This window comes from Hordeum vulgare, chromosome 5H, assembly GCF_904849725.1.
Source record: "Hordeum vulgare subsp. vulgare chromosome 5H, MorexV3_pseudomolecules_assembly, whole genome shotgun sequence".
Lineage (NCBI taxonomy): Eukaryota > Viridiplantae > Streptophyta > Magnoliopsida > Poales > Poaceae > Hordeum > Hordeum vulgare.
In genome coordinates, this window is record NC_058522.1 from 432,191,455 (window position 1) to 432,335,633 (window position 144,179).

Genomic DNA, 144,179 nt, shown 5'->3' on the forward strand with positions numbered 1-144,179 from the left:
TATATTTTCTTGCAAAGTACTTCTAGTTTTATTCTTGTTTTAGGTAAAGCAAATGTTAAGTGTGCCTAGAGTTGTATTGATGGTCGGTAGAATTTGAAGGAATATTTGTTCTACCTTTAGCTCCTCGTTGGGTTCGACACTCTTACTTATCAAAAAAGGCTACAAACGATCACGTACTCTTGTCGGTTATCACGTGGCCCTGATGGCTTGTGGGACCCACATACCCGCCATGCCTTATCCCTTTAGTTCACTTTATCCTCTACCTCAAGAAAAAAAATTCTAGCCCTCTCTCTCTCCCATGTTCTTCCTCTAGAAGCAGAAATTTTTGATCTCTTTGCTCGGAACCCCGTTTTCGAATATGTTTTGAGGAAACTGTTCCTTGGTATGTGACTCCTCCATCTCTCCAATTAGTTTTTGCCTTAGTGTGTTATATTTTGCATAAATTGCTTCTCTTGGTGCTACAGAAAATGAGCTTGCATGTTAAATTCTTTAAGTTCCAAATAGCATGAACTCTTGATATAGCCTCTAAGTATCCATATGAGTAGTGTTATCATTCTCATAAAGTTTTATTGACATAAATTTGGGGCTCAAAAATTTCAGAAATTTGTGCTTAGGGAGATGAGTTTATTCAGGAGGATTTCCTCAAGAAATCGTACTTCGGGTGAATCATTGAGTGAGGGTTCGATACGACAAGCTTACATTGAGCCTCGCGGCAATCAGATAGTCATGGGTGATGCCAAATCCTTTCGGTGGCCAAGAGAAGAGTTCATGAGGAATGCAGGTATCAAGGAGGAATTTGATCATATCATTCACAAAACCGGCCTCATCGACTTCCTTGCAGATAAGTGTGTTCAACATTATAACCTTACCCATACATTCACACATGGATTTCGTGAGTTTTATTTAATCTCTATGACAAAGCCTTTAGCATGAGCCTAGAAGAATTTTCTTACGCGTGCAAGCTCCCGCTTTGGGGTTCACTTGAGAAACCATCAAAAACTGATTATAATTTGTTCCTCGAGAGCCTCTTTGTTGAAGAAAATAGAGGAGTGATGGAGGCTAGAATTAAAAACATTCATTTTCCCTCTATTCATTACTTTGCACTATTTAGTGGGAAATGCGTAGTAGGGAAACAAGATTGCAGTGTGTTGTATGCCCCTGATTAGAGCCTTATTCACAGTGTTGTGACTGGTGAACAATGCTATAACCTTGGTGCGATTGTTGCCCGAAGGTTGCATTCCAAATCTAGCAACAGAGAATTGTATGGAGGAATTTATGCCTCCCACATAGCTGCGCAATTGGGAGTGTCACCTCAACATAATGATCCTATTTTGCTCGATAGATATTTAAGTTATGAAGCTATGCATTCCCATGAGTTCATTGTAAATCATGCTAGAGGATATGAGTATAACTTAATATTTAAGAAATATACGCCTATGCCAGTTACTTTGCATGCACCTGCCCACTTGAATTTTTCGGCTCGCCGGAGATACTACCTTATTGAGAATGAAGTGCGGGAGTACAATGCTGCAGTAGAGGTTGCTCACTTGGCAGAAGAGGCACCTAGGAACGCCCCAACAATCTACCATCTCAACCACTTCCCAGACTACTAGTGGTGATTACCAAGCTAGGCAAAAGCCTAAGCTCGGGGGAGTACATATTTCTCACCGACATTACATTCATGTTCACACACTTCATATAAATTGTCGATGTTCATCCTCTTTCATTGTATATCCATGTTAGCTTTATTTTTCCGCTTTCTTCTTGTGTGTTTGAAAAACTTTCGAAAATCCAAAAATATTTTTAGCTTATTTTTGGGTTTTTCTTTCCCGTTTAATTAGCTCTAGTATTAATAGAAAACCCAAAAAGATTTCCTCTTGCTTGGAGGGAGCTTTCCTGTGTAAATAGTTTCTCTCGTTCTTGTTTCCACTTAGTTTATTTTGTTTGCTTAAGAAAAACAAAAACAAAATATTTCAGTGTGCTTCTCTGAATTTCTTTTCCTTTTTGTTGAGTCATGAAAGGGGAAGACCACGATGAAAATGATGGGTGGCTCTCATATGCTTTGTAGTTGATCTAACAAAGAGCCAATATCACCATGCCTTCTCCTTTGTTTAAAACTGTCGTGCAGATTCCAGCTTAGTCCACGACACCCTTGCACTTTTATTATCACATCATTCGGTCGTGCGAATGAAAGGCAATAATAACGATATTTGATGAAGTGATCGTGGCAAAGGAAACGGGTATGAACTCTTCTTGTTTTTCATCTTTGTAAATATGTTGTCTCGTTCGATCTGGATTCAATATATCATGAGTGAACATGTTTGTGATGACAATTAGAAATCATAACTTTTCATGCCATGCTTAAATAGCTAGGAGTTGATAATGATTTACCTTGTGTGTCAACATGCATTAAAATGGTTATGATGTGATATGGTAGTATGGTATTTTTCTCTGAGTAATTCGAGTGGTTTGACTTGGCCCATGTGCAAACATGTAGTTGATTCAAAAAAAATGCAGCCTTCACGATATTTAAATTCAGAGTGTTTATATCCTACTCATGCTTTGTCCAAAGTTCATTATTCTCAATGCATGTCCATGACCGTTGTTGCTATCTAGCTAGTCGCTTGCCAGTCTTTTGCTAGCCTCCACATGTACTAAGCGGGAATGTTGCTTGTGCATCCAATATCCTTTAAACCAATTTATTCCACACGAGTCCATCATACCTACCTATATGCAGTATTGCCCTGCCGTTCCAAGTAAATTTGCATGTGACACCTCTAAATATTCAAACAAACATCTGTTTTGTGCACTTGTACCGCTCATGGAACGACTGGGCAATGAGTATTTTCCATGCTAAGTAAGTTACTCTCACGACGGGTGTTTATTCGTCGTCATTGCACGAGAGAGGTTGATAACAAGGATGCCTAGTCCTGCTTAATCAAAATTAAAATACGACAAAACTCCTTGGGAAAGTTGATATGTTGGAGGGCATCCCCGAATTCGTAGCCATGATTGTGTATGGATGGTGGATAGGAGTAAAACTTTACAATTCTGTTTGGGAACCACCGATAATGCGTTTAGCATGAAAGATGCTAAAAATCTTTGACGTAACGTAACGTTGAGAGTAAAGAACACCACCCAAAACTAGCTAGTTCATGAGCTACCTGATTACTCTCTCTATTACAATGTTTGAAGATAACATGATTAAAATCAAGAGACATAAAATAACAGTCGTCGAAGACGGCAGTGGCCACTAAAGAAGAATAACCATTTTGTAATGTTGCGACCACCTCCACACCATGTGAGTTGATCTCAAATTTACTGCAACCAACAGTTCAAGCTAGATTCATCTCAAATCTGACGGCAATAGCTTCCGCAGTAAACGAGTCAAAGCATATATCATTTTTTTCATTTGGGGCTGCAATGAATTTTCCTTCATGGTCGCGTAATACAGCCCCAACCGTTCCAACAAGTGAATCATTATCGTAACCAGCATCGATATTCAATTTAGTATAACCATACCTTGGTTTCAACCATGCAGCCGATTTCACCTTTGCCTTTGAACTCCAAAAAATAATGAAATTAATCGCTAACCCTCTCACCGCCAAATTAATTTGGGCAGCATTTTGAGTCTCTTCCCAGCGGGTCAACTTATGATGTTCAAACCATAAGTATGATGCAGCAGTGGTTATTGTCTCATTTAACTTAGGAAGACCGACAACTTGGATATCCTGCTCAGGAAGGCATAACAAGTGTTTCAAGATTGCTTCTTCGACTGTATACAGATGCTTAGAGAAGGTCTTTAGAAAAATAAACCAGTTTTTTTCTTAACATTGATGCTTATTTGTGAAACATATATGCTCAATTAGACACCTCTCATGTAAAGATAAACACTCATACTTAAAAAAACTCATTTTCTTTATTAGACATCTTTCTAAACACCTTGCATTGTATAAGGCCCGACGGTCTCAGTTGCCGCGGTTGACTCGCCCTGCTGCAGCATCGCAGGGTTTGATCCAGTTCCAGTTCCACCCAAGAAAAAAAAAAGGTTCCCCCCTCGTGCAGGACGACGAGGAGGACATGGTCACGATTCAAACGACGACGACAGGATCACGATTCTCGGTGCTGAGAGAGAGAGAGAGAGAGAGAGAGAGGGGCTCGTCTCGTGCTCGTGCAGAGACGGCAGATGCCATGGTCGCGCTCGGACGAGATACCATTAACTCGCCAGATCTGGGTCACGTGCTGGCTGGTTTGATTATGCGTTCCTCATGGCCCCGTCCCGTGGCCGTCTGTGCTCTGTTGGCCTTCCCTTTGGCAGGGGCGTTGGTGACCGGTGTTGGGCCGGCGTGCGCGGTGGGATCGCTCGGGTGGGTGCTCCATGTGTCGTGTCCCCCTTCGCTTGCCCTTGGTGTTCCCCGGTGAAGTTGTCGATGATACAGTGCGACGGCCGACGAGCCGATCTCTCCCATCATCCCATGGAAAGCCCTCTGTACTGCGTCCGATGGAATGACACAAGGGGGGGGGGGGGGGGGGGGTGGGGGCAGTGTCAGAACACTCTGAATCTAACCATGTTTCGTCTTCGGTGGCAACCATGAACCATCACTCGTCTGCTCGGTAAATCCGAGTTTAACGACAGAACACTGTTTAGGAGCAGCTGTTGCTTGCATTGGAATCGGATCCACGATTACGCCCTTGGGACACAGAGCGTGGCATCTCCATAGAGTTGACCTAGGTCTCCGAATTCCGAGCCAGGCCACACACTGCATGATGCGATTCCACCGCGAGTCCCTCTCTCTCTCTTCTCTACAGCACCGGTGTCCTCTTACCAAAAGATCCTGTCAACCGTTGCTAATCCCATCGGAACTCTAGTACCATGGGTCTGGGAAAAAGAGTGTAGGCTCAACCAGCATTTCCATTTTTGAGGCGTGGAAACACTTCAGAACATTTGGCCCATCAAACGCGTCCGGACGCGCTCCCTGACTGTGCCGGAGCATGTCTTAAATTTTACCATTTACAATCACATACCTTATTTACAAAACATCACGTACATGTAAACACATGCACGTTCATTTTTAAGCCGACCGGACATCGAAATGCTTAAATGTTTTCATATCCGTATTGACCTGGCAGTTTTGGATGATTTTAGTCCCACCTCATGCCTTAGGAGCCAGCTAATCCAACGGCTTAAATAACCGGGTCAACAAATTGCGATAGGTTTCAGTTATCATTGTATCATTTTTGAAACATTGATATTTGCATGGCTCTTTTTCATTCACAACATATATTTTCACTGTTATTTGCAAATCATAAAATAAAAATCTCTTTCATTGAGTGCGACATCAATGTACATGAATAAAATGAACTTGATACAATGAGATTTGATCCACCTATGCAATTAACAGAGAAGTTCGTCCCTATCCAATGGTGTGGGAAGAACACCTCCTCTTTGGGTGGTTGTAGGTGGGACCGTTATGATATGGAGTGCAGTGCCCGATCGCATCTTGACACTCTCATATAGTCCCTACATTTGGTCCTAATTTTTGGGATGTCAGTCAGTCCAAGCGTATATGAATCAAACGAGGGGTTCGGTTAGGTCACATTTTTTTGACCCGACACTGATCGTACAGGCGTTTTGGACCTTTATAGTCAGAACTTGGGAATTCCCTCGAAATCACTAGTTAAGGATTATTCCTCGGTTTTGCTATTTATCACGTAATTGAAAACTTATCTCGCAGCAGCCACCTGACTCCTCCCTTTCTTCCATCCTTCTCATCGGACCTCGCTGGAGAACTCGCGGGAGAAGATAACCTCACTATCTATTTTAGGGGGAAGTCATGGCCCCACTATCTTACTGAGAGGCCATGGCTCTACTACCTATCTTAGGGGTGGGGTTATAACGCCCAAGATGCGGACCTATTTTTATTTTTGGCGCGAGGGCCTCGACAGGCATAGAAACACATCTCATCGTTTCGTCAGAACGGATATCGTCACAAGTACATGTACTGAAAAGATGAGTATAACGAGTTGGCTTACATTCACCACAAGCTACATGAGAGCATCAATACAACAATATACAGTCATCATGAAGAAGAGCAGGGTCCAACTACGGATGAAAACAAACGATAAAAGAACAACGTCCATCCTTGCTATCCCAGGCTGCCGGCCTGTAACCCATCCTAGATCGATGAAGACGAAGAAGAAGAAACTCCAAATAGCACAATTAGCGCGCTCACGTCAAAGTAACTCTTACCTGTACATGCACCTTGTGTTGTAGTAATCTGTGAGCCACATGAGACTCAGCAATCTCATTTCCAAAGGTATCAAGACTAGCGAAGCTTAATGGGTGAGGTAATGTTAAGTGGTGAGGCTGCAGCAAGCGGCTAAGCATTTATTTGAGGTGACTAACTTACGAGTACCAGAATAAAAGGGGGATGATCTACGCATAGCGGACGTGTCTAATGATGATCAAATTAATGATCCTGAACATCTACTTACATCAAACATAACCCCACCGTGTCCTCGATCGGAGAAGGAGCTCACGAAAGAGACAGTCACGGTTTTCGCACTCAGTTGGCAAGTTTTATTTAAGTTTACTTCAACTTATCTAGAATCGGATGTTAAACAAAGTTTCCAAGTTTGCCACATAACCGCGGGCACGGCTTTCCGAAAGATTTAACCCTGCAGGGGTGCTCCAACTCGTCCATCACAAATTACCACAAGCCGCATAGAAAGCCTCGATCACGGAACTCGTAATCTCCTCGAATTCCTTAATGGAAAACCTCAACTCTGAGATAACCCAAAGCATCACCGGAATCCCGATGCACAAGATGTTTCGTAAAAGATAAAACTAATCCAGCAAGGCCGCTCGACGTGTCGACGATCCCGATAGGAGCCGCGTATCTCGTTCTCACGACACGACGGATAAGCTATGCGTACGGTGGCCTGATAGAAATAACCCAAGTTGCCCTGGGTTGGCCCGCACAGTGCTCTGGGTTGGACCAACACTCATGAGGAGCACTGGCCTGGGGGTTGATTAATTACTCCGTGGGTGCCGGTGGGTCCCTATGCATTTTTGTTAGATTTTAGGCAAATGTAGTACCAAATTTAGGCCTTGCCAGACAAGCTTTAACTAAGACGAATTATCAATGGGTCCCCATAACAACCTCGATCGTATTAGGAGCGCTCTTTTATGGAATATAACACCGGTAGCCGAAACTAAGGTGGCAAAGGTGGAACAAAATACCAGGCTAGAAAGGTCGAGCCTTCCACCTTTTACCAAGTATATAGGTGCATTAAATTAGATAGCGTTTAATAAGGTGATATAACAAGGAATCCATGTTAACACATGGAAGCAACTGCACCTGCAACTAGCAACGATAGCACATGGTTAATGTAACATCTCAAATTTCCGATTTGGAATGTTTTACAATTCTAGCTAAGCATCTATGCATTTTTGTTTGAATGAATGTGGCATTTGAATTTTTCTTTGGTTTTAGTTTGAATAATTATTTTGGCACAAGATTTCAACCACAAAGTTTTCCTGACAATATGCTTGCCAAGCAAGAAAGAGATGGAGGTAACATGATACCCCCAAAATAAATAAAAGTCACAGGAAAATAGTGCCAAAAAATTTAAAGACAAATTTTGGATTTTTATTGGATTTTTAAAAAAATATTTTTTATGAAGTGTTTATTTTGTGAAAAATAAAATCCCCACGTGGTGGGACACTTTTTTCTGAGCATTTTGGTATATAATACCTATTTTTTGAAAAAGGATTTAATTCCTTTTCAGGGTTTTCTTTCCTATTTTTAATAAATAGGAAACTGATCTTTTATTTTAGGAAAGTATCTGCGCCCGAATAGGAATCCGATCCGGCCGAGCATCCCGTCATCCCTAACCTCTCGCTCCTTCCTTCCCTAGACATGGTCGACGCCCCACAGGAAGGTTCCTTTCCCGGATTCGTGGGATTCTTTCCCTCCTAGCGCCTCCCACCACCCCTATAAGAACCCCCACGCTCTCCTCGTTCTGTTCCCCTAGAGAGCACTCCGTTTCCTCACCTGACGCCACCACAACCCACCTCGCTGGTTCCATGCGTGACGTCCGAAACAGGAGCTCGCCAGGAGCCACCCCGACGCCCCTGGAAACCCCCGCCGAGATCTCCCTCCACCGGCCGCACCTTCCCCACCGTCGTTTCCTCGCCGGAGCACCCCCACCCCGCCACCTTCACGTCGGTCTGTAGGAGCTCGTCGTTCTTCTTCCTCTGTCACGGTAAGGCTCCTCCCCTCATCTCTTATTCACCCCACCCTTAGATCTCATATAGATGGTTCACATTAGACATAACTTACCTCTTCGGTTAATTACAATAAACCACTGGTTTTCCGTTAGTCAGATTATAAAACTGAAAGGTTTTTCTTATATTGTGGCCGACCTCTAGATAGCCTAAAATGTGCACATCCCACAAGCAATCAGGATCTGCCACGTCACTCTTTAATTTTATTCTTTTCTGTTTTTTATTTCTGAAACTGATTTGAACCTCTTTTAGATTGCTTATAACTTTTAATCTATAACTCCAATTGAGGTGATTCTTTTTGCATTGGATCACATATTTTATGTAGTTTTTGTAGATATATAATTTGTCCATGTTTGAAAATGTAAAACTTGAATTTAAACAGATTTGGTTTAAATCTTGTTTTGCTTATATCTGGAGTTTAAAAATAGATTTTTAATTGATTCTTTTTTCTACTGATCACTAGTGATCTTATTTAGCAGTAGGTTAAATTTCAGAATTTTGGAATATTTTAAATCATTATTTTATGCAAAAAAGATTTTGTTTTGGTTCTTGTAAGACAATTTTACTTTTTTATGATATAGCTACTTTTGTTTATTGATTTAGCTTGATCACTTGCTATTGTGATGCTTATTGGGTGAAATTTTTGCTTCGTTAGATTATCCAGAGTGCGAAGCTTGTTATCTAGACGCGCTCGAGTTCGATAATCGTCAACAAGGCAAGTCACATTGATCATGTTTTTACCTATGTTTTATATGCATTGTAGTTCTACCTTCTTCACCCAATTGCATGCAAAGTAGGTACTTGGAAATTTGGATCTTGATGTAGTATCATGTGGTAGGCACCCAACCCCCTTGTTACTTGGCCCGGGACGATAAATTTTATTTTTTCTATGCTTTTAGAAGACGGGTTATGGTTGAGTGTTTATCACGAGTGTTGTGAGAATTTAATAATCAAGATCGGATATTCCCAGACTTTTTGAGACCTCGTGATGCAATATACCTCTGGGTGAAGGATGATTCAGATGGGCTCCCTGGGATAAACCAGCGGAGGACCCGGGATGCATGGAGAAGCGCCAAGACATCTTGCGGAAAGCTTCACCCAGGCACGAAGAGATGGATGGATGCTTCAAGGCCCAAGGCTTACCTGCACAGCCACAAGTCATTATGGGCTCTGGCTTGGTTGGACAACGTGGTGACTCTGGACAGGCGGTGCTACGAGATGTAGAAGAACGGTAGGATTGGATGGGCACCGACAAAGGCTCAAAGGAACCCGTTGAAGGACCATGTTTTGATCATCTGATTCTCAAACACCCTGAAGTGCGATGACTTCAACGGAGGCGATCAAATCTTGTGGGGAACGTGTGCAAAACTATGCAGAGTACCCTAACCTAATCGATTAGCCGTGCCCACGGTCATCGATGACTTGAGCCGAAGGAACTGAAACTATCTGGAATTCTCAACACAAATAATATTAATGATGTGGGTATTATTGACAACTTGGGTATGAGAATTGGTTGGTGGAACCATCTCATTAACAACCAACCATGTAGTAATATTTTTGCTTTTAGCCCTCTCTTGTTGTAGGAGAAAACTTTGCTTTCCGCTAAAAACTTACAGCCCCACCTGTGATATATGCATATAGTATAGATGATACTTTTTCACCTCTCTCTTTTGTGACTTGCGGGCATATTCAATATGATGACCTACACGGCTGCAACGTGTCATGTTGTAGAGTACTTTTCTGACTAGGAGTGAGGTCACGGTCTACGCTCGGTGATACGCCCTGGAGTCAGATGGACTCAACTACTTTTGAAGTTTCCTCTAGTCTTTGCTTAGTTATCTCATGAGTTGGCCTTCAGCCACTTTATTGTATTCATTATTGTAATAAAGTAATCGATATGAGATCCGATTAATAAAGTTGTGTGATTGAACTCTCGATATATACATTGATGTAATGTGTGTGTACCAGCATGATCTGGGGATGGTACGGAAACACCAGAGACTTGGTCGTTTCAGGTCGGATCGCTACAGATATGGTATCAGAGCACACGCTGACTGTAGGACGTAACCTCTAGGATTGGAAAAGCCTTAGGAAGAAAACTATTTTATTATATCTATAAATCTTCTATATTTCACTTCTGCTCATTTCTGACTTCTCTCCGATCTTCCAATATTTTCTAGATGGCCACCTTCATGCCAGTTAAGGTCATGGAGTTTTGTTAGCCCGATGCCACAATGCCCTTCGGAAAGGAGCTGATGAAGATCACCAAGGACTTAAGGATTGCTCTGCCAACCATCACCGGAAAGCCTACCTCATCTTACCCGGCAGATGCACGCTACAGGATTGAGGTGCACATCCCCAGAAGAACTTTCGAGCCACGCACTGAACCTATGGACTTCAAGTTCATCGCACCCAGCTGGATTCTCGGAAGGGACATGGCAGTTCACTGTGCACTTGGACGTATCAAGGAGGTGTACAGAGGCTGTCCCATTTCACCAGACCTATTCATGGTCTCCTGGAGAGGAGAAGATGGAGACATCATCACGAAAAAGACTAAAGACGCTCTCATGTCCTATGCCCAGACCTTGGAGACACACATCGGGACCTGGAGCTTCGTGTAATCTAGGACACATGGAAGATCAAGCAACTGTCGCTCCGCGAACTCGACCTCGAAGACAAAGCCCGAGAAGCCCACTACGAGCACGAATTGGAGGTGAAGGACTTCCTGGAGAGGATCAAGAAGCTGAAGGCTCATGTCGCATATATGGAAGAAGCATTGGACATGGGCAAAAACCTTCACCCTGAAGGAGACGTAGCCCCCTTGATCAGCAATGAGGAGGACTACGAAGCAAGCTCTACCGACGGACCCACCACCATGATTTTCTGAGGAGGACACCTAGACAAGTCCACCAATTTATCTTATCGTTAAACGTTTAGGCCGATGTTTAGGTTATCGCAAACTTGTATCCCCGTGTTTGAACCTTTTGAGGTGATTAATGAATAAATGTGTGGTGTGAAAAATTGTTTGTTGTATGTCATATGGGTAGTGTATTTTCTCTTTAGACTCTTGTTCTATGCTAATCCCATCCCTCTACAAACATCAGATGCCTCCGAGACGTGACCCTGCTTCCAACTTCCCGCCAGAACTCACTCAGTTGATCCAACAATAGGATGCCCTGATACAGTTGATCATTCAGAACCAGAACAATAACAACAACCATCATCCACCCCAGGCCGACAATCTCACCCGCTTTTTGAGGTTGAACCCTCCGACTTCCCCAGCAGCGTTGAGCCCATTGTGGCAGATGATTGGCTCCGCAAGATGGAGAGGGAACTAATCATTGCTAGATGTACTGAAGCTGAGAAGGTGTGTTTTGCCGCGCAGCAACTTGAAGGCCCCGCAGTTCATGGTGGGAGAACTACACCACAACCTACCCAATTGTTGGTGTGACTTGGGAGCAGTTCAAGAAAGCCTTCTGCACCGCTCATGTCTCAGCTGGAGCCATGAGTCTGAAGAAGCGTGAGTTTCACAACTTACGCCAGGGAAATTGCTTTGTGGCTCAGTATGTTGATGAATTCAGCATGCTCGTCCGATATGCACCTGGAGATGTGGCCGATGATGCGGCCAACCGGGAGAAGTTCATGGAAGGACTCAATGATGAGTTGACCATTCAGTTGACTGTTGCCAACTTCAACAACTACCAGGAGCTGGTAGATAAGGCCCTCATCTTGGAGGGGAAACAGCAGCAGATGGAGAACCACAAACGGAAGTATGGACATGGGAAGTTCAATTCTGGAGTTCAGCAAAAGCCTCGTTACACCCCTTATCCAGGGAATACCGGAGCAGGATCCGGTAAGTTTGGAGGACACATCCAGCATAACCATCCAGTGCACAACCATCGAGGCCACAACCATGGAGGAAATGGGAACAACCGCAGTGGTGGCAATTTTAAGAATGGTAATGGAGGTAATGGCACTCAGCACCATCCCGCTCCAGCTCAGAAGTATCTGAACCATATCACCTGCTTCAAGTGCCAGAAGATAGGGCACTATGCCACTGACTGTCCCCAGAACAAGCAGGGAAATGGAAACGACAATGGCAACTCAGCAGCAAGGAAGCCCAATCCTTTTCCCCGAGCTCAGGTAAACCACATTGATGTTGAAGAGGTCTATGATCACCCCGATACAGTGGTTGGTAAGTTTTTGCTAAATTCATGTCAAGTACTGGTACTTTTTTATTCTAGTGTAACACATTCATTCATATCAAGGGTAGTTGTGGAAAAGTATAGTTTACCAACTAGAACCCTCAGTCAGCCCATTAAAGTTAGCTCCTCACGGGGCATGATGACAGCCGGGATAGGATGCCATGCTTTGAGCCTCAACATCAGAAACCATAAATTTCCCACCGACCTCATCGTATTAGAGTCACAGGGATTGGATGTAATCCTAGGCATGGATTGGTTGACCAAGTATGAAGGAAACATTGATTGTGCCCTTAAGTCTATTTTTCTCACCACCCTAGAGCGAAAACAAATTAAGTACGTTTCCCAACACCCATCACAGAATAAACGGGTGAACTCTCTCACGGGAGTTGTCTGGGAGGAAGTGCCAGTCGTACCAGACTTTTCAGATGTATTCCCGGAGGAATTGCCAGGCATGCCACCGGATAGGGATATTGAGTTTCTGATTGAGTTATTACCAGGGACAGCCCCAATATCCAAGAGACCCTATCGGATGCCCGCAAATGATTTAGAAGAAATCAAGAAATAGATCAAAGAGTTACTTGACAAGGGGTATATTCGCCCAAGTTCGTCACCTTGGGGAGCCCCAGTTCGCTTGGTTGAGAAAGACAAATCCTTGAGAATGGTAGTCGATTATCGTGCATTGAACGAGGCGACCATCAAGAACAAGTATCTGTTGCCGATGATCAACGATTTGTTTGACCTGTTAGTTGGAGCCCGAGTGTTCTCCAAGATCGATCTTCGATCAGGGTATCATCAGTTGAAAATCCATGAACAGGATATACCCAAGACAGCCTTCACCACGAGGCATGGTCTATATGAGTACACAGTCATGTCATTTGGATTGACTAATGCTCGTGCATATTTTATGAGTATGATGAACAAGGTATTTATGGAATATCTGGACAAGTTTGTCGTGGTGTTCATCGATGACATACTGATATTCTCCAAGAACAAGGAACAACACAAGGAACACTTGCAGTTAGTTTTGGAGAAGTTGCGAGAGGATCAGTTGTATGCGAAGTTCAGTAAATGTGAATTTTGGATCAAGGAAGTCGGATTCCTCGGACATATTATTTCCGGAGACGGAATAGCAGTGGATCCAGCCAAGGTTGCAGCAGTCACCGAATGGTTAGCACCCACCTCAGTTAAGGAGATCCGCAGTTTTCTCGGACTTGCCGGATATTACCGGAGGTTTATTGAGAACTTCTCGAAGATTGCCAAGCTCATGACAGAGTTGTTGAAGAAGGAGTCCAAGTATAATTGGACCGAGGAATGTGAAGCCAGTTTCCAAGGGTTGAAGAAACGTTTGGTTACAGCCCCAGTGCTGATATTGCCGAATATTCAGAAGGATTTCCAGGTGTATTGTGACGCATCACGTCAAGGACTTGGAGGAGTACTCATGCAAGAAGGAAAAGTTGTAGCCTATGCATCCAGACAGCTCAGAATTCATGAGTTGAACTATGACACACATGATTTGGAGTTAGCATCCGTAGTGCACACTCTCAAGACCTGGAGACATTTCCTTATTGGAAATAGTTGTGATATTTACACTGATCACAAGAGCCTGAAATATATTTTCACGCAGAAAGAGTTGAACCTTAGACGGAGGAGATGGCTAGAGTTGATCAAGGACTATGACATGAGATTGCATTATCACCCAGGGAAAGCAAATGTTGTAGCAGATGCCTTGAGCCGCAAGAGTTATGTGAACACACTCATAGCGGGAGGATTACCCCAGGAGTTAGCCGATGATCTCAGAGAGCTCAAGTTGGAGATAGTTCCAAGAGGATTTGTAGCCACGCTGGAGATTCAGTCCACCTTGACCGAAAAAATTCGTGAAGCACACAAGGCACACAAGGAGATAGCTGAGATAAAGCAAAGAATGAATGAAGGGAAGGCTAAAGGTTTTCGTGAGGATGAACACGGAACCATATGGTTTGAGGACCGTATCTATGTGCCCAATGATCCTGAACCCAGGGAGTTGATACTTCAGGAAGCTCACGACTCGGTACATCCAGGCAACACCAAGATGTATCTGACTTAAAGGAAAGTTTCTGGTGCATAGGAATGAAGAAGGATATTGCTAATTTTGTAGCAATATGCGATGTTTGTGAGCGAGTAAAGGCCGAGCATCAGAAGCCAGCAGGATTACTTCAACCTTTGCCGATACCCGAGTGGAAATGGGAGAAGCTTGGTATGGACTTCATCTCAGGATTACCCAGGACCCGTTCAGGTTATGATTCTATCTGGGTAGTGGTCGATCGTTTGACCAAGGTAGCTCACTTCATTCCCGTGAAGACTACCTACACGAGTGCTATGTTGGCCAAGATATATATGACCAGGATCGTATGTCTACACGGAGTTCCGAGGAGTATCGTGTCAGATAGAGGAACACAATTCACGTCAAAGTTTTGGCACCAACTACACGAAACCTTGGGAACGAGATTGGAATTCAGTACAACTTTTCACCCTCAGACCGATGGATAGACCGAGAGAGTCAATCAGATTCTGGAGGACATGTTGAGAGCTTGCGCACTAGACTATGGGTCTAGCTGGTACGACAATTTGCCTTACATCGAGTTCTCATACAACAACAGCTATCAGACAGTCTAAAGATGGCCCCTTTCGAAGCTTTATATGGAAGGAGTTGCAGAATGCCATTGATGTGGGATGGTGTTGGATATCAAAAACTTTTTGGTCCCGACCTTATCCGAGATTCTGAAGAGTCATGCAGATAGCAAGCGCAAGGAAGTAACATACAAACTGGGAGACCGAGCATACCTTCGTGTGTCCCCACTTCGAGGAATCAAGAGATTTGGTGTAAAAGGAAAGTTAGCACCCAGATTCATTGGCCCCACAAAATTCTTGAACGTAGAGGGGAAGTTGCATACAAGCTGGAATTGCCGGAAGGATTGTCCCGAGTTCATGATGTTTTCCATGTTTCCCAGTTGAAGAAATGCCATGCTGAGATGGCTGATATTCCGTTGAAAGACACAGTGCCCCTAGAGGCCATAAAGCTTGACAGTGATCTGACTTATGAGGAGAAGCCCGTCAAGATTCTCGAGACTGCCAACAGAGTTACCCGCAGCAAGATCATCAAGTTTTGCAAGGTCTTGTGGAGCCATCACACCGAGGAAGAAGCCACCTGGGAACGGGAAGAAGATCTTCGTCGAGACCACCCACACATATTTTCTAGCCAACTCGAATCTCGAGGGAGAGATTCATCTTAAGGTGGGTAGGTTTGTAACATCCCAAATTTCCTATTTGGAATGTTTTACAATTGTAGCTAAGCATCTATGCATTTTTCTTTGAATGAATGTGGCATTTGAATTTTTCTTTGGTATTAGTTTGAATAATTATTTTGGCACAAGATTTCAACCACAAAGTTTTCCTGACAATATGCTTGCCAAGCATGAAAGAGATGGAGGTAACATGACACCCCCAAAATAAATAAAAGTCACAGGAAAATAGTGCCAAAATTTTTAAGGACAAAATTTGGATTTTTATTGGATTTTTTAAAAAAATAATTTTTTTATTTTGTGAAAAATAAAATGCCCACGTGGTGGGAATTTTTTCTGAGCATTTTGGTATATAATACCTATTTTTTAAAGGATTTAATTCCTTTTCGGGGTTTCTTTCGTGTTTTTAATAAATAGGAAACTGATCTTTTATTTCAGGAAAGTATCTGGGCCCGAATAGGAATTCGATCCGGCCTAGCATCCCGTCATCCCTAACCTCTCGCTCCTTCCCTCCGTGGACATGGTCGGCGCCCCACACGAAGGTTCCTCTCCGGATTCGAGGGATTCTTTCCCTCCTAGCGCCTCCCACCACCCCTATAAGAACCCCCTCGCTCTCCTCATTCCGTTCCCCTAGAGAGCACTCCGTTTCCTCACCTGACGCCACCACAACCCACCTCACTGGTTCCCTACATGACGTCCGAACCAGGAGCTCGCCAGGAGCGCCCCCGTCGCCCAGGAGCCACCCCGACGCCCCTGGAAACCCCCGCCGGGATCTCCCTCCACCGGCCGCACCTTCCCCGCCGCCGTTTCCTCGCTTGAGCACCCCCACCCCGCCACCTTCACGTCAGCCTACAGGAGCTCGCCGTTCTTCTTCCTCTGTCACGGTAAGGCTCCTCTCCTCATCTCCTATCCCCCCCCCCACCACCCTTAGATATCATATAGATGGTTCAGATTAGACATAACTTACCTCTTCGGTTAATTACAATAAACCACCGGTTTTCCGTTAGTCAGATTATAAAACCGATAGGTTTTTCTTATATTGTGACCGACCTCTAGATAGCCTAAAACGCGCACACCCCACAACCAATCAGGATATGCCACGTCACTCTTTAATTTTATTCTTTCCTGTTTTTTATTTCTGAAACAGATTTGAACATGTTTTTAGATTGCTTATAACTGTTAATCTATAACTCCAATTGAGGTGATTCTTTTTGCATTAGATCACAAATTTTATGTAGTTTCTGTAGATATAGAATTTTTTTCATGTTTGAAAAATGTAAAATTTGAATTTAAACAGATTTGGTTTAAATCTTGTTTTTGTTTATATCTGGAGTTTAAAAATAGATTTTTAATTGATTCCTTTTGCTACTGATCACTAGTGATCTTATTTATCAGTAGGTAAAATTTCAGAATTTTTGGAATATTTTAACTCATTATTTTATGCAAAACAGATTCTGTTTTGGTTCTTGTAAGACAATTTTACTCTTTTATGATATAGCTACTTTTGTTTATTGCTTTATTTTGATCACTCGCTATTGTGATGCTTATTGGGTAAAATTGTTTGCCTTGTTAGATTATCCGGAGTGTGAATCTTGTTATCTAAACGCGCTCGAGTTCGACAACCGTCAATAAGGCAAGTCACGTTGATCATGTTTTTACATATGTTTTATATGCATTGTAGTTCTACCTTCTTCTCCCAATTGCATGCAAAGTAGGTACTTGGAAATTTGGATCTTGATGTAGTATCATGTGGTAGGCACTGATCTGCAATCTCTGGCGTTAGCTAGACAAATGCTTATGACAACAAACCTTCTCCTGCAACGGCACCAGAAGAATGCTGAGAGCACTCCCCAGTAATGAAACTAGAAGAATGTTGTTGACGGCCCACCAGCGCGTGGGTTCGCAGCAGTTTTTGAGGGTAGAGTATTTGACCCAAATTTGTTGATTCGCACGACGGGAGGTGAGAGAATACTCTCAAGTATTAGAAGTTGAATTGTCAGATTCAACCACACCTGAAAGATTAGTATCTGCAAGCACAGTAGTAACAACAAAGTAGCGAGTAACGGAAGTGTAGCGAGCAATAGCAGCGGCAAGGAACAGCAGTAGTGACATCAGTAGCAAGTAGCAACAGTAGCAAGCGACAATAGTAGCAAAGTAGCAGCAGAGCAAGACAAGTAACAGCAGTAGCAGCAGCAGTAGGACAAGTAACAGCAGTAGTAGCAACAGTAGTAGCAGCAGCAACAGTAGGACAAACTCGTAGGCAATGGGTCGGTGATTTGTTTGGATGATATTCATCATGCAACAGCTATAACACGGAGAGATATGTGGCTAGCTCCGTTCGTAAATGTGATGTAGGCATGCATTCCGTGTGTCGTCATACGTGCTTAGGGAAAAGAACTTGCATGACATCTATTGTCCATCCCTCCCGTGGCAGCGGGGTCCAAAAGGAAACTACGGGATATTAAGGTTCTCCTTTTAATAAAGAACCGGACCAACGCATTATCACTTGGTGAACACATGAACTCCTCAAACTATGGTCATCACCGGGAGTGGTTCCGGTTATTGTCACTCCGGGGTTGCCGGATCATAACACATAGTAGGTAACTACAAGTTGCAAGATCGGATCTAAAACACACATATATTGGTGACAACATAATAATTTCAGATCTGAAATCATGGCACTCGGGCCCTAGTGACAAGCATTAAGCATGGCAAAGTAGTAGCAACATCAATCTCAGAACATAGTGGATACTAGGGATCAATCCCCATCAAAACTAACTCGATTACATGATAGATCTCATCCTACTCATCACCGCCCAGCGAGCCTACGAATAGATTACTCACGAACGGCGAAGAGCTTCATGGAATTGGAGAGGGAAGAAGGTTGATGATGACGATGGCGACGATTTCCCCTCTCCGGAGCCCAAGACGGACTCCAGATCTGCCCTCCAGATGAAGTACAGGGGTGGCGGCATCTCCGTATCGAAAACGCAACGAAAATTTCTCTTTTTATTTTTTATGGGACGAAAGGGATCTTATAGACCTGAGATTGGGGGCGGCAGAGCCGTGTGGGCCCCACAAGCCTGCACCACGCCACCAGGGGGTGGTGGTGGAGCAAGGGCTTGTGGCCCACTGCCCCACCCCCTGAGGTGGAACTTGGCGCGGATATTTTTCTTATTTTCCAAAACTGCTCCCCGTAAATTTTCAGGACGTTTTGGAGAACTTTGATTTCTGCACAAAAATAACACCAAGGCAATTCTGCTGAAAACAGCGTCAGTCCAGGTTAGTTCCATTCAAATCATGCAAATTAGAGTTCAAAACAAGGGTAAAAGAGTTTGAAAAAGTAGATACGATGGAGACGTATCAACTCCCCCAAGCTTAAAACCTTGCTTGTCCTCAAGCAACTCAGTTGACAAACTGAGAGAGAAAGAAAAACTTTGACAAACTCTGTTTGATCTTGTTGTTGCAACTATGTCTAACTCATAACAAGAATTTCAGCAAGATCACAAGTTAACCACATAAGCAAATGACACAAAGGTCTCACGGTAAACTAATATCAATGGCATAATCAGCTAACGAGCAAATAATAATGAGTTTCAAATACCAACACTTCAATCAAAACAAGCATGAAGCAATATGAATAGGTGGTATCTTGCTAGCTCTTTCTGATACCGCAAAACATAAATGCAGAGCACTTACAAAGATCAAGGGCTGACTAAACATTGTAATTCATAGCAACGAAGATCCAGTCATAGTCATACTCAATATCAATCAAAAGCAAAGCATAAAAATGATAGAGGTGCTCTCTAGTTGGTGCTTATATAAGAGGAGGATGACTCGACACGAAAAAAATAGATAGGCCCTTCGCAGAGGGAAGCATTGATTTGCAGAGGTGCTAGAGCTCAATCTTTGAAAACAGAGATGATAATTTTGTGTGGCATGCTTTCATTGTCAAGGAAATGACCAAGAGTTCTCAATATCTTCCATGCTACTCATGCTATAGGGGTTCCCAAACAGAAAAGTAAAGTTTTAACTCCCCCACCACCAATCAATCACACTCCACGGCTAGCCGAATCCTCGGGTACCGTCCATACTAACATCAATTTGGGGGGAGTCTTGTTTTACAGTTATGTTTTTGATTTAAGCATGGAACTGGGCATCCCAAATACCGGCCCCTTTCTCGTGAATGATTGTGAATAAACACATGTCGAGGATAACACTCCTAGCATGGAAGATACCAATAGCCCTCTGTCACCACATGAGCGGTTCGGGCATGCAAAACAAATTTATTTCTTGAAGGTTTAGAGAATGGCACATGCAAATTTACTTGGAACGGCAGGTAGATACCGCAAATAGGTAGGTATGGTGGACTCTCATGGAAAAACTTTTGGGTTTATGGAAGTGGATGCACAAGTAGTATTCCCGCTTAGTACGAGTGAAGGCTAGCAAAAGACTGGGAAGCGATCAACTAGAGAGCAACAACAGTCATCAAGATGCAATGAGTTTGACTAACATTGAATGCAAGCATGAACAGGATATAAATCACCATGAACACGAACATCGTAGAGGCTATGTTGATTTTGTTTCAACTACATGCATGAACATGCGCCAAGTCAAACCACTTGAAACATTCAAAGGAGAATACCATCCTATCATACTACATCATAGTCATCTCAAAATCTATGTTGGCATTCAAGACAAACCATTATAAGCTCTCAGCTAAATAAGCATGGCATCAGAAACTATGATCTCTAAGTCGTCATTGCAAACATGGTTCTCTCACAACAAAGCTAAATCTGGGTCGACAAGCTAGTCATATTTACAAAAACAAAATAGATAGAGTTCATACCAACTTTTCAGTCTCAGTCACTTCATCATATATCATCATTGTTGCCTTTCATTTGCACGATCGCACGATGTGAACAATAATAAGCGCATTGGACTAAGCTGAATCTGCAGGCAAACACAAAGGAGAAGACAAAATAATATGGTCCTTTGAAAGCTAAACAGGTAAGCATGCAAGAACAATAAACATTGTAACCAATATCTTCTACCTTGACCCAAAGAAAAAGAAAACTATTTACACGGGAAAGCTCCCAACAAGCAAAAGAAGAAAGAAAAATCTTTTTGGGTTTTCTCAAAAGGACACAAAACAAGAAAACAAGAAAACGATAGCATGGATAATACAGTGGCAAAGTGTAAACACCGGCTAACGAAGTGAAAGCATAAGCATGAATGTAAAGTCGGTGAGAACACGTACTCCCCCAAGCTTAGGCTTTTGGCCTAGCTTGGTCTACTCCCAAGGTGTGAAATAACCAGCTCCAGGATACTCCGGAGCAGACTGTGGATGCCACTGCTGTGTGAGCTCCTCTGGCTCCCACTGATAAACTGGTGTCTGGTACTCGACTGGCGGCTCGGGCACGGGCGCCTGTGGTTGGGCCAAGCCCCAATATGTGTAGATGTCCACGGGCATAATAGTGTACCTGCGCGCATGAAGATCAAACAAAGAAGGAGCAGGCAAAGTAATAGTTTCCCGAGTACCCTGACTAAACACCAGGTTATAAATCATCCGTCTACTAGCATCTCTATCCAGAAAATCATGGCGAACCATGCTGTCATAATCCAGATATCTCTCAGGGAGAAGCATCTCTCCTTCCTCTCTCAGTCTAATCAGTATCTCAAAGTGTCTGGCAAGACGGGTAGCATAGATACCTCCATAGACAACACCTTTAGAACGGTTCAGGTTCAACCGTTGAGCTACTATAGCGCCCAAGCTATAAGTCTTATCGTTATAAAGGCCTTCGCGCAAAACCTCAAGGTCTGGAGAACTAAGTGATCCAGCCTCCCCACGGCCAATCAAACATTTTCCCACAAATAGTGAGAAGTACCGAAGCACAGGAAAATGTATGCTAGCAATTCTAGCGCGAGACACTCCTCTCTCCTCTCCAACAGCAATAGAACCAATGAAATCCTCCAAGTCCCATGGACGAGGGTCACGGATATCCCCAACATAAGGTAAATTGCAAAAGTCCTGCAGCGTCATGCACTGGGGGACATCGTAAATCATGAACTCAAGCATGGGAGGATTCTTCCTCGGATAAAAGTTGAAGCTTTGGACGAAAATATTAGTGAGGAGGAGATATTGTGGGCACTTATCTTCAACGAACGCAGTAAGACATGCATTATCCACCAAGTAATAAGAGTCTTCATAAAGTCCGGCGACGCGCAAAAATTCATCACTTGGCCACTCGCACGCTCGAACTTCTGTGACTCGAGGGACTACATACTTGGGGTGATTCTTCTCATCCTCCTTGGTGTTACGGCTTGAAGAGCCTCTCAAGAACCTCCTCATCTTTTCCTTTTTCTAGCTCTGAAAAATTCTCAAATTTTTAGAGACTTCGAAAGAAAAGTGAATAAGGATTAACCCAACTTGTAGCAACTACTCCTACTAGTGCCTAGAGACCGTATGACGCGCTAAAACTACTTGGGACCAACTAAAATCAACATTTCTAGCTCAAGAACAGGGTCACCAAGGTAGCAAGAATTCGCGAAAGATAAAGCACTAGAGCAAAAACTAATTGGACCAATGGAGGAGTCACTTACCAAGGAGTAATTTCCCCAAAACGGTTCGGAGAATGGTGCTTTGAGCAAGGAGATCGAAAATCACAGCCAAATGAGCAAGAACACGGGTTTGAGCTGCGAAACAATTTTTTCTGGAGGTGGAAGAAGAGGGTGGGAGCTGGAATGAGTGGAGGGGGTGCCTGTGGGCCCCACAAGCTTGCACCACGCCACCAGGAGGTGGTGGCGGAGCAAGGGCTTGTGGCCCACTGGTCAGGCCCCCAGGCCATCTCTCAGGCCCAGAAATTTTCAAAAATTCTATAAAAAATCATACTAAATTTTTAGGACCATCGGAGAACTTTTATTTTCGAGGTATTTTTCTCCGAGACGCTAAAACAGAAAACAGGAAAAACTAAACTAATTCTATCATTTTTCTTCTAAGCAAAAGAAAAGGAAAACTTAAAACAGAGGTATGTGACTCCTTGATTCATCCGTTTCATGGTCATCGAAAGAAATCCGTCAATGGGATTGATCAAGTCCTTATGACAAAACCTTCTCGAATTGCAAGAGAGAACGGAGAATTTTAGAATAGCCACTAAGTCACCTCAATGGGGATACGTATCTCCCCAACAAGCAAATCATACTTCATCTTGACACGAGGGATAGGGCATTGAAAGCTCCCAATGAGAATCGATGAAGTCTTTTCGATAGCATTGATGCAATGTACTGGATATCGTTTCTTCGGAAAGTGCACTGTGTGCTCATTACCCTTGACATGGAAAGTGATATTGCCTTTGTTGCAATCTATAACAGCCCCTGTAGTGTTTAAAAAGGGTCTTCCGAGGATGATAGCCATGGCATCGTCCTTGGGAATATCCAAGATAACAAAGTCTGTTGAGATAGTGGTGTTAGCAATCATAACAGGCACATCCTCGCAAATGTCGATAGGGAAAGCAGTTGATTTGTAGGCCATTTGCAGAGAAATTTCAGTGGGTGTCAACTTATCCAATTCAATTCTACGATAAAGAGAGAGTGGCATAACACTAACACCGGCTCCAAGGTCACATAAGGCAGTTCTTACGTAATTTCCTTTAATGGAGCAAGGTATAGTGGGCACTCCGGGATCACCAAGTTTCTTAGGAGTTCCACCTTTGAAAGTGTAATTGGCAAGCATGGTGGAGATCTCAAGATGTGGTATCTTCCGTTTATTAGTCCCGATATCTTTAATGTACTTGGCATACGGAGACATCTTGAGCATATCAGTTAACCGCATCTGCAGAAAGACGGGTCTTATCATCTCAACGAAGCGCTCAAAATCCTCATCATCCTTTTCTTGGATGGCTTAGGAGGGAAGGCCATAGGTCTCTGAACCCATGGCTCCCTTTCTTTACCATGGTTCCTAGCAGTGAAGTCATTCTTGTCGTATCTCTTAGGTTGTGGATTATCAGGATTAACCGTAGGTTCAATCTCCACATCCTCGTCATTTCTAGGTTGAGCATTATTTTGAACATCACTGTCCATATTGTCACCAGGTTCATGTTCATCACCAGATTGTATTTCCGCATCAGACGCAGAAATATCATTAGGTTCTTCAGGTGTGACCGTTTTGGTGAACTGGCATGTAGGTTTCTATCATCCTTCTTCTTCTCCTTAGGATGACTGGGCGTATCAGCATTGATTCCTTGAGAATCTTGATCAATTCTCTTAGGATGACCTTCAGGATACAAAGGTTCCTGAGTCATTTTGCCTCCTCTAGTAATGACTCTGACAGAGTTGTCATTTGATTCATTGAGCAAGTCATTCTGAGCTTTAAGTACTTGTTCTACCTGAGTAGTAATCATAGAGGCATGTTTACTCAGAAGCTTCAGAGCATTGACATTTCTGTCTACACAAGCACTTAGATGGCTAAGCATACGAGCACTTCGTTCCAAATGTCTGCTAACATAATCATTGAAACTCTGTTGTTTGGCAACAAAGTTGTCAAATTCATCAAAGCATAGGCTAGCAGGTTTATCAAAAGGAATATCACTCTCATCAAACCTACGCAGAGAATTCACTTCTACTACCTGTATCGGGTTATCGAGACCATGGATCTCTTCGATAGGTGGTAGATTTTTGACATCTTCAGATCTAATGCCTTTCTCTTGCATAGATTTCTTGGCTTCTTGCATATCTTCGGGACTGAGGAATAGAATGCCTCTTTTCTTAGGAGTTGTCTTAGGAGGTGGTTCGAGAATAGTCCAAGCATTATCGTTTATCAAGAGGTTATTCAGTAGAGTCTCAGCTTGTTCTACAGTTCGTTCCCTAAAAACACAACCGGCACAACTATCTAGGTGCTCTCTAGAGGCATCGGAAGTCCGTTATAGAGGATATCAAGTATCTGTTCTTCTTAAGAGGGTGATCAGGCAAAGCATTATGTAGCTGGACGAGCCTCCCCCAAGCTTGTGGAAGACTCTCTTCTTGGAGTTGAGTAAAGTTGTATATTTCCTGCAAGGCAGCTTGCTTCTTATGGGCAGGGAAATATTTTTCACAGAAGTAATAGACCATCTCCTGGGGACTACGCACACATCCAGGAGCAAGAGAGGTGAACCAGGCTTTAGCGTCATCCTTTAGAGAGAAAGGAAACAGCTTAAGGATATAGTAGTGGCGGATCTTCTCCTCATTAGTGAAAAGGTTGGCTATTTCGGATAGTTTGGAAAGATGGGCTATGACCGTCTCAGACTCACAACCGTGAAAAGGATCAGATTCGACTAGAGAGATTATCTCAGGGTCGACAGAGAATTCATAATCCTTATCGCTGGCAAAGATAGGCGAAGTGGCAAACTTCGGGTCACTTTTCATCCTAGGTTCCCGAGATTTTTCCTTCCACTTTAGAAGTAATTTCTCAGCGTCATAGGCATCCTTACACACAAGAAAATCCTTAGCTATCTCTCCCTCCATAACGTAACCCTCGGGTATATCAGGCAATTCATATCTAGGAGAGCTAGATCTAGCAGGAGCAAAAGCAGGTTCTATCTCAATAGTATCGGTAGTTTCAGAAGCATCACGAGCATTGGCAGTAACTCTAGCAATATGAGCATCAAGGAACACTCCCAGTGGAACATCAGGCAAAGGAGATCTCTAACACTATCAAGCATAGCATCATCAGGCAAAATAGCATCTCTAGCATCATCAGGCAAAGCAGTATCAAGCATAGCATCTCTAGCAGTATCAGGCATAGTATCATCAGGCATAGCATCTCTAGCAGTATCAGGCATAGTATCATCAGGCATAGCATCTCTAGCAGTATCAGGCATAGTATCATCAAGCATAGTATCAAGCATAGCATCTCTTGCAGTAGTATCACAAGCATCATCAAGCACAGGAGACAAATCAAGATTTCTAACAGGAGGTGAAGTCGCAAACTTACTCATAACTGAAGGTGAATCAAGTGCAGAGCTAGATGGCAATTCCTTACCTCCCCTCGTAGTTGAGGGAAAGACTTTGGTCTTCAGATCCTTCAGATTCTTCATAGTGATCAGCAGATATAAATCCCAAGTAACTCAGAGAATATAGCAATACCTCCCCAGCAACGGCGCCAGAAAAATGTTGATCTGCAATCTCTGGCGTTAGCTAGACGAATACTTATGACAACAAACCTTCTCCTGCAAGGGCACCAGAAGAATGCTGATAGCACTCCCTAGTAATGAAACTAAAAGAATGTTGTTGATGACTCGCCAGCACGTGGGTTCGCAGCAGTTTTCGAGGGTAGAGTATTCGACCCAAATTTGTTGATTCGCACGACGGGAGGTGAGAGAATACTCTCAAGTATTAGAAGTTGAATTGTTAGATTCAACCACACCTTAAAGATTAGTATTTGCAAGCACGGTAGTAACAGCAAAGTAGCGAGTAACGACAGTGTAGCGAGCAATAGCAGCGGCAAGGAACAGCAGTAGTGACAGCAGTAGCAAGTAGCAACAGTAGCAAGCGACAGTAGTAGCAACAGTAGCAGCAGAGCAAGACAAGTAACAGCAGTAGCAACAGTAGTAGCAGCAGCAGTAGCACAAGTAACAGCAGTAGTAGCAGCAGCAGCAGTAGGACAAACTCGTAGGCAATGGGTCGGTGATTTGTTTGGGTGATATTCATCATGCAACAGCTATAACACGGAGAGATATGTGGCTAGCTCCCGTTCGTCAATGTGATGTAGGCATGCATTCCGTGTGTCGTCATTCGTGCTTAGGGAAAAGAACGTGCATGACATATATTGTCCATCCCTCCCGTGGCAACGGGGTCCAAAAGGAAACTACGGGATATTAAGGTTCTCATTTTAATAAAGAACCGGACCAACGCATTAGCACTTGGTGAACACATGAACTCCTCAAACTATGGTCATCACCGGGAGTGGTTCCGGTTATTGTCACTCCGGGGTTGCCGGATCATAACACATAGTAGGTAACTACAAGTTGCAAGATCGGATCTAAAACGCACATATATTGGTGACAACATAATAATTTCAGATCTGAAATCATGGCACTCGGGCCCTAGTGACAAGCATTAAGCATGGCAAAGTAGTAGCAACATCAATCTCAGAACATAGTGGATACTAGGGATCAATCCCCATCAAAACTAACTCGATTACATGATAGATCTCATCCTACTCATCACCGCCCAGCGAGCCTACGAATAGATTACTCACGAACGGCGAAGAGCTTCATGGAATTGGAGAGGGAAGAAGGTTGATGATGACGATGGCGACGATTTCCCCTCTCCGGAGCCCAAGACGGACTCCAGATCTGCCCTCCAGATGAAGAACAGGTGGTGGCAGCGCCTCCGTATCGAAAACGCGACGAAAACTTCTCTTTTTATTTTTTCTGGGACGAAAGGGATCTTATAGACCTGAGATTGGGGGCGTTAGAGCCGTGTGGGCCCCACAAGCCTACACCACGCCACCAGGGGGTTGTGGCAGAGCAAGGGCTTGTGGCCCACTGGCCCACCCCCTGAGGTGGAACATGGCGCAGATATTTTTCTTATTTTCCAAAACTGCTCCCCGTAAATTTTCAGGACGTTTGGAGAACTTTGATTTCTGCACAAAAATAACACCAAGGCAATTCTGTTGAAAACAGCGTCAGTCCAGGTTAGTACCATTCAATCATGCAAATTAGAGTCCAAAACAAGGGCAAAAGAGTTTGGAAAAGTAGATACGATGGAGACGTATCAGGCACCAAACCCCCTTGTTACTTGGCCCGGGACGATAAATTTTATTTTTGCTATGCTTTTAGTAGACGGGGTTATGGTTGAGTGTTTATCACGAGTGTTGTGAGAATTTAATAATCAAGACCGGATATTCCAAGACTTTTCGAGACCTCGTGATGCAATATACATGTGGGTGAAGGATGGTTCAGATGGGCTCTCTGGGATAAACCAGCGGAGGCCCCGGGATGCATGGAGAAGCGTGATGACATCTTACGGAAAGATTCACCGAGGCACGAAGAGATTGGTGGATGCTTCAAGACCCAAGGCTTACCTGCACAGCCATAAGTCATTATGGGCTCTGGCTTGGTTGGACAACGTGGTGACTCTGGACAGGCGGTGCTACGAGATGTAGAAGAACGGTAGGATTGGATGGGCACCGACAGAGGCTCAGAGGAACCCGTTGAAAGGCCATGTTTGGATCATCCGGTTCTCAAACACCCTGAAGTGCGAGGACTTCAACGGAGGCGATCAAATCTTGTGGGGAACGTGTGCAAAATTCTGCAGAGTACCCTAACCTAATCGATTAGCCATGTCCACGGTCATGGACGACTTGAGCCGAAGGAACTGAAACTATCTGGAATTCTCAACACAAATAATATTAATGATGTGGGTATTATTGACAACTTGGGTATGAGAATTGGTTGGTGGAACCATCTTATTAACAACCAACCATGTAGTAATATTTTTGCTTTTAGCCCTCTCTTATTGTAGGAGAAAACTTTGCTTTCCGCTAAAAACTTAGAGCCCCACCTGCGATATATGCATATAGTATAGATGATACTTTTTCACCTCTCTCTTTTGTGACTTGTCGACATATTCAATATGCTGACCTACACGGCTGCAACGTGTCATGTTGCAGAGTACTTTTCCGACCAGGAGTGAGGTCACGGTCTACGCTCGGTGATATGCCCTGGAGTCAGATGGTCTCAACTACTTTTGAAGTTTCCGCTAGTCTTCATTTAGCTATCTCATGAGTTGGCCTTCAGCCACTTTATTGTAATCATTATTGTAATAAAGTACTCGATATGAGATCCGATTAATAAAGTTGTGTGATTGAACTCTCGATATATACATTGATGTACTGTGTGTACCATCATGATCTTGGGATGGTACGGAAACACCAGAGACTTGGCCGTTTCAGGTCGGGTCGCTACAGTTAAGCAAGTGGTAATATAGCCAATTAGTGGTTTGCTAGATTGTAGAAGGTTTAAAGGTTTAATTGCAATGTTGAGAGGTTGACATTTAATAGGTGGTAGGCAACGAGACATAACAAAAGAAATGAGAAAACTAGCATGGCATTGATAGTAATGGTATCTAGCAAACTGATCATCTTGCCTGAGATCCCGCTTGGAAGAAGAACGACTCCGTGAAGCACACGAACCGACGTAGTCGAACGGATCCTCACATTCCGACATGCTTGCGGAACTCTATCGAGACGAAGCAAATCGGAAACAAGAATAAACAAACGGTATTCACCACGGCACATGCACGATATAATGCAATTCACATATGATGCATGATCAGATTAAAATATGCAAGGCAGGGCATGGCAATTCACACAGTCAAACGCTACACATTAAGTGAAGCTCAATATGCAACGAGTTGCATATTGACGAAACTCCACATTTAATTATTTAGTTCACTATTGTTTATTAACACAGTAATATTAAAATGTTGTTAACATGGCAAAGGGTGAAGCACAAATTAAACTACCTATCTAGGCATTTTAAATTAGGCCGAAAACGACATATAGCATCTCCGAACTGACCCCATGTGTTAAATTCTAAATCTGTCCAAATTTGTCCTAATCACATTTTATGTTTATTAAACAGCAAAACAAAGTGGTCCACATGATTCTACTCGTCTTTCTAGTCCATTTACATATATGGCTCATCTCCAACAGAGCTACGATTCATTAACTACGAGCTACATGGTTTCTATCATGTCGACACGCAAACCGAAGCAAACAGCACACTAAACAGTTTTAAATATGCATGAGAGCTCGAAAATATCAATCTACGTGAAATTTTACACGTTCTACATATATACTTTGTCGCGATCCGACGCACGGTTTAGAAACTACGGGCGTTTGAAAATCATGCATTTTTCAGAAAATAATAAATTCGCAGACCCTAGAAATAACTATTCGGGCCGAATCTTTGCATTGGGCCTAAACAGAACAAGGGCGCAATATTACTAAACGACGCCCAGGGCGTTGGATAAGGCAGTGGGGTCAGACCGGCCGACGAGGAGAGGCGCTGGTTGGGCCTGTTGAGGAGGTCGACCGGGGCGAATGGGCCTCGTGGAGGGATGCAGCCCACCTGAGCCGGAACTTGGGCCGCTGCTAGCGTGGCGCTGGCCCGCACGGGGTGAGGCGAGCGGGGCTCGTCCCTACCTCCCAAGCGATGCCATGGCGGTGCTCTGGCGGCGGGACATGGCGAGGTCGGCGGCTCCGAGGCCAGGGGGCAGATCCCGGCAGGCACGGGCGGATCCGGGGCTGCGGCACCCATTTCCGGCGACGGCAGCTCGAGGCGGCACCGCTACGTGCAAATCGGTCGGCGGCTCGTGCAGGAGAGAGAGGACGAAGGGGAGTTAGGTAGAGGGAGAGAGGAAGAAGAAGGAGAGGGAGAGAGAGGTGTGCAGGGCACCGGCCTGCTGCAGCTCCGACGGGGAGGGCGTGCTCCGGCGACCCTAGGTGGCCAGACGGCGAACTGCATGTTGTGGGGCAAGCGCTTGAGGCGAGCTTCTCGGGCAGAGAGGTGCAAGGCTAGAATGAGGAGCAGCTCGGGAAGGATCCTCGCGGCGGCGGCGGATCCGGGCCCGGGGCGGGCCAGATCTGGGCCTCACGAGCCATGCGGCTGGAATGGGAGGAGAAGCTGCGCGGGGGCTGGATTGGTGGCGGCTAGGGTTTGGGGTCACACGGGAACCGAGGCAGGGGCTGGTTGTCTATATATAGAAAATGGTTAGGGTAGTGGTTTTAGCTCCGGTTTTGACCACTCGATCGCGATCGGACGTCACCGGTCGCGAGCGGGGCTAGATGGGCTTAGTGGCTGTGTAGAGGGGGTGTTGGGCTGAGATGAAAGGGAAGTTGCGGCCCGGCAACGAGAATTTTAAACACCGAAAAACGTCCGACGATAAACCGAAGACGGTGCCGCTACGGTCTACCGTTCGGCTATCAAACGAACTCCGATTGCGATGAAATTTGGCAGGAGGCCTACCTACATAAAAATAAGAGCACACACCAAGTTTCAACCCAATCCAAGAATATTTTATACACACCTTTAAAAACAAAAAAAATACGATGTCGCGGGCGCGTGCGTGTGTGGTTGGGCTCAAAACGGTCAACGGCGAAAACGGAGAGAACCGGCAACTAATAACGGATGCAGCTTTGAGAACTGGTGGCGACGGAGTGCCGATGCAATGCGAATGATGCGCTGATGAATGCAACAAACAATCTAATCACTCGACGAGAACGGAATAAAAGGGGAATCTTCTGGGGCGTCGGTCTCGGGCTGCCACAACTCTCCTACACTAACAAGAGATCTCACCCCGAGATCTAAGAATGAAAGGGGGAGAGGAAGAGAAAGAGAAAGATCAATAGGTAAAACTAAGTCGCTTCTTTGACAAATGAGTGAAACCAACGATCCTGGAAGGTTGGAAGAGATGAAGAGTGATATGAGAAATAAGCAAGAATTCACACAAAGTTTCTGCAGCACTTCGGTAGGAAATTGAGGCAAAATTTGATAAGATGGAAAGATCTTGACAAGATTCACAACAAACCAACTAAATTTAAAAGCAAGGAAAGAACATGATCTTGACAACCCGAGATGATTGAATAAAAGAGCAACATCACAACATCTCCGGAACAAGAGAATAGGAACTAGATCATTGAGAAGAATAGAATGAAGAAGAAAATGACAACAACTACAACAATTGAATTTGAGAAGCAGCCTTGCAAGAAGAATTGAACGGAGTTGTTGGAAAACCAATAACGAAAAGAACAAGCTTGTAGTGGCTTATGAAAACCATATGAAAGTAATGAGGTGACAACCAGCCACTAACAGAAACAAGGATTGATTGGATGCAACAAGAAAGGCAAAACTTCTTACACCAAGAGGATACATTGAGAACTTGGACCAATGATAATCACCACAATAGCAACAACGCTTAGGAATAGCTTTACGTCAAATCTAAACCAATATACTCGATGAAGAAATCATGGATTGAAAATATCTCATGATCAAAGAATTGATGGGTTTAGTTATTTCATTCTTGAAACAACTTCTCTTCGAGACTCCTCCACTAACAAGAATGCTATAATACCACCTCATGGATAAAGGAGGAAGAATTGCACTTTGAAATGCAAGAGAAAGAATACTTGAGGTACACCAACAAGAATCTTGAAGAACACTTGAGAAAAAGAATTGATATCATGCGCCACTCGAGAAGAAGAATTGAAATCTCTTGATGGTACAAGAATAAGAATTATGTTATGCTTACCCTTCATCAAGTTAAATTGATGACAAGCAACGGATTTAGCATACCACTTATTCTTCTTGAAAAGAAACTTGAAGAGAGAGAGAGAGAGAGAGAGAGAGAGAGATGCACCACTTTGACGAATAATTGCAAGAAGCACAGCTAAGAACTCATAATTGAATGGGAATACCAAGAATGAATGAAGATAGATGGGAACAAAGAGATCATGATGAACATGAAGATTTAGAACAAACGAGATATAAGAAACGTATGGAGAACATGAGAATGAAGAGATCTTGAGCCGCCTAACATAAAACTTCAACAAGGCACCGGAATAATTAAGAGATGAACGAAGAGACAACAATTGAGAAGAATTTGGGAATGAAAGCTGAAAGCTGAGAACGAAGAAATCTTCTGAAATGTTGGCCTTCGGAGGATCAAGAATGAAAACAACTGTGAAATGCACTGGTTAGATATAGAAGGAATTGCTCACGATCGAAAACAAATGAGAGGATAACACGAAGTTGAGATGACAATCTTCAAAAGATTGGACAAGATTTGAGAGAAACACTCCTTCGGTCTTCCAAGCTGAGAATGATGAGAAGGAACACCACAGAATAACTAAGACACTCCGGAATAAGAACAAGGAAAAGTTGAGCCAATGATGAGCAATAAATTTAAAGCGATCTTGGAGAAGGAATATGACTCATGGGATTGATACTTACGTCATAGTTCAAAAAGAACTAGAGATCTCCGGGAAAAGATTAGAAGAGTCAGATAAGATCCTTGGAAAAACCTGTGGGTTATGGGCCCACTCAAAAGAAACACCGTTGAAATAATTGATTAGAAAATATAGATTGCACCGGTACAAATGAAAACTTGATGAGGTCGAGCACCTAGAAATAATTGAAAGAATTGAAAACAACAAACTTCTGAGAATCTTCAACAAACCGGATAGAATAGAGAGAGATGAAAAACAAGAAAGACTTGATATGAATTACAAACATGGGAAAGAATTTAAAGCATGAAAAGAATATGATGAACACGGATAGCTTGAATTGAATCCGCCGGGAAAGAGAGCAAGAATGAAGAAATGATGAACTCAAAACTCCTGAGAATCTTCACCAAGAATCACCGGAAATAACACAGAAGATAAGATAGCGGAAGCAACACTGAAAAGGAAGGCACTTGGATGATAATTAAATCATTCCAGAAAAGGGCGGGCGGGAAAAAACAAAGACAACTTGGCACAGATGAGATGAACTCCGAAAAAGAAATGTAAGAGATCTTGCAAAATTGGAGAGGATAGAATTCACTTGAAGAGAAGCACACCGGATGAAAAGAATTGACATGACGACTCCGGTTGAGAAGAATTGAAAAGACAACTTGATTGAGCAAAAAAAAATACATTCTCGTAAAAATATGAGAACATCTCTTGGAAAGATATGAAATCACCACTTGACATCCAAGCAACTCGAATTACCATATTCTCACACAACAAAGGATGAGGCTTACAACACAAGTCGGAACAAATTCATGATAGAGATTTCGTCCGATATTTTCATGGATAGATTCGCAAAGGCTCTATCCTACAGTAGTCATCATGTGCAAGGCAGTGCACACGACATACCAAGCGTCCCCGAGTCGTAGAAAGCTAAAAGGACTCTTTAAGACACAACGAGAACTGTTGTAAGACGACCGTGAACAAGTGAATCCACTAGATGTCGAACCCCAACCTCAAATCATGCATTTGTTGGAAGATTGTCCTATAAGTAACTACTTGAATTCCCACCTAAGAATTCCCGAAATCTTCTCGTCATGCAATCGGGTCCACAGATAAAAGAAATAAAATCCATCACTCAACTCCTAGCAATAACACGGACACAATCTTTCAGAGGTTTCAGTTGGTTTTTTAGTTTTGGAAAACTTCTAGAAGGTTCCTTGAACAGGGTTTTTTCACTTACTTTTTTCTTTACTTTTTCTGGTTCTTTTTCCTTTTTGTTTGTATTTTTAAAAATGTCGAGGATTTTCCCAATTTTATTGAATCTTCCAAAATTTTCTTCAAATTCGAATTATGATTTTTTTTTCTTAAAAACAATATGAATTTTCAAACATTTCCAACAATTCAAAAAATATTCTAGTTTTAAAAAATTGTTCTGGATTTTAGAATAATGTACAGGATTTTCAGATTCAAAAAATGTTATAGTTTTTTCAAAAATATTCTGAAAATCGTTCTTAAAATTCGAAAAATGTTCTCAATTTTCAAAAAATAATCTGGATTTTCAGAAACTGTTTTTTCAAATTCAAAAAATGTTTGAAAATTGTTTACAACATAAAAATATTTAAAAAATTGTTCACGCTTCCAAACTTGTTCGCGATTTTTCAAAATTATTCTCAGTTTAAAATTTGTTCTCAAGATTCAAAAAATTGATCGTGCTTTTAAATTTGTTCTCCGTTTTAAAAGATGTCCAAAATTATTCGCGCTTCCAAATTTGTTCGGGGATTTTCAAAATTGTTCTCTGTTTAAAAATTTTGTTCTTAACACAAAAAAATGTTCGTGCTTCCAAATTTGTTCAGGATTTTTTAAAATTGTTCTCATTTCGAAATTTGTCCACAAGATACAAAAAAGACGTGTTTAAAAAAATTGTTCGCACTTTCAAATTTGTTCGGGTTTTTCCAAAATTAGTCTACATTTCCAAATTTTGTTCTCAATATTCAAAAAAATTCTGCGCTTCGAAATTTGTTCAGGATTTTTCAAAGTTATTCTTGGTTTCAAAATTTGTTCTCAAGATTCAAAAAATGTTCACGCTATCAAAAAAATTCTGGTTTTTCCAAAATTGTTCTCAGTTTTAAAATTCTGTTCTCAAGATTTAAGAAATGTTCATGCTTTAAAAAATTGTTTGCGCTTCCAAATTTCTTCACGATTTTTCAAAATTCTTCTTGGTTTCAAAATTTGTTAGCGAGATTCAAACAATGTTCGTGCTTTAATTTTTTTTCACGCTTTCAAATTTGTTCTCCATTTAAAAAATTCTCATGCTTTAAAGAACTGATTGGGAAATTCAATATTTGTTTGTTTTCATAAAAAAATACGAAAAATGTTCGCAGTTTTAAAATTTGCTCCCAGATTCGAAAACTCTTCACAATTTTAATACTTTTTTTACGGATTTGAAATTTATTCGTATTTTCAAAATTACTTCACAATTCCAAAAATGTTTATGGTTTTATATTTTCTGTTTTCTTTATTCTTTTCTGTTTTTTTATTTTCTGTTTCTGTTTGAAACAATGTTCTAGATTTTTTTTAAATGATCTGGATATTAAAAATGTTATCTTCAAATACAGTTTTTTTTCTTAAACCTTGTTCTAAATTTTAAATAGTTGCCGTTTTTCAATATCACTGAAAACTTCAAAAAATGATCGTTTCTTTAAATTTTGTTCTGTACATTTTTCGTTGAAATGTTCACAAATTTTCAAAAAATGTTTGAAATTGTAAAAAGTGCTCATGCTTTCCAAAATAGTTCACAATGTATAAAACAAAGTCCCAGTTTCCATTTTGCAGGAGTTTCAAATACTGTTCAAAAATTAAAAAAATGTTTGTGTTTTCAATTTATTTTTTTATTTTTCAATATATTTTTTAAGGTTATTTACAAATTATTCGGAACTTCGAAAATGTTCTTGTCCTCAAATTGTTTACAATATTTCAAAAATGTGCATGTTTCGATTTTTTGGGAGATAGAAAAATGTTCGCGCGTCAAATTTGTTCACAAATTTAGAAGAATGTTTGTGTTTTAATTTTTCTCCAGATTTTATTTATTTATTGCTTTTCCAAAAAAAATTGGAACTACACAATATGTTCACGACTTTCAGAAAATATTTGGAGTATTTAATGATTTGTGCTTCCCTAGAAGAAATGATTTTTTAATTTCTGAATTTTTTCGAATCTGCATTGGGTTTCGGTTCTTCAGAGTTTGTGTTGTCTTATAATCAATAAAGCTTGTTAGGTTAGCTGGTTGAATCCCCTTCGAGGGCACCTTTTTTGCAACCAGTACTTGATCCATCTTGTTGCTAGAGACGAAACGGAAATGGCCCAGGAAAGGCCGATAATTGGGCGCTCTTTGCTTAGCCACAATAACCTGACGCAAAGTGTGTCATATAGGACCTCCCCAGCATTTTTGCGGCTCCAGTATTGTAGCGGAGGGGAATCCTATACTACGCGTAGGGTGCTCGAGGGACATCGTTCGTGATCCCTGATTGAATGACGACGATCGCGCTAAGATTACTACCATTATGTGGTCTATTTAGCATTCGAGGAATCACATCCAGCATGGCAATGAAGGTAGAGATCCCACAACGATGATTAGAGCTACTAAGGAGGCTATTGCGCTCCTTCATCTACCACGCAAGGACGGACTTGTATTGTCGGGCTTCGGGTGGCGATAGCCTGACGATGGTTTTATAAAGATCACCACGGACGGAGCCCTCAATTTGACATATGGAAGGGGGGTCGGAGGGTAGCCCGCTCCTCCTCGGCCCTCCTAGGTGCATGGTGCAAACCATACACCGGGATCTCAGACCCCTTAATCATGGAGGGTCTTTCTTTGCGAGATGGCATTCGGTTTGCTTCTCTGTGAGGGTTCTCACATGTGATTATGGAAGTTGATTGCACGGAGTTGGTGACACTCTCGAACACTCGTCACAATTCTCGCTCAATTGTGGCTCCTTTACTAGTAGAGATATGAGAGCTTAGTAACCTTTTTTACCTCTTTTGTTATTCAGCATGTAAGCAGGTCACCAAAAGTTCGAGCGCATTTGTGTGCGAAGTGTGCTTGTACAATCATTGTGACTCACAACTCGCTTGATGAAACTCCTAACTTCTTGGTGTCCAACCCCTTGGCTGATTGTTTAAAGAATGCTTTTATATGAAAAGAGCTCTCTGATTTCTCCGCAAAAAAAAGAGTACCCCCTCGCAGCGTGGGTGTTATATGGGTCACACCATTTCGCTGTTTTTTCTTTCATTTTTTCCTTCCTTTTCTTTTCTTTTTTCATTCTCTTTTTTCTTCTTTACCTTTTCACCTTCTTTTGTGATTTTAATTTTCAAATCCACCAACATTTTTTCATCGAATTCAATTCATTGAATTTAAATTTTGTTCATAAATTTCAAAATTTGGTCATTTACTTTTTTCACTAAAATTTATGGAATACAATTTTTTATCAAGTTCATAAAAAAATCATAGTATTCAAAATTTTCTTCATCCAGTACCAAATAATGTTCATCATTAATGAAAAACGCTTATAAAAGAGGTATTCATTGAATTTATTTTTTATTCATCGTTATCTAAGAAATGTTCAGCAAAATAAAAAAAATCATAATTCCAAATTTGTTCATCATTTTCAAAAAAATGTTCATCAATTTTGAAATTTCTTCATAGTTTTCGAAAAATGTTAATCAAATTCAAATTTTATTCTTCCATATCTTTCAAAAATTGTTGGTCCAACTAAAAAACTGTTCATCATATGCAAAATTTATTCATCATAATGTTTAAAATCGTCCATCATATTCAAAAAATATTCATCAGTATCCAAATTCACTAGCATTTTCTAAATAAAGAACAGTTTTATGAAATCACAAACATTATTCAAATTCATGAACTTTATTTGAATTTAGCAGCATTTTTTGGCTCTACGGACTTTTTTTTTTTGAATTTTTGGAAATATTTCAAAATCCAAAAAAAATTAAATAAGAATAAAAAATAAATAAATGTCAAAAGGAAAATTGGGGGCGCCCCGTCGCCGCTGATGGACCGACCCAAATGGGTGCGCGAGGGGGAGCGAGAGGGATGCATGTCGGGGGAGCTCCTATGTGGCGCCTTCACCGCCACTTGTAAAACCGGCGCGTGTAGCGGCCCTCCTCGTTGGCCGACCCATGTAGAGTATGGCTGACCATTAAAAAATCGAAATAAGGTCACAAAATTTCAAACAGTTCAGATTTGCGAAATACATTCAATGATTATAAAAGAAAAGTTTACTGATTTTTAAAATAAGTTCGTGGATGTTCAAAAGGTTCACAGTATTCGAAAAAACATCAGTTTTGAAAAAAAAATCATCATTTTTGAAAAACATTTCATTGATTTTGAAAAAAAAATCACGAGTTTTCAAATATGTGCAGCGCTTTACAAAAAAGTTCACCTATTTCAAAAAAATTATCGATTTCCAGAATATGTTACCAATTTTTAAAAAAATCATCGATTTAGAAAAAACTCACGTACTAATACACATACATAATCTCTAGATGGGCCGACCCATCGCGGAAACGCTGGTGGCGCCGGATAGCAAAATATCCCTATAACCGAAGTGTGTGGTGTTAAATAGGATATTCCCATGTTGGGACTCTCCCACCGCACCGCGCGCTGAATAGGAGGCCTTGTAGCGGAGGAGTCACTAAGGGTTCGAGCCACAATCTCTCCCTAATAATAAAGCAAATACGGTTTTTGTCGTCCGTCATGGCCGTTTTTCAAAAAAGCCCCTCCGTTTTCAAGGATTCAACCCACAGTCCTTCTGTAAGTCAAGTCGAACCGTTATTTTACGTTTTGCACAAAACACCCTATATTTTATCCAAACTAACTCGTCCCTCCTTCCCCCTCCCCTCTCTCCCCACAACCCCCACCCCGCAAATGGCGACGCCGGCGGCTCCGACGGGCGCACAGGGACCTCCGCCCTCCCGTGCTCCCAGCGGCTGTTGGCCACAGCCCCCGCGGGCCGCCGCGCCCACCACACGCGGCTCCCGGGCCACCAAACCACCCCCGCCGGCAATGGTGACGCGCGCCGCCCTCGACCTGGATCTGAAGACCCCAGCCATCATCGCCTCCCGGATCCGCCGCCTCCTCCCCAACAACCGTCGCCTCCCGCCGCCGCCTCCTCCCCAACCACCTTCGCCTCCCGGGTCCTCCGCCTCCTCCCCAACGACCTTCGACTCCCAGATCCGCCGCCACTACCTTGTGTTCCTCGTGGTGGCGCGAATGACCATCCAACACAATCTGAAGCATGGATAAGGTACGCAAGATGACTCCTTTGCCCCCTCCCCTCCAGTACAGTAGATGGATCCCTATATGTTTGGGAGGTGACGCAACTGTTTTTTTATGCAACCGATGGCAACGACATCGAAGAAGCCGGCTCCGGATGATAAGATCCGTCAAGAATTTTCTTCGGCCTCAACCCTATTTAAATTTTCCTTCAGATCAGCGATTCATCCAAATTGTTTTCTTCCCTTTTGGCCAACCGATGTTTCCTGGAACTGGGTGAAGTACTCATCGAAGACTAGGATTTTGGCCTCAATTGGTAAGTCGCGACCAACTCTCCAGATTTTTGGCCAACTCAAAAACTAGCTAAATCATATACTAGATCAAACTGCTTGTTGTATCTTGTATGTGAATGTGTGTGGAAAGATCACTTATGGGCCAGGTTATTCTGCATGCAGGCAAGAGAGAATGAAGAGAAAAATCTTAAGGCAAAGCAAAAGGAAGCGGCTAGGATCCAGGTTGGAACATTTGTTACTGAATTTGTTACTTAGTAGTGAAGGTTTGTGCTAATTTGATTTTCTGTAGGCTCTTTGCCGTTGCAGGTCGCCCCACCGGTGCTTCAGAGTGGTGTTACTGCGATTCTGAAACTAAGCCAAGTCTGTGCTCCATGATAGCCTATGTACTATCTGGACTAAGTATCCATATTTACTATCTTTGTGTTTCTGGTTGCCTCGGGCAAAACTACCAGATGAGCTTATATGGCATGAGAAGTTCTTATAAATGATACTGATCCACCCTACTAGAGAATCTTATATCTGAGTTGTTATAAATGATGCTGGTCCATTTGTATGGGCAAACACAAGACAAGGTAAATCAGTTACAACCAAACAATCATGATGTACTTCTTCTGTTGAAAGTGTGTTGCTAAATAGGTTATATTTGCTTTGTGGAGCCAGCATATGAAAGAATGTACTAAAGAACTCAATCATGGTGATACCCATATATTTGGGGCACTCGATCCCAAAAGCGGAACAATAACTATGCTCTTGAGGTAATCAATCTTACCGACTACTGAGATGTTTTGAATGCTAAGCATATTTGATAAATTGAGGATAATGCCAATACCCTACTTTTGTTTATAGATTGCAGTGAGGTTGTCCAAGCTGGAAAAGAAAGGATGGAGGCCAAGGAGAACAATCATCGTCTACAGTTGGGATGCAGAAGAGTTTGTGCTGGTATGCTATTGATGGCATGCTCTCAAATGTTTTCTTATCTGCCAATGTAAGCTCTAAAGCATAGAAAAATCCAATGTCTCGGCCTCTCATATAGGGTCTACGAAATGGGACGAGTAGAACGTGGATATGTTACTTCAAGAGATATTGCTTATATGAACGTAGACATATCAGCGTTTGGGTCTATTGGTCTTATGACCCGTGTAACCCCATAACTCGATGGATTGATCAAGGAAGAAAGCAGAATGGTATTTTAGCTCTGCACCTAAACCTTTAAGCATAGAATTTAACTTCACGAGCAGCACTCAGTACAAATTAGAGATTTTTTTACATATATTCCATTTTTTAATTATTTGATCCTTTCCTTTTTATTCTTGATTGAAGGTACCGATCCTGATGATCGGTCTCATACCTTTTATGACTACATGATTCGCCAGAATCCTCCGGTGGGTACAGTGATGGAATTGTCATATAATTCCGTTGTGGGAATGAGTGATCATGAAAGCTTCATATGATTGAAATTAAACATACTTAAGTATTAAGCTCCTATTCTCACATTGCAAGAGTGGCCGGTGGGGGAACAGACTTTGCAGCTTTTGTCCAGTACATTGGAGTCCCTTCACTTGACATCTCTTATGGACTATGTAAGTGAAAATGTTTTTGATGGCGCATAAGCCTGAAAATATGTGCTCCCTTTCTTTAGCATTGTTCGAATTCATTTTTAAAGAAACAGAACAGTAGACTAGCAAACCATATATTTACAACTCGTCTTACTATTATTCCTCTAGCATCCGTCGTAAATATGGTTGCTCATGCATTTTCAGAATACCTTGTCAACCACTCGTTGTACCATGATTTTGTTTGGATGGAGCTGTCCGGAGACCCTTTGTTCCACAAACATGTAGCATGTACTGAGCGAGCTATCTTTTAAAATACAAAAAGTTCACTATAGCGTTGACTAACCCATTTTATCGGGTAATCATGCAGTGGCGAGCATCTGGTTTATCGGGTAATCATGCAGTGGCGAGCATCTGGTTTATCGGGTAATCATGCAGTGGCGAGCATCTCGTGTCTGACTCCCTTGAGACTTGCAGATGATGAGATCAGATCATTCCCTTTAATTATGTCTCCTACGCGTCCAAACGGGAGGTATCTTTTCTTCTGGCAATTGAGATATGCAACTTTTAGACACACATGGTAGTTCCCTCATTTAGTTTCATCAAGGAAACTAAAACAGAATCATGATATAGACTCGCTTCTTATTGATTGGTACACAGGTTTTCATGAAATTATCATTAAATGTGGTGTGTAGAAGTAGCTCCAACAATTACTTGACACGTGGACTATGTGTTGTCCTCATGACAACATATGATGCAAGCACAAAAAGTGGGGGCATAACATGAGGGAACGCACACCGAAAGTCAGAGAGATCAATGACCAATAGATGATGGTGGAGCGAGACTTACCAACCGAGAAAGGCTCATGGGGAGACCATGGTACAAACATATGGTGAGCATCAAAGTTGCAGGCTTGTTCATAGTACTGTACTTGTATGAACTCTGAAATTAGTCTAAAACTGACTACAATGATGGTTTTTCGCCTTCGGTGGATTTATGCGTCGTCGGACCAGGACGATTGGGGCATCAAAGCCTTCCCCGACATCATCTCGTCTATGCTAACGAGAGAAGCTCAATACAGTCGTAATCTTGAAGAACGCTAAGTTGGCTTCTTCACGTCCAAACTTGATTCTACAAAAAGCAATAATCAGTTTTATCTTATTATCGATGTCTATTAAAACTGGATATATAAAATGGTGCATAATGAAATATAAAGCTGGTTGTGCCTCTTTCTTCGTCCGGTGTAACGCACGGGCATTTGTACTAGTAGCCGCTAAAGGAAGAAAGTCCATTGTGAGAAGTCTGAATAAAACCCAAAGAAAACTGCCCCCCAAAACGCGGAACCTTCTCCAAAACCAATGTGGGGAAACACTGCTATATGGTCAATCCGTAATGAAATGATCGGGAAGCTGATGTGGGCGTCGCTTACAAATATTACTATATTCGGCTCTTTAAATATTAAATAGGAAGTGGAGTTAAAATGTCATACACTTGAACATAAAATAAGAAACCGGAAAATGACCATTGTTTTCATAAAATGTTTGCGTTTTCAAATTTTGTTTCGATTACCAATAAATATTCTTTAATATATTTTATTTAGAATGCCTTAAAATTGTTATCATTTTCAATAATTATTTTTTTCAGGACCAAAACTTGTATTACTCAAATATCAAACCTTTACGATCGTGCCACTATCTCCAGGACCTGGGGGTGAGGGAGTTTTGGATTAAGGGGTCCTTAGGCGGTCAAGTTGTCCCTTATGGGACGATCATATGGGATGCATCATTGAAGACCGGACTACCTGACGACTACATAATCAAGATGGAGAGCTTCGAAGACTAGGCGTGCACTCCAAGGCAGGAATACCAGTTTGGCCCATCTACCCACGATCTATGTCGGTAACATGTAACCCTAGGGGCCCTGGTGTCTATATAAACAAGGGGCCCTTATACTTAGAGGCAGGTTATCTCATCTAGGGGTTTAGCTCGTATGATCTCGAGGTAGATAAAGTCTGTAACCATCGTTCCCCATCAGTATAATCAAGCAGGACGGGGGGTTTTACCTCCTCAAGAGGGCCCGAACCTGGCTAAAAATCGTCTCCCCCTCTCTCGTGCAACCCATCGATCTAAGCTCCATAGTTCGGGACCCCCTACCAGAGATGTGCCGATTTTGACGCCGACGGGGGGTGGGGGGGCTAGCCAAGTCAAGTGGCTAGACTATCACTCGCTTTATTTTGCAATCTAGAAACAAGAGTAATACAAGTATGTCAAAGGTTTAAGAGATATCTAATCTCATGAACTAAACAAGGTATGCCGAATGATTAGTGACACCACATGTGATCATAGAAATTGCAATAGATGAATCCATCTCAACATCAATTAGAAGATCCGAACACTAAAGTGAAAACGACAGTCCCTCCGTGCATGCACATAACTCCGCCTCGAGAGCGTCTCTCCACGAGAATAGGGCTCTACATGCCGCATGAACAGTCTCCCCGGATGAATTCCTCATGACCATCCTTGCACCAACATCTTCACTTGTCACAAAGGACCCATCAGTATTTAGTTTCACCCATCCATCCCTAGGCAAATTCCACCTAGGCCCCGTGACCATAGGTTCCGGCCCCTGGATGTAGTCCATGGATACGTATGATTTCCTCTTAGCTGGGTCCACATGAGTGTTCTACTTAACGATCATCAGCATTCCCAAGTAACTCGGATATACCAACTCCTCCAGAAGATCATTAGCAATATGCTCCTCTCAGTTTTGCTTCTTGGCGCAAGAACCTGTAGGATCCATTCCTTCCCGCAGTTTTTAAACTAGCGAATTCCTCGCAATCTCCATAGCTTGGCCATTGCTAACTACAGATCACGCCCATATTTGCATCGTATAAATGGATGGAAATTATCCTCCTCCTCCATTCCACAGATAGGAGATGTGATCGATGTCTCCTGGCGAATTCTAGTTTTATCTTTCCAAGTTGGTAATCCATCTGTTGCGAGTCTCCAAGCAAAATTTGTTACCGTAGGTGGTGCACCACAACTCCAGATGAACTCCCAGCATCCTCGTCAACCAGACGGAGACGACCTAGATGAGGTCACACTCCCCCGGTGCATCTCATCAAATGCCAAATGTATGCACTTTTAACAGTAAAGTTTCCAAATTTCTCTTGTCCACATTTGATGACATCATCGCCTGTCTCGGCGAAGCTCTGATTTTCAGAATCTATTCAACGTCTGCATCAACAAAATATCGTGTGACTAGTTCAATATTCCATGGGCCATTTTCATTTAGCAACTCCGAGGCGAAACATACGACATGTACCTTGCCTTGAGATGGGCTTGTAAGAGAAGGGTCGAGGGATCCAGCTGTCTCGCCACACTCTTACTCTTCGATCATTTCCGACATGCCAGATGAGACCTTTTTTGTAGCAAATCCAAGCCATAACTAATGGCATGCCATGATGATGATGCATTACCCGTAAACACCGTGTCCTCAAGTTTGCCCTTAGGATAGTATCACGCTATAAGAACTTGTGCACACAAACTTTCAGGTCTAATGATGAACCTCCAAGCTTCGCCAGCTAGGGGAGCTTGATTGAACAAACGGAAATCCCGAAAACCAACACCTCCCCTATCCTTTGGATGCAAGAGATGATTCCATATTTTCGAGTGTACTTTCCTTCTACCTTTCGCCAAACCCCAATAATAATTTCTCACCATTCTAGTAAGGCTATCACAAACTGGGAAGGGAAGTTTAAACACCCTCATTATGTGGGTCAGCAAAGCTTGCGCCACTCATTTGATTAGGGTCTCTCCCTTGCTGCGCTAACTGTCCGTCACCCCAATGAACGAGTCTTTTGGTAAGGCTTGTTTGTAGATTTTGGAACTTTCCTTTGGACATTCGCCCCTCCAAAGTGGGGAGACCCAAATATTTTGCTTCAAAAACTAGGCTGGTAACATCGAGAGCATCTCGGACCTGCTCTTGAGCTTGGACAGGGCAAGCATCTCCAAAAAGCATGGAACATTTATTATAGTTGAGACTTTGACCCGTGGATGCACCATAAGGGTCTAGTGCTTCTTTCATACATAAAGCTTGTTCTCTAGAAGCCTTAAAGAAAAGCATTGTGTCATCAGCAAAAAGCAGGTGAGAGATACCTCGTGTTCGTTTGTAAACTATAACTGGATAAATTACTCCACTCCGGACTTTACTTTTTAGGATGGAAGAGAGACCATCCGCAAAAAAACAAAAATAAGAAAGGTGAAAGTGGATCTCCTTGCAGTAGCCCACACAACGGTGCAAATGAATCCAAGAGAGTCCCATTTAAATTAACACAATATCTCACCGTCCTGACACATGTCATAATCTAGTCGATTCATCGCTGAGAGAACCCTAAGTTTTGCATCACTTGTCTCAAGAATTTCCAGTCCACCCTATCATAAGCTTTAGAGAGGTCTAGCTTATAAGCACAAGAACTCTTTGTAGGCTCTTTTTCTTGTTTAATGTAATGGATACATTCAAAAGCAACAATAGAATTATCGGTGATCATCCTACCCGGAATAAAAGCACTTTGCTCCACTCAGATCAGATCATCCAAGAGTGGTCTCAACCGATTCACCACGCACTTGGATATAACCTTGTAGATTACATTACAGAGACTGATGGGCCTGTAATCACAAATTATAGTAGGGTTATTAATTTTTGGTATAAGAACAATGGAGGTAGAATTAATTCCTTCACGCATAACTCTAGAGCAAAAGAAATCCTTGACACCTGATATAACTCCCTCCCTTGGCATACTCCAATTCTGCTGAAAGAACCTAACTGGAAAACCATCCGACCGAGGCGCTTTTAGGGGTCATATCTGAAACATGGCATCTCATATCTCCCAGTCTGTAAACGGCTCACATAACTTGATGTTGTCACCTGGAGTGACCACATACTAAAGAAGCTCGATCATAGGGGACGCATCTAGAGAGGGACCTGCAGAGAAAATATCATGAAAATATTCATTTGCAAGCTTCCCCATGGTGGCAAAACCTGAGTGCACAACTCCAATGATATCTGTCAATTCCCGTATTTTATTCTTCCTTGCCCTCCATAATGCCTTGCTGTGAAAGAACCTTGTGTTACAGTTACCTTATTTGAGCCAAGAAATTCTCGACCATTGCATCCACATCATCTCCTCTTGGTATAGGAGCTCATTCATTTTATATGTCACCCTACGTATCTCCCCTCTATCCGCATTCATATGCATTAGCTCCTCCAACTCAGATCGTGGCTTTGCCAACTCCCTCGTCACATTGCCAAACCTTGTACTCCATGTACCAAGAGTTTTCATAGTTTTTGTAAGAGCATCCCTCAGCCGAGCCATATTCTGGATTACACCAACAGCCGCCCAAGAATCATCAACAACTTTGGGCAAAGTCGAATCTCTTTCCCAGTAAACTCCATATCTCCTCCTTCTAACACCCACCACACCCGGATCACGTTCACCTTTCAAGAATACCATCACATGGTCGGATGGTCCGAACACGGGCTTGGCATATGCTCCACTGATGAAAAAGCAAACATGTTCGTCGAGACGTTTATAGCAACCGCCCGTCTAGTCTCACCTTTACATTAGCCATGCTAGTGCGTTTGTTATCATATGTAAACGACAATCCTGAAAAACCCAGATCCACTAATTGTTCTCAGGTTAAAAAAATGTTTGAGATTTACAAAATGAGTTTTAAAATTTGCCACCCACGGAGTTGAAATATGTGTGCAGTTAAAATATATTCCCTTATTTAAAACTGGTTCTTAAATTTAAAAAATGTTTCATATTTGGCATCATTGTTTACTTCTTAATGTTTTCGTGCTGCCTATATTAGATTCAAGTGCTAATTAGTTGCTTAGCTAGCAATCCTCATTCACTAGTGGGAGGGCTGGTGTTGAGACTTCCTCTTCGGTACCTTAGGTGCCGTTTCGGTTGGCTCGCACCAGGGATGTAGAGCGGCACCCGATCCGCCCCATTTCCAAGTCAAAATATCCTAGCTTGGTTATAATTTTTCATCAAATTTATCTTAGTTTGAACTAATATTGTGTTATGAAGGTTTATACGGGATGCCCGCCTACATCCCTAGTTGGCGCTCACAGCTGCCTCGCGTGGGCTGGCGAGGTGCCTCGCGTGGGCTGGCCCATCTAGCGTGCTCGCTCTTCCCTTCCGTTCGACTCTGATGCATTCGTTCATTCATCCCTTTGATTTTTTCTTTATGTTCATCCCTTCTGTCACAAATCTGAAAAAACATTGATTATAAAATTAAGAATTTTAAAACAATTCATGAATTTGAAAAAGGCCATGAATTCTGGAAAACATTCAATGTTGAACAAATTTCACAAAATTGAAATAAAAAAATCAAGTTTGAATAAAATTTCATGGAGTTTGAAAAAAAAGTTCATTAAAACGAAGAAAAATCATGGGATTTGGAAAAAAATCAACAAATTTGAGAAGGAGTTCATCGAAATTAAAAAAAAGATCATGAAAAATTGAAAAAAGTTCATCAATCCTGTAGAAAAAAACCATGAAGAAAGAAAGTTTCCTGAATTAGAAAAAGGACAGAAAAATGAAAAAAGAAAGGAGAAATATGAAAAGATAACAAAACATGTAAGTTATCACAAAAAGTGAAGTGATTGGGTGGTTGTCGCGTCTTTACACTAGATGCATGATCGAATCTCAACTCTCACGTAGTTTTTGCAGTTTAGAAATAGAAAAAATTGGTCCGGCACAAACGTGACGAGGGGTGTGCGCATGTTAGTAGAATGAACAGCTGGTGTTAGAGACTCGACCAACACAATCCGATTTTGGTGGGTATTTTTCATCATCTGAAGCAATTGCTATAACATCCGCCAATTGGCCGGCCGAGTGCATGTCGGTGCATTTAAACTGCCGAGCATCTATCGCAAAACGCAACATATAGGAGGCTCCCCCCCCCCTCCTTGCCCCCCTTCCCTCCTTCCTCCCGCTGCGCAGGTGTGCCACGCCAGCCCTTGGTCGGGAGGCCCCGGTGGCGGCGGGCCTCCGACCCTTCCCCTATTGGCTCGGGTGGCGCGGGACAGCCCAGGGCCTGGTGGTGCTCCTCGGCGGCAGTGGCCTGGCGCGGCGGCGGGGCTTCCGCCTGGTCCGACGTGGGTGGTCTTACTGGCAGTGGTGTTGTCGTTAGTGGCTGGGCGGCAGTGGTGGCGCTTTAGCCCTGCAGGCCTACATCTAGGCCCATAGGGCCCGATCTGGGTCAAGTCGGGCCTGCCTCGTTGCCTCCGGTTGGCCTGCAGTGCGGCTTGCGGTGGGGATGACGACGTTCACGCCGCACCGCTGCAGCGTGGCGATGGGAGCTTCACGGGCTTGTCCATGCCCGACCGGGTTGTTGGGCTGCATGAGGGTAGCGACGACGGCGGCCTACATGCATGAGCACGACGAAGGGAACTTTACGAGCCCCGGGGCTAGGCTAGGGCCTGGTCGGGCCTATCTAGCCTGGTGTGTCCGGTCGGCACCCGCCGATGGCGGTGGAGGACGTCCTCCGGGTGGCTGCGTTGCTGCTGCCCTCCGATTCCAATGGTTCGGTGTGCTCTCGTCGTCGTGTCCGGACGGCGACCGTCTTGGACGGTGGAGGTAGTCCCCTCCTGCGTGGTTGTCCTCCTGTCAGACCTTGTCTTCGGGTGGTTCGCCTCAGACTGACCGCCCTTGCTACGTTGGCCATGGTGAGACGACGATGGTGACTGCAAGACCGTGGTGGTGTATGTTGGTGGATGTCATGCTAGGTGAAGCGACTTTGATTGTCCGGGAGGTGGTGGTTTGGGGGTCGGGAGAAATCCTTGTCATTTGACACCGACACGGTGATGCTTGAGAGTGTCACCATTCCTTTCTGAAGGGTGTCCGGTGTACCTCTTCCCCACTCCACAGAGCGTATCGGGGGAAACCCTAGGACCTGTCCAGGCAACAGTGTCGTCGTCGTTGTTATCCTTTTTGGAGGTGTTGCTTGGTACACGATGGATCAGAATGCTTGGATCGTGGTGGGAATATTTCGAAGGTGATGCATCGGTTGTGGATCATTGTTATTTTCGTTAATCCGCCGGTGGTGGCATCATTTTGTCTTTCTTTTCTTTTGAGCGTGGATGTGTTGTTTGTCCGAAGAGTGATTCCATGTTGCATCATGTGGTTGGTATATATATATATATATATATATATATATATATATATATATATATATATATATATATATATATATATATATATATATATATAGGGTCGCGCTATTCGTCACCCTGGGTGAGGAATAGTTATTCTTTACCCCATCTATTTTAACATCAATGTATCGTAATTTTACGTTATATAGTTTTTTTATTATTTCATGCGTAAAAAGAGACTGTAATAAAATATATAATCAACGTAAAAAAATATTTTTGTTATGTAAAATTAAAAATGTAAAAACATAGTGTAAAATATACACAAAATTAGGGATGAAAATGGAGTGGAAACTTTCCCCTTTTCCGGAGGAAAAATGAAAACGAAGAGGAAATATGAAAGTGGAAATGGAAATTTGCAAAACGGAAATGGAAATGGAATTTTTAATACAAAAACAGAAACAAAAACGGAAGAGTGTTTTCCGGTGAAACATATGTGGAAATGGAACTTTCTGTTTCCGTCAGTATGGAATTTCTCATTTTTACTATAGGCCCACGGCTACTTTGTAGCCTAACCACCAAATAACATAAAATGACACAGTGGGCATAATGGATCATTTGAGGCCCAATTTATACTATCATATATGTACTCAACTATACCATGTACACAATTATCATGTACTAATACAATACTAGGATATGTTGCTAACATAATCAAATTATTTTGTAGACATGTTAGCAATTCATTAATTTTTGTTGTTGTCTATATTACTCTGTGACTCAAGGGGTTTTAAAGTTTCGGTCAACGCCCACTTCTATTTCTGTATCCGTTTTGTATTCGCTCTGTGTCTGTTTCCGATAGTATTTGTTTCCGTATTCATTTTCGGGGTTTCTGTATTTGTTTCCATTTCTGCAAAACAATATGAAAACAAATGTGATAGCACTCAGTTCCGTCCGTTTCCGCTCCGTTTGCATCCTTACACAAAATCCATATTTTCTTGTCTTACGGCCTATATTTTTAATTTTTGATGTCAATTTTTACATAGTGGGTCAATATGAATGTAACTATTTGTATTTTAAATGTAATTTTTTTTATGAAAAGCTCGTAAGCATATGGTCCGACCCACATTTCGGATTTCTACTACCTTTGTATCATCGGTTCTAGGAAGGCTCTAACAACCTCCCCGGAACCGGGTATTATCTTTTCTTGTACATTGTGCTTTATTTGTTATTTTTTCATGTTTCATTTTTCCATTTGTAATTTTGTGACATATTTTAGATTTGTGAATATGTTTTAAAATTAATGAACATTTTCACACTCGTCAAGAAATTTTTAATTCATAAACCATTTTTGCAATTGGTGAACAATTTTTGAATACAAGAAGTCATAACATTTTATGAAATTATTTAATATTTATTAATTTTAAAACTATTTTAAATAGGTTGGACTTTTAAAAAATTACAAACCTTTTTTGAAATTCATCATCAGTTTTCAAATTCACTAACCTTTTATGAAACAATGGACACGTTTTCAATTAAAAAATATAGATTGAATATTGTGAACATTTGTTTTGATTTGCAAACATTTTTTGAAATATACAAAAAAAATTGAATTCGTTGACATTTTTTGTGCTTGAGAACATTTTCCAATTCTTAATTTTTTTTTGAATTTCAGAACATATTTTGAACTTGAGGTTCGAATTCATAAACAATTTTCAAACTTGAGATCTTTTTAAATTTTGAACTTTTTTAATTAGTTTTTTGTATGAAATCCTGAACATTTTAAAATGAAGCCAAAAAACAAGAAAAGAAATAGGGCGCTCACCCTGTACATGAGATGGCCCAAAGTGCTCGAAGAAGGCACTAGAGCATCTACAACCAAACATTGCAAATATGACTCCCAAAACGCGTCGTGTCACTACGTGTCCCCTATTTATCTGTTCGCGCAGCCACACTTCTTTTTTTATTTCTTATATATTCAGTCACTTGCACGTAATTGATGGAGAGGAAGAGTGAAAAAAAAATGACCCGAGGTGGGGTCGCGTCCTATGTGATAGACTAACCGGACGTACCCGGACACTTCCGTAAGCCCTCATATTCTTCTCATATTTGAGATGAATATGAATGTTCGCGGACAACTCGAACGTATATGGATGATATTAGGGGTTCGATTGGATCACTTTTTCTCTCTCTATTATCGAGGTGGCACGTTGGAGTGGAAGAGCAACGTGCGGACAGAGTCATTGAGAGTGCGAATGACGTGCTGAAAGTGCATGCTATGCCCCTAATCGACTTTTGGTATTAATGACAACACATATATAGGAAACTAATCCTATTTGTTGAGTGTATCTCAGGATGGCAAGTACTTTAGTAGGTTGAGAATTATGTGCCAAAGGTGGTCTGAGAAGATCGGGATTTATATTTCAAGAAGGCTCGAGATTGAGAAAAGATGATGTAGACTATCCTTTTGAGTCTACTATTATTGAGTATAGGGATCCCGCACTATTAAGAGGGGATCACAGGTTTTGCGATGAACTTGCTCATACCACATCTTCACTATCCTACCCAATACCACATATTCTCTTATCTGCTCCTATCTCAAAACAGGTCTATTGCCTCGGACTTCCGGCTCCCTCCGGACGTTCGAGGGCCGGACGACCGGCAGGCTTCGGAAATCCGGAGCCACCCACCAGTAATATTTGAGTCATATAACTCGGATTTCCGGCTCCCTCCGGACGTCCGACCAGCTTCGGAAATCCGGAGCCCTGCACCAGAAGAACATGAGCTCTATAACTCGGATTTCCGGCTCCCTCCGGACGTCCGAGGGCCGGACATCCGTCCCCTTTCGAAAATCTGGAACCTCCCACCAGAAGAAGTTGAGTCGAATAACTCGGATTTCCGGTCTTCTCCGGACGTCCAGTCGCTGTTCAATTCACAGGGTTTCCAGTCATATCTACAGCCCTCGGACGATCGGCCCCTGTCGGACGTCCGACCCCTTGCGGACGCGCGGACTTCCGGAAACTGCCGGACGTCCGGACCCTGTGTGACTTAAAGTGTCCCCAACGGCTGTTTTACACTCCCCACTATATATACCCCTCTCCCACTTCGTGAGAGGGTGTTCAACACAGCTACAATACATCCAAGAACATCTTTCTTCTCACTCACTCTTGTCTACACCAAATCTTAGATCCCAAGAGCATTTGTGAGTCCCTTTGAGTGTTCTTCCAATCAAAAGATAGATCGTCTCCCTCTCCTCCTTCCCACCAAAGTGATTTGTGATTTGAGCAAGTTTTGAGCAATCCCTGTGATCTTGTTACTCTTGGAGGTTGAAGACTCCTAGGCGGTAGGAGTCTTCGGAGAGGAATCAAACCATTGTGATTTCCCCCGGAAAGTTTGTGAAGGTTTGGAAGCCACCTCAAGGCTTACCACTAGTGGTTGAGAAACGCCTTCGTGGAGTTATCTCAAAGGGAGAATAGGGTGAGCCTTCGTGGCGTTGGTGTGCCTTCGTGGTAACATCCGCCCCTCTAACGGTGACGTAGCTTCCCTCCAAGGAAGTGAACATCGGGATACATCCTTGTCTCTCTTGGAGTTTCGGTTATTCCTAACCCTAACTCTCTACTTGTGTTAATACTTATTACGTACTTGTATTTGATTATTGTTTACCGCTTGTCTTACTTCACTCTAAATAGCTTACTCCTTGTCGTAGCAATTATTAGGCCTACACTCATATTCCGCACTTTTGCCTAAAATTGCTAAGTAATTATTAAAATTCGGAACTGTACCTATTCACCCCCCTCTAGGTCCATCTCGATCCTTTTCAATTGGTATCAGAGCCTCGTGCTCTATTCTTGTGGCTTAACCGCCCTAGAGCGAGATGGACGGGGTTCCAGCTATGGTAGCTCCAGTGCAGAGGGACGGGACTTCCACAGAAGTCAAGTCTTTCACCTCTGAGGACCTGGAATGGGCCCTTGCCAAGCAAAAAGAGGAGCATGATGCTTCTCTTGAGGCCATGGTCCAAATGAGACTGGCATCACTAACCACGGGGACAACCACGTCCCCGAGGGCCTCAGGGCCACATGTGCACGGTTCTTCATTTGGCCAACAACCTCCGGAAAGGAACCAAACCAGTGTTCCATGGCTTTATGCTAGATCTCAAATTGAGAAACCTAAGTACAATCCTGGAGGAAAAGCTCCCTTGCTTGATGACAATTCCGATTTTGCTTTGTGGAGAGTTGGTATGCAGGATCATCTTAGGTACGCCAATGATGAGATGTTGGACATCCTCGAGCATGGGTACAATCCTGTAGATCCAAGGTGCCTCACTCCCAGAGAAAGTTATGACAAGCATCTCAATGACACTGCGATCATGTGCATAAGAAAAGGAATGAATGACAAGAAACGGAGACCTTACATTCACATCACAAGTGCCAAGGAACTGTGGGATAGCATTATAAGGACCAAGACCGGTACCTCCACTCTTCGGCTTGCTCAATATGAAATTGCCAAGGGGCAATTACAGAATTTATGTATGTAAAAGGGTGAATCTCCCAAGCAACTACTAGAACGGCTCATGACTCTCGCCGCAGACATTGAGTCATGTGACTGTGACAAGATGCAAGATGGTTTCAATCTGACCAAGAGATTTCTCGTGGACAAGTTACTTCATGCTCTTGCTCCATATCACCATCAAATGGTATGGGACATGAGGCAACACCATGGGTTCAAAGAGATGACTCCAGATGACATCATATCCACTTTCCAATTATTTGAAGAGTCAAAGGCAAATGCAACAAAGCACCTTGCCATGCATGGCACTTCAACATCAAAGATCAATCTTGCTTTGAAAGCCAAGCATGAATGTGACGAAGAAGAAAGTGAAGAAGAAGAGGGTGATGATGACTGCGAAGATGGTGATGATGTTGACTCTCACGAAAGCCCATCTTATGAGGACATTGCTCTCTTTGTAAAGAAGTTCAGTGCAAGAAAATTCAAGGGAAGATTCCCAAAGAAGAAGGTAAGGAAATGCTACAACTGTGAGGAAACAAACCACTTCTCCAATGACTGCCCTTATGAGAAGAGAGAAGACAAACCAAGGTTTCCAAAGACCTTTGTAAAGAAGAAGTTGCCAAACCCTATGAACTCCAAGCTCAAGAGGACAGATGGAAGAGCAATGGTTGCACAAGAAGAATCAGATCCAGAAGATGTTGGTGGGGTTGCCGGAGTAGCTCAGGATACACAAAACACCTTGAGGCTAGTCAACAAAAGTGGTGATGTTGTTCACTACAACTATATGAAGGACTACAAGGGCAACGCTCACAAGTGTTTGATGGCAAAGACTGCCATGGGAGATGAGGAAGACCAAAGCTCCCATGATAAGGTTAAGGTAACTCCACGGTTAAACTCCTTCAGTCTAGCTTCTACCCCATCTGATGAGTATCTTGATGCGGAAGATCACTATGAGGATAATGACTTAGATCATCCCATGTTTGCTAAAATAAACAAATTTATGTGCTCTCTTAAAGGAAAGAAGCTCACTATGTTTCGCATACTTATGGAAATGGTGAGTAAGCACACCAATACCATCAAGGAACTCGAAACCCTCGTCACTAAGGAGAAGGAAAGAAATGAAATCCTTGAGCAGAAAGTCTTGTATGAGGAAGCACAAAATGATGCATTATGCTCAAAAGTAGGTGAAAACCTTGATAAACATGCTAATGATCTTGCCTCCTTGAAAAAGGCTGAATCTGTGAGCAAAGAGTTACTAAATGATAAAAACCGACTAGTGAACTCTCATGCTTCCCTTTCTAAGGACTGTGAGCGTCTATCATTGTCTCTCAAAGACAAGGAAGAGAAACTCACTGTTCTTACAAAGAGCTTTGAGGCACTCAAGGTTACTTATCTTGACACTTTAGCTAAGGCCTACGCCTCACCTATTATTAATGCTGATACCTGCACTACTAACTCTAGTAGTGAACTGACATCTATCCTTGAGGAAAACTGTTCGCTAAAGGCACAGCTAGACAGAGGTCTCATGACATGTGCACAAGGACAAAAGACTCTCAATGAGATCTTAAGTCGACACAATGGAGGCCTTGCCAAGGAAGGGCTTGGGTTCAACCCAAGCACCGCCAAGAAAAGTGCATCTCCTCTCAAGTGTACCACTCCGCTTAAAGAAATATTTGTACGAGAGGGACACAAGGAGAAAGGTAAGGTTGTGAGTGGGTCGGCCACTAGGGGTTCGCCTACTCACAACAAGACAACCGAATTCATGCCTCCATCCTATGTACTACGCAAATCAAAGGAAGGAGAGGTTTATGCTAAATTCATTGGTCCCCGTAATGCATTCCGATTCTATGCTATTTGGGTCCCTAAGACTCTTGTAACTAATGTGAAAGGCCCCATGACGAAATGGGTACCTCAAACCAAGTCTTAATTCCTTACAGGTTGTTTTCTCCGGAGGAGCCAAATGGGTGATTGACAGTGGATGCACCAATCATATGACCGGAGAGAGTAACTTGCTCTATGACTTCATGCAAGCCATTCGACCATACATGACCATTGTATTTGGTGGAGGGTCGAAAGGGCAGGTAATTGGGTTGGGCAAGGTGGCAATCACTAATGACATGTCTATTGCAAATGTCATGCTTGTCCAATCTCTTCAATATCATTTACTTTCAGTTCGCCAATTGGCTTCCGTCGGTTATAACACATTATTTGGACTAACGGATGTGAAAGTCTTTAAGAGAGACACTCTCGAAGTGGCCTTTGTTGGAGAGTTGGATGGCAACCTTTACACGGTTGATTTCTCGAAAGAGAACACCTTCCATACAACTTGTCTAATGGCCAAGGCCGACATGGGATGGCTGTGGCATCGCCGGCTCGCCCATGTTGGCATGAAAAATCTTCAAAATCTCTTAAACGGCAATCACATCCTTGGACTAACAAATGTATCTTTTAAGAAAGATCTGTGTGAAGTGCATGCATAGCTAGGAAACAACATCAATCAAAACATCCACCCAAGAACGTTGTATCCACTTCGAGGCCGTTAGAGCTCCTTCATGTGGATCTGTTTGGGCCTCCTTCATGGGCAAGTCTTGGAGGGGAAAAGTATGGCCTAGTCATTGTTGATGATTACTCAAGATATACATGGGTGTTCTTTCTCAAGTCCAAGGATGAGACGAAGATCACCTTCATTGATTTTACCAAACAAGCCCAGCGGAAGTTTGACAAGGACATCAAGGCAGTAAGAAGTGATAATGGCTCTGAGTTCAAGAACTACACCCTAGAAGAATTTCTTAGTGATGAGGGAATTGAACATCAGTACTCCGCACCTTACACCCCTCAGCAAAATGGTGTGGCGGAGAGGAAGAACCGGACACTTGTGGAAATGGCAAGGTCCATGTTAGACGAATACAAGTCACCACATAGTTTTTGGGTTGATGCCGTCAACACAGCATGTCATGCATCAAACCGGCTCTTCCTTCGATCAATATTGGAGAAGACTCCATATGAGCTCCTAACTGGGAACAAGCCCAATGTTAAGTACTTTCGTGTGTTTGGATGCAAGTGTTTCATCCTCAACAAACGGGAACGGTTAGGAAAATTTCAATCCAAAACAACTGAAGGGATTTTTGTTGGCTATGGGTCAAACTCTCACGCCTACAGAGTCTACAACAAATCCACTGGATGTGTTATAGAAACCTGTGATGTGACGTTTGATGAATTTAACCGCTCCCATGGGGAGCAAGTTGATCTAAATGATGTAGGTGAAGAAGACTCCCCACAAGATATCTTAAACATGGGTGTAGGTGCACTTCTTCCCATGGAACAAAGACCCCATGATGATGATGAAGATGATGAGAGTATTTCTCATCCTCAAGACAGTTCACTGCCCGTACCTCCACAAGATACTAGCACACACATCATGCCAGTTGTTGAGGATCAAGTGGGAGAACATGTCTCTCACTCTGATCACACTCAAGAACAAGTTGATCTTCAAGAGCTAGACCAAAGTGTGGGTATGTTTGATGATGAACCTCAACAGGTGCAACGCGAAGAGGAATATCTTCCTCCGCACATAAATGATCCATATGTTGAGGACGTTGATGATGGAAACAAAGTTGAACCTCGTGAAACCCTGACCTCCATCATGCCACGTGTGGCCGGTCGTGTTGATATTGATCAAATCCTCACCGGCGTGTCAGAAGGTAGAGTGACTCGTAAACAATAAACAAGCTTTTGTGCTCACTTTTTGTTTGTCTCTAGTACCATGCCACACAGGGTTCAGGATGCATTGTGTGACAATGACTGGCTCCTTGCTATGCAAGAGGAGTTAAACAGTTTTACATGCAACGAAGTATGGTCATTGGTAGAACGACCAACTGAGGAACATAATGTCATTGGAACTAAATGGATTTTCAAGAACAAGGAAGATGAGAATGGGACTGTCCTACGCAACAAGGCAAGGTTAGTAGCACAGGGGTACTCCCAAGTTGAAGGTTTGGACTTTGGTGAAACTTTCGCCCCTGTTGCTCGTCTTGAGTCCATTCGCATTTTATTGGCCTATGCTGCTTTCAATGGTTTTACTTTGCATCAAATGGATGTGAAAAGTGCTTTTCTTAATGGTCTTCTACAAGAAGAGGTATATGTATCACAACCACCTGGGTTTGTTGACCCTCACTACAAATACCATGTATACAAACTTCACAAGGCTCTGTATGGCCTCAAACAAGCACCTCGTGCTTGGTACGATCATCTTAAGAAGTTCCTACTCGATGATGGTTTTGTGGTGGGGGTGATCGATCCCACTCTTTTTACTAAGAGGGAAAATGGTGATTTGATCTTATGCCAAATCTATGTAGATGACATCATTTTTGGTTCTCCTAACATCCATTTATGCAAGAAGTTTGCGGCTTCCATGACCAAGACCTTTGAGATGTCACTCAACACGGACTTGAAGTTCTTTCTTGGTTTTTAAATACAACAATTTCAAGAAGGGATTTTCTTGTCCCAAACTAAGTACCTCAAGGACATTCTTGAAAAATTTGATATGACAAATGCTAAACCAATGAAGACACCCATGGCCAGAGATGTAGTTCTAAATGAAGACACAAACGGTATTCCTTTTGACCCATCTACTTACCGCTCCATGATTGGTTCGCTACTTTATCTTTCCGCATCTAGACCGGACATCATGTTAAGTGTAGGCATATGTGCTAGATTTCAAGCTTCCCCTAGGGAAAGCCATCATACGGCGGTTAAGCATATTCTTAGATACCTTGTTCACACCCCAAAGTTAGGCTTATGGTACCCTAAGGATGCAAAGTTCGATCTTATTGGGTACTCCGATGCGGATTGGGCCGGTGACAAAGTGGGACGGAAATCCACTTCCGGTGCATGTCAGTTTCTTGGACGCTCCTTGGTAAGTTGGTCCTCGAAAAAGAAGAACTGCGTTTCTCTCTCCACGGTCGAGGCCGAATATATTGCAGCCGCAAGCTGTGCAACCCAACTGCTATGGATGAGGCAAACACTAAAGGATTATGGTATCACGTATCGACACGTTCCTCTTCTCTGTGATAATGAAAGTGCCATAAAGATCTCGAGAACCCCATTGATCACCCTTGCACAAAACATATTGATATTAGGTATCATTTCTTGAGAGACCATGTGCAAAAGGGTGGCATTGATATTACCCATGTGGGTACCGACATGCAGCTAGCCGACATTTTCTCCAAGCCACTTAGCGTAGCTAGGTTCTGTCAACTTAGGCGTGAACTTGGTATGTTGGAGCTTGACAACATAACTTGAAACCTTGCACACATACACACACTCACATTATGTTTGTGTCTTGATGTGGGCATGCATTTAGGGGGAGTGAGTCTTAATTTTCTGTTTTTGAGCTTACAAAGTACGCATAAATCAATTTCTGTCCACAAGTGGTATATGTAATGCTCGTAGGCAACTATGTTCGTACTTTTTGTGAGAAACCATGAAAAATCATCATCTCATCATCAAAAATTTCAGAACCAGCCTCTGCCTCCTCCTCTCTCTCGGTCGTCCGACGTGTCTCGGACGTTCGACGGCAAATCTCATTCCGGTCGTCCGACCGGTGTCGGTCGTCCGATGGCACAATCCTCTCCGGACGTCCGACGCCTGTCGGACGTCCGACGCTTCGGGGCCTATAAATAGCTGGGCGCGGGGCTGGGCTTTTCCCTAGCCCTCACGCGCCCCCTTTTTCCCCTACCGCCGCCGCCGCCAGCTCCAGGAGCACTCGCTAGCGCCGCCCCTTCCGAGATCTGCCCGATCTCCTCCGCGGATCCTTCTCTCCTTCCTCTTCTTTCTCCGCGGGATCCGTCTACAGGTATCTCCTCTGTTTCCCCTCGCGTTTGGTTCCCTCTCTCCCAAGTCTCCATGTTCGTTCCTATGGTTTGACCATGTTCGTTCCTCATTTGGGGTTTCCATCCGTATAGGTTGTTGTGCACCATGCCCAAGACCAAGCACGCCGCACGGAAGAACGTTGCTGGGTCATCCTCTCGCACCCCTACTAGCACGGGGTCGGACTCCGACGGGCCACATCGTCCCTTCAAACGGACTGCCCGGCATTCTCGGCCTCCACAGCTCCCCACGTCGTCTGATGGTGATGACTCCGACTTCGAGGATGAGCTTGCCGCCGAGGACCTTGCTGACCAGCCCGCCGATCGGAGGTCCAAGCCAAAGCCCGGGACTCGCAGGGCGTCCTACATGCCACCCCCTCCTCCTGCTCAGCCCGCAGGTGAAGCTCGTTGCATCTCACTAGAACCCCCTGCTACCTTAGGTCGTGCAATCACGAACTTCACCACCCTTGCCAAGTTGTCATACCTCACTTTCCGCCGCGACATTGATCAATACGCTGTCGTACGTGACTCTACGGACTCACGTTTCCGCACACACGTCCAGGCGGACATTTTTACTACAGTCATAGTTCCTAAGGGTTTATCTGTTCATCTCTATATAGATCTTGAGCATATTCGCATGCAGCCGGCGAAATACCTGGGTGCCATTGAGCTTATTGAGGCGTCGGGGCTTGCCGCCCCGTTTGCCTTTCATCGCGACTTTAATGCTGCTGCCATTCACCAGTTCTATGCCACATGCTTCTTTGCTCCAAACCACACTGTTAGCTGGATCACCTCTGACGTTTGCTTCACAGCTTCTTATGATACATTTGTTGCCGCACTTGGTTTCCCCAACTCCAGCTTCAAAATACATAGGGATGATCCTAACCATGCGCCTAAGTCCATTGAGGCGTGTGGGTATCTTCTCAAACCACTCAGTTAGCTTGATGCGGATGAACGCATGAAGGATCTTAACCAGGTATCCATCTGGCGCTCACCTTACTTCATCATCTTTCAGTGTCTCATCCGCACCATCTATCCCAAGATGGGTGATAAGGGGTCTTTTAGTGGCTACTGTATTGACATCATGTCTCACTTGTACGAGCACCCCAAGAGCAAAATTAATGTGCCTCACTTTCTATGGCATGAGATTCGGCTTGCTAGCTTTCAATACAAGCGAGCCTTTCCTCATGCCCCCTTCATCCAGGCTCTTATTAATCATGTTGCTGATTTCTCTGTTGCTGTCACTCACACACATCGCAAGTGGGTCATTCCCGCTCACATGGCGGATAACTATGCTCCCAAGAAAGCCCCATCCTCCACATCCACTCGCCGCACTGCTGCCCGGTCAGCCACCCCCTCATCTAGCTCCGCTCCTCTCGGTCGCATTGCCAAATTCCTTGGCAAGGCACATTCTGCTATGGTGAAGGCCGTCTCTTTCCAGTGTGGTCAAACCCATGATGTGGTTTCTCGCTTAGTCTCCTCCAAGAATGCCCTCAAGGCTCGTCTGAGAGCCTCGGGCACTCTTGATGTGAGTGATGATGAGGCCCCTCCTGCTGCTCCTCCTTCTGACTTTGGCTTCCCATCTGGTCCTGAGTGGGCTGATTTCCTTGACGAGGCTGGTGGCAGTGGCTTGCCTGACGATGAGGATGATGCTGATGAGCTCTGAGCATGGTTGGTGCTGTTGGTGCCTCCCTTTTTGGTACTTGGTGCCAAAGGGGGAGTAATGTATCATAGTTTTTAGTCTTTGGAGATTTAATGTAATGGATAAACTCATGTATGGCTACTTATGAATGATTGTGATTGCTATGGATTGCTATGATATCATCATAGACTATTATGTTTTCCTCCACTACTTCTATGATAATCTATTGTCTTTCTGTGATGATCTATTATCTTTACATGTTGATCCATTATATGTTCGATAAACACATTAAAAGGGAGCTCCGATATTTTATCATGCACATACTAAGGGGGAGCTCCGTACTAAATATCTCCTAGGCTATAATGTATGTTAAATCTTTTTGAGACCGATGTATATGTTGTCATCAACTACCAAAAAGGGGGAGATTGAAAGTGCATGCTATGCCCCTAATCGACTTTTGGTGTTAATGACAACACATACATAGGAAACTAATCCTATTTGTTGAGTGTATCTCAGGATGGCAAGTACTTTAGTAGGTTGAGAATTATGTGCCAAAGGTGGTCTGAGAAGATCGGGATTTATATTTCAAGAAGGCTCGGGATTGAGAAAAGATGATGTAGACTATCCTTTTGAGTTTACTATTATTGAGTATAGGGATCCCGCACTATTAAGAGGGGATCACAGGTTTTGCGATGAACTTGCTCATACCACATCTTCACTATCCTACCCAATACCACATATTCTCTTATCTGCTCCTATCTCAAAACAGGTCTATTGCCTCGGACTTCCGGCTCCCTCCGGACGTCCGAGGGCCGGACGACCGACAGGCTTCGGAAATCCGGAGCCACCCACCAGTAGTATTTGAGTCATATAACTCGGATTTCCGGCTCCCTCCGGACATCCGAGGGCCGGACGTCCGACCAGCTTCGGAAATCCGGAGCCCTGCACCAGAAGAACATGAGCTCTATAACTCGGATTTCCGGCTCCCTCCGGACGTCCGAGGGCCGGACGTCCGTCCAGTTTCAGAAATCCGGAACCTCCCACCAGAAGAAGTTGAGTCGAATAACTCGGATTTCCGGTCTTCTCCGGACGTCCGGTCGCTGTTCAATTCACAGGGTTTCCAGTCATATCTACAGCCCTCGGATGATCGGCCAGTGTCGGACGTCCGACCCCTTGCGGACGCTCGGACTTCCGGAAACTGCCGGACGTCCGGACCCTGTGTGACTTAAAGTGTCCCAACGGCTGTTTTACACTCCCCACTATATATACCCCTCTCAGGGTGTTCAACACAGCTAGAATACATCCAAGAACACCTTTCTTCTCACTCCCTCTTGTCTACACCAAATCTTAGATCCCAAGAGCATTTGTGAGTCCCTTTGAGTGTTGTTCCAATCAAAAGATAGATCGTCTCCCTCTCCTCCTTCCCACCAAAGTGATTTGTGATTTGAGCAAGTTTTGAGCAATCCCCGTGATCTTGTTACTCTTGGAGGTTGAAGACTCCTAGGCGGTAGGAGTCTTCGGAGAGGAATCAAACCATTGTGATTTCCCCCGGAAAGTTTGTGAAGGTTTGGAAGCCACCTCAAGGCTTACCACTAGTGGTTGAGAAACACCTTCGTGGAGTTATCTCAAAGGGAGAATAGGGTGAGCCTTCGTGGCGTTGGTGTGCCTTCGTGGTAACATCCGCCCCTCTAACGGTGACGTAGCTTCCCTCCAAGGAAGTGAACATCGGGATACATCCTTGTCTCTCTTGGAGTTTCGGTTATTCCTAACCCTAACTCTCTACTTGTGTTAATACTTATTACGTACTTGTATTTGATTATTGTTTACCGCTTGTCTTACTTCACTCTAAATAGCTTACTCCTTGTCGTAGCAATTATTGGGCTACACTCATATTCCGCACTTTTGCCTAAAATTGCTAAGTAATTATTAAAATTTGGAACTATACCTATTCACCCCCCTCTAGGTCCATCTCGATCATTTTCACGTGCTCAGCGCGAACATTTTGCTGGGAGGTGTAGGGACACGTGAGATGGAAGACAGTGCCGTGAGACGCAAGGAGGTGGCAAACATCGGTGTTGTCAAACTGTTTTCCGTTATCAGTTTGCAAAGTGAGAATAGGACGACCAAATTGTGTAGTGACATAGGAATAAAAGGCGGTAAGTGTGGCGAGTGCGTCGGATTTACGACGGAGGGGAAATGTCCACACGTAATGAGAGAAATCATCCAATATCACTAAATAATATAGATAACCAGTGTAGCTAGCAACAGGGGATGTCCAAACACAACTATGCAATAACTAAAACGAAAAGGTGGAAATAGTTGTTGACTCGCTAAAGGGCTGACGAACATGCTTGCCGAGACGACATGCCTCACAAGAATGATTGTCAACCTTATTATAGGAGAAAACAAAACTCTGAAGAATTTGACGTAAAACTGTGGAGTTGGGATGACCAAGGCGAGCGTGCCAGAGGTCAACGTTCGCGGCGAGGATGGCTGGACGGGTGGCAGTGGTGGAAGTGGAGTGATGCACCGGGTAAAGATCATCGGGGCTATCACATCGGTGTAGAACCATCCGGGTACGGGCGTCCTTCACAGAAAAACCAACAGAGTCAAATTCGACAGTAAGTGGATTCTCGCAAGCAAGACAACGAATATAACAAAGGTTTGAGACTAAGTCACGAGAAACCAGGACGTTAGACATGCTAATGGGAGTGTAAGTAGAAGGGAAAGACGTATGACCGACATGTGTAATGGGTAAAGAAGCACCGTTGCCGACGGTGATGCGGGTGGGGGTGGAGACAGAAGTAGCAGATCTGAGGTTACCGAGATGAGTGGTCATATGAGTAGTGGCCCCCGAGTCCATGTACCAGTCGCCGCCACCGCCATAGGTACCAGGCATCGGTGACGAGTGTAGAGCGGCGAGGAGGGAGGGATCCCATGGGGGCGGCACCTGGGGTGGGTAGAACCCGCCGTATGGTGCCGCGGGGGCACCGTAGGCCCCCGGAGCCGGCGATGCAGGGAGGGCTGGGTATGGCGCGGCAGCAGGGGCGACGCCTGGTCCGACGAGGTAGGCCTGATGGCTCGGCGGAGGTGGCCCGAGGAGGATCGGAGTAGGGACCCGCGGCATCAGCATGGAGTATGCGTGTACAACGCCCGTCCATGGGTTGGTACTGTAGGTCCAGGGCGGAGAAGGGTGATGCTGACGAGGCGCCCCCCCGGACGCGGAACCAACGCCAGGTTGCTGCTGCTGCTGCTTGCGGCCGCCACCGCGGCGGTTGCCGCGCCGCCCACCACCCTGCTGCTGTTTGGGAGCAGCGGGGGGAGCAAGGACCGCAGGGTAGAACCCCGGCGGTGGGTGAGTCGGCTGTTGGCGCGGCGCGGGAGGGGCGGGATGCAGCAGTGTGCCGCGAGTGGTGACAGCGGCGAGCGCCTGGTGTTGTACCCTCTTCTTCACGCCTTTCATTCGGCGTTCCTCCAACTTCAGGTAAGCGACGAACTTGGGGAAGGAGGGATCCGGCATCAAGGTTAGGTTACCGGCGGCATTGTCGAAGTCCTCGTTGAGTCCGGCGGTGAGCGTGCTGAGAAGGAGATCGTCGACCTTGGCACCAATGTCGCGGAGCTCATCGGAAAGTTGTTTGAGATTGCGACAGTAATCTTTGATGGACTAGTCATCCTGATGATAGGAAAAGAATTCCTGCTGCAGGAAAACACGACGTTGAAGCTTGTTGTCGGTGAAGAGTCCGTTGAGCTTTCCCCACATGGTGCGAGCGTCATCACCATCACTCACGACCGTGTAGAACAGGTCCTTGGAGATGGTGGTGAAGAACCACCAGATGAGCGTGGCTTCGATCGCGGTCCACTCGGGATCGTCTCCGATGGCGCGCGAGTCGAGGGTGTCGTCGATGTGATCCACAAGGTTCTCCTTGCGAAAGAGAAATGAGAAGTAGGTCTGGAATTGGTGGCGTCGAGGACGACGGGGACGCGGTCCTTGATGTTGATGTCGCGGATGGCGGCGGGATCAGGGCCGGCGAAGGGGTTGGTGCGGGACGAGGCGATGGACATGATGGTGTCGCTGGAGGGAGTGAGGAGCGGCGACGCGTAGGGAGGAGCGCAACAACTAGGGGAGATGGCGGCGGCGGCAGCAGATGGCGGCGGCGTGGGGCGGCGGCGGCGGCAGCGACCCGAGGCGGCGCCTAGGGTAGATGGCGGCGGCGTGGGGCGGCGGCTAGGGTAGGGTTGCGGAAGCTAGGGTAGGATCGAGACGGTGAATGATACCATGTTAGTTTTGGAGAGAAGGAATTGTGCATCGATAATTTTCATTGATCGTGCAAGAGGCACATATATAGCTACAAGGGGTGCGACCGGTGTCTTGTCTCCCAAGAATGAGATAAACACAGAGGGGAGATAGACACTATAAGTACGACGTACAAACCCGGACCTACATACATACAAACATGTTTAACAGTTACATAATAATTTACCAAATATTTGCTAAAATAGCAAGACCAAAAAAAACAAGAATCACAATTAGACATTTTAGAAGATATCCAACTTTCATAACTCATCCCACTAGTTGGACCAACATCTTCTCCATGCATTCATTGTTTATCTTCGGATTCTTCATCTTACATTCTTAATTCTTCGGCTTTGATTCTAAATAATTATACGTTGCTTCCCCTCTAATTGTTTTTCTAATTACACATGCATCCGCAACATTAGCCTCAATTATACTAAGAAGTGCACGAACATCTATTAAGTTTCTTTCTATCAATAAATTGATGTATTCTTCTTCCCAGTACCAAAATGAGCATCCACCTTCCTACACACATGAACACCTCAATAAGCTACCGAAATTTAACCAAATAAGTTGAAAAGGTTGAACAGAAAGAAGAACATACCCCGTCGTTATTGCATTTGAAGAATACCCATCGAGGTGTTGACGCGTGCTAGATGTGAGCTGCAACACTGCCTCTGTGCAGCCGTTGCACCGCACGAGCGGCATCGGCAAGCCGGCAAGCCGCTGCGCGAGCACCGAGCCCGGGCGACGGGCGACCGAGTCCTTGCCGGCAAACCGACGACGAAGACTAGAGGACAAACCAGTACCTCCATGCGGCGTTGGTGTTTTGCCGGGGTTGTGCGGGGTGCTCCCCAACCAATCCATGGCTTGGCGCAACCGTCGGTGGCCGGAAATGCCAAATCCGGTGGTCGCGACAAACAACCACCAACCTACAGCCTTCCGGCCAACCCAGGCACGAGGGAGTGGTGGAGGTCAATCTCGGGCGTGTGGCGGCCCGCCGGCATGATCCCGACGGCTGGTATGGCTGAAACCGTAGGCGGCAGCCCAGCGACGATGGGTGGGGGGAAAGTGTGGGTTGAAATGTCCAACCGACCAATCGCTCCCGTTATATATAAGGCACCGACACGGCGAGAGGGGGAACTAGCGTTTTCACGGATTGGGGTGATCATTTTGCCGCACCCCGTAAAAACTTTTACACACCGGAAGCGTTTGCGGAGTATGGTCGGACAACATTTTCCGCACCGATCCGTATTTTGACGGTTATTATGTGGGATGGGGCATTATACGGGATCTACTAGAGATACTCTAAGATCAGTAGACACGTTGTGACAGAGGCACACACTTTAAGATAACGAAGACTCTCCATTTTGTTTGTTCTATTGTTGAAATACGTTGGGCTTATTTTTTTTCTAATTGTTTGACCTTTGGATGAACATGTCCAGTGCATGCAATCTAGTTATAAGCTCACAGCCATGAGGTCTCTTGCTCAAAACACGAATAATGCATTCTCAATCAAAAGAAGTTGCGACTTACATCGATATCATGTTTAAGGCCGAGTGAAGCAAAATCGTGTTGAATAATGTGTGAGTCCTCTTTGCTACCGTAAAGATTTGTGTTGGTAATCATCCAATATCTATTCTTCCTCTTAAGAGCATCTCTAATACATCCCGTATATTGCGGACCTACAAAAGTCGATTATACTTTGTGAAAAAACGTTTTCCGGACTGGCATTGCCGGCAAATATTCTTTCTTACGGGTCCGCTTTGCACGGTATGCTCGGCCGTCATCCGTCGCCGATCCGTAAATCAGTTATTTACATTTCAATTTCGAGCATGAAAACACATTTATTTGCATTTTTTATTTTTTTTAGAGGTATTGGATACATAATAATTCATCAATTTTTTGCTAAAATAGAAAGATCAAAGAAAATAAGAATCACAATTAGGTATTTTAGAAGATATCTAACTTCCATAATTGCTACTATTAGTTGGACCAACATCATCCTATGCATTCAGTATTTATTTACGGATTCTTGATCTTACATTCTTCGTTCTTCGGTTTTGATTCTAAAGAATTAGACGTTGATTCCCCTCTAATTTATTTTCTAATTGCACATGCAACCGCATCATTAGCATCAATTATATTAAAGAGTGCACGAACATTTATTAAGTTTTTTCTATCAATAAATGAATATATTCTTCTTCCCAATACAAAAATGAGCATCCACCTTTCTACACACATGAACATCTCAATAAGCTATCGAAATTTAATCAAATAAGTTGATAAAGCAGAATGGAAACAAGAACATATTCGTCGTTGTTGCATTTGAAGAACACCATCCGAGGTGTTGTCGCGTGCTAGATGTGAGCCGCAACACTGTCTATGTGCAGTCGTCGCACTGTATGAGCGACATCGACAAGCCGAGGAGCCAATGCGCGAGCACCGAGCCCGCGCGACGGCCGGCCGAGTCCTTGCGGGCAAACCGACGACGACGATTAGAGGACGAACCAGTACCTCCATGCGGCGCTGGCGTTTTGCCAGGGCTGTGCGGGGTGCTCCCCGACCAGTCCATGGCTTGGGCAGCCGTCGGTGCCCGGAAATGTCAAATCCGATGGCCGCGATAAACAACCGCCAATCTGCAGCTTTCCGGCCAGCCGAGGCACGAGGGACTGGTGAAGGTCAATCTCTGGTGTGTGGCGGCCCGCCGGCTGGTATGGCCGGAATCGTAGGAGGCAGCCCGTCGGCGGTGGGTGGGGGAAAAGCGCGTGCTGAAATGTCCCACCCACAAACGGCTCCCGATATATACATGACATCGACGGGGCGAGGGGGGGACCTGCGTTTTCACCAATTCAGATGGGAATTTTGTCGTGCCCCGCAAAAAACTTTTACAGGTCGAACGCGTTTGCGGGGTCTGGTCGGACAACATTTTTTACACCGACCTGTATTTTGTCGTTTATTTTGCGGGTCGGGACATTAGAGCAACTCTAGCAGACCCCGCAAAATCTTGACCCACAAAACGCGTTTGCAGTTTCACGAAGATCTCGTTTACGGGTCGAAAATTAGCGCGGCCGAACAGAAACCATAGATGAAATTGCATAATTTGAAAATATAGTTTCACGGGAAGTTCATACTACATACTACATATATTACATACTACATACTACATCAGTACGAGCTCAGTCCTCCTCGTCGGAGCTGTAGAGATCGATGTACATCGCCCTCTACTCCTCGCGGATGTGCTGCCACTCGTCGTCCTTCGCCTTGGCGGCGAGGTTGGCCTCGACCGCCTGCCGCCACTGGAGGTCTTCGATCTCCTCGTCGTGGTGCCGATGCTCCGCCTCCTAGTGCAAGCTACGCTCGGCAATGGCGGCCGCAACCGCGCCCACGTTGGTGACGAAGTCCTCCTGCCCGACGACTCCGCGGCGGCCGAGCTCCTTGGGCTCCTCCTTAACGGCGACGACGTCCTCCGGCTCCTCCGACCACTGCCTCTTCACGAGGAGAAGGCCGTAAGAGAAGGAGCTACCGGCGTAGGACGAGCCCGGAGCCGAGGACGGCGTACGACCATGCCGACGGTCGTACTCCTCCGTCTCCCGGACGAGGAAGCTCAGAGGTGACGAGAGGCCGCGGTTGGTCCACCTCTTTGCCCCGCGCTTCCTCGCGGCGTCGGAGCGGACGCGCCGCTCGCGCTCTGGGTCGTTGCCGCCGCCGGATCTGCTGCCGGAGCCGCGTTCGGAGCTCCACATGGCGGCTGGAGGCGGAATGTGGTCGCCGGCGGCGAGAAATGTGGAGAAGGAGGGTGGGGAATTGCGTGGCTCGGCGGCGGCGGGGATAGGGTTTCGACCCGCAAACACGTTGCGGAACCGTAGATATAGTGGTCGAGGCGTGCGTTTTGCGGTCCGTGGTAAAAAAATTTACTGGCCGGGCGAGTATGCGGGCTCTGTTCTGACCGAAGAAATAGGCCTAACCCGCATACTCGCCGGAACTTTACTGGTTTGTCTCTTTTGCGGGGTCTGCTAGAGTTGCTCAGATATGCTCTAACAACGTGCTTGAAGTTGAATCCAGTTGCTTCTAACCACCTCGCACCACCCAATCCACATTTAGGATCTGGAAAAATTGTTTCAGTTGCAAAATGGCTGCACGAAATCTGCCTCAAGTAACAAGATATAAAAGGACGTGATGTCTCTTTCTTTATCTTTGCTTCTGTTGACATCCACTATGAATCTAGGTTGGCACGCCTCGTGGAACATGTGGCTACAGTTCCGTTGCATCGGCGCCGAGCGGCTGATTTCACGGGCATGGCAACGTGTTAGCCCATTTGTGGTACATCACTTTCTTGGGAGCATGCATCTCTATCTTGATTGAGCACGACGACTGTGCTGCTGGGCTCATGTTCGGGCTCGTGAACCATGCATCTCTATATCTTGATTGAGTACCCCGCTGGAACGAATGATGTGATGCTAACGGGACTGTCGAGCCAGTAAGCTCCACCCGAAAAGTGCATGGATCACAGCAGACGTTACGTCTAACCGTTTGACAACGACGCGACTAACGCTAAATAAATAAGAAACACATGCTTAAGGGATGGAAAAAGATCCACGGCAAATTGGAAAACTGGCACGATCCAACTCCGGACTAGGCGCAAACCATCACGTAACGCAACCGTGCTAGCCACCCTTCCCATGGCCGCCGCGCACCACCGCATGGAAGGAAGAGATCATTCCGCGCATTTGCTCGGCTGGAAAGGCGCACGGACCGGCCTACTGGCATAGACACTCACGGATCGCGCGTGGTATCCGTGCGGCCGGCGAGGCGTGTCCATCGGTCGACAGGAGACCGGTCGGGAGGGGTGCGATGAGGTGATATGCATGCGTGTGCACCGTCAGGCTCCGTTTGAATTGGGTGTAAATTTATACTGTACATTCAGATTAAATCTACAAGCATATATTATCGGGCTAGTGTTATTTTCGTTTGAATTGAAAACGACTACGGAAGGTCGGTATTGATTACAGGGGTATTTACGAGCAAACCGACAATTCAAACGGGCCTCAGTGTTATTACCGTGACCAATAGTTGCACGTCCTTCCTGCAAAAAAACAAAAAAAAAACTGTTGCACATCGGTAAGTTCAAAAAGGAAAAAAAGAAAGCATGGCACATCCGTGTGGTGATGTGGTCACTGAGAGCATGGCTAATAGAAACGCTGGCTACCGGCTCTATATCGATGCCATGTAAGTAATATCCATCATTAAAGAAGTTTGGTGTAATAAGAGCATCTTCAGCCATGACTTCTAAGTTCGGACCCTCAAAACCACGGACGCGTCCGGTCAGTGACCGAACGTGTCCCTTATTTTGTCCTTCGTGAAGTTATATTTTTTATTTTTATTTTTTATATGGCAAACGGTCTGGTCACTTGCACGTGATTGGTGAAGAGGAAGAAAGAGAAAGAAAAAATGGTTTGGGGTGGGGTCGCGTCTTATGTGACGGACTGACCAGGCGTGTGTGGGCGCGTACGTGAACCCTCATACCCTCCCTCATATTTGAGATGGATATGAAGGTCCGCGGACAGCCCAGGCATATAGGGACGATACATGGGTCCGCTTGGGTCATTTTTTTTCCTTCTCTCTCCTGTCTGGTCAGTGATAGAACGCGTCCACCGACGTATGAGGGGTCATTTGGGACGTCCGGCTATAGATGTTCTAAGGCTGATTGTAATGGGAGTATCATATACTAGTATCATGCATATGATACTAGTGTATGATACTACATCCGTAATGCATAGTTCATTTATTGTGATGCATAAGATAGTTCATTTATTATCATAGCATGGTTCATTTATTGTCATGCACGGCACATAAGGCTGGCCATAGTGGGAGTAACTAAGGCTGCCCGTAATGGGAGTATCATAGGTAGTATCATGCATGCCAAGTAGGCAATTTCGATGAGGTGGCATAGAATTAAATGAAGAAAGAGAAGGTTGAGTATCATATCATGATACCGTATCATATTAAATGTTGTGCTACTTTGTGTTTCTTGCATGGCAATAAATGAACCAACGTATGATACTAACATATGATATTATGCATTACGGTTGTGGTATCATACAGTAGTATCATATGCATGATACTATCCTTTACAACCAGGCTAAGGTAGTATCATGTACTTGGGACTAGCAAACATGCTGATGTGGCAGATAATTAAAGAAGAAAGAGAGGGTTAGAGTAACATAGGTAGATACCATAATATGTTAAATGATATGCTACTATGTGTCATGCATGTCAATAAATAAGGTCATCTATGATACTACTTTATGATACTATGCACTATGAAGGTAGTATCATACAATAGTATCATATGCATGATACTACTATATGTTACTCCCCACTATGGCCAGCCTAATAGGACACCATTAAATATGATACGGTATCATAATATGATATTCAACCCTCTTTTTCTTCATTTAATTGTATGTTACCTTATCAAAATTGACTAGTTAGCATGCACGATACTAGTATATATGATAACACTATGATACTTTTATTATGGCCCGCCTAAGGTTGGCTCTATACGAACTGTTGGGTGGCCAGGGTAATCAATGTTTGCATCCATGGTAAGAAAAAAAACAGATGATTGAATGGTGAGACGCAAGGGATTGGGAGCAACGGAGCTGTTGTTGGCTTCTCGCTTCAAGCGGGCGAAACTTTCTCGCGTCTTGTGCTGCAACCGGTCGACTAGTGAAGAGCTCCTTTCCTTCTCTCTCCTGCCTTTACTCTCCTCCAGTTTAGAATTTTGCTGAAGTGGAATCCCTTATAACTTGTTGAATAGGACTATTATACTTTCTTTGAGCCTAATCTTGTGCACCGTATGGAGCTTCTTTCGGTAGCGGGATTTGACATTTTCACAACACATCTATTGTGAGAACTAAGCGAGATGTGACATTTTCACAACACATCTATTGTGAGAACTAAGCATAGCCCCCGTTTCGTTGCATTCAGTATCAACAGTGGATGTGTGAAAGTATGTCTTCGATGAATCTGCCTTTGGTGTATCTGCTTGGATATGGTTGTTGTTCGTCTATGTTTGTGTGTTTCTATGATACTCTTCTTCGACGATGGTTGCTATTCTGATGCGTTGGTCCTATGGGGCCTTAGCATGACGAATTTCCAGTTATCTACTACAACAAAGTTTTGCCTAACTTCGGTGATGACGGTGGCGCACCTTTGGGTCGCTTCAGTGTTTGTAATCGTTGATAGATGGTCTACATAAATGGATGTAATTTTTATTATTTCTGGTATTCGTTGTACTGACATGATTGAAGATAAATAGATTGAAATTTTTCTCACAAAAACATAAAATATCTATGAAATCACAAGGTCCGGGTTGAAAATATATTTTCTCTAGTCCATATTAAATGATGCTAGTTTAGAACATCTACAATCGGACGCCTCAAACGACCTCATACGCACAACGGATGGCCCGACCAAAAAAAGGCGACTTAGACGGGCACCTCAAAACGACCTGAAAATGCGTGGGCTGACCGACACCTCTTATATCCAGGCCAAAATGTGGGGTGGATATGGGGTGGCCTGGGTGTAGCCGGACGCGTCCATCACGCCAGACCCAATCCACGTTGGCCCGTCGAATCCCACATATATTCGTCCCCGTCCGCTCCCCGGACCAAACACTAATCATTCCACTCCACTCCGCCCCCAAGATTTCGCCCGACGATCTCCAACCTTCCTTGACATGGCGGACAACGGATCTGACTCCGACCAGTCCGGATCTATCAACTGGGTTGTTATCCCATGTGGGTTGTGGGATGTAATGGTCATCTGTATTGCACTCCGTCGCTCCTAGGAGGACTGCGCTCGACCAACAACTGGATCTCTCGGCACAAGTCCATTGTGTCGGCACATCGGGTGCTCGGATACAACAGGGCTGGATCATCATGGTCCTCCCAGGAGCCTTCTGATCTCCCTTTTCCCATCACCGGTCCGCCGAAGTATGAGTGCTACCGGGACCGGTGTGCCCGTTGTGAGAAGAAGTGCATGCGGATGTCCAAGTCCTGCCTCGTTGCCGACATGACGGCAACGGAGACAACACGTGTGATGTCGCAGAGAAGGAAGCCATCCGTGTCCGCATCTTAAAGAAGCGACAACAGACGAACATGCACACCCTCGCCCGAGAAGAGAATCTGGATTTTTGTGCCATGTTCGGCCTGTTTAAAAGGATCGAGATGGACCTATGGGGGTGAATAGGTATAATTACAAATTTTAATTGTTACTTCACAATTTTAGGCAATAATGCAGAATATGAGAGTGAGTCTAACAATTGCAAAGGTGATAAGGGGACAAGTAAGGTGAGCAAGTTAAGCAACTAAATAGATAAACAACACAATAAAAAGTATGTGAGCACGAGGAGACAAGTAACCACAAGTAGGGAGCTAGGGCTAGGGATAACTGCAACTCCGAGAGACGAGGATGTATGCCGATGTTCACTTCCTTGGAGGGAAGCTACGTCAACGTTTAGAGAGGTGGATATCACCACGAAGGCACACCAATGCCACAAAGGCTCACCCTATTATCTACTTGAGACAACACCATGGAAGCGTTTCTCGACCAGTGGTAGACCTTGGGGTGGTCTCCAAACCCCCAAAACTTTCCTGGGGTGATCACAATGGTTTGATTCCTCTCTCGAGAACTCCTACCGCCTAGGAGTCTCCAACCTCCAAGAGTAACAAGATCAATGTAAATGCTCAAAACTTGCTCAAATCACGAATTCCTTTATTGAGAGGAGGGTAGAGATGATCTATCTTTTGATTGGAGAAACACTCAAGAATCCTCACAAATGCACTCGAGATCTAGGATTTGGTGTAAGAACAACAGAGTGAGAGAAATAGTGTTGTTGGAATCTTTTCAATATGCTCGACAACCCACTCCCGGTGTGGGAGAAGGGTATATGTAGTAGTAGTGTAGAAATGGTTGTTGGAGTAAGTTCAGTTGCGCAGTTATTGGACGCCCGAAGGACGCTAGATGCCCAAACCAAAAACATGGACCGTACGTTCGGCCAGATCGTCATCCAGACAATAGAATGTGGGGTTGGCAAGCGCAGGAGAAAAGGAAACAGGGGAACATGGATCGAATGCCCAGAGAACATTGGTCGTCCAGTGCCACGGTCATCTGAAGAGGACCGCACATCCGTTTGTTCAGTGTTGGTGTGGTGGCACCGGAATTTCGGTCACGTACGGACGTCCAGTGACCGGTCGTCCGGACAGACCAGAAATCCGTTGATTTGTTGTTGGTGTGGGGGCACCGGATTTCTGGAGAATAGTGAATGTCCGGTCATCTATGAGGTGTCGGACGTCCGGCGGCCACCGGCCGTCCGGATAAAGGAGAAGCAGAATATCCTAGCAAAAGAGGGTAAACTAAACCATGAAGTGTTCGTGGGTTTTGAGCAAGTCTTTTGCGAGAGCTAGTGATCCCCTCTTAATAGTGCGGGATCCCTATACTTAAGAGTAAACTGAAAAGATCTCAAACTATTTGTCTTATTCCTCCGTATTTGAGCATTTTGAATACATTACTCATGATCCGCATAACTCTATTTGGAACTAAACCTGAGATGCACTTGATAGAAATGGTTAGTTCCCTCTATGCATGTTGCGAGCAACATCTAAATATGATTAAGGGCGTGATTGCACTTTCAATCTCCCCCTTTTTGTAGTTCATGACAACATACATATAACACTCAAAATGAAATAAACTTATGAAGCTTAGGAGAGATTCGTTTTGGGGCTCCCCCTTATTACGTGCAAAATGAAACTAAGCATGGGTGGGAGCCCCCCTCAATTATTACTGAAATAATCATATATATCAATATGACAACATAAAGAGTGCAATAGATAATACATGATAGTTCAACACTTAAAGATATAATGGTTCACCATACGTTCAACGTACATATATAGCATAAAGGTTTCAACACATTGCATATGGTTCATCATACATAAATAGCATAGTACCACCTAACAAATTGAGAATTGAGATAATTAAGATAATATCCTCCCCTTGGCATCAAGTACCAAAAAGGGGAGGGCATGAGAGAGCATCCATGCAGTTAGAGAGCATCATCATCATCACCATGGGTGCCACTGCCTCATGCCTCGTCAAAGAAATCAGCCCATTCAGGGCCAAATGGGAATCCAAAGTCAAAAGGAGGGGCCTCAGGTAGGCCCTCATCCTCACTCACAACGATTGCTCCGGAGTCTCTCGGACGAGACTTAAGAGCATTCTTGGAGGAGATCATGCGACTGACCACATTGTGATTCTCGATGCAGTGAAAGGAGAAATCCTTCATCATGTCAGAATGAGCCTTCTCGACAAAGCGGGCAATGCACCCGAAAGGTGCCAAGCCAGAGGTAGCAGGATGGGACTGAGCAGGAGCAAACAAGGAGGAGGGATTGGGAGCCTAGTCATCCACCATGTGAGCTGGAATGATCGACTTCTCATGCACATGAGATCGAACAATATGAAAAGTGGCCATATGCTTAATAAGAGCCTGAATAAATGGAGCATGAGGAAAAGCTAGCTTGTACTGGAGGCTAGCTAGATGGATCTCATGCCACATAAAGTGAGGGACATTAATCTTCCCTTTGGGAGACTCATAGAGGCGAGACATGAGAACAATACAGTAACTATTGCAGGACCCCTTGCCACGCATCTTGGGATAGATAGTGTGAATGGCACATTGGAAAATGATGTAGTAGGGTGACCTCCAAATAGATACTTGGTTCAGATCCTTAGTGTTATCCTCCTCGGCAATGTCATCCATTTCTTTAATAAGACAGCCACATGCCTCCATGGATTTGGGCTTATGGTTGGAATCATCCTTATGGATCTTGAACTCGGCGTCACGAAAACTAAGAGCGGCAACAAACTAAGAATGAGTAGTAATGAGCTCGGTGTCAGATGTCATCTAGGTGACGATCATGTTGGACCAAAGAAGCAGGTGGCATAAAACTGACAGATGGCAACATGGTTGAAATCATGCTCGAATGCAAATGGAGCAGCAAGGACAGATTACTCAATGTGTTCAATAGCACCAGAATGTTTCACGGGGTGAGCACGAATATGCTCCAAATCAATGTAGTGATGAATATACACACCCTTGGAATGATGAAGGTGGTGAAAATGTTTGCCTGAACATTTGTGCAAAAATGAGAATCCTTGGAGTCATGCTCCACAGAGAATTGGCCTATGTCGCGACAAAACTTGAGACATGCTAGTTCACACACTTGAGTGAAGTTTTTGACCTAGCGACCAAGAGATGGACGAGGCTCAAGAGAGATGCGACGAGCATCATCTTGAGGCTGATCCGGAAGAAGAGGCCTATGCGAGGGCCTCCGAGTACTAGGCTTGGGAACATTGGTGCAAATAGCGGCATATTCAACACTTTCTTCATATTCCAATTCCTCCTCATAGTCGGAGCCCTCCGAAGATGAAGTAGCTTCACGCAAGAGACACTTGGGAAGATGCTTCCGAGGATGAAATCGTTCTTGGATGTCATCGACACCACCATGATGAGACGCTGAAAAAGGATAGGACGACACTCATATGAAATGGGACAGAGAATGAACGAGTTGAGGTGTTGCCTACCACAGAGAGATGACACCCCCACATGAGACAATTAGTCAATCCACCCTACTCAAGAACTAGGATGAACAAATTAACTTGGCACGAGGATAACACAACAAGTAGACGATCCCACGGGGTCCTTGTGACTGATGTGCTTGATCTTTGGCGTGCTGAGACGCTCACCACCCCGTCAAAATAGACTAGGAGAGAAGAGGATCTCAAGTCATTCATCCACCAAAATTCGAAGAATGAATCGGCACAGGAGGAGAAGGAAGAGAGGATCTACGTCTAGAGGGAGAGACAAAAGGGGCGACCGTGGAGACGGTCAGAGGATGAACAAAGAAGTCCCTAGCAGTGCCGTGGCGGAAAGGGGATTGGGGCATGGGGCGGCGAGTGATTAGGGAAAACTATCGAGATGCCCGTGCTTGTATTATATGCAGCCGAAAATGACCAATTGACTAGAGGGTTACGGGCGTCCTGTAGATGGGGGAATCGCCAGAAAGGCCACACAACGGAAGATTGGGAGGAACCGGGCGACCAGACAGAGTTCAACGGATGGATTTCAGGTATTTAGCGGATGATCGGAAAGTGTCGTGCGTCACATAAAAGGGGAATTTCCGAACTATATATGAGATAGACAGGAAATTTGAATTTCATATAAGAACAGTTGGGGCGATACTCATGGCAATGATATGATGACTGCATCCATATAGTACGCAACAACCAATGTCATACCAATAAATGATGACCGTGAGTAAGATAAATAAAAACGCTCCAACATCGTCCATAAAAGAGGAGGTGGTCTAGGGCATCATGTTTGAGTACACGTGATGTGGCACTTCAGAGATTTTAACCTTGAGCCCATCACAACAACTCTATCATGTAAAGTACTATGTCACCAAGGCAACCAAAGTAACTTTGAGAGTGTTTGGTTTGTTTGTGCATCATATAGGGTGAGATTACTCACGAGTTGAATGTCTCCCCCTAAATGCATGCCTACACCTAGACAAGACATGAAGTAATTATATGCATGTGTACAATATTTCACATAATGTTATCAAGCTCTAAGATACCAAGTTCACACCTAAGTTGATAGGCCCTTGCTTCATCCAATGGTTTGGTGAAGATGTCGACAAGTTGCATGTAATACCAACATGATCAATATTGATGTCACCCTTTTGCACATGGTCTCTTAAGAAGTGATACCAAATATCAATGTGCTTGGTGTGAAGGTGATCAATAGGGTTTACAACAATCTTGATGGCACTTTCATTGTCACATAGGAGAGACACATGTCTATAAGTGATACCATTGTCCTTCAAGTTTGCCTCATCCATAGCAATTGAGTTGCACAACTTGTGGTTGCAATATATTCGACTTCAGCGGTGGAGTGTTGTGCAGAGAGCGAAAGCGAGATTGACTCCGCTCGTCTGGCAGGAGTGACAGCGATGGAAGACCTCGGAGCATCAAGAGTGAAGATTAGAACCTCGATTAGGCGTCGCTGGTGGCTGCGAGGGAACCCCGGTGGATGGGAATCCTTTCGTATCACTTTTTTTCTACGCAAGTGACATAGCCCTGTGGGGCATCAAAGGAAAACATTTTGTATGGTACCATGATGTTCATGGATGCTCGTTTCTTTCGTGCACCCCGCTTTATCCCTTGAGGATTTACTTCCCCCTTTGAGTCCCCCATGTGCCCTGCGATGGCACAGTCTGACCCCCGAGGCAAGCCATGGCTACCGCTGGCATGCCCGGGGAATACACCCGCGAGGGCCAAGGGGCATAGGGCCCTCAAGGCTGATAGGAGCCCCCGAGGCAGAGAGAGAGAAACGAATGGGGCATCACAAAACTCGAGAGGGTGCTCTATACTAAGTTGCCTCGAGGTGCGTAACTTGGAGTTGGCCCTCCTCGAGGGGTGGTTCATGGGACGCGGGCCCTCATGACGCCCTTCGTCCGTGAGATGCCACTCGCCAGGCCTTCTGTGCACGGTTCTCAAAGCCTTCGCTACCCTGCACCAGGGAAAACTATCGATTTTTGCAGGGAGCTCAGTAGGCTACGCTCACGAGCCGCCGGCGGGTGTCATGCGAGGAGACAAGAGCACCAATGACCTAGTGAGGTGACGTGCATGGGTGCAGGACCAAGAGCCAGAGCTTAGTTGCTTGGGTTTTGCAGTGCTGCAGGGAGTGACCCGAGCGCACACACTGTGCCTAGCCCCCGCTCGTGTGACAACACAGGGAAGCTCGTGAGTGCGTGCAAGTGCACTGAAATGCTTAGGAGAAATGAGGTGAAATGAGGTTTACTGATTCATGAAGTAGGTTCATTACATAATAGAAAAATACATGTTGTCATGCTCGACATGAGTCACCTTGAGGCCATAGCCAAGAGGCACTCCTCAAAGTTTGACACATACACTTTTGTGCTCGACCCGGGTGAGCCTGAGGTTGATGCAGCTGAAAAGTTCCATCATTATCAAAAGGTCTACCATGTCCGAGCTTGGGGTTTCTGCTGGCGCCGAGCACGGGGCTTCCATGAAAGTGGGTAGAAGATTTCCACCAGCACGGACCATGGGGCTTTCGCCAGCACAGATCATGGGGCTTCCCCGAAAGTGGGTAGGAGATTTCCACCAGCGCGGAACATGGGGCTTCAACGAAAGTGGGTAGGAGATTTCCACCAAGGCGAAGCATGGGGCTTCCAGAGAGTGGGAAGGACCCTCACATGCTGAGGGTAGTGTGAGTAGAGAGAGTCCCAGATCATGTACAGCTCCATCTGGCTCGTATCCGTGGAGTCATGGATAGAACATCCGTAGATGTTGGATGTTCCCTACGTTTTGCGCTGGAACATCCTCCACCGTTTTGAGACATGTCGTGTTAGGCTTGGAGATGTGCGTGACCCTGAAGGGCCCCTCCCACATGGGTGAGAGCTTGCGGAGTCCCTTCCTGGAGAGGATTCAATGAAGCACCAGGTCACCTACCTCTAGGGTGCGGGGTGTGTATGTTGTGGCTATGGTCGAGAGACGCAACACGTGCTGGTACCTTGCCGCACACATAATAGCCTCGCTGTGGGCCACCTCGAGGAAGAGCAAATCACCATCCCCCAGGCTGTCTTGGTGAGATTCATCGAAGGCCAAGACTCGTGGGGACCGATGCTTGATCTCGGCCAAGAGGACTACTTCCGCCCCATAGACCATGAAGAAGAGTGTGTTGCTAGTAGGCTTGGTTGTCGTGGTGAAAATGGGCTACACTACCGACGACAGCTCGTCCAACCAGCCCTTGCCATAGGCCGTGAGATGTTTCTTGAAGCTCCTAGTCTTGAGACCTTTGGTGGCCTTAGCATTGGCCCGTTCTACCTAGCCGTTGCTTTGAGGGTGTGCCATGAAGGAGAAGCAGATCTGCGTGCCGAAGGAAGCGCATTAGGTCTTGAAGAGAGCACTCGTGAACTGCGAGCCATTGTCCGTGATGATGCAGTTGGGGACGCCGAAACAACACACCAAGCTCTTAATGAACTGACCGCTGAGCCTACCAGAATGGTACGGACAGGTTGGATCTCCACCAACTTGCTAAACTTGTCGATGGACATGTAGAGGAAACAATATCCACCAGCCGCGCGAGGGAAGGGCCCGAGGATATCCAGCCCCCATACCGCAAAGGGCCACAAGAGGGGAATGATATGAAGCCCTTGCGCCAGCTAATTGATTTGCTTGGCGTGCAAATAGCAAGCCTCGCACGCGTGTAGGAGCTTCTTAGCATCCTCGAGCATTGTGGGCCAGTAGAAACCTTTGTGGAATGCTTTACCTGCGAGGGTGCCCAAGGATGAGTGGTGGTTACAGTCGCCTCTTTGGATGTTGGCGAGCATCTCATGCCCTTGCTCCATGAAGATCCACCGCAGCGTGATCCCGTTCGAGAAGTGGCGGTATAGGTCGCCCTCCTTAAACTGATAGAGGGCGGCCTAATAGACCACATGCTCTGCTTTCGCGTCAACCTTCGGGAGGGCCCCGCCTTCCAGGTAGGCCTTGATCTTTGCAATCCAGCTCTCCGGCTGCATCACGAGGGCGAGTAGTAGGCGGGCGCCTGAGGGTGGAACGCGAGATCGTGTTGTTTGTCTGCTAAAGCTTTTCTAATGTCAAGTATCATTTCCTTAGACCATGAGATTGTGAAACTCCCGGATGTCGTAGGAGTTGTTTGGGTGTATCAAACGTCACAACGTAATTGGGTGATTATAAAGGTGCACTACAGGTATCTCCGAAAGTGTCTGTTGGGTTGTACGAATCGAGACTCGGATTTGTCACTCCGTGTGACGGAGAGGTATCTCTGGGCCCACTCGATAATACACCATCATACTGGGCTCAATGTGACTAAGGAGTTAGCCACAAGATGATGTGTTACGGAACGAGTAAAGAGACTTGTCGGTAACGAGATTGAATAAGGTATAGTGATACCGACGATCGAATCTCGGGCAAGTATCATACCGGTAGACAAAGAGAATTGCATACGGGATTGATTGAATCCCCGACATTGTGGTTCATCCGATGAGATCATCGTGGAACATGTGGGAACCAACATGGATATCCAGATGCCGCTATTGATTATTGACCGGAGAGATGTCTCGGTCGTGTTTGCATGTCTCCCGAACCCGTAGGGTCTACACACTTAAGGTTCGATGATGCTAGGGTTATAGGGGAATAGTGTACGTGGTTACTTAAGGTTGTTCGGAGTCCCGGATGAGATCCCGGACGTCACGAGGAGTTCCGTAATGGTCCGGAGGTAAAGATTCATGTATAGGAAGTGAGGATTTGGTCACCGGAAGTGTTTCGGGCGACACCGGTAATGTACCAGGACCACCGGAAGGGTTCCGGGGGTCCACCGGGAAGGGCCACCCGCCCCAAATTGCTACATGGGGCAATAGGTGTGTGGGAACCAGCCCTTGAGTGGGCTGGTGCACCACCAGGCCCAAGGCGCAACAAAGGGGTAAGGGGCCAAACCCTTGAAGTGGAGGGGCTGCCTTGTGCCCAAAGCCCACCTTGGTGCGCCACCTCTCCACCATCTAGGGCTTCCACACCCTTTGGGGTGGAAACCCTAAAGGGTGGGCACCCTCCTACCTCTCCTCCTATATATATGTGGGTTTTAGGGCTATTTGAGACACAAGTTTGATCTCTCCTCGGTGCAGCCCTATCTCTCTTTCTCCTCGTCCTCCGTAGTGCTTGGCGAAGCCCTGTCGGAATACCACGCAGCTCCACCGTCACCATGTCATTGTGATGCTGGAGCTCTCCCTCAACCTATCCTCCCTCCTTTGCTGGATCAAAGCGTTGGAGACGTCACCGGGCTGCACGTGTGTTGAACACGGAGGCACCGACGTTCGGTGCATAGATCGGAATCCACCGCGATCTGAATCGCTGCGAGTATGACTCCATCAACCGCGTTCTAGCAACACTTGCGCTTAGCGATCTTCAAACGTATGAATATGCTCTACAACCTCTCTCGTTGCTGGTTTCTCCATAGATAGATCCTTGTATGGCGTAGGAATGTTTTTGAAATTACTACGTTCCCCAACAATTCTTCTCCACTTTCACTCCTTTAAAACCTACCACCATATTCTATTCCACCCTTATGCCATATACAGGTTCACGCTCATATATTGAGTGAGTAATAAAAAGTTAAAGTGCATTAAAAAGTACGATCCAATTGCATGACTTGACAACGTGGTGCTTAAAATTTGTATTTATGTGGTGAGGATGAAGCCATGCTATACTTATATGATAAAATGAATAGATGGTGAACATTCTTAAGGATCGTATATTTTAGAACTTGATGATTATGTTGCTTATGTTTATGAATATCACTATGTCAATGTTTATTGATTCATCGTTTCTCAATGATCAAAGTTGCAATAGATTACATGTTGGGTAGAATGTCACATCAAAAATTCGGTTTTTATCATTTACCTACTCGAGGACGAGCAAGAATTAAGCTTGGGGATGCTGATACGTCTCCAACGTATCTAGAATTTTTTATTGTTCCATGTTATAATATTATCATTCTAGGATGCTTTTTGGGAGTTTATATACCAATTAATACTATTTTTGAGGACTAACCTGTTCACCAAGTGCCTAGTGCCATTTGTTGTTTTTTGCATGTTTTTGGATTTTCAGGTTTACAACACCAAACGAAGTAGAATTGCCCTGAAACTTTTTTATCTTTTTTTATGGACCAAAAGAAGACCTCGAAGCATCAGGAGGAGACCAGACGCTTCGGGAGAGAGGAAACACACATCAGGGCGCGCCTAGGGTTTGGTTGTGCCCTGTTCTATGTTGGCCCCCCTAGTTGGTCCCTAATGCACCTCTTAATCCTATAAATTCTCAAATACCCACAAAACACTAGGGAGCCACCTGAAACACTTTTTCTACCGCAAAATATCTCTTTTTTGTTGTGAGGCCATCTAGAGCCCTTTTTCGGTGCGCTGTTGATACGTCCATTTTGCATCATGCTTTCATGTTGATATTTATCGCTTTATGGGCTGTTATTACACTTCACGGTACAATACTTATGCCTTTTCTCTCTTATTTCGCAAGGTTTACATGAAGAGGGAGAATGCTGACAGCTGGAATTCTGGCCTGAAAAAGAAGCAAGTTTGAGATACCTATTCTGCACAACTCCAAAAGCCGTGAAAATCAATGAGGATTTATTTTGGAATTTATAAGAAATACTGGGCCGAAGAAGTACCAAAGGGGCGCCAGCAGGAAGCCACAAGCCTGCTAGGCGCGGCCTCCCCCTGGCCGCGCGTGTAGATGTTAATCATGTTGCTCATGTAGGATTAGGAAAGAAAGCCAAACCGAGTCCTAGTAGTATTAGGATTCCTAGTCCTAGTCTATTTCCATAGTCCCTTGTGGACGTGTATAAAAGACACCCTAGGGGTGTTGATTGTAACACCAGAAAAACAAAAAGCAATACAAAGCAAAGGCTCGACACGGGCCTTTAGCCATCAAATCCATCGATCAGTTTTATTCGTGTCGCTAATTACGCAAGTTCCGTCAAGTAGCCGGCCGTAGCAAGAATCGCGTAGGCACGCCTGTATAGCTGCATACGCATGTTCAAAAGCCAACAATTGGTATCAGAGCCTCGACGATCTACGATCTACGATGACGAACAGCGATGCTGAGTCGGTCAACTCCGGCAGCGGCGGTGCCAAGGCGAACAAGAACGGCGACAAGGTGAAGAAGGGCGTCAAGTCAGCAACGAGTGGTGGAGGAACGAGCGGCGGCAACGTCCACGCGCATCGCAACATCCCCATCCAGTACCCGATGCTCACCGACGCCAACTACGACGTGTGGGCGGTGAAGATGAAGATTATTCTCCGAACCCTTCGAGTGTGGCAGGCAATCACGGACGACGACGTTGATGACGAGTCCGACGAAGGTGCCATGGCCGCCATAGCCTAGTCCGTGCCGGATTCCGTGCTAATGACATTGGCGGAGTTCGAGACGGCAAGAGAGGCATGGAACGCACTCAAGGAGATGAGGATCGGAGAAGATCGTGCCACCAAGGCTCGGGCACAAGTGCTGAAGCGCCAATTTCACAAGTTGCAGATGGAGGAAACTGAATCGGTGAACGACTACGCCATGCGTCTTACTACTCTGGTGGGAGAGATCCGCGCGCTTGGTTCAAAGCTCGAGGAGACCGAGATTGTGGAGAAATTTTTCAGTTCAGTGACTGACAAATTCACGTACATCATCGGCACGCTCGAGCAGCTTTACGACATCGACGACATGACCATAACGGAGGCGATCGGACGCCTGCGGACGTGGGAAGAGAATGCTCGTGGCTGTCGAAAAGGCAACGGAGGAGGTAGTGACCAACTCATGTACTCGCGCGCAGATTGGGAGGCCCAAGTAGCAAAGGGAGGTGTGACGGTGGCGAAGGCTCAAGCAACACAAAGGCCGATGGACAAACCGGAAAAGGCAAAGGAAAAGGCAAACCACAAGGTCGTGGTAAGGCAGACCGATCTAAAGGGCGGAAGCAACGGAACTTGGATATGTTCGAGGTCAAGTGCTATAACTTCAACGAGATGGGTCACTTTGCAAAGAATTGTCCGGAGCCTAACAAGCGGGAGATCAAGGCAAATTTGGCAAAGCAGGAAGACGAAGGTCCAGGTCTTCTGATGGCCGAAGTTTGTGATCTCGCTGAAATGGTGGTTGTGAAACCAAGCCGGAAGGTGCTACTTTATGAGGAAAAAGTGACACCAAAGTTATCCGGTGATCAGAACGTGTCGTGGTATCTCGACACGGGTGCCAATAACCACATGACGGGGTGCAAGGAGAAATTCTTCGAGATGGAATATGATGTTGAAGGCTCGGTCAAGTTTGGTGATGGTTCAAATGTGGAGATTTGTGGGCAAGGATCTGTCCTCTTCGAGGGTCTCACAGGCGAACATCGCATACTCACCGGAGTGTACTACATCCCACGGCTTCGCAACAACATCATCTCTATCGGGAAGCTTGACAAGAATGGATGTAAGGTGGATATCGAGAACGGAGTGATGACGATCTTCAACAACCTCTGGAACGTGCTAACTCATGTTAGTCGCACACGGAATAGGCTCTATATCCTCAACCTTGATCAATCTCAACCGGAGTGTTGGCTCGCCAAGAGTGATGATGATTCGTGGTTATGGCATGCTAGATTTGGACACGTTAACTTCTACGCCTTGAAGAAGATGTCAAAGATGGAGATGGTATCCGGGATGCCACTTATCGACCATGTTGATCGAGTATGTGACGGGTGCTTGGTTGGAAAACAGCACCGCAGGCCATTCCCTGCTCAGTCTACCTATCGTGCAAGTGATGAAGAGGGAGAATGCCGACAGCTGGAATTCTGACCTGAAAAAGAAGCAAGTTTGAGATACCTATTCTGCACAAATCCAAAAGGCGTGAAAATCAACGAGGATTTATTTTGGAATTTATAAGAAATATTGGGCCGAAGAAGTACCAAAGGGGCGCCAGCAAGAAGCCACAAGCCTGCTAGGCGCGGCCTCCCCCCTGGCCGCGCCTAGGGGGCTTGTGGGCTCCCAGCTGGCCCTCTGGCCCCCCTCTTTAGCTACAAGAAGGGTTTCGTACCAGAAAAAATCAACAGGAGGCTTTCGGGAGGAATCGCCGCCGCCACGAGGCGAAACTTGAGCAGAACCAATCTAGAGCTCCGGCAGGGTCGTCCTGCCGGGGAAACTTCCCTCCCGGAGGGGGAAATCGTCGCCATCGTCATCACCAACACTCCTCTCATCGGAGGGGACTCATCACCATCAACATCTTCATCAGCACCATCACATCTCCAAACCCTAGTTCATCTCTTGTAACAATCTCCATCTGGCGACTCCGATTGGTACTTGTAAGGTTGCTAGTAGTGTTAATTACTCTTTGTAGTTGATGCTAGTTGGATTACTTTGTGGAAGATTTTATGTTCAGATCTTTGATGCCACTCATTACCTCTCTGGTCATGAATATGATTATGCTTTGTGAGTAGTTACTTTTGTTCCTGAGGACATGGGATAAGTCTTGCTATAAGTAGTCATGTGAATTTGGTATTCGTTCGATATTTTGATGTGTTGTATGTTGTCTCTCCTCTAGTGGTGTTATGTGAACGTCGACTACATAACACTTCACCATTATTTGGGCCTAGAGGAAGGCATTGGGAAGTAGTAAGTAGATGATGGGTCGCTAGAGTGACAGAAGCTTAAACCCTAGTTTAAGCGTTGCTTCGTAAGGGGCTGATTTGGATCCACTAGTTTAATGCTATGGTTAGACTTTGTCTTAATTCTTCTTTCGTAGTTGCGGATGCTTGCGAGAGGGGTTAATCATAAGTGGGATGCTTGTCCAAGTAAGGGCAGTACCCAAGCGCCGGTCCACCCACATATCAAACTATCAAAGTAGCGAACGCGAATCATATGAACATGATGAAAACTAGCTTGACAGAATTTCCCATGTGTCCTCGGGAGCGCTTTACCTCCTATAAGACTTTGTCCAGGCTTGTCCCTTGGTACAAAAGGGTTGGGTCACTTTGCTGCACCGTTGTTACTTTTGTTACTTGCTACTTGCTACGAATCATCTTGTCACACAACTACTTGTTACCGATAATTTCAGTGCTTGCAGAGATTATCTTGCTGAAAACCACTTGTCAGATCCTTCTGCTCCTTGTTGGGTTCAACACTCTTACTTATCAAAAGGACTATGATAGATCCCCTATACTTGTGGGTGATCAAGACTCTTTTCTGGCGCCGTTGCCGGGGAGTGAAGCGTCTTTGGTAAGTGGAATTTGGCAAGGAAACATTTATATAGTGTGCTGAAATTTATTGTCACTTGTCACTATGGAAACTAATCCTTTGAGGAGCTTGTTCGGGGTATCTTCACCTCGAACGGAAGCACAAGGAGTTGCTCCTCAACTTTCTGCACCTACTGAAAATATTTGCTATGAATTTCCTTCGGGTATGCTTGAGAAACTGCTGGCTAATCCTTTTACACGAGATAGAACATCACATCCCGACTTGCATCTAATCTATGTAGATGAAGTTTGTGGTTTGTTTAAGCTTGCAGGTTTCCCCGAGGATGAGGTCAAGAAGAAGGTCGTTCCCTTATCTTTGAGGGATAAGGCGCTCACATGGTATAGGCTATGTGATGATACTGGATCATGGAACTACAACCAGTTGAAACTGGAATTTCATCAAAAGTTTTATCCTATGCCTCTAGTACATCGTGATCGGAATTATATTTATAATTTTTGGCCTCGTGATAGAGAAAGCATCGCTCAAGCTTGGGGAGGCTTAAATCAATGTTATATTCATGCCCCAACCATGAGCTCTCGAGAGAAATTATCATTCAGAACTTCTATGCTCGGCTTTCTCATGATGATCGCACCATGCTAGACACTTCTTGTACCGGTTCTTTTATGAAGAGAGATATTGACTTCAGATGGAATTTATTGGAAAGAATTAAACGCAACTCTGAAGATTGGGAGCTTGATGAAGGTAAGGAGTCAGGTATGAATTTCAAGTTTGATTGCGTTAAATCCTTTGTTGAAACAAATAGTTTTTGTGATTTTAGCGCTAAGTATGGACTTGACTCTGAGATAGTAGCTTCATTGTGTGAATCATTTGCTGCTCATATTGATCTCCCCAAAGAGAAGTAGTTTAAATGTCATCCTCCCTTAGAAGTCAATGTAGTTAAACCCAATCCAGTTGAAGAGAAAGTCATTGCCTATAATGATCCTATTGTTCCTAGTGCTTACATTGAGAAACCACCTTTCCCTGTTAGGATAAAGGATCATTTTAAAGCTTCAACTGTGATACATAGGGGCTACATTAGAACACCTACACCACCCTGAGAAAATTAGAGTTGAACCTAGCATTGCTATTATCAAAGATCTCCTGTCTGACAATGTTGATGGCCATGATATTCACTTCTGTGAAGATGCTGCTAGAATTGCTAAACCACATGCTAGAGACAAACATAGGACTGTTGTTGGCACGCCTGTTGTTTCTGTTAAGATAGGAGATCATTGTTATCATGGTTTACGTGATGTGGGTGCTAGTTTTAGTGCAATACCTCAATCCTTATATGATGAAATTAAAGACGAGATTGCACTTGTTGAGATGGAACCTATTGATGTCACTATTCAGCTTGCCAATAGAGATACTATCTGCCCTGTGGGAATTGATAGGGATGTTGACGTCTTGTGTGGTAATATCCTGCTTATTTCCTCGTTCTTGCTACCACCCAAGATAGCTTTTTTCAATCATATTTGGCAGACCCTTCCTCAATACCGTCAATGCTCATACTGACTGTGAGAAGCAAACTGTCACTGTTGGTTTTGAAGGTGTGTCACATGAGTTCAGTTTCTCCAAGTTTGGTACACAACCTCATGAAAAAGAGTTGCCTAGTAAGGATGAAACTATTGCCTTAGCTTCTATTGTTGTGCCTCTTACTGATCCTTTAGAGCAATACCTGCTTGAGCATGAAAATGATATGCATATGGATGAAAGGGATGAGATAGATAGAGTTGTCTTAGAACAATATCCTATCCTTAAGAATAATTTGCTTGTTGAACTGCTTGGAGATCCACCCCCACCAAAGGGTGATACTGTGTTCGAGCTTAAACATTTGCCTGATACTCTTAAGTATGCTTATCTTGATGAAAAAGAGATATATCCTGTTATAATTAGTGCTAGTCTCTCAGAGCATGAATAAAAGAAGTTACTAAAAACTCTGAGGAAGCACCGTGATGCTATTGGATATACTCTTGATGATCTTAAGGGCATTAGTCCCACTCTATGCCAGCACGAGATTAAAACTGATCCTGATTCCAAACCAGTTGTTGATCATCAAAGGAGATTAAATCCTAAGATGAAAGAGGTAGTAAGAAAAGAAATACTAAAGCTCCTGGAAGCAGGTATTATCTATCGTGTTGCTCATAGTGATTGGGTGAGTCCGGTGCATTGCATCCCTAAGAAGGGAGGTATTACCGTTGTCCCTAATGATAAGGATGAATTGATCCCACAGAGGATTATTACTGGCTATAGGATGGTGATCGATTTTAGGAAATCAAATAAAGCCACTAGGAAAGATCATTACCCTTTGCCTTTCATCGACCAAATGCTAGAAAGGCTGTCAAAACACACACACTTCTGCTTTCTAGACGGTTATTGATGTTTCTCACAAATACCTGTTGCACAATCTGATCAGGAGAAAACCACTTTCACCTGCCCCTTCGGTACCTTTGCTTATAGACGTATGCCTTTTGGCTTATGCAATGCACGTGCCACTTTTCAAAGATGTATGATGGCTATATTCTCTGACTTTTCTGAAAAGATTGTCGAGGTTTTCATGGATGACTTCTCCGTTTACGGGTCTTCCTTTGACGATTGCCTCAGCAACCTTGATCGAGTCTTACAGAGATGCGAAGATACCAACCTCGTTTTGAATTGGGAGAAGTGCCACTTTATGGTTAAGGAAGGTATCGTCTTAGGACACAAAATTTCTGAGAGAGGCATTGAAGTTGATAAGGCTAAGGTTGATGCAATTGAGAAAATGCCTTGCCCCACAGATATCAGAGGTATACGAAGTTTCCTAGGTCATGCTGGTTTCTATAGAAGGTTCATTAAAGACTTCTCTAAGATTTCTAGGCCTCTTACCAACCTCTTGCAAAAGGATGTTCCTTTTGTTTTTGATGAGGATTGTGAGGAAGCTTTCGAAATACATAAGAAGGCTTTGATAACCGCACCTATTGTTCAACCACCTGACTGGAACTTGCCCTTTGAAATCATGTGCGATGCTAGTGATTATCCTGTTGGTGCTATTCTAGGACAGAGAGTTGACAAGAAGTTGAATGTTATTCACTATGCTAGTAAAACTCTAGACAGTGCCCAAAGAAACTATGCCACTACAGAGAAGGAATTTTTAGCAGTCGTGTTTGCATGTAAAAAGTTCAGATCTTATATAGTTGACTCCAAAGTCACTATTCACTCTGATCATGCTGCTATTAAGTACCTTATGGAGAAGAAGGACGCTAAGCCTAGGCTGATCAGATGGGTTCTCCTGCTACATGAATTTGATTCGCACGTGGTTGACCAAAAGGGTGCTGATAACCCTGTAGCAGATAACTTGTCTAGGCTAGAGAATGTCCTTGATGACCCACTACCTATTGATGACAGCTTTCCTGATGAGCAATTAAATGTCATCCGCACTTCACATAGTGCACCGTGGTATGCTGATTATGCAAACTATATCGTAGCCAAATACATACCACCCAGTTTCACCTATCAGCAAAACAAGAAATTCTTCTTTGATTTGAGACACTACTTTTGGGATGGTCCTCACCTTTATAAGGAAGGAGTAGATGGTTTTATTAGACGTTGTGTACCTGAACATGAACATGGACAAATCTTGCAGAAGTGTCATTCCGAAGCCTACGAAGGACACCACGCTGGAGATAGAACTGCCCATAAGGTATTGCAATCAGGTTTCTATTGGCCCACTCTCTTCAAGTATGCCCGTAAGTTTGTCTTGTCTTGTGAGGAATGCCAAAGAATAGGGAATATCAGTAAGCGTCGGGAAATGCCTATGAACTATTCACTTGTCATTGAACCATTTGATGTCTGGGGCATTGATTATATGGGACCCTTCCCGAGTTCCAATGGGTACACTCACATCTTAGTTGCTGTGGATTACGTCACCAAGTGGGTAGAAGCTATCCCCACTAAAAATGTTGATCACCACACCTCTATTAAGATGCTTAAAGAAGTCATTTTCCCAAGATTTGGAGTCCCTATATATCTGATGACTGATGGCGGTTCACACTTCATTCATGGTGTTTTCCGCAAGATGCTCGCTAAGTATGATGTCAACCATAGAGTTGCATCTCCTTATCATCCTCAGTCTAGTGGTCAAGTGGAGTTGAGTAATAGGGAGATTAAGTTGATCCTACAAAAGACCGTCAATAGATCTCGAAAGAACTGGTCTAGCAAACTTGACGATGCACTATGGGCTTATAGGACTTCTTATAAGAATCCCATGGGCATGTCACCGTATAAAATGGTTTACGGTAAGGCCTGTCATTTACCTCTTGAGCTGGAACACAAAGCTTATTGGGCAATCAAAAAGCTCAACTTCGATTTCAAACTTGCCGGTGAGAAGCGGTTGTTTGATATCAGCTCGTTAGATGAATGGAGGGACCAGGCATATGAGAATTCCAAGTTGTTCTAGGAAAAGGTTAAGAGATGGCACGATAAACGAATACAGAAACAAGAGTTCAATGTAGGTGATTATGTCCTGCTATACAATTCTCGTATGAGATTCTTTGCAGGCAAGCTTCTCTCTAAATGGGAAGGTCCCTATGTTATCGAGGAAGTATATTGTTCCGGTGCCATCAAAATCAATAACACGGAAGGAAATTTTCCTAGAGTGGTAAATGGGCAAAGAATCAAGCATTACATCTCTGGTACTCCCATAAATGTTGAGACCAATATCATCAATGTCATAACTCCATAGGAGTACATAAGGGATGTTTATCAGCCCGTTTCAGACCCAAAAAATGAAGAGGTATCTGTTTCGGTAAGAAATTGGACTCCGACGCTTTCCCAATAGGAAATTTCCTCCGTTTTGGAATTTTTTAAAAATTAGAAAAATAAAAAGCAGTCCGGAGAGCGCACGAGGCGGCCACAAGCCCTGCCACCGCGCCCTACCCCTGGTGGCGGAGGGCAAGCTTGTGGGCACCTCGTGTGCCTCCCGGACTCCATTTTCTTGCGGAGCACTCCTTCTGGTCCAGAAAAAATCAATATATACTCGCCCGAAGGTTTTGATCTCCGTATCGTGCAGTCTTCCTCTGTTTTCGTTTGGAGCCTGTTTCTGTGGCAGATCTAGATCATCATGATTTCCCCAAACGCTCCTAAGGACAAGATCTTCGAGAAGGTCATCAATCCCTACCTCACGGAAGTGCTGAAACACCCTCAATCTATCAAGATGAGCGAGGGGATGTTGCACATCCGTGATGTTGAGGGGCCTAAGAAGACCGGAAGTGTGGAGACGAGGCTCGAAGCAATGGAGCAACAAGTCTTCAAGTGCCAGGGGATGGTGGAGCGTGGACTCAACACCAACCACATGATGATCATGGAGTTCACTAGCAATCACAAGATGGATGCCATTGACGTTGGGAAACACCTCTCCAGGCTCTATGACAGGGTTGATCAACTTCAGGGACAGATCTATGACCTGCAGAACCAAAACTGTGAGTATGAGTACAGATTTAAATCAATAAGGTTGGCTTCAGATTTGAGGATTCCGGTGACTCGTTCATCTTGCCATGACGGAGCACCTATGCCTTGGAAGACGGAGGATCAGACTACTCCAACAACTCCACCACCACCACCACCTAAGGAAGACAACTAAGCATTGGTATGGGCAATCCCCTTGGCTTCTGCCAAGCTTGGGGGAGTTGCCATGGTATCGTATCACCTTTATATCTTTTGCTTTTACCTTTGTTTTAGTTCTTTCCTTTTCAGTTTTTATTTCTTCTCTTAGAGGAACAAGTCTTTAGTGTTTAGTTTGAGTCTTTTGCTTTTGTCTCTCCCCCGATGTATTCGAGCTTACGAGCTATATAATAAAGAGTATCTTAGTCAAGGGCTTTGCTTTGTGCCATTATCAATAGTATGAAAAGAACGATAGCATGAATGATCATGAGACGATCTTATGGAAAGTGATAACTTCACTTATGACACGTATGATGATTGAAACTTGTTGAGAATAAATCAACATAGACCTCAGTCATTGTTGCAACTAATAAGAAGTAATAAGGAAAGAGAGGTTCACATATAAATATATCATCGTAGACACTTTTTACAATTGTGAGCACTCACCAAACTATTACATGCTTAGGAGTAGATGTTGGACAAGGAAGACAACATAATGAATTGTGTTTGCTTGGTTCCAAACAATGTTATATGATTAGAGATCCCTTAGCATGTGACGATTGCTTCCACCTTATATTAGCCAAAACTCCCGCACCAAGTAGAGATACTACTTGTGCATCCATAAACCTTCAACCCAGTTTTGCCATGAGAGTCCACCATACCTACCTATGGATTGAATAAGATCCTTCAAGTAAGTTATCATTGGTGCAAGCAATAAAAATTGCTCTCTAATATGTATGATCTATTAGTGTGTGGAAAATAAGCTTTGTACGAACCTGTGATGATGTGACGCCCTCGGGTTAATCGTACGCTAACCATACACGCAAATGCGTACGATCAAACCCAAGGACTCACGGGAAGATATCACAACACAACTCTAGACACAAATAAAATAACATCAGCTTCATATTACAAGCCAGGGGCCTCGAGGGCTAGAATACGAAAGCTCGATAAACACACGAGTCAGCGGAAGCAACAAATATCTGAGTACAAACATGAAACATGGGGTGCCTTAGAGAAGGCTAGCGTAAAAGATACATCGATCGAACGAGGCGAGGCCTCCTGCCTGGGAACCTCCTAACTACTCCTGATCATCAGCGGCCTCCACGTAGTAGTAGGCACCGACGGGGTAGCAGTCGTCGGCGGCGGGGACCTCTATCTCCTGGGCTCCATCATCTGGTCGCAGCAAACGGATCAAGGGAACAAGGGGGGAGCAAAGCAGCGGTGAGTACTCATCCAAAGTACTCGCAAGTCTTACATCAGAACTATTCTAATTATGCAACAGTATCAAAGAAGGGGGGTTGTTATATGTGGACTGACTGCAGCAATGCGAGAATAGAGAGAGAAGGCCTAGTCCTATCGAAGACTAGCATGTTCAGGGTCTTGCAGCAATAGACGAGAGTAGAACAGGGGTAAAACATAAATAGTCATATTGTTGCAGCAATATTAAAGTGAGGTCACGCCTAAGGATCCTCCCTCGACTCCCTGCGAGGAAGCAATCCCGAGGCAAACTAATTCCAGTTAAGTAACCATTGTAGTTGTAAAAGATTGGGGCACAACTCCAAGTCGTCCTGTAACCGTTGACACGGCTATCCGAATAGTTAATTTTCATCCCTGCAGGGGTGCACCACATGTCCCGTCACGCTCGATAACACTCTGGCCGGACATACTTTTCTGGGTCCTGCCCGGCCTCGGAATATCGACACGTCGCAGCCCCACCTAAGACTAATCAGAGAGGCCAGCCCGCCGGTCTAAATCCTAAGCACAAAGGGTTCGTGGGCCCAGTTCCCCTTCACGCTCCTGCACGTGGCGTGGGCGGCCGACGTCAGTCCTAGCATCCCTTAATCACAAGGGCGATGCATCTCGGGACCACTCGGGCGCGCGCCGCTACATTGCTGGCATCTGAAAAGCTTCGGCTGATACCGCGACGCCGAGTACCCATAATTCTTCCCGCGTAGCCGGTTAGTGCGAAAAGGTCTCCGACCAACCCAAATCAAATACCCAAATCCATTAGCATTTTAATTAGGCCAGCAACACAGTCTCACGGGAATCCACCCGTCTTACAACTAATCACCAATGATCCCAGTAACATGGTCGAGTAACTGTGTGGTTGTAACATCGGGGGAATCCGAGGTATCACCCTCGTTGGATTCCGAACGATGTACCCGTCAAGGTGGGCTTAGAGGAATCACCCTCGGGGGTCCCACACTCGCGGGGTTGCACGACAGAGGCGTCATCGGGAATGGTGAAAGAGGAATCACCCTCGATAACCACGACCGACTAGCTATACTACAGAGATATCATCAGGAGTACTTAGCGAGGTGTCACCCTCGGTACCCGATAGTATCGTTGTAGCGTCGTACAACGAAGGGGGTGAAAGTGTTGTGTCGGGTCTGGCTCGTCGATCAGAGATCGAGAATTGAAAACAAGCGGGGCAACTGGACTACGGGGTCTGAGGGGATGACTGCTCCACCTATACTAGGCATATTGAAGGTACATGACTGAAAGTAGCAGTTCATCAAAAACAGGCTATGCATCAGATATAGGAGATAACTACAACAGTAGCAAAATACTAATGCAAGCAGTAGGAAGAAAGACATAGGCGATATAGGAATGATCAAGGGGAGTTTGCTTGCCTTGCTGCTCTGCGGCAAAGGACTGATCGGCAGGTTCGTAGATGTACCCGGCAGCAGCATCAGTCTCGGGGTCTACCGGTAAGAAGAGGGGGAAGAAACAATAAATAATAGCACCGATACAACACAAAACATGACATGGAAATATGCAGGCTAGACATGAGCTAACGCAACAACATCCGTCATAGACGGGTCGGAAGAATATCTGATGATATTTTTCGGGTCTCGGGCTACTACCAGTTATACTGGAAACGATGGAAAAGTTCCATGTTTGCTATACTAGGGACGCGTGACAGCCGAACGGGGCGTGTATCCGGGTTCGTCTCGCCTTGGTGATCAACTTTCATGTTGAAATTATTTCGATCTGACTTACGGATTATTTAATATTAATTTTTAAAGTTTTAATTAACAAATAGGAATTAAAAACAGATTTAATTATTTTAATAAATCCTATTATGACATCATCGCGATGTCATGCTGACATCAACATTTGACTGGTCAACTGACCTACGGGTCCCGAACGTCATAGGCACAAGTTTTATTTAAGATTAAATATTATTTAATTAGATTAATTTAGTGCGGGACCCGCGTGTCATACTCTAATTATTATAATTAATTAATTTAACTAATATATCTATTTATTTATTTAATAAAAACATTATTTTTATTTTTATTTTAACTATCGCGTGGGGTCTCCCTGTCATAGACAGCGGGTGCATTGGCCCCACCGGTAAGTGGCCTAAGGCCATTTACTCATTTCATTAATCACAAATACATAACCATACACATGTCGTATTCCTCTAAATATCCATATACGCAAATACATACATCGCATCTCATACATACATACATACATACACATGTAATACATCATTTGTTTTTATTTATTTTCTCTCAAAACTCTCATCTCCCTCTCTGTTAACAGAGAGAGAGAGAACTCTCTCTGCTCCAACACAACATAGAAGAACATAAACTTCAGTCCTTCCTACCGGAGTCTACCGTCGACGGATCGGGGTCCCGTTTGCCGGAACGGAATCGGGGCGGCGAGGCGAACGACATGGTGGGAGGAGCCCGAGGAGGGGCTCACCGACGTTGACGGGAGGGGCCGGTGAAGCCGGAGTTCGCGGGAAGGGCTGGAGGAGACGGCGTGGTTCCGGTGGTGAAGGGGACACTGATGATGGTGGTGACGCGCCGGCGAGGGGGAGCCGCCGGATCCGGCGAGGTGGAGATGTCTCCCTGCCCGGTCCCTCCTGGACTGAGCGGGAGAAGGCCGACGGGGGGGGAGGGGGGGCGGGTGGTAGGCCGGCGAGGTTGGAGGGGCGCCGGCCGAGGTGGGGGGGCTCGCCGGCCGAGAGAGGGGAGGGGCTCGCCGGTCGGGAGAGGGAAGGGGCTCGCCGGCCGGGATTGGGGCCGACGGGGGAGAGGCCGCCGGCGGGGAGTGAGGGATGGAGAGGAGGGCTGGTGGAGGGAGGCCGTGAGGGAGCTCGCCGGCGGGAGGAGGCTCGCCGGCGGGAGGAGGCAGGAGAGGGGCGCCGGCCGAGGTGTGGCGAGGTGGAGGAGGGGGGCGACGGGAGGAGAGGAGATCTGGCGTGGGGGAGGGAGCCACGGGAGAGAGAGGGAGTTACGGGAGAGAGGGAGGTGCTCTCGTGGGGGGTTGTCGGTGGGGAGGCCTCTCGTGGGGGTGAGGGGCTGGGACGAGGGAGTGGGGGGTGGCGGCGCTCAGGGGGGAGGGAGTAGCGAGGGGGGGGGGTTTGCTCGCTAGGGGTGCTAGGGTTGGAGCGGGAGGGGGCGGGGGTGGGCTGGCCAGCTGGGCCTTTTGGCCCAGCTCGGCCAGGGGGGTAGGAGTTGTTTTTTTTCTTGTTGTTTTATTTTGCCTTTTTTTATTATTTCTTTCTTTCCTATTTATGTTACTAACTGATTTTTCTTTTGAAATACTTTTTTTATTATACTTTCTTTTACAATTTATTATACATACTTCTAATTCTCTCTTTCATATACATATTCTTTTAATATTTGTAATGAACTTATAAAGTACTTTTTCTTTTGTTTTCAAATTATTGGATCCGGACAGACTCGAATCAACGCGGGTCTGAGATGGGAATTCGATGACGTGGCATCATTAGCGGTTGATCACTGTAGCTTAATTACAATAATTACTGTTGCAAAAGTCGAGGATGTCACAATTCTCCCCTACTAACAAGAATTCTCGTCCCGAGAATTAAGAGGTAGAGGGAAAGAGCCCGGGGTATTCATCACGAAGATGATCCTCGCGTTCCCAAGTGGCTTCATCTTCAGAATGATTTGACCACTGCACCTTAAGGAACTTGGTGACTTTGCGACGAGTCTTACGTTCGGTTTGGTCGAGAATGCGGACCGGATGCTTCTTATAAGAGATGTCTTGTTGCAGCTCAAGCATACCATGATCCACTGCTCGAATAGGATCCTTGAAGCAGCAACGGGGCTGAGGAACACGGAAGACATCGTGAACCTGAGAAAGGTTCGCTGGCAGTTCCAATTGATAAGCCACTCTTCCACGCCTTTCGAGAACAGTGAAAGGACCAATATAACGAGGAGCTAACTTGCTCTTGATCTTAAAACAATGTGCACCTCTCATTGGTGTGACGTGAAGATCAGCCTTTACGCCAGGTTGATATACCATATCTTGATGATGACGGTCATACCGACTCATCTGACGAGACTGATGCAAAATGTGGACTTGATCTTTAGTATGTTGGATGATATCCGGACCGAAGAGTGATCGATACATTGAACGGTGGCTCGAGAATTTCATACGAAGCCAAGTGTAAAGGATACTTTGGATTCAAAGATGTACAGGGGAGTCAGGTTTCAATCCTGTGGAACTTTGGGTTATGGGTCCACCATGTGGGCCGAGAGTAGACAGAGGGGTGACACACTATACGGTCTTGGTAGCAAGACATGTCAGAGGGTAACCTGTCAGTAATGTTGGTAACAACGTCAGTACCAAGGGCGGGGAACGAATAGAGCCATTTTCCTGCTCGTTGAAACGAGGCGGACCAATAGGCAAGGCTCTCGTCCACCGGTGGCTACCGGAATGTTATCCATAATAGTAACAGGGTCTTACCGACAGAGTCGTAAACCAAGAATTTTTACCTAAGCAGGGAATTAACACTGCTTAGATAAGTTATGCCACAATAAAAATCAAACAGACCAATGGGAGGGAAAATGTGTTCACACACACACAAGTATTAGAGTATACCATTCCCGAGGAAATCATAGAGTATGGTATACATGATAGGTCATCCAGCACATAACCATCTTGGTAAAGAGACAAGAAGAATCAACATGTTTATCCATACCATGCGGTTTGGATAATTGATCAGGAACAATTTAGTATCGCGCTTCCAATGTTCCTGTTGAAATTTAAATTACCACATCCGTGCTTTGGGGTAGTATCGACATGGTCATGAGATAAAGGTTGGACTTATGGGTATACAAGAGGAACCAGGAGGGACAACTTACAAAGCTAAGTCATACAATTGCCTCATGGTAGAATGGCGAACCTTACATATGGAAGGATTTATAACAATAGGTCCTCCGACCCAGTGTGCCAGACAAGACATCACTGTACCGGTTTTCCTAAAGACCAAAGTTATAATTATTGGGAAAATGTTCCAACCATCATATCTGTCCGAAATTCAGATCTGATTGGTGACGGGACGCCTTGGACTCAAGATGCCTGAGAAGAAAAGATGATGATGCAGGATTCTCATGATATGAGCTACGCAAGCAATCCTTGAATCAGGGGTTCGACTTTAAGACATATGAACACAATGTCAAGCCATTCGTGCCCACATAGAATTTGTACATCAAAATGCAACTGGGTTCTCATTTGAACACCATCATCGAGGATAACAAGGCTCCATGTGTAAGTATGGATTAGCTCTTATGAAAGAACTTCTTTTCCTTGATCAAATCAGTCAGTAGCTTGACGTGCTAAGAGAAATTATATGGAGTGAGGATAGCAAATCTTAAAAACATATAACACTTCGCACATGCGTGAATGATTTGGTATTTCACGAGAGGAAGCGAAACAAAACTTTCCATATTCACGGCGGAAAGAGTGCACGTGAACTTTGGGAAATACACTCCTACCATCCACATATTCTTCATGAACTAGGCACAAGGATAATGATTTTAGGAGCTTCATCGTGGTACATAGAGAAGTTGAGGGTGTGGCTGATAGGCTTAGCAGCAATCCCTCAAGGTTTTACAAGTGTTGAACTTCCAAAATTTATAATATTAAGGAGATAGCATTTGTCAAATCAAATGGTATAATGTCGTATGCTCGAGGGAACAACAACAATTAAACATTGGTCGAAGGGTGCACTCGGAAATACGGGTTGAGTAGCACAACCAATGCTAAAATGATGAGTCAACACCCAACACACCAAGAAGGAAACAATCAGTTGTTAACCTCAAGGGGATAGGGTTGACAGAAGTATGGGAATCACACATCAGAGTTCATTTGTCGGTATACCGGTTAGAAACAACACGGGACCAAGAAATGAATGGTGATGGCAAGAAGTATTACTATATCAAGAATTCTTAATACGCGTGCAATTTTCACGACATTCTTGACATACCAGATAGTAATACTCCAAGGTAGAAGATAACATAAGCTGGATAGTGAGTAATACAAAGGACAACACAAAACATGAACACGTTTGTGTTGCAGGGAAAGCAACACGGGTGTCAATGATAATAAAAATCATCGAGGGAAAGGGATGGTATTTCTCAACATGCATTCAATTGATACCCTCCAAGAGCTCTGAATGCTGATGGTGATCACGACACATTTGTCGAGAAATTTCATGAAGATGTAATCGTTTAGCGACGACATCTAGCAAGGGAATGATGAAGCAAGAGATTGTCGGAAACACAGATAAGACTGCTCGCTTAGAATTGAGAGTGCCTTTCAAGACAACCAACATGAGGTGGAAAGCTCGATGCAAGCTTAACGCACAGTTGGTATTGTGATCCAGGGATGAAGGGTATAGATAGCAAGGTCGAGCTACAACATGACGATGATGATGTAGCTTAACAGCTTGGAATGACATGATCGAGTACAAACTCGTAAACAAGGAAGATTACTAAAAATGGTTGAATCGTAATGCGTACTCGATTCAGTTATCGATGTACTCACGTGTCCAACAACTCAAACACGAGGCAACTGGAATTAAGAAAGATATCGTAGTTGATGAGGAGCTCACAAGAAGTTCCATAGCTCCGTGATATCCTCGAGCTATAAGGAATAATACTCGGAGGTAGATCAACTTTAAGGTTTGGACCGGCGTGTTGGTCTGAAGAAGACAAGTACTTCAATACGTCTGAGAATGAAGTCAAGGTAGGAAAACATGGTCGGAACCATGATTGTAAAGGACAAGATCACAGATACCAGATTTAAATTATATAATGAATGATTATTGATACGGGAAGTTTCTACGATAGGATCAACGTTGTCTCCATGGGCATGAACACAGAGTTCGAGGTCGACTCCCACTTCATCAATGCATCACCTGCCATTTATTCCTCGCCTTTGATCAGGTTGTAGCTTTGAAAGAATAACCGGCATAACACCAGAAGACTAAGACTCGAGAAAACTCTTCGGGTCATATTGATTTAGGAAGGCATAGGTTCAACCCATCGGGGTATCTTAGGAACATATACCATACACTCCAAGAGCAATTAACACATGCTTGAAGGGCATGGCTGACAAATCGTATGGTACAACTTATCAAAGGGAGAAGACACAATTTACCAATGGCATCATGTGTCAGGGGAAGCAATCACAAGAATTTTCTAAAGCAAAGGATGTCATCGGATAATAACTCGGAATGAGTCTGACAATCCACAAATGATCTGATGTCAGTAACGGTACTCAATCAGAGGGATATAGGATGCAATGCATCGTGTTAATAGAACATCTGAAAAATACCGATACTTAATTACCAAAGGAATTATGATTTCCAGGTTGGCGTATCATAATCAGATGCTCCAATCAAATACAAGAAGGTTGAATGGACTTAGATGGACAACCCACCAAAAATTGATTTGTCGAGAACCAACTCGGTCTGGAAGGACGTCTGAGCCGGTAGATAATGTATGAGTCACAACAGATGATCGTGTGCATTCACAAGAAGGTAGAATCAATAAAATCACAGGAAAATCACAAAGGATTTTAATGAATGCTGCTAGACATATGGGTTTAACCATAATGCAAGCAGGTGAGAAAGGTCATGAACATGTGGCTACGGAGGATTTCGGAAGACCGAATAGTAATTCAGAGAGCTATCTGAACCCATGACAACTGATGACGGACAAATCCTCGATAAGGTAATTCGTTGCATCTCGTAATAACAAGAAAAATTGGAGAAGAAAGTATGAACGACATATGTATGTAGTCATCCATAGTGGTAGTCCGAGGAAAGGAAATCGCAAGAGCGATAGGCACTAGTTCTCGAGATAACATCAGAGAGTAACTTCGAAGTCTTCTGATAGATCAAGCCATCGTCTGAAATACGAGACTCCCTGGGAGGAAATATTTACGCGAACCTAATGTTAGAGTTAGTAAAACCTTTGACCTGAAAGAGAAGAGAAAGTAGAGCCCAGAGTATAGGAAAGGAGTAAAAGATACTAATACCACCCAATTGAGATGTCGGCCCGTAAGCCACAACATCAGTGTTAGTAAAGTTTTTCAAACACTAGACTCAACTTTGGCCAAGGAGTTGGAAAGGGGGCTACCTACATGCAGTTGGCTCTGATACCAACTTGTGACGCCCTCGGCTTAATCATACGCTAACCATACACGCAAATGCGTACGATCAAACCCAAGGACTCACGGGAAGATATCACAACACAACTCTAGACACAAATAAAATAACATCAGCTTCATATTACAAGCCAGGGGCCTCGAGGGCTAGAATGCGAAAGCTCGATAAACACACGAGTCAGCGGAAGCAACAAATATATGAGTACAGACATGAAACATGGGGTGCCTTAGAGAAGGCTAGCATAAAAGATACATCGATCGAACGAGGCGAGGCCTCCTGCCTGGGAACCTCCTAACTACTCCTGATCATCAGCGGCCTCCACGTAGTAGTAGGCACCGACGGGGTAGCAGTCGTCGGCGGCGGGGACCTCCATCTCCTGGGCTCCATCATCTGGTCGCAGCAAACGGATCAAGGGAACAAGGGGGGAGCAAAGCAGCGGTGAGTACTCATCCAAAGTACTCGCAAGTCTTACATCAGAACTATTCTAATTATGCAACAGTATCAAAGAAGGGGGGTTGTTATATGTGGACTGACTGCAGCAATGCGAGAATAGAGAGAGAAGGCCTAGTCCTATCAAAGACTAGCATCTTCAGGGTCTTGCAGCAATAGACGAGAGTAGAACAGGGGTAAAACATAAATAGTCATATTGTTGCAGCAATATTAAAGTGAGGTCACACCTAAGGATCCTCCCTCGACTCCCTGCGAGGAAGCAATCCCGAGGCAAACTAATTCCAGTTAAGTAACCATTGTAGTTGTAAAAGATCGGGGCACAACTCCAAGTTGTCCTGTAACCGTGGACACGGCTATCCGAATAGTTAATTTTCATCCCTGCAGGGGTGCACCACATGTCCCGTCACGCTCGATAACACTCTGGCCGGACATACTTTTCTGGGTCCTGCCCGGCCTCGGAATATCGACACGTCGCAGCCCCACCTAAGACTAATCAGAGAGGCCAGCCCGCCGGTCTAAATCCTAAGCACAAAGGGTTCGTGGGCCCAGTTCCCCTTCACGCTCCTGTACGTGGCGTGGGCGGCCGACGTCAGTCCTAGCATCCCTTAATCACAAGCACGATGCATCTCGGGACCACTCGGGCGCGCGCAGCTACATTGCTGGCATCTGAAAAGCTTCGGCTGATACCGCGACGCCGAGTACCCATAATTCTTCCCGCGTAGCCGTTTACTGCGAAAAGGTCCCCGACCAACCCAGATCAAATACCCAAATCCATTAGCATTTTAATTAGGCCAGCAACACAGTCTCACGGGAATCCACCCGTCTTACAACTAATCACCAATGATCCCAGTAACATGGTCGAGTAACTGTGTGGTTGTAACATCGGGGGAATCCGAGGTATCACCCTCGTTGGATTCCGAACGATGTACCCGTCAAGGTGGGCTTAGAGGAATCACCCTCGGGGGTCCCACACTCGCGGGGTTGCACGACAGAGGCGTCATCGGGAATGGTGAAAGAGGAATCACCCTCGATAACCACGACCGACTAGCTATACTACAGAGATATCATCAGGAGTACTTAGCGAGGTGTCACCCTCGGTACCCGATAGTATCGCTGTAGCGTCGTACAACGAAGGGGGTGAAAGTGTTGTGTCGGGTCTGGCTCGTCGATCAGAGATCGAGAATTGAAAACAAGCGGGGCAACTGGACTACGGGTCTGAGGGGATGACTGCTCCACCTATACTAGGCATATTAAAGGTACAGGACTGAAAGTAGCAGTTCATCAAAAACAGGCTATGCATCAGATATAGGAGATAACTACAACAGTAGCAAAATACTAATGCAAGCAGTAGGAAGAAAGACATAGGCGATATAGGAATGATCAAGGGGAGTTTGATTGCCTTGCTGCTCTGCGGCAAAGAACTGATCGGCAGGGTCGTAGATGTACCCGGCAGCAGCGTCAGTCTCGGGGTCTACCGGTAAGAAGAGGGGGAAGAAACAATAAATAATAGCACTGATGTAACACAAAACATGACCTGGAAATATGTAGGCTAGACATGAGCTAACGCAGCAACATCCGTCATAGACGGGTCGGAAGAATATCTGATGATATTTTCCGGGTCTCGGGCTACTACCGATTATACTGGAAACAATGGAAAAGTTCCATGTTTGTTATGCTAGGGACGCGTGACAGACGAACGGGGCGTGTATCCGGGTTCGTCTCGCCTTGGTGATCAACTTTCATGTTGAAATTATTTCGATCTGACTTACAGATTATTTAATATTAATTTTTGAAGTTTTAATTAACAAATAGGAATTAAAAACAGATTTAATTATTTTAATAAATCCTATTATGACATCATCGCGATGTCATGCTCACATCAACATTTGACTGGTCAACTGACCTACGGGTCCCGAACGTCATAGGCACAAGTTTTATTTAAGATTAAATATTATTTAATCAGATTAATTTAGTGGGGGACCCGCGTGTCATACTCTAATTATTATAATTAATTAATTTAACTAATATATCTATTTATTTATTTAATAAAAACATTATTTTTATTTTTATTTTAACTATCGCGTGGGGTCTCCCTGTCATAGACAGCGGGTGCATTGGCCCCCCCGGTAAGTGGCCTAAGGCCATTTACTCATTTCATTAATCACAAATACATAACCATGCACATGTCGTATTCCTCTAAATATCCATATACGCAAATACATACATCGCATCTCATACATACATACATACATACATACGCATCTAATACATCATTTGTTTTTATTTATTTTCTCTCAAAACTCTCATCTCCCTCTCTGTTAACAGAGAGACAGAGAACTCTTTCTGCTCCAACTCAACATAGAAGAACATAAACTTCAATCCTTCCTACCGGAGTCTACCGTCGACGGATCGGGGTCCCGTTTGCTAGAACGGAACCGGGGCGGCGAGGAGAACGACATGGTGGGAGGAGCCCGAGGAGGGGCTCACCGACGTTGACGGGAGGGGCCGGTGAAGCCGGAGTTCGCGGGAAGGGGCGGAGGAGACGGCGTGGTTTCGGTGGTGAAGGGGACGGTGATGATGGTGGTGACGCGCCGGCGAGGGGGAGCCGGCCGGATCCGGCGAGGTGGAGATGTCTCCCTGCCCGGTCCCTCCTGGACCGAGCGGGAGAAGGCCGACGGGGGGGGGGGGGGGGGCGGGTGGTAGGCCGGCGAGGTTGGAGGGGCGCCGACCGAGGTGGGGGGGCTCGCCGGCCGGGAGAGGGGAGGGGCTCGCCGGTCGGGAGAGGGAAGGGGCTCGCCGGCCGGGAGTGGGGCCGACGGGGGAGAGGCCGCCGGCGGGGAGTGAGGGGTGGAGAGGAGGGCCGGTGGAGGGAGGCCATGAGGGGGCTCGCCGGCGGGAGGAGGCTCGCTGGCGGGAGGAGGCAGGAGAGGGGCGCCGGCCGAGGTGGGGCGAGGTGGAGGAGGGGGGCGACGGGAGGAGAGGAGATCTGGCGTGGGGGAGGGAGTCACGGGAGAGAGAGGAAGTTGCGGGAGAGAGGGAGGTGCTCTCGTGGGGGGTTGTCGGTGGGGGGGGGGCTCTCGTGGGGGTGAGGGGCTGGGACGAGGGAGTGGGGGGGGTGGCGGCGCTCAGGGGGGGAGGGAGTAGCGAGGGGGGGGGGTTTGCTCGCCAGGGGTGCTAGGGTTTGAGCGGGAGGGGGCGCGGGTGGGCTGGCCAGCTGGGCCTTTTGGCCCAGCTCGGCCAGGGGGGTGGGGGTTGTTTTTTTTTGTTTTTTTTTGTTGTTGTTTTATTTTGCCTTTTTTATTATTTCTTTCTTTCCTATTTATGTTACTAACTAATTTTTCTTTTGAAATACTTTTTTTTATTATACTTTCTTTTACAATTTATTATACATACTTCTAATTCTCTCTTTCATATACATATTCTTTTAATATTTGTAATGATCTTATAAATTACTTTTTCTTTTGTTTTCAAATTATTGGATCCGGACAGACTCGAATCAACGCGGGTCTGAGATGGGAATTCGATGATGTGGCATCATTAGCGTTTAATCACTGTAGCTTAATTACAATAATTACTGTTGCAAAAGTCGAGGATGTCACAGATGAGGAAGACATAAAAGCGACAGACTGCATAATAAAGTTCTTTATCACAGGAGGCAATATAAAGTGATGTTCCTCCGAACTAAGAGGGCACACATTCAAACCTCAAAAGCGCATGACAACCTCTGCTTCCCTCTGCGAAGGGCCTATCTTGTACCTTTACTTTTTGCCCTTGTAAGAGTCATGGTGATCTTCACCAATTCGCTATTTTTTCCTTTGTCTTGGCTACCGTCACATGCTTGGGAAAGATCTATATTCATATATCAACTTGGAGTTGAGTACTCATGCTTTATTATTGTTGACTTTACCCTTGAGGTAAATCGTTGGGAGGCAAAACTATAAGCCCCTATCTTCCTCTCTGTCCAGCTGAAACTTTGACATCATGAGTACCACGTGAGTTGTAACAATTGTGGAAAACAAAAGAGATGATTGAGTATGTGGATTTTCCTTACAAGCTCTTACTTGACTCTTTTTGATGTTGTGATAAATTGCAATTGCTTCAATGACTTTGGACTGTTGTTGGTTACTTCTCGGTAAGGTTTTTGCTTCATGCTTTGCTTTGTGAAGGAATTGTTACTTTCCCATAAGAATCTTTATGATGTATTGCTGTCCTATGTATGATCATGATGCCCTCATGTCCGTATTATGTTTTATCAACACCTTCGTCCCTCAACATGTGGACATGTTTATGGAACTTGGTTTTCGCTTGAGGACAAGCGAGGTCTAAGCTTGGGGGAGTTGATACATCCATTTTGCATCATGCTTTCATGTTGATATTTATTGCTTTATGGGCTGTTTTATTACTTTGTGGTACCATATTTATGCATTTTCTCTCTTATTTTGCAAGGTTTATTTGAAGAGGGAGAATTCAGGCAGCAGGAATTCTGGACTGGAAAAGGAGCAAATCTTAGTCCACTATTTTGCACATCTCCAAATGCCCTGAAAAGTTACGTGGAATTTTTTGGGATTATATAAAAAATACTGGGCGAAAGAAGTACCAGAGGGGGGCTGCCAGGGCGCCACAAGCCCTGCCACCGCCACCCCTGGTTGCGGAGGGCAAGCTTGTGGGCTCCCTGACAGCCCACTAGCCCCCCTATTTTGCTATATGAAGGGTTTCGTTCCAGAAAAAAAATCAATCGAGAGCTTTTTCGTGGTTTCACCGCCGCCACGAGGCGGAACTTGAGCAGATCCAATCTAGAGCTCCGACAGGACGATCCTGCCGGGGAAACTTCCCTCCCGAAGGGGAAAATCATCGCCATCGTCATCACCAACACTCCTCTCGTCGGAGGGGAGGCATCTTCATCAACATCTTCATCAGCACCATCTCATCTCCAATCCCTAGTTCATCTCTTGTAATCAATCTCCGTCTCGCGACTCCGATTGGTACTTGTAAGGTTGCTAGTAGTGTTAATTACTCTTTGTAGTTGATGCTAGTTGGATTACTTGGTGGAAGATTATATGTTCAGATCTTTGATGCTACTCATTACCTCTCTGGTCATGAATATGATTATGCTTTGTGAGTAGTTACTTTTGTTCCTGGGGACATGGGATAAGACTTGCTATGAGTAGTCATGTGAATTTGGTATTCGTTCGATATTTTGATGTGTTGTATGTTGTCTCTCCTCTAGTGGTGTTATGTGAACGTCGACTACATAACATTTCACCATTATTTGGGCCTAGAGGAAGGCATTGGGAAGTAGTAAGTAGATGATGGGTTGCTAGAGTGACAGAAGCTTAAACCCTAGTTTATGCGTTGCTTCGTAAGGGGCTGATTTGGATCCACTAGTTTAATGATATGGTTAGACTTTGTCTTAATTCTTCTTTCGTAGTTGCGGATGCTTGCGAGAGGGGTTAATCATAAGTGGGATGCTTGTCCAAGTAAGGGCAGTACCCAAGCGCTGGTCAACCCACATATCAAACTATCAAAGTAGCGAACGCGAATCATATGAACATGATGATAACTAGCTTGACAGAATTTCCCATGTGTCCTCGGGAGCGCTTTACCTCCTATAAGACTTTGTCCAGGCTTGTCCCTTGCTACAAAAGGGATTTGGCCACTTTGGTGTACCATTGTTACTTTTGTTACTTGCTACTTTCTACGAATCATCTTGTCACACAACTACTTGTTACCGATAATTTCAGTGCTTGCAGAGATTACCTTGCTGAGAACCACTTGTCAGATCCTTCTGCTCCTCGTTGGGTTCGACACTCTTACTTATCGAAAGGAATACGATAGATCCCCTATACTTGTGGGTCATCAGCTGTTGAAGGGGGATCGATGACGGAGGATGTTTTCATCAACCTTGTTGCTCCCATGGTGGTGTGTAAGTAGTTCACCACAAACCTACGGGTCCGTAGCTAGTACCTGGATGGCTACCTCTCTCTCTCTCTCTCTCTCTCTCTTGATCTTCAATATAATGATCATCGCATCTTTGCTTTGATCTATCCGATGTAATACTATTGTGTGATGCGTTTGTTGGGATCCTATTAATTGTGGGTTTATGTTCGGATTATTCATGATAAATATCTGAGCCTTCTGTGAATTCTAGTTATGATTCTTATTTGCATGATTGTCATATCTTCGTAAATATATCCGATCTATTGAAATAGTTTGGCCGACTAGATTGATATTTTTTCACCGTGAGGGGTGCGTTGTAGTGGGTTCAATCTGATGGGTTTATATATCCCAGTGAAAAAAGGGGACAAGATACATTTTTGTATTGTTGCCACTAAGGATAAAATGATGGGGTTAATTCATATTGATTGAGTTCTCTTTGTCTACATCATGTAATCGTTCTCCAAACATTACTCTATTTGTGATGAACTTAATACATAGAGAGGCAAGCATAGAAGCGCTTTTGAAGTGGAGTAGTACTAATAGGTGCAGGCAGGAGTCGGCCTATTTTGTTATGGACGTGATTACTATATACATATGATAATTGCCGCGAATATCACAAAGTATGTGCTTTTCTATCAATTGCCCAACAGTAATTTGTTTACTCACTGCATGACTACTACATGGGAGATGCCATTAGGGAAAACTACACCCCCCGGGTTTATTTACTTATAAGTTTACAAATGCTAAAATACCCCACTTCCTTAATTTACTTTCCATTTACTTTTCACTTTGAAACTTCTATCTACACAATTTACTTGCTAGCAAATAACGATTCCAAGGGGATTGACAACCCTCTTGCCCGCATTGGGCGCAAGTGTTTGTTTCTTTTGTGTGCAGTCGCTGAATACGGGGGTGGTTATTAATCCTATTGGTTCAATTAACCTTGGTTTTGTACCGAAGGAAATACTTACCTATGTTGTGCTAAATCACCCGCTCCTCTTCACGAAAAACTCAACACAGATCACAAGCATCAAGGACCAACAAATTGAGCATATACATCTCGATCTTTTGCCTTATGAAACACACATGATGGAGGCATAACTTATTTTCGCTTGTTGGGAGTAGGCATGCCCCTAGTGGCCTTCCTACACAACCTTTTCAACTTTACCCTTTCATTTCTCCTTGTACTCTTCACGTACGAATGTTGCCTTGAGAGGCGTGGTACACTTTTCTGTTGCCATCTTCTTCCTCCTTGTTCTTGGATCAAGTCCAAGTCCTTCCTTGGCCACTACATCCTTGTGTTGACTCAACACTCCATTGAGGTCCGTTTGTCCTTGGGCACATAACATGAGCCATTTCTCGATTTGAGCCTTTAGCAACTGGTTCTCCTCAAGTACAATGGCTAGGTCACCATTGTGGTTAGTAACACAAGAATCAACATTTATAATTGGTGAGGAGTAGGCTTTGCCAAGGGTGTCAAGGTAATTGAGATTGAGTTCGTCAAACTTCTTTGTAAGGATGTTGAGCTCTTATTCCTTTGTCATGAGAGACAAATGTAAGAGCTCACAATCCTTAGAGAGAGTAGCGTGAGACTCTTCAAGCTTACTTTAGTCATTCATTAGTACTATATAACAACTTCTAGCCTTTTGCAAGGGGGCAAGTTCTTTAGTATGCATTTCAATGTTTGCAACAATCTTTAAGCACAATTCATGATTATTTGGTTCCTCATATAGGACTTTCTGCTCAACGATATCACATTTATCCTTTTCCTCAATGATGAGGGTTTCGAGTTCCTTGAGGGTGATGGTGTGCCTAATCACCATCTCCATAAGCATACAAACATAATGAGTTTCTTTCCTTTGAGAGAGTACATGACTTTATTCAATTTTGCAAACATAGCATCATTCATGATCATGATCCTCCGCATGAAGATATTCATCACTAGGTGTGGTAGGAGTAAATAGAGGAGGGTTTGGAAGTGGTGTTATATTTACCTGGTTCGGGGAGGCCTGGCACACTGTTGGAAATATGCCCTAGAGGCAATAATAAATTGGTTATTATTATATTTCCTAGTTCATGATAATTGTCTATTATTCATGCTATAATTGTATTAACCAAAATCGTAATACATGTGTGAATATATAGATCACAATGTGCCCCTAGTAAGCCTCTAGTTGGCTAGCTCGTTGATCAATAGATGATCATGGTTTCTTGATCATGGACATTGGGTGTCATTGATAACGGGATCACATCATTGGGGAATGATGTGATGGACAAGACCCAATCCTAAGCATAGCACTAGATCGTGTTGTTCGTCTGCTAAAGCTTTTCTAATGTCAAGTATCATTTCCTTAAACCGTGAGATTGTGCAACTCCTGGATACTGTAGGAGTGCTTTGGGTGTACCAAATGTCACAGCGTAACTGGGTGATTATAAAGGTGCACTACGGGTATCTCCGAAAGTGTTTGTTGAGTTGTACGAATCGAGACCGGGATTTGTCACTCCGTGTGACGGAGAGGTATATCTGGGCCCACTCGGTAATCCATCATCATATTTAGCTCAGTGTGACTAAGGAGTTAGCCACGGGATGATGTGGTACGGAACGAGTAAAGAGACTTGTCTGTAACGAGATTGAACAAGGTATAAGGATACCGACGATCGAATCTCGGGCAAGTATCATACCGATAGACAAAGGGAATTACATACGGGATTGATTGAATCCTTGACATCGAGGTTCATCTGATGAGATCTATGTGGAACGTGTGGGAGACAACATGGATATCCAGACCCCGCTGTTGGTTATTGGCCGGAGAGGTATCTCGGTCATGTCTACATGCTTCCCGAACTCGTAGGGTCTACACACTTAAGGTTCGATGATGCCAGGATTATAGGGAAATAGTGTACGTGGTTACCGAAGGTTGTTCGGAGTCCCAGATGAGATCCCGGATGTCACGAGGAGTTCCGGAATGGTCCGGAGGTAAAGAATTATATATAGGAAGTGAGGATTTGGTCACCGGAATTGTTTCACGCGACACCGGTAATGTACGGGGACCACCGGAAGGGTTCCGGGGGTCCACCGGGAAGGTGCAATCAGCCCCAAAGGCTACATGGGCCGAAAGGTGGAACGGAACCAGCCCAGAGTGGGCTGGTGCACCTACCACCCCAGCCCAAGGCGCCAGAGGGGCAGCCCTAGGGCGTGGGGGCTTGTCTTGGGTGGCAAGCCACCCCCTAGCGCGCCACCCCTCCCTGCCCTAGCCGTCGCACCTCCCATCTAGGAGGGCTGCCACACCACCTAGGGGAAAGCCTAGGGTGGCTGGCCCCTCTCCCTCCCTCCTATATATATTGGGGTGACAGGGAGGGCTGCAACACACGAACTCTCTCTCTCTCTCTCGGCGCAGCCCTACCCCTCTCCTTCCTCGTCCTCCGCGGTGCTTGGCGAAGCCCTGTCGGAATCCCACGTAGCTCCACCGCCACCATGTCGTCGTGCTGCCGAAGCTCTCACCCTCAACATCTCCTTCCTCCTTGCTGGTTCAAGGTGTTGGATACGTCACCGGGCTGCACGTGTGCTGAACGCGGAGGTGCCGTGATTCGACACATAGATCGGAATCCACCGCGATCTGAATCACTGCGAGTACGACTCCATCAACCGCGTTCATAGTAACGCTTCCGCTTAGCGATCTTCGAAGGTATGAAGATGCTCTTCCCTCTTGCTCATTGCTGGTCTCTCCATAGATAGATCCTTGTATGGCGTAGGAAAAGTTTGAATTTACTACGTTCCCCAACAGTGGCATCCGAGCCAAGGTTTTCTATGCGTAGATTCTATGCACGAGTAGAACACAAAAGTTGTGGGCGCTGATTTTTTTTCAATTGCTTGTCGTTACTAGTCTTATATTGATTTGGCGGCATCGTGGGATGAAGCGGCCCGGACCGACTTTACACGTACTCTTACGTGAGAATGGTTCCACCGACAGACATGCACCAGTTGCATAAGGTGGCTAGTGGGTGTCTGTCTCTCCCACTTTAGTCGGATCGGATTCGATGAAGAGGGTCCTTGTGAAGGGTAAATAGCATTGGCATATCAACGTTTGGCTGTCACGTAGGTAAGAAACGTTCTTGCTAGAAACCCAAACCAGCCACGTAAAACTTGCAACAACAATTAGAGGACGTCTAACTTGTTTTTGCAGGGTATTCTATGTGACGTGATATGGCCAAAAGGATGTGATGTTGCATATGTGATGTATGAGATTGATCATGTTCTTGTAATAGGATTCACGACTTGCATATCGATGAGTATGACAACCGGCAGGAGCCATAGGAGTTATCTTAATTTATTGTATGAGATGCAACGCCGTGTTGGTTACTTTATTGCTAAATGTTAGCTATATTAGTTGAAGTAATAGATTGGCGTGACGACTTCATGGAGACACAATGATGGAGATCATGATGATGGAGACCGAAAGGTAGAACATGAGTCGTATGGTTGATACGATTAGCATGGAGATGCTCACCATTGATGACTAGTCCATCTCACGTGATGATCGGACACGGGCTAGTTGACATGGATCATGTTTCACTTGGATGACTGGAGGGATGTCGATCTGAGTGGGAGTTCATTATATAATTTCATTGGATGAACTTAATTATTATGAATATAGTCAAAAGGTCTTTGCAAATTATGTTATAACTTGCGCTATACCTCCACGGGATTTTTGATATGATCCTAGAGAAAACTTAGTTGATAGATAGAAGTAGCAATTGTGCGGACTGGGTCCGTTAACTAAGGATTGTCCTTGTTGCTAAGCAGAAGGCTTATGTCCTTAATGCACCGCTCGGTGTGCTGAACCCCAAGCGTGGTCTATATATGTTGCGAACATCCGACATACACGTTTTTGATAGCTACATGATAGTTCAATGCATATTGCTTAAACGACTTAGAATCGAGGCGCTAAAGATGCTTCAAACGTCAGGGGACATACGAGATGTTCCAGGAGATGAAATTAGGATTTCATGCTCTTGCCCTTGTTGAGAGGTATGAGACCTCCGATAAGATTCTTTGTCTACAAAGTAAAGGAGAAAAGCTCAATCGTTGAGCATGTGCTCAGATTGTCTGAGTACTACAATCGTTTGAATCAAGTTCTTGTAATAGGATTTTTTTCCTATTGAGCTATAACATATCAAGGATGGATATGATGATCCTTGAGCTATTCGCGATGTTTGACAACGCGAAAGTAGAAATCGAAAAGGAGCATCAAATGTTGATGGTTTGTAAAACCGCTAGTTTCAAGAAGGGAAAGGGCATGAAGGGATACTTCATTAAACGGCAAACTAGTTGCTGCTCTAGTGAAGAGACCCAAGGTTAAACCCAAACCCGAGACTAAGTGCTTCTGTAATGAGGGGAACAGTCACTGAAGAGGAACTACCCTAGATACTTGATAGATAAGAAGGATGACAAAGTCAACAGAAGAATATTGGATATACATGATAATGGTGTGTACTTTACTAGTACTCCTAGTAGCACCAGAGTATTAGATACCGGTTCGATTGCTAAGTGTTAGTAACTCGAAATGAAAGCTACGGAATAAACGGAGACTAGCTAAAGGCGAGGTGACGATGTGTGTTGGAAGTGTTTCCAAGGTTGATATGATCAAACATCGCACACTCCCTCTACCATTGATAATTAGTGTTAAACCTAAATATTTGTTATTTGGTGTTTGCGTTGAGCATAGACATGATTGGATTATGTTAATGACAATATGATTATATTCATCTAAAGAGAATAATGGTTATTCTGTTTACTTGAATAATACCTTCACTGGTCTTGCACCTAGAATGAATGGTTTATTGAATGTCAATCGTAGTGATACACATGTTCATAATATTGTTGCCAAAAGATACAAAGTAGTAATGATAGTACCGCTTACTTGTGGCACTGCTGCTTGAGTCGTATTGGTATAAAATGCATGAAGAAGCTCCATGCTGATGGATCATTGTACTCATTCATTTTTGAAACGTTTGAGACATGCAAACCATGCTTGTTGGTATAAACGCATGAAGAAACTCCATGTGGATGGATTGTTTAGACTCACTTGATTTTTGAATCACTTGAGACATGCAAATCATACCACGTGGGCAAGATGACTGAAGACCTCGGTTTTCTGTGAGATGGAACAAGAAGGTAACTTGTTGGAAGTAATACATTTTGATGTGTACTGTCCAATGAGTACCGAGGCACACGATGGATATCATTATGTTCTTACTTCATAGATGATTTGAGTAGATAGTAGTGTATTTACTTGATGAAACACAAATCTGAATTATTAAAAGGTTCAAGTAATTTCATAGTGAAGTTGAAGATCATCGTGACAAGAAGATAATATGTCTACGATGATCATGGAGGTATATATATATATATATATATATATATATATATATATATATAGGTAAAATAACTGGGGCACCTAGGTGCCTGGACACCTAGATCTTGAGCCCTACGATCTTGGAGTGAATCATCGCATGGCACAATGGATATTTTGATAGTCAAACCCGTTATACATATGCAACCCGTAAGCATTTTTTTTCCTGGACAATTGATACCTTGCCAACTTTAGTTGTCTTGTTGTACCTACCAAAATATTCCAATTAATTATTTTCCTACACAGCCAAGTTTCCGTGTTAATTCTATGAGACTCCACCATATACACTTTCCTTTTTCTTGCCTCTCCTGATTGCCATAAGATGACTCCCACGTCATGTGCATAACTGAGCTCTTGTTGCGCTCGTTGCTCCCAAATGATTTACCAATTTCATTGTTAGTGCTGCTACCATCACATATACTCCCTCCGTTCCTAAATATAAGACTTTTTAAAGATTCCACTACAGACTACATACAGAGCAAAATGAACGAATCCATACTCTAAATAATAAAATATACGGAGCAAAATAACTTGATTTTTGTTAGGTTTAGGGTATGGTAAGCGTCTGGCAATCTTTTTATGTAAATAATATATGTCATGTACGAATGATTATTCCTGCTTTTGGGTACTGCCATCATTCATTTCTCGCGCGGAACTAGGTTGGTCCCCGCTTTTCAAATTTTACGGTCTCAGTTAAGGATTCTCTTCTATCGTGGAGTTTTTGAGCCTGTATACACCCTGTTGCATGAATAGTAAATCAAGTTTTTAGTTGTGTGGTTTACGGGGTCTACTAGAGTGGCTCTTAGTAGCCAAGGTATGATACCTGAACATTAAATTGCATACTCACTATAGTGAAGGTATATACTATCACTTAGATGAATACCTGACATATGGTACACGATGTATGCAAATATTTTATGTTCATGTATGTAAAACCCATGGTTAGGTATAAAAACAGTCGAGATACCAACACACCTTGTGGTCTTCTAATGTATGCACTAGGTATATCTATTTGTTTTTCAAGAAAGACTACATATGTACATGTCTTTAATGTGATTTACCCGACTAAATAAAATTATGCATGCATGCCCGACTAAATAAAACAAATATATATATATATATATATATATATATATATATATATATATATATATTGGTTTTCCGTGTATTTTAAATAAAATAATGCATGCACACCCGACTCAACATGTACATGTAATTAGTGTGATTTACGTCTTGATTTTTTTTCATAAAAATAAACATGTGAACCATACTTTAAATAGTGATAACAAAAGGTGACATACCCAATGCCAAAATTATACACATACTCAAGGTATTGTACCTAATAAAAGTACACACATCCACGGGTATTATACCTAATAAAAATGTACATACAGTGGTTATTTAATACCTAATAATAATAAACATAAAACCGGTTACTTAGTTCCTATTTAACTTCTTCTCACCATACATACCCATTTATTAAAATTTAAAATTATAGTACCTAATATTACAAAGACCATCCTATTTTAAATTCTCCGCAACATATACTCACAAGTCACCCCGTTAGGAGACCAATTAAATAATGATTTCAATTATCCTTTCCAAATCAATGCTAATTGATTAAGACATTAATTACACCTTCCATCCCAGAACCTCCATGCAATAAAATTAATAGGTAATCAACGTACTACCTCCGTCCAAGTGTATAGGGCATGCACGTAGTTCTAGGTTATCAATTTAACTATCTAAATATATATTATATGCGATAAAAATTATATATTCAAAAACTACATCTTCACATGAATCTAATGACATATTATTTTTTACATATAATACATATTTAAATAGTTAAATTAACGACCTAGAACTACGTACATGTCTTCTACACTTGGACGGAGGGAGTACGTGGCTACCTTTGTTGCCAATCGAGGTATGCATGTAGTTTATTTGGAATGTCCTTGATTAATGGATGTGGGTATGGAGATACAACCAACTTATGGAATGTTTCTTATGGCTGATAAAAGTTTGTAAGGAAAATCTAAGCTAATTTCTTAACGGGTCAAACCCGATAATCAATCTGCCCATCTAAAATACAATGCTCACATGTTATCCTACGGCATCTAGGCAAGGTGCCTGGGCACCTAGGTGCTCCAAACGGCCGTCTATATATATATATGTGTGTGTGTGTGTGTGTGTTACGAGTTTGGTAAACATTTAAGACAATGTGAAAATTGTTTCACGTGAAAATGTTTCACAACTCATGCCACCTGGAACACCATAGTCTCATGGTGTGTCCGTATGTCATAGTCGTGCCCTATTAGATATAGTGTATACTATGATATTTCTTATCAAATTACCACTATCGTTTATGGGTTAGGCATTAGAGACAACCGCATTCACTTTAAATAGGGCACCACGTAATTACGTTGAGATGACACCATATGAACTATGGTTTAGAGAAACCTAAGCTGTCATTTCTTAAAAATTTGGGGCTATGATGCTTATGTGAAAGAGTTTCAGCTTGATAAGTTCGAACCCAAAGCGGATAAATGCATCTTCATAGGATACCCAAAGCAGTTGGATATACCTCCTATCTCAGATCCGGAAGCAAAGGTATTTGTTTCTAGAAACGAGTCCTTTCTCGAGGAAAGGGTTATCTCGAAAGAGTTGAGTGGGAGTATGGTGGATACTTGATGAGGTTATTGAATCATCACTTCAACCAGTGTATGGCAAGGCGCAGGAAGTTATTCCTGTGGCGCCTACACCAATTGAAGTGGAAGCTTATGATAGTGATCATGAAGTTTTGAATCAAGTCACTGCCAAAACCTCGTAGGTGGACAAGGACGCATACTACTAAAGAGTGGTACAGTAATCCTATTTTAGAGGTCATGTTGTTGGACAACAATGAACCTACGAGATATGGAGAAGCGATGGTGGGCCTAGATTCCGACAAATGGCTGGAGGCCATGAAATCCGAGAGAGGATCCACGTATGAAAACAAAGTATAGACTTTGAAAGAACCACTTGATGGTCATAAGACTATTAACTCTGAATGGATCTTTAAAAGGAAGACAGATGATGATGGTGAAAAGTCACCATTAAGAAAGCTCGACTTGTCGCAAAGGTGTTTCCGACAAAGTTCAAGGAGTAGACTTTCTCACTCGTAGCGATGCTCAAAGTCTGTTGGAATTATGTTAGCAGTTGCTGCATCATTTATGAAATCTTGCAGATAGGATGTCAAAATATTGTTTCCTCGACGGTTTCCTTGAGGAAAGGTTGTATGTGATACAACCAGAAGATTTTGTCGATCCTAAGGGTGCTAACAAGTATGCAAAGCTCCAGCGATCCTTCTATGGACTAGAGCAAGCATCTCGGAGTTGGAATATACACTTTGATGAGATGATCAAAGTTTTTTGGTTTTATACAAAGTTTATGAGAAACTTGTATTTACAAAGAAGTGAGTGGGAGCACTATAGAATTTCTAATGAATATATGTGGTTGACATATTGTTGATCGGAAATAAAGTAGAAATCTGGAAAGCATAAAGGGTTGTTTGAAAGGAGTTTTCCAAAGGAAACCTGGATGAGCTACTTGAACATTGAGCATCAAGATCTATGGGGATAGATCAAAGTGCTTAATAGAACTTTCAACAAAATGCATGCCTTGACAAGTTTTGTGGAAGTGTTCAAAATAGATCGGCAAAAGAAGGAGTTCTTGGCTGTGTTATAAGGTGTGAATTTGAGTAAGACTCAAAAGCCCGACCACGGCAGAAGAAAGAGAAAGGACGAATGTCGTCCCCTATGCTTTAGCCATAGGCTCTATAGTATGCTATGCTGTGTACCGCACCTAAAGTGTGCCTTGCCATGAGTTAGTCAAGGGGTACAAGAGTGATCCAGGAATGGACCACTCGACAACGGTCAAAGATATCCTTAGTAACTAGTGGATGATGACCCACAAGTATAGGGGATCTATCGTAGTCCTTTCGATAAGTAAGAGTGTCGAACCCAACGAGGACCAAAAGGAAATGACAAGTGGTTTTCAGCAAGGTATTATCTGCAAGCACTGAAATTATTGGTAACAGATAGTTGCGGGATAAGATAATTCGTCACGGGTAACAAGTAACAATAGTAACAAAGGTGCAACAAGATGGCCCAATCCCTTTTGTAGCAAGGGACAAGCCTGGACGAACTCTTATATAAGGTAAAGCGCTCCCGAGGACACATGGGAATTTCTATCAAGCTAGTTTTCATCATGTTCATATGATTCTCGTTCGCTACTTTGATAGTTTGATATGTGGGTGGACCGGTGCTTGGGTACTGTCCTTACTTGGGCAAACATCCCACTTATGATTAACCCCTCTCGCAAGCATCCTCAACTACGAAAGAAGAATTAAGACAAAGTCTAACCATAGCATTAAACTGGTGGATCCAAATTAGCCCCTTGCAAAGCAACGCATAAACTAGGGTTTAAGCTTCTGTCACTCTAGCAACCCATCATCTACTTATTACTTCCCAATGCCTTCCTCTAGGCCCAAATAATGGTGAAGTGTCATGTAGTCGATGTTCACATGCAAGGGCCCTTTCTAAATCCTCAGAGGTGAACGATTTATGCACTTCCAAAGAAGATGTACCTTTCTCAAGAGGAAGTGAAACAAGGGAGTTCCCATCCTTATCCATCTTGCTCTAGGGCGGTTAAGCCACATGATTAGAGCACGAGGCTTTGATACCAATTGAAAAGGATGGAGATGGACCTAGAGGGGGGTGAATAGGTACAATTACAAATTTTATTTGTTACTTAGCAATTGTAGGAAATAATGCAGAATACAAGAGTGAACCTAACAATTGCAAAGGTGATAAGGGGACAAGTAGGGTGAGCAAGTTAAGAAACTAAATAGATAAAGAACACAATATATAGTGTGTGAACACGAGGAGACAAGTAACCACAAGTAGGGAGCTAGGGTTAGGGATAACCGCAACTTTGAGAGACGAGGATGTATACCGATGTTCACTTCCTTGGAGGGAAGCTACGTCACCGTTTAGAGAGGGTGGATGTTACTTCGAAGGCACACCAACGCCATGAAGGCTCACCCTATTCTCTCCTTGATACAACACCATGAAGTCATTTCGCAACCACTATTGGTAGACCTTGGCGTGGTCTCCAAACCCTCACAAACTTTCCGGGGATAATCACAATGGTTTCATTCCTCTTTGAAGAACCCCTACTGCCTAGGAGTCTCCAACCTCCCAGAGTAACAAGATCAAGGAAAACACTAAAGCTTGCTCAAATCATGAATTCCTTTGGTTGAGAGGATGGGAGAGAGACGATCTATCTTTTGATTGGAGCAATACTCAAGAATCCTCACAAATGCACTTGGGATCTACGATTTGGTGTAAGCACAAGAGAGTGAGAGAAATAGTGTTCTTGGGATCTTTAAATGTGTTGGACAACCATCTCCCGGAGTGAAACAAGGGTATATATAGTAGTAGTAGTATAGAAATGGGCAACTTAAGTTGTGCATTTATCAGATGTTCACACCAAAAAACATAGACCAGACATCTCACAAGATCGTCGGTCGTCCTGACACTAATGTGGGGGCTCGCAAGCGCAGCAGCACAGGAAACACGGGAACATGGATCTGACGCCCAGAGAACGTCGGTCGTCCGATGCCACGGTCGTCCACAGAGGAAAGGGCACTCGTCAATTCGGTGATGGTATGGTGGCATCAGAATTCCGGTCACGTACGGACGTCCGGGCAGACCAGAAATCTGTTGATTTGTTGCTGTTGTGGGGGCACCAAATATCTAGAGAACACCCGTTGTCCGGTTAGCTGTGAGGCACCGGACATCCGGTGACCACCAGTCGTCTGGTCAAGCAGAAGCAGAATATCACAGCAAAAGAGGAGAAACTAGACCATGAAGTTTGTGTGGGTTTTGAGCAAGTCTTTTGCGAGAGCCAGTGATCCCCTCTTAATAGTGCGGGATTCCTATACCCAAGAGTAAATCGAAAAGAGCTAAAACTATTTGTCTTGTTCCTCTGTTCTTGAGCATTTTGAATACATTAGTCGTGATCTGCACAATAGTATTTTTGGAACTAAACCTGAGATGCACTTGACAAAAATGGTTAGTTCCATCTATGCACGCCAGCAACATCAAAATATGATTAAGTCACCTACGCCCCAAGGAGAAGGAGTGGATGGACGGGTCGGACAGCTCCAACAAAGAGCGGATCTTGCTTGATCCATACTGCGTTTTCGACCGCTACTTCCATGATATGGACAACAAGGAAGACGGGAAGGTCAAGGGCAGTCGTGGATGGTTTTCTCCATAGCTAGCATTTAGGTAGACCGTCTCAAATTTTGATAGTGTGATGACATGTCCTGATGTACTAGTCAGACAATGCATGCTGCATCGTTTACGTAATTGCATATGTTTGAGCTAATCGAGGTGTCTTGTTGTGAGAAGAATAATTTGAGTTGTGGACAATCAGTGCTTGCGGACGCATTTGAGGGGTCAAAATGGCTAAGTCCGGTTGTATATGCTCTTAGAGCATCTACAACCGGACTCGGCAAATTCAGCCCCATATATGCCCGCGAACGCATCCGGGGCTCCTCATATTTCGCTCCCTGCATCCATATATCTTGTATCCGGACTCTCAAATCCATGCAAAACCATGCACGTCGATCACGCAAACTAATGTCACACATAACAAATGTTGGTACCAAACATAAATAGTGTTTACATCTAATTTATTTGAAGTGCACAATTAATCATCCACTCTTTGATTTCCATTATGGGTCCACATATGCTCCAAGAGATCATTGAGTAGTTTCGCGTGCACGTGATGATCTTAGAGATTCTGATGCATGTGTAAAAAGTTCATAAGTAGAACTACATATTGATCTTCTGGTATTTCAACTTGTTCTCCACATGCTTCAAAATTATTGGTTTGAGATACACCATCACCCTCATCCTCGACGACATTTTCTAGAAAATAACACAACATGTCATCAAGTGCCACAAAATTTCTTATTCCCACATCATTGCAGTCCCACAAATAATTCTCTAACGCGCTTGCAGCACTTCGAATGCCCTCTCCGCATCCTTCCTAGCTGCTTCCTGCATTGTTGCCAAGTGCTTTTGTTTGTTGCCATGTGGTTCATATATGGTCTTCACAAATGCAGCCCATTAAGGATATATGCCATTGGCACGATAGTATCCCATGTTGTAGTCTCGGTCGTTGACGGTGTAGTTGCACAGAGGTGATTCCCCATTGCAAAGCCTCCTGAACACCAGAGATTGTTGAAGCACGTTGATGTGGTTGTAAGAACCCGACATTCCAAAGAAAGCATGCCAAATCCATAAGTCATGGGATGCCACCGCTTCTAGTATGATGGTGGCCTCTCTGGTGTGACCTTGATACATTCCTCACAAACCTTTGGGGAAATTCTTCCACTGCCAATGCATGCAATCAGTTGACCTGAGCATTCCTGGAAACCCTCTGACCTCTTCAATAGCCAACAACTACTCCGTGTCATGCACATTTGGTTCTCTCACATACTCTACTCCAAATACCTTGATGACAACATGTGAATACTTGAAAGTAGTCTTCAGCCATGTTCTCTCCCCCATCCTGACCATCTCACCAATGGCATCTGCCGCAATACTAAGTGCAAGCATTCTCACAGCAACCGTGCACTTTTGCTTGGTACAGAAAGAGATTTGACCGCAACAATCCCTTGTGAGCTTGAAGTAGTCATCGTCTGCTCCACTACATCCACAATGTGAAAAAACGATGGTTTCCACGTACAAAAACAGCTATTAAACCATGGGTCATCCGGGAAAAGTTGGGTTCGGAGCAATGTAATCCTTCTATAGTAGCTTTGCTCTACATACCCTATCTCGATTGATCACTCTTCTCCCTTTGATTGAGCCCTTGAAATTGAGAATATCCTTCACTTGCTGGTCCATTTCCTCTTGCATGGTCATGAGCATGATCATGTCCACCTCTTCATCCAAATCCGATGAATCAAAGAACTCATCTTGAATCAATTGATCAAGCTCCGTCGGTCCATACTCCTCGCCGAACGAAGCATCGAAATCCATTGCTTCCCCTAAAAATTTAAGAAAAATATTCGATCTGACATTGTGTCGAACACATCCAGCGTAAGGCAGAGCCAAAGAGTTCTCAGACGCACCGTAGTGTCTTCCAGTCCGGTGAATATGTCCTCCGCAGCGAGGACGGGACATAATACTCCTCTGATGGAGCTGGCGGGGCAGAGGCTAGGAACGATGACGGAGCGTGCGTGGCGGCGCGGAGGAGGAATAAGAGAGGAAAGAGCAAATGGATCAGGCAGTTCTGCCGGGTGGATTTGATGCAATTTGCAGTGGGGTCAGGATGTCGGGTCCGACATGGCGGACGTGCCCGGACGCGCCCGGGCTCCCCCATATCTGCCACATATTTGGGTTAGATATGAGGGGTGTCGGTCAGCCCAAGCGTTTGAGGCCCGTTTGAGGCGTCCGGTTGGGTCGAATTTTTGTGACCGGTCAATGATCGGATGGTCTGTCCGGACGTTTGAGACGGGTATGAGTGGTCCAGTTGTAAATCCTCTTAGTAAGTTATAGCAACTTTGTACTAAATATACACAAATTAATATGACTCGAAGGGAGTAATATTTTTTGGATTTATTCAAGTTCTTCAACACTATCTTTTCAACGGCATGGCATACCTCTCAACCGTCAAGCGTTGTGGCGACTTTGTCTCTTTGCCACCTCAATCTTCGAACATAATGCAAACACGCTTATATATGCATACATACATACACTAATTACTATGAACACATGGACACACATTTTATTCATGTGACCACATTCAAAAGACCGAGCTGACATATCTATTTAAGATTGGCGAAGTCGTCATAGACGCATTCATATTCAACGAGAACATCTTCTTCTACTGAACACACATCGCTAGAAGGTCCGAACTATATTCATAAAAAATGTGAAATCAATGTCAAGTCTAGAATTTAAACTTTGACGGGCTGAGGATACCACAGCCCTCCTAATCATAAAACCACAAGTTGGTTTGCCGTGAGCTTAATCTCTGAAAGTTGTTCGCAAGGACAGCAAATGTGCGCATATAGAGAAAACTTTGTGTGGGTATAAGCGTCTACCTTTATGCCCGGTGGCAAATCTTAAATGAAAATGAAGGGCAAAATTAACTTCCTAGTACAGGGTTGAAACGAGTACAACAAGCTAGACACTAGACAATGGATTCAGATGAGCTAGAAACTAGTAGTAAATCTTTGTTTTTTAATTTCAAAGGGCATGCATAAGCCTTTTGAAGCACGCCAAATAGAATCGTCACTGTTTGTGCCGTATTTGTGGGCCAATACGAAAGGAAAACTTCACCTAAAGATGACACAGCTCGCACACTCTCTCTCTAGAGCCATGCATCATGAACGTTGGATACCCCACAAACACATCAAAACCATCAAGTAAAAACATCATGGACTAAATTAAAAATTGGAAACCTCTTTTTTTGCGTGGTAAATTTGAAAACCTCAATTAACTTGGGGAGCTTCAAAATTATGGAGCTCAGTGAATTTTTTTTAGAGATAACGGAGAGGTGTGTGCGTGAAATACGGGAGCCTTGGACGGAATTTCTCGGGGAACATATCGCCACCGTTGGTGGAACACGAACTAACGGTGCGCAATTGCTCTGACGTTTTCCTTGTACCAGACGTTGTGATAGGAAGCGTGCTTCACAAATGTAAATCAGCGCATCACGACACGTAGCAACCCCAACAATACATAACCTTTGTAGGTAGGCGCCTCACGCGTCGCGTCTCCTTGCCCCGTACGTACCCCCCATCCACCTAAAAATTAACCGAGAGAGAGAGACCGCGCGCTCGCTGCCCCGCGGGTCAAATCCAGGCCCGAATACGAGCTCAAAAACCACGTGCCTCCGTGACCACGGCCACGGCACCCGATATTCATCGCCAACACTCGACGACCTTTTCCCTGGATGGGGCCGTCGCGGACGGAGACCTCACCGCTCCACCCGTCCGGTCGTGCCCACGACTAGAAGAACCCAGTGAGCTGCTACCCCCTCCATCCCCCCCACGTTTTCCATGCCCGGCCGTGCCCGGCCCGCCGGGTCCTTGTCGTCCCACCTCGCCGTTTATCACGAAGAGCTGATCCATTTTAAAAGGACAGAGGCGCCCGGCAGCCAGAAAAGTGCACTGGAGTTGTTTGTCGGAGGCAGGCTAGCGAGCGAAGGAAGGAGCGAGGAAGCTAGGTGCGGTGGTTTGTTGTGCATGGAAGGGGCGGGGAGCGGCTGCAAGATGGGAGGAGGAGAGGGGATGTCCGGCCGTGCCGGTGCTGGTGCCGCCGCGGCGGCCAAGGAGAAGTCCGGCTTCGCCGCCACCTGCAGCCTCCTGAGCCGCTACATGAAGGAGAAGAAGGGCGGCGCTCTGCAGGGCCTCGTTGGCCTCGACATGGCGCCGCCGGCCGCCGTCGTCGTAGGAGGAGGTACGCCGTGACGTGCTCTGTCTTATAGAAAGAACAGGGGATGTTTGTCTGCTGACTGGTCATCTGTTTCATGCATTTAGTTAGCAGCAAAGTTCTTACAAGATGTAGTACACGGCTGTTCATCTTAATTTGCAGGAGCTTTCCAGCCGCCCACCACCATGAACCTGTTGTCGGGGCTGGAGGAGCCGAACACAGCGGGCGTGGAGCTCGCACTCGAGAAATCTAGTGTTGGACAGCTTCTCAAGGCCCCAACTGACAACCAAGATGCGAGAGAGGATGCGCACCAGCTCACCATCTTCTATGGAGGAAAAGTGGTCGTGGTTGACAACTTCCCATCCACCAAGGTCAACGGATTGCTCCAGATGGCCAACGGCGCCGGCGACGCCGGAGACAAGGCCGGGAGCAGCAGCCTCGTTCAGCGGAGCCCTCCCCAGCCTGCACACAACACTCTCCCTGGTACTAATTCTCGTGACCTCTTTTGCCGTTCTACGGTGACAGTATACAGTACATGCAGATGAAGAGATTGTTTCATAGTTTCATGAAAATTTCCGTATGAAATCCTTATCGCTGACGGAGCTCCAACATTTTTGCTGGGTTGCAGATCTGCCTATAGCGAGGAGGAACTCACTCCACAGGTTTCTCGAGAAAAGGAAGGGCAGGTACCTGACCGAGCTGTTTTTCGAAAAAATTCCTCAAGGAAGACGGTGAAAATTTCTTCAAAAGTTGCTACATGTATGTACGACCCTAACATTTTGTGCTCATTTACCCCAGGATAGTGGCGAAGGCGCCTTACCAAATTAGCAGCTCATCGGCGGCTCCGTCCAAGCAAGCTAATGGTGACAACGCCTGGCTGGGGCTAGGCCAGGAAGTGACAAATTGACAGTGCAAGAAAGAGACATGATGAACACTTGACTTGGCTCCAAATCTATAGGGCAATTGATCTACGGGGAGCGTGGATGTTACTACTAGTATTGGTAGTTTACTCGTAGCTTTGAAGCGACAATAATCGGGTGTTGGTTATTCATTTCTAGTAACAATTACTATAGTAGATACTACGTATTTAAGCATATGCCGTCTGTTCGCACCATTGTTTGCTGCTGGAGCTGTTATGCTCACGGCAGTTTGGCAGGCTATAGGTCTACTAGGACTACTGTCATGGTCATTTTATTGCGAGTTTGCAACATATTACAGATGGTTTGCCTTCCTCAACATGTCACTGAAAGTTGTAATTGTCACTGATTCATGCTGCACTCTTTTCCCTGCTTACGTTGGCTGCTCAGTTTTTGAGGATTTGTGTGTATAGCAGAAGATATTATTTCAGATTTCATAAAAATATGTTGTTTGAGATGATCCTTTCAGTTTGATTGAACTTGTGCTTTCAAAAAAGCCGTGTTTATTTGCTAATGAAAAACATTGTTCATGGATCAAGGATGATCAGATCATTAAAGTGGTGCTAATGCTCAGCAAAACCACAACACATTATTGGAATACAAAAAAATGCAAAGCTTAGGGCAACTCCAACGTGGGTCATCAAACAGACGAAGCCAAATGTCCGCTAGCTCAGTTTTTTTTTTCATGCCCGGAGTATTGAAAAAAAATGAAAGATAAATAGCACAATGTTTGATAATTGAATGATAAATACTTCAATACAACAATAAATTAAATCTAATTATTACTTAAGATGTTCTACTAACTTTTTCTGATTTGATTGTATATAATATGTTTATTGTGCTAATTCAGTCATCTAAATCTGTATATAGTCCATATTAAAATATCCAAAATATCTTATATTTGTAAACGAAGGGAGTACAGTCCAAACATAAAGTTTTGTAAAATAGTTCAAGTTTGGATTCAATTTATTTGGACACATGTTCTAGTTATCCATATGAAATGCTCGTATATGCTCATATATGCTCAATCGCATCATTATGAAGCTATTCATGAGTTCCTCGATGACAAGTCTGCTGATGCATGTGTGGAAAAAGAAAGTCCTCAAACGTCATCGAATTTTATTTTGGAAGTTGGATAGGGATCACCAGTCCCTTGAAATTACAGACCTTGTCGAATTCTCTTATCCTCTTTCTCCATGATTATGTTGTGAATGATCACATAAGTTGTCATCACCTCCCACCACGTCTCTCCATCTCATAGTTTAGCAGGCCCGCTAGCAACTGTAAAACAGGCTAGGAGCACTCAAATGCTCTATGCATGCCGTTTTTAACTCCTTGTTTGTGGGCAAATACTTTTTTGTTACCCCTTGGCTTAGAGATGGTCTTAATGAAGGTTTCCCATGGGGGTAGATATCGTCACAAAGATATTATCCCATGGTGTAATTATGACCATGGATGGTGTAGTTGCATGCATGAGTTTCGCCTGCACACAACCTTGCAAACAACAAAGACCACCACAGCATGTTGGTGTCCTTGTGAGACACATGCATGTCAAAGAAAGATTGCCAATTTGAGAGATCAAATGCAACTCCTTCAAGAGTAATGGTGGGATTTTGCACCCGTTGAGCATATGGACAATTCTTCCATTTGGAGTGCAAACAATTTATTGATCCAAGCATACCTGGGAACCCTCTTGATTCTTCAAGTGTTGTACGTCTTGTTATGTTTGTGACATTCGGTTCTCTCAAGTACTCAGGTCAAAACATTTTGACCACCGCAGTAGCAAATCTGACCATGGCATCGAGGCATGTGATTTTAGGCATTTGGAGGTATTCGTTCCATGAATCGGCGGTCATGCCATAGGCAAGCATCCTCATAGCATTCATGCACTTATGATAAATAGAGAATCCAATGTTTCCAATGACATCATGTTTCAGATTGAAGTAATCATCGTAGGTCCACACACGTTGGTAGATGTGTTCGAACACTAGTCGCTACATCCGAAACGACGGCAAAAACAGGGTATGAATAGTGAAATTGGGGAAAGCATTCATCATACAACATCACATGATCCAGTGTCCTCTATTGATTCAACACTTGATGTCCCTTTGTTGAATCCTTGAAGTTGAGAACATGGTCTGCCGCATGCTCCATCTCTTCAAGAATTACCCTCATCACCGTCGTTCCATCATTATCTTCATCCTCATTCGATGAAGACGAATCCATGAACTCGGAGTATTCCTCGTCTGAATCCATCATGTTTCCTTAAAATTAAACCACGAGAATATCAAAAGAATTGGCTATGGAATTTTGTCGAACACTTGTTGTGTCGGTGCCTACCATGGACAGAGAAAGGAGGGGCGAAGGGTGCCTGGGAGGCAGCCAAATTGATGATGGAAGAACCGCATAGGCGAATCAAGGTAGGCGTGTGATCGAAGCGGCGAGGGCCTAACAAGTCTTGCGTGGCGGCCGAGGTGGTACATTACCGGCTTTGAAGAGTGGGAGCATGTATACAAACCACCTAGAGTGGATGGAGCCGGATGATCAGGACATCAATACCATTGTTATACCCACAACCCCTGTTGTTATACATACTGGACGAGTTACTATTGCTCGCGCACGTCAATTGAATTAGCAGGTACTTCCGTATCTTGGAAATCCTGTTAATGTTCATGAACATATGATGCTGCCTAAATTAGATAATTTTGTTTTACTTATGAATGAAGGAGCTAGCATGGACAAGAAGGATGGCCATTGGAGCGGGATCTAGCATGAAGGAGAAGGTACGGATGCGGGAAAGAAGAGAGTTGTGGCGGCGGAGCAGAAGTTCTCTCTTTATTTCTCGAGTTTCTAGTATATATAGAATTTTTTTAGTGTTGGAATCACGCCAAACGGAGCCACGTGGGCCCCACAAGCCATCACGCCATGGCATGTGGGGTCGCTGCCTGTTGGATTGTGGTCCACTGGCGGCTCCCCTCCGGTGGTTCTTCGCTCCAATATTGCTTATTTCCTTCAGTCCGGGTTAGTTCTAAATAAATCATATAAAGTGCACCAAAACTGTATGACAGTATTGTAAACATAGGCAAACAGGGCATGAATACTTCATAAATTATCGATACGTTGGAGACGTATCAACTTCCATTGGTAATTTTTGGACTTTGAAGCCGCCATAAGGAGAGCATGAAGGCTTGGATGAAATATACAAGATGACACTTCATAGATTTCGTCCATAGGCTGTTATAGGTGTCGCGCCACCTTATTTTCGGGTCATGCCCATGTAATTTCAAAATACTAAATTATAGGCTGTTTTTAGATGCCATATGTGTGGGGCAACCAAGTTAGGGTCGTTTTCGGACTCCTCCACCAAGGAGTCAAGAAAATCCCTCTCTATTCCCCTATATATACAACCCTTATGGCACCGTTTAGACTCGGGTTTTGTTTAGATTATAAGTTCGCCATAGCTGCAACTTCGTGTTCTTCGTTTGTGTTTTACGGCCACACCAAGACGTCACAGAACCCCACTTTCATCAATAAATCTTTCCTCTTCTTTTCGAAGTATCCAGATTGCAATTTCAGTTTCTTGATTGTTCTTCATTTGCATGCAGGAAACAGACCCTCCTGGTCAGGTTGATCGTGCTCCAGCATAGTCAATAACCTCTCGTAATTGGTTTAGCGATTGCTAAGCGCAACGTCCTCACATGTTCGTAGTCGTCAAAGTCTACCTCACAGAAAACGATAGCCACCATCTCAGCGGTAGATAGGGACAACTTTGCCTCTATCAAGTGGTACCAGAGTTCCAGAATGGTGAGTGAGATTTTATTAGTTTTTCGTAGTTTAGATCGCATATGTTCTTCATACCTATACTCCACGAAAAGAAGCCACAAAAAAAAGAATTAGGGTTAGTTCATCCTATCCAAACCAGTCCGAGCCTTTTGCAATTTCTGTTTGGTGTTTTGCTTTGTTTAATTTGCAGTTGCATCATCGTGTCGAGTTGTTGGTCTTACAGTGTAGTCTTTTAGAGTTTTAAGTTGTGTTCATAGGTTGTCACGCCGAGCCGCACCATCTTCATCGCTGCATTATTCCACACCATGCCACGGTCATCGCTACTGCCATATACCATCACCGCGCCACAATTATCGTTGCTGCCATATACCACCACCACTCCACCATCATCGTTGTTGCCGTATACCACCACCGGCATCGCTGCTACCATATACCATCACTTCGAGTCCATTACATATTAGATTCTTTTCTAGATCCATCTGTTGTCAGATTCATGTTTCCTTGTCTTAGTAGGTTTCTGATTCCATCAACTGTTCTCTATTCGTATACGAGGGTGATCTCCAAAAAAAGTCCGATAGCCACCCTCCGTTCAGGCCCAATTTTTTTCAAAAACACACGGTGAGAAAAAAAAATTGGTTGTCCTATTTTTAGGTGTAGTAGAGCGTTTTGAGATAGTCGGTTTTATAGAATTTTTTTTGGCAACTTCCCATTTTTGCTCCTTTTAGACCTTCACAAGAGTTTTGAGACACTCGCCATTATAGTGATTTTCTAGGGGGAAAAAGCACAAAAAACGAGGCACCAAAAAAGAAAAACGAGAAAAAAATCAGAGTGTGCTCTTCCTTTTATTACGTGTAGCATCGTGATTTTGTTGGTATTCTAGACTTGCGTCTCTAGTACGGTCTAGCCTAGGACCAGCACGGTACTGTTGGGGAACGTCGCAAGGGAAACAAAAAATTTCCTACGCGCACGAAGACCTATCATGGTGATGTCCATCTACGAGAGGGGATGAGTGATCTACGTACCCTTGTAGATCGTACAGCAGAAGCGTTAGTGAACGCGGTTGATGTAGTGGAACGTCCTCACGTCCCTCGATCCGCCCCGCGAACAATCCCGCCATCAGTCCCACGATCTAGTACCGAACGGACGGCACCTCCGCGTTCAGCACACGTACAACTCGACGATGATCTCGGCCTTCTTGATCCAGCAAGAGAGACGGAGAGGTAGAAGAGTTTTCCGGCAGCGTGACGGCGCTCCGGAGGTTGGTGATGATCTTGTCTCAGCAGGGCTCCGCCCGAGCTCCGCAGAAACGCGATCTAGAGGAAAAACTATGGAGGTATGTGGTCGGGCAGCCGTGAGAAAGTCGTCTCAAATCAGCCCTAAAACCTCCGTATATATAGGTGGGAGGGAGGGGAGGAGGCAGCCTCAAAACCTAAAGGTTTGGCCGAAATTGGAGGTGGAGGAGTCCTACTCCAATCCTACTTGGAGTAGGATTCAACCTTCCCACTTGGAAACTCTTTCCACCTTGTGTTTTTTCCTTCTCAAACCTTATGGGCCTTAGTGGGAACTTATTCCAGCCCACTAGGGGCTGGTTTATCTCTTTCCATAGCCCATGAGACCCCTTGGGGCGTGACACCCCTCCCGATGGTCCCCGGCACCCCTCCCGGCACTCCCGGTACACTACCGATGAGCCCGAAACTTTTTCGGTAATGCACGAAAACCTTCCGGTAACCAAATGAGGTCATCCTATATATCAATCTTCGTTTCCGGACCATTCCGGAAACCCTCGTGACGTCCGTGATCTCATCCGGGACTCCGAACAACATTCGGTAACCAACCATATAACTCAAATACGCATAAAACAACGTCGAACCTTAAGTGTGCAGACCCTGCGGGTTCGAGAACTATGTAGACATGACCCGAGAGACTCCTCGGTCAATATCCAATAGCGGGACCTGGATGCCCATATTGGATCCTACATATTCTACGAAGATCTTATCGTTTGAACCTCAGTGCCAAGGATTCATATAATCCCGTATGTCATTCCCTTTGTCCTTCGGTATGTTACTTGCCCGAGATTCGATCGTCAGTATCCGTATACCTATTTCAATCTCGTTTACTGGCAAGTCTCTTTACTCGTTCCGTAATACAAGATCCCGCAACTTACACTAAGTTACATTGCTTGCAAGGCTTGTGTGTGATGTTGTATTACCGAGTGGGCCCCGAGATACCTCTCCGTTCACACGGAGTGACAAATCCCAGTCTTGATCCATACTAACTCAACTAACACCTTCGGAGATACCTGTAGAGCATCTTTATAGTCACCCAGTTACGTTGCGACGTTTGATACACACAAAGCATTCCTCCGGTGTCAGTGAGTTATATGATCTCATGGTCATAGGAATAAATACTTGACACGCAGAAAACAGTAGCAACAAAATGGCACGATCAACATGCTACGTCTATTAGTTTGGGTCTAGTCCATCACATGATTCTCCTAATGATGTGATCCCGTTATCAAGTGACAACACTTGCCTATGGCCAGGAAACCTTGACCATCTTTGATTAACGAGCTAGTCAACTAGAGGCTTACTAGGGACAGTGTTTTGTCTATGTATCCACACAAGTATTGTGTTTCCAATCAATACAATTATAGCATGGATAATAAACGATTATCATGAACTAAGAAATATAATAATAACTAATTTATTATTGCCTCTAGGGCATATTTCCAACAGTCTCCCACTTGCACTAGAGTCAATAATCTAGTTCACATCACCATGTGATTCCAACGAATCCAACACCCATATAGTTATGGGGTCTGATCATGTCTTGCTTGTGAGAGAGGTTTTAGTCAACGGTTCTGAAACTTTCAGATCCGTGCGTTCTTTACAAATCTTTATGTCATCTTATAGATGCTGCTACTACGTGCTATTCGGAAATGCTCCAAATATCCACTCTACTATATGAATCCGTTTCACTACTCATAGTTATTCAGATTAGTGTCAAAGCTTGCATCGACGTTACCCTTTACGACGAACTCTTTAACCACCTCCATAATCGAGAAAAATTCCTTAGTCCATTTGTTACTAAGGATAAATTTTGACCGCTGCTAGTGATTCAAACATGGATCACTCTCTGTACCTCTCAACATACTTTGAGTCAAGGCACACTTCAGGTGCGGTACACAGCATGGCATACTTTAGATTCTACGGCTAAGGCATAGAAGACGACCTTCATCTATTCTCTTTATTCTGCCGTGGTCGGGTTTTGAGTCTTACTCAAATTCACACCTCACAACGCAACCAAGAACTCCTTCTTTGCTGGTCTATTTTGAACTCTTTCAAAAACTTGTCAAGGCATGCATCTTGTTGAAACTTCTATTAAGCGCTTTCGATCTATCTCCATAGATCTTTGATGCTCAACCTTCAAGTAGCATAATCCAGGTACTCCTTTGAAAACTTCTTTCAAACAACCTTGTATGCTTTACAGAAATTCTACATTACTTCTGATCCACAATATGTCAACCACATATACCTATCAGAAATTCTATAGTGCTCCCACTCACTTCTTTGGAAATACAAGTTTCTCATAAACCTTGTACACACCCAAAATCTTTGATCATCTCATCAAAGTGCTTATTCCAACTCCGAGATGCTTGCACCAGTCCATTGAAGGATCACTGGAGCTTGCATACTTGCTAGTATCTTTAGGATCGACAAAACCTTCTGGTCGTATCACATACAATGTTTGCTCAAGGAAACCGTCGAGGAAACAATGTTTTGACATCCTACGTGCAATATTTCATAAATAATGCAGCAACTACTAACATAATTCTAACAGACCTTTAGCATCACTACGAGTGAGAAAGACTCATCATAGTCAACTGTTTGATCTTGTCGAAAACATCTTTGCGACAAGTCGAGCTTTTCTTAATAGTGACTTATCACCATCATCGTCTGTCTTCTTTTAAAGATCCATTTTACCCAATAGTCCCATGACCATCAAGTAGTTCTACCAAAGTCTACACTTTGTTTTCACACATGGATCCTCTCTCGGATTTTATGGCTTCCAGCCATTTGTCGGAATCTGGGCCCACCATCGCTTTCTCCATAACTCGTAGGTTCACTGTTGCTCAACAACATGACCTCCAAGACAGGGTTACCGTACTACTCTGCAGCAGTACGCGACCTTGTCGACCTACGAGGTTTGTAGTAACTTGATTCGAAGCTTAATGATCACCATCATCAGCTTCCACTTCAATTGGTGTAGGCGCCACAGGAACAACTTCCTACGCCCTGCTACACACTGGTTGAAGTGATGGTTCAATAACCTCATCAAGTTCTACTACCCTCCCACTCAATTCTTTCGAGAGAAACCTTTTCTCGAGAAAGGATCCGTTTCTAGAAACAAACACTTTGCTTTCGGATCTGAGATAGGAGATGTACCCAACTGTTTTGGATATCCTGTGAAGATGCATTTATCCACTTTGGGTTCGAGCTTATCAGACTGAAACTTTTTCACATAAGTTTCGAAGCCCCAAACTTTCAAGAAACGACAGTTTAGATTTCTCTAAACCTCAGTCTATACTGTGTCATCTCAACGGAAATACGCGGTGCCCCATTTAAAGTGAATGTGGTTGTCTCTAATGCATAACCCATAAAGGATAGTGGTAATTCGATAAGAGACATCCCAGCATGCACCATACTAAATAGTGCGTGGCTATGACGTTCAGACACATCATCACACCATGATGTTCCAGGTGGCATGAACTGTGAAACAATTTCCACATTGTCTTAACTGTGTACCAAAAACTCGTAACTCAGATATTCATTTCTATGATCATATCGTAGACAGTTCATCCTCTTGTTACGACGAACTTCACTCTGAAACAGAATTGAACTTTCAATATTTCAGACTTGTGATTCATTAAGTAAATACTCCTGTATCTACTCAAGTCGTCAGTGAAGTAAGAACATAATGATATCCACTGCGTGCCTCAACACTCACTGGACTGCATACATCAAAATGTATCACTTCCAACAAGTTACTATCTTGTTTCATCTCAATGAAAACAAGGCCTTGCTCATGTGGTATGATTTGCATGTCACTAGTGATTCGAAATCAGGTGAGTAAAGATCCATCAGCATGGAGCCTCTTCATGCAATTTATACTAACATGACTCAAGCGGCAGTGCCACAAGTAAGTGGTACTATCATCATTTAACTCGTATCTTTTGGCACCAATGTGTAACACTACAATCGAGATTCAATAAACCATTGAAGGTGATTATTCAAGCAAATAGAGTAACCATTATTCCTTTTGAATGAATAATCGTATTGCAATAAACACGATCCAATCATGTTCATGCTTAACGCAAGCACCAAATAACAATTATTTAGGTTCAACACCAATCCCGATGGTAAAGGGGGCGTGTGACGTTTGATCATATCAACCTTGGAAACACTTCCAACACGTATCGTCACCTCGCCTTTAGCTAGTCTCCGTTTATGCCGTAGCTTTCATTTCGCGTTACTAATCACTTAGCAACCGAACCAGTATCCAATACCCTCGTGCTACTAGGAGTACTAGTAAAGTACACATCAACATTATGTATATCAAATATACTTCTCTCGACTTTTGCCAGCCTTCTTATCTACCAAGTATCTAGAGTTGCTCCGCCTCAGTGACTGTTCCCCTTATTACAGAAGCACTTAGTCTCGGGTTTGGGTTTAATCTTGGGTCTCTTCATTAGTGCAGCAACTGTTTTGCCGTTTCACGAAGTATCCCTTCTAGCCCTCGCCTTTCTTGAAACTTAGTGGTTTTTCAAACCATCAACTATTGATGCTCCTTCTTGATTTCTACTTTCGCAGTGTCAAACGTCGCGAATCTCTCAAAGATCATTGTATCTATCCTTGATATGTTATAGTTCATCACGAAGCTCTCAAAGCTTGGTGGCAGTGACTTTTGGAGAACCATCACTATCTCATCTGGAAGATTAGCTCCCACTTGATTCAAGTGATTGTCGTACTCAGACAATCTGAGCACACGCTCAACGATTGAGCTTTTCTCCTTTACTTTGTGGTCAAAGAATTTTGTTGGAGGTCTCGTACCTCTTAACAAGGGCACAAGCATGAAATCACAATTTCATCTCTTTAGAACATCACTTATGTTCCGTGACGTTTAAAACGTTTTCGGTGCCTTGCTTCTAAGCCATTAAGTACTTTGCACTGAACTATCGTGTAGTCATCAGAAACGTGTATGTCGGATGTTCACAGCATCCACAGACGACGCTCGAGGTGCAGCACACCGAGTGGTGCATTAAGGACATAAGCCTTCTGCGCAGCAACGAGGACAATCCTCGGTTTTACAGACTCAGTCTGCAAAGTTTGCTACTATCAATTTTCAACTAAATTTTCTCTAGGAACATAAAAAAACAGTAGAGCTATAGCGCAAGCTACATCGTAATTCGCAAAGACCATTAGACTATGTTCATGACAATTAGTTCAATTAATCATATTACTTAAGAACTCCCACTCAAAAAGTACATCTCTCTAGTCATTTGAGTGGTACATGATCCAAATCCACTATCTCAAGTCCGATCATCACGTGAGTCGAGAATAGTTTCAGTGGTAAGCATCCCTATGCTAATCATATCAACTATACGATTCATGCTCGACCTTTCGGTCTCATGTGTTCCGAGGCCATGTCTGCACATGCTAGGCCGTCAAGCTTAACCCGAGTGTTCTGCGTGTGCAACTGTTTTGCACCCGTTGTATGTGAACGTTGAGTCTATCACACCCGATCATCACGTGGTGTCTCGAAACGAAGAACTGTCGCAACGGTGCACAGTCGGGGAGAACACAACTTCGTCTTGAAATTTTAGTGAGAGATCACCTCATAATGCTACCGTCGTTCTAAGCAAAATAAGGTGCATAAAAGGATTAACATCACATGCAATTCATAAGTGACATGATATGGCCATCATCACGTGCTTCTTGATCTCCATCACCAAAGCACCGGCACGATCTTCTTGTCACCGGCGCCACACCATGATCATCCATCAACGTGTTGCCATCAGGGTTGTCGTGCTACTTATGCTATTACTACTAAAGCTACAACCTAGCAAAATAGTAAACGCATCTGCAAGCACAAACGTTAGTATAAAGACAACCCTATGGCTCCTGCCGGTTGCCGTACCATCGACGTGCAAGTCGATATTTCTATTACAACATGATCATCTCATACATCCAATATATCACATCACATCGTTGGCCATATCACATCACAATCATACCCTGCAAAAACAAGTTAGACGTCCTCTAATTTTGTTGTTGCATGTTTTACGTGGTGACCGAGGGTATCTAGTAGGATCGCATCTTACTTACGCAAACACCACAACGGAGATATATGAGTTGCTATTTAACCTCATCCAAGGACCTCCTCGGTCAAATCCGATTCAACTAAAGTTGGAGAAACAGTCACTTGCCAGTCATCTTTGAGCAAAGGGGGTTACTCGTAACGATGAAACGAGTCTCTCGTAAGCGTACGAGTAATGTCGGTCCAAGCCGCTTCAATCCAACAATACCACGGAATCAAGAAAAGACTAAGGAGGGCAGCAAAACGCACATCACCGCCCACAAAAACTTTTGTGTTCTACTCGAGAAGACATCTACGCATGAACCTAGCTCATGATGCCACTGTTGGGGAACGTCGCAAGGGAAACAAAAAATTTCCTACGCGCACGAAGACCTATCATGGTGATGTCCATCTACGAGAGGGGATGAGTGATCTACGTACCCTTGTAGATCGTACAGCAGAAGCGTTAGTGAACGCGGTTGATGTAGTGGAACGTCCTCACGTCCCTCGATCCGCCCCGCGAACAATCCCGCGATCAGTCCCACGATCTAGTACCGAACGGACGGCACCTCCGCGTTCAGCACACGTACAACTCGACGATGATCTCGGCCTTCTTGATCCAGCAAGAGAGACGGAGAGGTAGAAGAGTTTTCCGGCAGCGTGACAGCGCTCCGGAGGTTGGTGATGATCTTGTCTCAGCAGGGCTCCGCCCGAGCTCCGCAGAAACGCGATCTAGAGGAAAAACTGTGGAGGTATGTGGTCGGGCAGCCGTGAGAAAGTCGTCTCAAATCAGCCCTAAAACCTCCGTATATATAGGTGGGAGGGAGGGGAGGAGGCAGCCTCAAAACCTAAAGGTTTGGCCGAAATTGGAGGTGGAGGAGTCCTACTCCAATCCTACTTGGAGTAGGATTCCACCTTCCCACTTGGAAACTCTTTCCACCTTGTGTTTTTTCCTTCTCAAACCTTATGGGCCTTAGTGGGAACTTATTCCAGCCCACTAGGGGCTGGTTTATCTCTTCCCATAGCCCATGAGACCCCTTGGGGCGTGACACCCCTCCCGATGGTCCCCGGCACCCCTCCTGGCACTCCCGGTACACTACCGATGAGCCCGAAACTTTTTCGGTAATGCACGAAAACCTTCCGGTAACCAAATGAGGTCATCCTACATATCAATCTTCGTTTCCGGACCATTCCGGAAACCCTCGTGACGTCCGTGATCTCATCCGGGACTCCGAACAACATTCGGTAACCAACCATATAACTCAAATACGCATAAAACAACGTCGAACCTTAAGTGTGCAGACCCTGCGGGTTCGAGAACTATGTAGACATGACCCGAGAGACTCCTCGGTCAATATCCAATAGCGGGACCTGGATGCCCATATTGGATCCTACATATTCTACGAAGATCTTATCGTTTGAACCTCAGTGCCAAGGATTCATATAATCCCGTATGTCATTCCCTTTGTCCTTCGGTATGTTACTTGCCCGAGATTCGATCGTCAGTATCCGTATACCTATTTCAATCTCGTTTACTGGCAAGTCTCTTTACTCGTTCCGCAATACAAGATCCCGCAACTTACACTAAGTTACATTGCTTGCAAGGCTTGTGTGTGATGTTGTATTACCGAGTGGGCCCCGAGATACCTCTCCGTTCACACGGAGTGACAAATCCCAGTCTTGATCCATACTAACTCAATTAACACCTTCGGAGATACCTGTAGAGCATCTTTATAGTCACCCAGTTACGTTGCGACGTTTGATACAGACAAAGCATTCCTCCGGTGTCAGTGAGTTATATGATCTCATGGTCATAGGAATAAATACTTGACACGCAGAAAACAGTAGCAACAAAATGACACGATCAAGATGCTACGTCTATTAGTTTGGGTCTAGTCCATCACATGATTCTCGTAATGATGTGATCCCGTTATCAAGTGACAACACTTGCCTATGGCCAGGAAACCTTGACCATCTTTGATTAACGAGCTAGTCAACTAGAGGCTTACTAGGGACAGTGTTTTGTCTATGTATCCACACAAGTATTGTGTTTCCAATCAATACAATTATAGCATGGATAATAAACAATTATCATGAACTAAGAAATATAATAATAACTAATTTATTATTGCCTCCAGGGCATATTTCCAACAGGTACCGTCGTTGACCATTTTTTCAACTTTGCATCGCTGAACTGACTATCGCTGACCCTTTTTCTACCATATTATTAGCCTTCCCAGCTCCACATACATCTAAGTCATGTGTTTGACACCACTTGGCAATCGCTCTATCCAAGCTTTGAGAGTTTTGGCTACAACGGTTGCCGATCACTGATACGTCTCCAACGTATCTATAATTTTTGATAGTTCCATGCTATTATCTTGTCAAACTTTGGATGTTTTGCATGCCTTTTATATCGTTTTTGGGACTAACTTATTAACTCAGTGCCAAGTGCCAGTTCTGTTTTTTGTGTGTTTTTGACCCTTTTCACAGGAGAATATTAAACGGAGTCCAAACGGAATAAAACCTCCGAAAAGATTTTTTCCGGAACAGAAGATACGCAGGGAGCTTGAGAACCAAGGCAGAGGGCACCAGGGGAGGCCACAAGCCCCCTAGGCGCGACCAGGGGGGCCCGCGCCTAGCAGGCTTGTGGGCCCCGTGTGGCTCCTCTACCCTACTTCTTCCGCCTATAAATCCCCGAAAAATCCAAAACCATAGGAGAGATCCATGAAAATACTTTTACGCCGCCCCAAGCTTCTGTCTCCCCAAGATCCCATCTGGGGCACGTTCTAGTGCCCTGCCGGAGGGGGTATTCGGATACAGAGGGCTTCTCCATCAACACCATTGCCTCTCCGATGATGCGTGGGTAGTTCACCATAGACCTTCTGGTCCATAGCTAGTAGCTAGATGGCTTCTTCTCTCTCTTGGATCTTCAATACAAAGTTCTCCATGATCTTCATGGAGATCTATCCGATGTATTCTTCTTTTGCGGTGTGTTTGTCGAGATCTGATGAATTGTGGATTTATGATCAGACTATCTATGAATCTTATTTGAGTTTCTTCAGATCTCTTATATGCATGATTTCATATCCTTGTAATTCTCTTCGAGTTGTGGGTTTTGTTTGGCCAACTTGATCTATGATTCTTGCACTGGGAGAAGTGCTTGGTTTTGGGTTCATACCGTGCGGTGTCCTCACCCAGTGACAGAAGGGGTAGCAAGGCACGCATCATGTTGTTGCCATCAAGGGTAAAAATATGGGGTTTATATCTATTGCATGAATTTATACCTCTACATCATGTCATCTTGCTTAAGGCGTTACTCTGTTCGTCATGAACTCAATACACTAGATGCATGCTGGATAGCGGTCGATGTGTGGAGTAATAGTAGTAGATGCAGAAAGTATCGGTCTACTTGTCTCGGGCGTGATGCCTATATGTATGATCATTGCCTTAGATATCGTCATGACTTTGCGCGGTTCTATCAATTGCTCGACAGTAATTCGTTCACCCACCGTAATATTTTCTATTTTGAGAGAAGCCTCTAGTGAACACTATGGCCCCCGGGTCTACTTCACATCATATTTTCAGCCCTACACTTTTTCTTTGTTGCACTTTCCGCCTTCAGATCTCACCTTGCAATCAATCGTGAAGGGATTGACAACCCCTTTGTAGCGTTGGGTGCAAGTTTGTTGTTTTTGCACATGTACATTGGTGCCTCATCTTGATACTCCTACTGGATTGATACCTTGGTTCTCAAACTAAGGGAAATACTTACTGCTAGTGTGCTGCATCACCCTTTCCTCTTTAAGGGAAAAAACCAACGCAAGCTCAAGAGGTAGCAAGAAGATTTTCTGGCGCCGTTGCCGGGGAGCATCAAGTGAAGCTTATCCAAGTAAGTGTCGCAAACTCATCTCTTGCATTTACTTTTTTGCCTCTCGTTTTCCTCTCCCCCACTTAAGTTGTTGAAGTCACCATGACTGAAAACAATAAACTTTGTGACTTCTCGAATACTAAAAATAATGATTTTGTTAGTACTCTGATTGCTCCCGCTACTAGTGCGGAATCATATGAAATCAATGTTGCTTTGCTGAATCTTGTTATGAAAGATCAATTCTCGGGCCTTCCTAGTGAACATGTCGCATCCCATCTTAATACCTTCATTGATTTATGCGATATGAAAAAGAAGAATGATGTGGATAATGATGTGATTAAATTTAAGCTATTTCCGTTCTCATTGCGAGATCGAGCAAAAACTTGATTTTCATCTTTTCCCAAAAATAGTATTGATTCTTGGAACAAGTGCAAAGATGCTTATATATCCAAGTATTTTCCGCCGGCTAACATTATCTCTCTCCGTAATGATATCGTGAATTTTAAGCAACTTTATCATGAACATGTTGCACAATCTTGGGAGAGAATGAAATTGATGATTAGAAATTGTCCCGCTCATGGTTTGAGTCTTTGGATGATTATACAAATCTTCTACGCTGGTTTAAATTTTGCTTCTAGAAATATCTTGGACTCCGCCTCCAGTGGAACTTTCATGGAAATCACATTAGGAGAAGACAGAAAACTCCTAGACAATATCATGACAAATTATTCTCCGTGGCACACTGAAAGGTCACCTACTAGTAAAAAGGTACACACTATAGAAGAAATTAACTCGTTGAGTGCTAAGATGGATGAGTTAATGACATTGTTTGCTAGTAAAGGTGCCCCTTTAGATCCAAATGATATGCCCTTGTCTTCCTTGATTGAGAGTAGCAATGAAAGCTTGGATGTTAATTTTGTTGGTAGGAATAATTTTGGCAACGACAATGCTTTTAGAGGAAACTATATTCCTAGGATTTTCCTAGTAATCGCTCTAATAACTTTGGCAACTCCTACAACAGCGCTCATGGAAATTACAATAAATTACCCTCTGATCTAGAGAGTAATATTAAAGAGTTTATGAACTCGCAAAATATTTTCAATGCGTCCATAGAAGAAAAACTACTCAAAATTGATGATTTGGCTAGGAGCATTGATAGAATGTCTCTTGATACTGATGCTTTGTAAGTTAGATGTGCTCCTCCCAATATCAATATGGATGAAACTTTGAAAGCTATGTGTGTTTCCATGAATGAGAGTAAAGAAAGAACCACCCAAATTCGTGCTAGACATGAATGGCTTAAAAAGGCGTGTTCTCGTGATGGGAATCACGAAGATCTTAAAGTGCTTGGTGTGACTCCCATTGAATCCTTGTTTTCTAGTGTCAAACCTAATGATGATGGGTTTGGATATGAATCCACCTTGGTTGAAAAACGCCCCAATGATTCAGAGTCTATCTATCTTGATGCTAAAAGCATTGAAAGTGGAGTAGAGGATATCAAACTTTGAGTAGTAATGAAACTACTACTTTGGAATTCAAGGAATTCAATTATGATAGTTTCTCTTTGATTGAATGTATTTCCTTGATGCAATCCATGCTAAACTCTCCACACTCTTATAGCCAAAACAAGGCCTTTACCGATCATATCGTCGATGCTATGATGAAATCTCTTGAAGAGAAACTTGAATTGGAAGTTTCTATTCCTAGAAAACGTCATGATGAGTGGGAACCTACTATCAAAATCAAGATCAAAAACTATGAATGCAATGCTTTGTGTGATTTGGGTGCTAGTGTTTCCGCGATTCCAAAGTCTTTATGTGATGTTCTAGGCTTTAATGAGATTGATGAGTGCTCTCTCAATTTGCATCTTGCGGATTCTACTGTTAAGAAACCCATGGGAAGGATCAATGATGTTCTTATTATTGCAAATATGAACTATGTACCCATGGATTTCATTGTGCTTGATATTGATTGCAATCCGACATGTCCTATCATTCTTGGTAGACCTTTTCTAAGGACTATTGGTGCTGTCATCGATATGAAGGAAGGTAATATTTGATTTAAATTTACATTAAAGAAGGGCATGGAACATTTTCCTAGAAAGAAAATAAGATTGCCTTATGAATCCATGATGAGGGCTACTTATGGTTTGAGTACCAAAGATGACGATACGTGATTCTTTCACCTTATGCCAAGCTAAGGGCGTTAAACAATAGCGCTTGTTGGGAGGCAACCAAATGAATTTATCTTTGCTTTTTTGCTTTCTGTTTTGTTGCGTCCACACCATCATAATTCTGTTATGATTGTGTCTTTTGTGTTTCTTTTTGTGTTTGAGCCAAGTAAAACCTTTATGACTAGTTTGGTGATGGTTGTTTGATCATGCTGGAAAAAGACAGAAACTTTTCGCTCACGAAATTATTTTTCATTTTTATCCAGAAAGAGGTTTTGAGTTGATTCTTTTTTATGTTGGTTGATATGCCAATTTCCCGAACGGTAGTAATATTTCAGAATTGTTTAGATACGAGAAGTATACGAAGTATACATATTGCTACAGATTGGTCTGTTTTTG

The 144,179-nt window shown here is 44.2% G+C and overlaps 1 protein-coding gene across 1 annotated transcript; it reads left to right on the forward strand.

Annotated features, from left to right (window-relative positions):
• Window positions 1–125,231: 125,231 nt before the first annotated feature.
• On the forward strand, window positions 125,232–127,060 carry LOC123395447 (protein TIFY 10c-like). Its single transcript, XM_045090451.1, has 4 exons — window positions 125,232–125,710; window positions 125,846–126,166; window positions 126,312–126,369; window positions 126,482–127,060. The coding sequence occupies exons 1-4, from the start codon at window positions 125,311–125,313 to the stop codon at window positions 126,588–126,590; spliced, it is 888 nt and encodes a 295-aa protein (XP_044946386.1). The 5' UTR covers window positions 125,232–125,310; the 3' UTR covers window positions 126,591–127,060.
• The last annotated feature ends 17,119 nt before the right edge of the window (window positions 127,061–144,179 follow it).

Excerpts from the sequence above, each read along its gene's own strand:
- LOC123395447 (XM_045090451.1), top strand. The coding sequence starts at position 125,311 with ATGCCCGGCCGTGCCCGGCCCGCCGGGTCCTTGTCGTCCCACCTCGCC. Across the intron at positions 125,711-125,845 it reads CGCCGTCGTCGTAGGAGGAG|GAGCTTTCCAGCCGCCCACC; the intron begins GTACGCCGTGAC and ends CTTAATTTGCAG. Across the intron at positions 126,370-126,481 it reads CTCGAGAAAAGGAAGGGCAG|GATAGTGGCGAAGGCGCCTT; the intron begins GTACCTGACCGA and ends CATTTACCCCAG.